Here is a 144,179-nt window from a genome sequence, read left to right as displayed (position 1 = left end):
ACTGAAGGAAGGAAGTTGTGCTTCACACCTTTTCTACAGTGTGAAAAAACTGAAGCAAATTAAGAAGAAATGAAGGAATTTGAACAGGCTAGATAGAGAAGAAGAAATGGATAGTGAGCTAGGGTAAGACAGGATATTATGAAGAGTAAAAAATATGTGTTTGATATATGAGGGGAAGGAGCTGAGGTATTGATCTAAATACTATATTCACCATATTTTCTTAGAAAATGATGGGATCTTTTCACTGGAAGAGTTAAGTTAGAATTGAACAACTGAAAAGAGAAATAAAAAACCCAAGCAAACAACTTTTATAAGGTAGGGGAGAGGGGTTTGAAAGAGAAATACTGCTTTAAATATAATAATTTATGGAGAAAGACCATTGTCAAAATGTCAACAAAATGTCAACAAATACATATGTGCAACACACACAGATAGGTCAGATACATTTCATACATTCTTCTCAAATATGAATTGTCTTAAATAGATTTTTTTCATATGTTAGTTGGATTGTTTGCTATTAACTAGCTGAAAAAATCCCAGAGCAAAACATTTTCTCTGGCATAGGGCATTATAGTGGCATTTAGTTTGCTACTGAGATAAAATAAAGATGATGAACTTGGCTTTGCTCTTACATAACCATAGGTGATGTTCTTTAGCTATTATCTGCTCATGCAACAACCCTAAGCTTTTATAAATTGACTCTGGGCATTTCTGAAGCATGATACATCCATAGCTTTCTAATGTGTCAAAGCTAAAGACATTGGCTCATCAGGAACTCCCCCTAAATTCCTCCCGTTCTCCTAGATCATTCTTATCCTTCTGAAATGCTCTGCTTGCTCATTTCTCGCAATACCTGAGTGCCTTTCATTCTAGTCAGCTTTCAGTACCTCTGTGGCTCTCTTTTCATTTTTCTTGAGCCACATTTGAATCAGCATATCTTGTAAGTGTGTTGAGGACATGTTAGTGCAGTTGTAGCTAAAGGACACATTTGAGAAAAGCACTTCTACATGCCACAGAAACACCGAAGTGCACTAGTTTTTGTTCCTGAAGGATTGTTGCTCCATCAGAGAGTACTGATTAAACAGGACATATGGCTCCTGAAGGAGTCCATAAAAAATTCAACAGAAATAATACAGGTTGCCTTTGACAAGGCTCTACCCAATTGGCTGGCAGTGGGGTGGGCAGGTTGCCAGCTCCCAGGAATCCTCCACTTCCCTACTGGCACCTGGCTCCTCGGGCAGCCAGCAAGTCAGCATGGCAGCTGGGCATCTGAGCTTCCAGAAAAGCAGTTGGAGGGGTGGGAAGCAAAGGAGTTTGGCAGCTAGAAAATCAAGAGAGACATTCCCATAAAAAGTATCAAGTTTCTGACGTTTCATCCTGATCCAGGAGGAAATACACACACGTGTGTGTACGTGTCTATACATATGCAAAAAAAAGGTCATATATATGTATGCCTATGTATTTGTACACCTATTTTAAAATGCTATTTCTTGTGAGAAACAAAATCCTTATTCCAGCTGGCCATAATGAATCGTCTTTGTTTTCTGCCATGGAGTTTCTAAGTAGGCAACTAAAAGCCAGAATTAGGGAAGATGATTTCAGGGAATCCAGCTGATTATAAAAAATGTCATGACCTTGTCACTGCACAATATTACAATTAAATATGGTCCAGGGCATGGGCTTAAACTGATAGAGTGCAGCTCTTTTAGTCCTGCATTAAATAATCATCACTAAATGCTTTTTAAAGCTTTATTATGTATGAGGAGAATAGGAAGACAAGAGGAAATAAATATAAGTAATATAATTAAATTTAAATATATATATATGTATGTGAAGTAGATCATCTGTGCCAGCAGTATTTGTTCTTACATTTCTCCTATTCCTATTCTTTTTAAGAAAAAACATTCCTCAGTTTTACAATCTTGAACAAAAAAAGATAAAACATGAGCTGAGAGGATCCTGAGCTCTTTCTGAGGACTTTCTGATCCTGTTTCTTTAAACCAAAGGACAAATTAAGGGAAAGATTAACAAAAAGAATAGCAAAGACAGAAAATGCTGTGGTCTGTCTCTAATGTGTATATCACCACTTCAGACAGAGGACCAAGTTCTTCATTTTGGCAGCTACTGAAGGAGGTGGACAGCAGACAGATCCACAGGAATATGCTGAGGATGTTGCCTTCAGCTGGCCAAAAGCACAAGCAGTGTTTTGAGGCATGCAGTCCTGTCTGGCTGGACCAACATTCTCGGTTTTGTCTAGCCAGTGTACACAGTCAGGGATCAAGGTAAGACTGAAGCAGAGACACACAGGTGTCTACTGTGCAGGTGACTGTGCACTGGAAGAGATTGTCCAGAGAGATGGTGGAGTTGCCCTCACTAGAGATATTCAAGAACGATCTGGATGCAAACCTGTGCACTGTTCTCTATGATGACCCTACTTGAGCAGAGAGGACCAGATGACCCACTGTGGTCCCTTCCAACCTTACCCATTTTGTGATTCTGCGTGATTCTGTGTCTTGAAAGCACAGGTGACTGGTCAGAAGGATAAACAATACTAAGCCACAATTACTGCATTTTAGAAACTGTTTTCCTCCCCTTGTAGGTATGACAAGAGGAAATTATAACAAGAAAGAAGAGTAAAAGAAGCATGAAGCCTCCTCATTTCAAGATTTGGTTATCTTGGATGTGGAAACCACTCCTTCCCCTAAGCCTTAACCAAGTGCAGAAAAATGTTACAGTTTGTTTTCTTTTGAAAATTGAGTCTTATTTCACAGAATCATAGAAACATAGAAATATGCTGGGTTGGAATGAACCCATCAGGATCATCAAGTCCAACTCCTGGCCCTGTGCAGGACACTCAAAGAGTTACACCATGTGCGTGAGAGCATTGTCGAAACACTTATCGAACTCAGAAAGGCTTGATGCCACGATTGCTTCCCTGAAGAGCCTGTTCCAGTGCCCAACCCCCCTCTAGGTTAGAAATGTTTTCCTTATATCTAAGTTAAACCTCCCCTGATTCCGCTTCATGCCATTTCCTTCAGTCTTGTCACTGATCACAAGAGTGAAGAGATCTGTACCTGCCCCCCCACTTCACCTCGTGAGGATTTTGAAGACCACAATGAGGTCTGCCCTCAGTCTCCTCTTCTTCCAGGCTGATTTTGGACCAAGTGACCTCAGCCACTCCTCATACAGTTTCTCCTTCAGACACTTCACCACCTCCATTGCCCTCCTTTGGACCTTTTCTAGTAGCTTAATGTCTTTCTTACATTGTGGTGACAAAAACTGCACACAATATTCAAGGTGAGGCTGCCCCAGTGCAGAGCAGAGTGGGACAATCCCCTCCCTCCACAGGCTGGTGATGCTTTGCCTGATGCCCCCCAGGACACGATTGGCCCTCCTGGCTGCCAGGGCACTGCTGACTCACATTCAGCTTGCCATCCACCAGGACACCCAGGTCCCTTTCCACAGCACTGCTCTCCATCCTCTTGTTTCCTGGTTTTAACACACAACCAGGGTTGTCCTGTCCTAGTGCAGAACCTGGCACTTGCGCTTGTTAAACTTCATATTGCTGGTGATTGCTCATCTCTCTAATTTGTCAAGGTCTCTCTGCCCCTGAAGAAGTCAACAGCTTGTCCCAATTTGCTGTCATTGTCAAATTTTTCAGAAAATGGCAAATTAAAGACACTCTCCTGAAAAAGATAAATAAATTTAAACTAGAGTTAGCAATATGATGTTTCTTGTATCGATAGTGAATTGTTCTTTCACTTCTGAAGTACCTAAATAATTTAATGTGGTAAACCTGCAACATAAATATATCTACTAACACCAGCATGCTTTGATCTCCTTAATACTGGCAGGCCTCTGTTGCCTCCTACTCTGGATTTTGTTAACAGTAATTTAAGCAGCAATCCTTTCAAGATAAAAGGGTTACAACTTTATGAAAATATTCTCTTACAGAGTTCAAACAACTATTCATAAAGCTTGTCAGGCAGCTTTACTTCCCTTGTACTTCCGTAGCACAAGACTCTGAAATCCTGGGTCTGTGCTGAGCAATGTACTCATGTCAGCCAGTAGCAGTTCCTGGGGACAGTCTGAGGCCAGTTGTGAGATGATGCCAAAACCTCTTGCTCTGCCAAACTGCGGGTGTGACCTCACCATGTGTGCTGGTTTTGCATAAACACACGCTGCAGTAAGTGCCACTGTGAGTGCTCATGCCTTGAGTAGCCCAGAGCTCTAACAAGCTGCCCCTGCACTACCTCTGCAGGAACAGTCTCTTCCCTGGGCTGACCACAATTCCCAGGGTCAGGGTAGAAGCTTGGTGCACTTCTACCTGGATAAAAAAAATAGGCAAGCACACATGAAATACATGGAAATAGCATGTTAGTTACCTTAGAACAGATTTTCCTATATAAAAATGAATAAAATAAATATTTCTTAACTATTTTCCCTATAGTCTTATGACATATGGCTGCTTAATAGTGCTAGAAAAAGATTTTTTTCATCCATTTAGTTTTTGAACTCCAAATCAGCACATTTTATTTCTCATGATTTGCCTTATTTTTTTTTTTTACAGTTCAAGTTTACAAAGTTTTATTTACTGCTCCAAGCACCTGTAAAACATTCATTTTAAATGAATGAGAAATGAAATTTTAGGGTATTTGAATCACTATTCTGTTTTTATATAGAATATCAGTTTTCATCTTACTTCGTGGATCTGGATTATACAGTGATTGTTTAGAGAAAAGGATGTCAGCTGAAGTAATTCAAAGTCCAATCTATAGTTGGAACATAAATATGGTTGAAATGCAGTGTTTCTGAAAAAATACATCAGTTAACTTGTAAGAGGAACTAAATTCCTTCAATATGTTTAGGAAGGTCCATAAGTCATTTATTAAAAAGATGGTCTTTCTTCCAAATTTGTTATGACTAAATCCCAAGTCTTTAGTCCAAATAATGTAATTGAAGTATAAAGCTACACACAGCAGAAAAATTAATTTTTGTCTTAGTTATAACACAACTTCAATTATTGCATCACGCATGGTAAATTTATATTATCATCTTTCTAGCATAAATAGATCCAACTTCTAATGAAGTTAGTGACATTGAACCATTGACATTGTTAAAATTAGTTTTCAATTATTTATTTGTAAGTATGCAAATCTTTTGAACACTGAACACTCAAAATAAAGATGTTGAACAATATTACTTAGTGCATTATTACATTTGCTAATTCTGTACAATTAGTACCCTCAGATATTCACATACTGGAGTTAAAAGTTTTAGATATTAAAAAGAGGTTAGTTACTTTTTTTTCTTTGCCCTTGATTAATTGCTTAGGTGCCAGTAGGGACAATGTTCCTTTACATGTTTAAATGGGTAGAACTCTCACGCAGCAAGTGTTTTTGTTTTTTTTTCTATTAAGGCCAAAGTGATGATAATAATAAGCAAAAATGTGGCAATCAAGGCACTTCTTTGAGAAGATCTCATGGTGTTTCTTCTCACAAGATTTGTGCCATGAGCAAGGAATTTTTCCCTCAGGCAACCAGGTTATCTCATACTTTTGAATTCCAATTTGCTAATTCCCTGGAGCTCTCCCAGGCAGGTGTTTGTTGAAAACAGGAGCATAGTCTCTCATGTGAATCATATAAATGGAGAGCTGTGTTGTAACAGACAAAACCACCCAAGTAAGACAAAGAAAACTAGCATAAGAGGTGCACATTTCCTGTGGTACAATACTCTCTTTTTTTAAAAAAAAATCATTTTTAACAGTGCAGCATGTTCAATGTTGGGTCAATTATGCAATTTCTAGTGCATTTTCTTAGCGGCATAGTAATGTCAGCTTATTTGTTGCCAATAGATGGCAGTGATCACTCAGTTTGCTTCAGAAGTAAAAATTGTGTTACAAACATCAGGTGTCCGGAGATGGGTAGGTATTCAAGCAGATCCTTCTGTAAATCCTGAAGCTATTGCTCCTATTGTAATTGGGCTTTTAACCAGAACGTTACCATACTTTCATAAGTTCCAGTGTCAGGTAGTCCCTGGATTAAGAAGACCTCTTTTGATGCCTACTTTGAGATCAATTCCATGGCCAGGTGTCAGCCTACTGGACTGAAGCCTTCCCAGCTATTTATCCCTTCTCAGGAGGCACACTGCAGGTGTACTGCCTTTGCTACCACATATCACATGGTTTGTAGGCATCTCTTCTCTGCAGCCTTCCCTTTCAGCTTTCTGATGCGTCCCTCATGCAGCTGCCATGGGTGACTCAGCAGACAGAAACCACTTTCTTTGGAAAGGTACAGTCAAAAGCAGAGTTGATGGACAAGAATCTTTTGGGGATGTGAATGGCAAATTTTCTGAATAGATGGGTTTGTGTCACTGGTGATGCAAAGAATTTGCTCAGCTGGTATATGAGACAGATTCAAAATTTCTCCTTTTGCTTCCTGTAAGCAAAACAGAAATCAGCTGAGATTGCTGTGCCATCAGCATGAAAGCAACAGAAAAGAAAAGCAAATCCTCACCAAGTCACTGCTAGTTTTTTTCTGATCCAGATGCTACCTACTGGGCTTGAGTCCTCTGTAGCTTTCAGTGGTACGGATGTATTTTCTTGAGTGAATCAGAGCATGCAAACATTCACTCCTCACAAAGATCAGTCAGCCTCTTGAAGGGTCTGAGTATGCAAATAGTGAAATATGCAACACATTCAAAATTTTTTCTTCCAGCACTTGCACAGCTTGCTGAGACACAAGGTGACTTCAGCTCAGTCTTATCTCTGACAGCTGTATCTTTCCCCAGTATATTTCAGTCCTTACCAAAACATCTCATAGCTCTTGTAAAAGAGTTAACTCTTTTCTTTAGCTACTTTCATGGCCACTCTGAGTTGTTTACTTTTCACTGTCTTAGAGGAAAATGGACCCCTCCCAAACATTTCTTGAATTATCAGGAGCCTTTGAATTGACCAATCACCACAGATCCATTATACTTAGACATTTAACCTCTCCTTTAAATACCTGAGTAAAATCTCTAGATGTTCAAAATACAACACTTATTTGTCACCTAAACTTAGTTCCATCTGTAGTCTGAAGGCACTTCTGTTTCCATAGAGTCCTTAAATATTTGATGATCAGCCAGACACCATCACTGTACCAGAGTTCCAACAAAATTAACAAATGAAAAGTTCCTCCTGAGAGTTGAATGAGGCAACTCAACAATATTTACACACACACTAGCAAAGGAGAAGCAACAATGGAAGCATATTTTTACTCATTAACACAGTGGTTAGAAATTTACCTGGAATGAAGAAAATCAAGACTAGCTCCCCTTTTCTACCTGAAAATAAAAATTTCCCAGCTGCTCCAATCTGTATAGTCAAAAAATCACAGGAACTCACAGGAGGCTGAACTCACTTTTCTTCTTTCCTGAAAACTTCCCAACCTATTAACTCATTTTCTCTTTTCAGTCCCCATTTGTCTCTTTCCCACCACCATTTGGATTACATGAAATTTTTTGTAACTATAGGATAAGCGTCATGGATATTAATATTGTAAGAAAGAAACATCTGCTTTCCAGCCTTGAGCTAAATGCCTGACTTCCTAGAGGTACTAGTGATGGCTGCAGATCCATGTCAGACATAGAAAGACGAAAGAGATATTTACCTATAGTACTGCAAGTACCAGCTTAAACTTCTGCTTCATTTCTAATACAACTGGCAGCACATTTTCCCTAGTCAAAATAGTCTCCTCTACCCAAAGAACTAGGTTCTCCAGGTCTCAGCTGCAGTACTGATAAACATGAACCAGTAAATATGTGAGGAGAACTATTTAGTAATTTTGGTGTCTTAGAAAGGGAATATCTTGGGGTTTTAAGGCAGATCACAGCAGGGATGAACGCATTTCTCAACCACCAAGCTTCTACTGCATTATGGCAAACATGTAGATGGTAATTTTTTCTATGTGGCTCAGTAATGCATCAGCAAAAAGTGGGGGTTTTATTCATATCAGAAATATCACCAAAACACCTGCTCAAGGTATTTCAGTGTTTGTACTCACATGCTCATCTGGAAGCCAAAGATATTATAGAAAGTCTGCTTGGTTCATTTTTGTTGAAATGTTTGAATGTGAATGCATCCATATACAAGAAAACTGTGGTTTCCAGGAAGGATTGTTAATATTTTTAGTAGCTTTAAGAAGTCCCCATGTGAGGTGGGATGTCTTTTGTACTAGGCAGTTTCATAGGTAACAAAATCTTGCCTGAAGGTGTTCTCTATATAAATAGACAGACAAAGAGGTGGAACTGTTGCTATCTCTTTACAGATGAAACAGTAAGTTAAGAAAAAGACAAAATTACAGGTTTTCTTATGCCCATAGGAGCAACAGAACCTGATCCAACATCTCTGAAGTCCTATATCACCACCTTAAGGACTGTGAAGACGATGCCACAGGAGATGCCCACTTACAGTGAAAAAATTGTGAGCAACACCAGAACCTTAAGGCAGCCTTCAAGTGGCAGCTGTTGTAACTATGTAGAACATAGCTAGTGCTGATCAAGTGGTATGCATGTTGTATAAGAAACTTTAATGTTGCTTCTGCCCCCATTGTCACCACATTCACATTTCTTCTTTTAAAGAGAAACTGTGTTGTTATTCCTGTTAAAAGTGAGCTGGAAACTTGGATTAATTGATAGCAAGTTATCTAAGATGGCAAAGATGGGGACTACATGACTGGACAATGAAATAGCAGATGATGTTTAATGTAAATAAATAGATGATGATTCACAAGGGGAAAAATAATTCTAACTTGTAAAACTAGGCTCTGTGCTGACAATTAGCATTCAGGAGTAAGATGCTGGAGCTGTGAACAATAGCTTTATGAAACTGCAATTCAGAGCACAGAAGCAGTCAGAGAAAATCCAAACCAATTGTTAGGAATCACTAGGAAAGAAAGAGAGAAGCAAGCTTTAAAGCACAAATCACTGTTCTGCTACTTACAAATCTTTACTTTATTTACACTGTGTCTATTCTAGTTCTCTCATCTTAGAAAGGACAAAGTAAAACTTAAGAAATACTTAGAGATGGACAAGCACAATTGTTGAAGGCACAGAGTATTTCCTACTCTTAGGACCAAAGAAGAACTCCTTAATATGAAAAAGAGGAAAATGTGGGACATTATGCTAGAGGTCTACAATTTCATGAGTGTCACAGACAGAGAAGCTGTTCACTTTGTCTTCTATTACAAGAATCCAGGGAACATGAAATTAATGTACCTTGGTCCTGCCTCCACTCCATACTCCGCATTGACTCCTTAATCTAAACCTTGAAAGAGTTTGTTGTCTTTCCTGGTAAAGGAAAGCACAAAGCCACTAAAAAGATTTGAAAACACTGGGACAGAAATATCAAGAGGAATTCTGAACACTTTGCAAGGGAAGAGACAGCAGGAATTGGATGCAGGCTAAACACAAGATGCGAGGAAGAAGAAAGACTGCATGCAGATAGATACCACACACAAAGCCAGGAATATTGCCAGCAGCAGGAAAACAAAAGTAGGGACAGCACTGCAGTGTAAGTTCAGACAAGTGAGAATCCTTAACTGGAGAGGAAGAGTGCTGTAGAGGAGTCTAGACTTAGAACTGAACAAACAGACTTAAAAGACAAATTAGAAAGATTACTCTTATGGTAACTCTAGTTACCATAAGAATGGTAACTAGAAATGGTGGGAGCTAATGAAATCATCTATGCAAGGATTAATGTTTTTTTCTTTTAAAAAAAAATCACGAACTTTAATTTTTGACCTCTAGGGGCACTCCTGAGAGTTCCCCCAAGACTATCAATATGTCATAGATGGTGATGGCAGTCATCATCATCATCATGGCCAGTCTTTGCGAATGAAGATTTGGGAAAGGTCTTTACCCTTCGAGCCTGTGCAGTGGATTTTTTAGGTGAGACACAGTGTGCGCTGAACTGAGCCCACCCTTTAATCCTGAGGTTCATCTGCCGGGGCCGAGCGAGCTCGGACGGTGGCAGCGAGGTCCTCAGGACGTAGGTTTGTTTAGAGTGACCTTCTCTTAGATGGATGGCCTTACAGGGCTGACGAGCTCCATCTGCCCGGAGGAGTTCCCTGACCGGGAAACAAACCCAGGCCAAGGCGGTGAGAGCGCCACATCCTAACCACTAGACCACCAGGGGGCCCCTGATGGCAGTAATTTTAGCAGATTAGTCCTTATATCATACATTAGAATGAGAAGTGAGTTCTTCAGCTGAGGAGGTCATGAAACAGTAGATAAGCAATGCAAAAGTGATGTCATTCAAGTCTATCTCCTAAAAGTTTTAGCTTTAGCAATGCTAAGAAATGTGCAGGCAGCTTTGGTTGAATCCAGATCCAGTTACTACAGATCCAGATCCTGTTACTATAGTGAATATAGCAGAATTCCCTTCCATTAAATTTATGAAATCATTTATTACTATCAAATTTATGAAATATAACCAAAATGCCTTTCATTAAATTTATGCTCCTCTAAATGGCATATGATAAAATACATCAAAAGTTATAAGTTATTCATAGGATCTCCCCAGCTCAGAGAAATTAGGAGTAACCCCACTTTATTCTATCACTCACTACATCCCAAATCATGAAATTCAAACTATGACAGTTCAGATGTGGAAGCAGAAAATCTGATACAGAACTGAATAACTTCAAATGGGACCTCCCCAACTTTGTTTTGAAGTAGAAACCAATGTAATCTGACATTATTTCCCATGTCTAGTTTTTATTGACTAGATATTATTCCTATTTCTGTTATGACTAGATATTATTTCTAGTATTTCTGAGTATGCTCAGGAGAACTAATAATTAACATGGTGCAAAAAAGCCCATGAAAGACAACAGAAAAATAGCAAATAACTTGTATCTTTAGGATGCCTCCACCATGAGAGGCTCAGCTGAATTGGGCAAAACTGGAAACCAAAACACAGAACTTGCAGCCAATGCTCTTTGTAAAATCTCATTACTTTATTGCACCTGTTTTATAGTTGGTAACAATAACATCTCATTCAACATTGTTCCTCTTTCAATACTGTTCAAAAGGAGAAGAGAATGGAAAAGAAGGGATAAAGTGTGAAACAGAAGACAAATAAAACGAGTTGAATTTTCTCTGCCCTCCTGCCTTATCTTTCAAAACTAATTAGCCTGGAAGCTTTTAAAAATGAGTGTATGTGTATTGCTTAATTTCTCCTCATAAATAAATCTCTGTTTAGTTTCTTAATAGATATCTTTTTTGCTTTGAGTCTAAAGTATCAGCCAGAATCACAGATCTTTTTTTTTGACATGTGTTTCACTGGATTTTATTCTAGTACAAAATTTTAACTCGGCTGTGGCCCAGACTTTCACAGCTGACTCAGTGCAAGACATCCATAAATAATGTAATTTATGACACAGAAGTTAAAGCCATCAAGACAAGATGGCAGGAAGTTTTCTGAGATCAGAACACCTTTTTTCATGTGAGCCTTGATAGGTGGCAACAATTTCTCTTTGACCTTTTTAGAAAGGCGTTCAGACTTTTCACTCTTAATCTCCAGCTACATATTGCCTTGATGATTTCTTGAGTCCCCAGTCAGTGCCAGAACAGTTGCCGGAACAGCCATATTGCAATTTATGAATTCCATTCGTTTCTCATTCACTTCTGAATAATTCCAGAGTCATTACTGCTTACTTGAAATCTGCATGAGTTTTTTTGTTTCAGAAACATAAAAGTCTACCTTGTTTTTTTCATCTGTTACAGTAGCTCTGAAACATTAGATGCTCTTCATCTAATTGGCTTCAGAAGAACTCATGGTTTTATTGACTTCTAGATCAGAGTGTCAGATTTGTTGCTGTCAACTAAGTCTGAAATGAAAAGAAGACATTAAAAGACTCAAAATATACTTTTAAAATTTTGAATTCCTGGAAAAGCAAAAAACCATTATTAGATATTTAATTCTATACTGAGATCTATAACATGCACATTTCTTAATGTACTTAATGTATTAGAATCAATCTGCTCACAATAACTATTAGTAAAACAAGATTAGTTGTTGAGCACAGGTGTCAAACGATCTGTTGCTTCTTAGAATACCATTTGTGAGTTAGTGAAAGATGCATAGAGGAATACAACAACAGTTCAGCAATGATATAACCCATATTTGAATGAGGAACAGTGTCCCAGTTAATGAGGTCCCATGCATAATGTGCAGGTTTTTAAAAGAGAAAATCAACACAGAGTAGTCACTGACAGAAATGTATTTCTGTTCTTGGTAGGTATCTTTTTAGAAAAGTAAATCATTCCATGGGTTTTGAAGATCAGAGCTCCTCTGTCCATCTGTTTTATAACAGAGATTGTATTTGAGTTGGTAAAATACTTCATTGAAAAATTAGTTGAGTTAATAAATAAGAATCATTGTATTTTACCAAATGTACTAGGATGGGAAAGAAGGCAAAGTGATACAACCTGAGAGCAGTGCTATCACCACTTCATCAGTCAGGATCATTTTCAGGTCACACAGAGAAGTTGCAGTGGATGCTGGCCCTGTTAACTGCATGTGGCTTAGCTCCTTTGGTAACTTTTTTAAGATTCCTTCTCTCTTGTGTGTTCTATTCATTGAAAAACTAGAAGAAAATTTACAGAAGACTTGGGGCTTGGTTAAAATCTATTCATTTCAAAGGAAAGGCTATATTAAAATAAAAAAATCAAAGTCAACACGCCATAAAACAACAAATGCATTTTAAAATTTCACTCATAATTTGTAACTGTCACATATGATCTGTCCTAAAATAGTTATTGATAACATAGACTTGTTCAATCATGACAGATATACAATACCTTTCTCTCCTGGTTTCTGGCTAACTTACTAAGACTCTAATTATAAAAATCTCACTTGTGAACCCCATATATTTCATATTAATACATAAATATTAAAATATAACACAATCTCTCTATAAATAGGAATTAAATCTTAGAAGAATCAACATGGTCTCAGGCATATAAATAGGGACTATAAACCCAAAGTACTTAAAGTACTTTCTATTAAAACACCATGCACAATTCTAACCTACTAAGTTTAGAAAGGGTAAATGTAATAAAGGTCACACTACCAAGACAAAATTATTAGCTGAGAAAAATACTTCATCACAAGCTCTAACTAAATTGTGAAATTACTAGAGTTAACAAAGTCATTAAGAGTGTGAGCCACTGCAAATACAAAAAAAGGTGGTCAAAACAGATTACAGCTACGGACCTTAGGGATATACATCTTAATGCCCCTCCCCAAAAAAAAGTGGTTTACATGGCTCACATACCAACATTCACTTGGGAATCCAAATGCCCCAAATAGGACAACGGGAGAAAAAGTAGTTCCCTGGTAGGTAAAATGTGTATTGCCTTCAAGACACAACATCCCTGATCCGCTTCCTTTTGAACTCTGTCTCAGTCCAATCAAGGGGATGATCAAGTCAGATGACCTTCATTTCAGGAAGAAGATGCTGGGAAAATAAGTTTCACAACTGTCCCATTTCCTCTTACTCACTTCTCTTGCCACTTTTGTTTCAAAAGAGACCTGTGGCAGGTCTTCTCTGCAGTTACCCATTCTAGTCAGTAGAAACAGGTAAAATTCAAGGTCAGGAAAGGCTTTACACTCATTGAACTACCTGTTGCACTGACTGTGAGGCATGGAGATAGCACAAGTGGCTGGTACCTAAAGAAACAAAGGTTGATCTGCCTCATAAAGAAAAGGGTCTGCAGTAATGCCCAAGGGAAAAATGGGAATTGTGTTAGTTGAACTTCAGGCTGGGTTCACAGAGTGAACTTTTCTGTAAACCTCTTAGTTTTCAATTTCACCAAAAGTTTTCAATGCAGCTCTAGTTTAAAGGTGACACAAGTTTTATTGGATGAAGTCCACCACAGGTAACGTAAACCCCACAAGTCGATGTGGAACAAGGCACTGAGGGTCCAATGGATTATACAACAGAAGAAGCCTGGTTTTGAAACATTTGTGCACAAATCTAATACCTCAAAATTATAGCAACATCAGTCCATTGTACTCAGTACAATGTACTTAAATTCACCAGTTTTCTTTGATTTTATTGTGGTTCCATTGCTGTTTAAAATGTATCAAAATAATCCTTTTACTTCGACGTTATGTTTAGCAATATAGAATCATAGAGTTGTTAAGGTTGGAAAAGACCTCTAAAATCATAGAGTTGAACTGTTAACGCAGTACCACCATTTTCATCACTAAACCATGTTCCCAAATGCCACATCCACAAGTCTTTTAAATACATCCAGGCATAACTTGACATTTTCATGGGCAGCCTGTTTCTATGTCTGACAACGCTTTAGGTGAAGAAATTTTTCCTAATATACATTCTAAATCTCCCCTGAAACTTGAGGCCATTTCCTCTTGTCCTGTCACTTGTTACCTGGGAGAATAGATCAACTCGCAGCTCGCAGCTCACTACAAGCTGTGTAGTAGTTGTAGAGAGTGAGAAGTTCCCCCCCAAGCCTCCTTTTCTCCAGGGTGAACAACTCCAGTTCCTTCCACCACTCCTCATAAGACTTGTGCTTTAGCACTTTCACAAATTTTGTTGCCCTTCATTGGATGCAGTCCAGGACCTGAATGGTGGTATTGATTAGACTTTCTTTCACTTACTTTGGTGATTTTTCCATAGTTTTTTTGTTACAAGGCTGTGACATAGTCACTGTTTCTATTAGTTGCTACACCTAACAACCTTTCACTGTTGTCATATTCTTCCCTGGTCAAGTGGTTGTGAACAATTTCCTGTTCCCCAGACTTATGCATGAAACTGAAAAGGCTTCTACTGTAGTGTTTCTTTCCAGTCTTTCCCTTTTCTTTTGCTGTTAATTCTAGCTTGTCACCCACCAAACTGAGATGCAGAACATAGAACAAAGGAGGTCAGGTCAGTGGGTTTTGGTAAGTAGAATCTAGGCATCACTGGGGTTGTGCTGAGTTTGCTAGTTCGAGGGAAAAAAAAGAAAATGGCATATGCAAGATCCTTTAGCCATGTGCTCCAGCATGACATGTTCCATACAGAGCATCCCTTTCTGTAAGGTTCCTAGAGTTATTCTCACTGTTCTGAGTTTATCAAGACTGAAATTAATCAACCCATGTAAGGAATGCTCAAACTTGAAGTCTCAACATTTTTCTTTGAGGGTCTCCTGGGAATACTGTGCCAGTCCTTTCAGCAATAGGGACAATAGTGTGCATCATACAGGTAAGAGCTACCGAGCAAACTCCTGTATTTTACCTAAGGTTGACAGGGAGCTCAGAGTACCTGACTGCTTTTGTGAGGTCTTGAGCTGCCACTCAGCCACTCTGTGAGCCATTTCCTTTATCTGTAAAATGGGGTAAAATTGCTTGAGTAGCACCCTGAGATCCTCAGCTGAGAGACTTTACACAGTGCAGTTGTGCCATTCCCAGGCTAAGCAGTAACTGCTGAAAGCCAGAAGCAATAGCTGAGTTCTCTGTGCCTGACGCCTGGAGGAATGACACTGCGTGTGTGGGAATTGTAAGACTGTCTCCTCTGGAGGTAGCCTGCAGCTAGTAAATGCTTCCTCTTTCATCAGCAAAGACGAAAGCAGAGTGAGCTTACGCCTTGCAGGCACAACAAAAAAGGCACTGCCTTCCCCATCATCCTTCCATTACAGGTCATAATGCTACTCTTCCACTTGCTTTATATATGGGTTGAAGGTCTAGCATTGGCACCATGGAAAGCACACTCTCTGCTCTCTGCTTTTAGAGAAGATCAGTGTTACTCTTTCTACTTGCAGTTCTCAAGCTTCCTCTTCTCATAAGAAAGTAGAGCTGGAAGTGATTATCACATAACATCTAATCTCACCCTTCAAAACACAACCCTGGCATTTCTGACAGATGCCTGTACAGTCTATTCTGAAGAGCCTACAGTAGCAGGAAACCCTCCCATCTCTACAAGCAAACTACTTCAACACTGTAAGAAAGTTTTATTCCCACATAATTTATTGTCAATGATTATAACTTAAACCCATTATTCCTAGTCCCATGTAAAACAGGGTGTGTGCTTATTCTTCCATGTCTACCTGTAACATAACTGAAGACTATTATCAAATCTTCCTCAAATCTTCACTTCCCACCTCTCTTTAGAGAAGATAAATTACTGTCTTCTGAGGGCCCAGTAGGAGGGCACAGTAGGAGCCCAGGAGAATCTTTCTGCCTTTTTATTCCGCAGGAGAATTCTTTTGACCACTGCCGCAGGCCTGGCTCTGGTTATGGTTGGTAAAACAACAAAGTCTGCACGATCTCCTGAAATATATAAATATTTTAGGTTTTAAAGGCAAAAGTTACTGTCTAGAAATATTAAATCATATCACTAAGAATTACCTAACCTTTGAACCAGGTTTTAAAATGTTGTTCACTGAAGACATCGATCAATGATAGAAATAAGCATTTTTTCCAGGAAGGTAGAAATTCCTTAATAGAAGACTAAGGCAAATAAAAAAAGATCTGTCTCTTAAATCATAGTCTACCTTACAGAAAAGCCAAGAATCTATAACATTGCTGCATTACTGAAATTGCCTATTAGAGTCCTTTGAGAATTTACCTTAAGACTTTTGAACCATTAAGACTGAGAAAGGAACAGGACTAAAAGTGCTCTTGATTTTCATCTTGTGTTATTTAACTCAAAAGCAAAGATAAAGCAAGACAGTGAATTCATCTGGAGGCATTATTTTTGGTAGATATATTTACTTGAAATAATCTGACACTAGCGGTTAGGAAAAAAAGAGGAATTTTACTGAAAAATTATCAGCATTTTCACAGGTCTGGGGCTCTTGTTAGTGTTGCTTTGCCTTATTTAGCAATTCTGACTCTAGCTCCGTGAAGAGGCATACTGAAAGGATTCCTCCAAAAACTAGTTTTCTCAAAATTCCCTTCTTCCTCCTTACCTCTTCTGTCTGAACTATATTAGATGTCGATCTCAAGCATGACTCTTTCAGTACCTGTCCATCTACAAACAATGTATTTGGGTAGCAAGCAGATATGAAGAAAACGAGTTGTTACCTAGTGACCAAATCCCTATTCTGCTGCATGGTGAAAAACAGACTAAAGGCACAGTGTTACCTCTAGAAAGCTCCAAATGATGTCACTATAAGAGGAAAGGGATTGAGGTTTTCCCATAGAAATGGTATCTCCCTGTTCATGTAAGCCAAAGTGAAATGAAAGATTGCCATCACTGTGTAGATTATATACTACCCATGAAAGATGGATTTTCTCTCTTTTAGTAAATACTCAGAAGTCCACAGAGAAAGGGGATATGATCACAATAATAAATTTTATAGCTCTATTGCTCTGATTTTCTGTCTAGGAATTGTAAATCACTTTTAAAATAGAAGCTTAGCACAGAAGAAAAGGCAGTTCCCATTGGTACCTCTCTGTGACCTGACAGATTATGAAATAAACTCATAGAACAGACTTGTGTAATCTGTCAAGAAAAGGCATTGTGTTGCATGTTATAAATTTCTGCTGGATAACTGGTAAGAAAGCTAAAACTCCTTAATTCCTCAGTGAACTTCTTAAGCCCATTCAAGAAAAAGCACTGGGCAGGCAGGAGAAAGCTGCAACTTTCCACCATCTTACACTGCTTGCCAACCATGCAAAAAACCTCTATGTATTACAGTAAGGGGCTAAGCCACTAATGTCCCTGAGCCCTTTGATACTATCTGTACAGACACCTGTTAACAACTGGCATCTTCACCTTCAGCATGTTGCTCATTGGCCCTGTCAGCCTGACACACCAGTCCAGAAATTAAAGGGGAAAAATATCTATGATTAAAAATGGAATAAAGATTGATAATATGCTAATGACATTATTACATTTTTAATGAGATTCATCAGTTTATTTCGATATATTCTCAAACCTCAGAGGGTTATATTGAATTGTTAATCTGCTGTTGAATTATGGATTTGTTATTATTGGCACTTTCTGAAAAATATTCAGATTCTTTTCTTAATCAACTAAGAATTGGGAATCTGTTTTCTTACAAGCTTGATTATATCTCAGAGTACTAACTGGGAAAAGTCGGAAAGAAACTACCAGAATAATAAAAAAGAGAGTGGTCAAACAAATAAAATTTTCTCTTCTAGTCTAACCTGCCCAAAACCTGATGCCAATACCTAGGGTCAGACTTTTCATGGATGGTTTTGTAAAGGTGGACAGCAAAAGTTATGCTTAGCTCCCTAAAATCAAGCAAAATCTGGAAAGAATCTGGAAAGAGAAAAAGAATTGAAGTCAGTATTCACATACGCAAGTTTGCAAATTTTAGGCTTTAAATATTGCATCTTATGGTCAGAAAATAAACCCAACCATATACAGACCTTCTTAAACTTCTCTTTAAATGAATGATCTTTGATCACTAGAAGTTCTGACACTTCTGGTCATCAGTATTTGCAATACCTAATAAATAAGGATACTACTTGCATTTTTCTCTTTAAATCAATAAGGCACAAACTATATAAGAGGGAGAAACAGATACACCAGGCACTGTACAGATACCTGTAGTGTGTAAACCCCTTCCTTAGAAAACTTAAGTACTTAATTTATAAAATATAAATATATACAATATATAATTCTCTATTATAATTTCCTTCCCTCCAAAAATCAAACCATTTTAATTCACATATATAAAAAAGTTTACCAGTGCAAGAATGAAGGTGTAAATAAACTCAAATCTAAAAAACAGGGTATATCTCTGCAATATATACTAGTTTTGAAGGTTAACCCTGACATCCCAATAATTTCTGCCCAAGCATAGGCTTACAAAAAATTTTTCGATAAAATACCTCTTTTTGAGCAATGAAGTTCCATTTCTTTGTGGCAGATTCTATTTTCTGTAACTAACAATTTAATTCAATCACAAAGATTCATTCAGCAGTACTAAATATTATAACTCTGATAGCAGTATGAGCTGTTAAGAAACACTTCAACATGACAGGCAGAAGTTTTAAGCTCATCATCATAAATTTAATTGCATAACATAGGGACAGGAATTGGTTGCAGGTGTAACTTTCTCTCACTTGATGACTCATATTATTGACTCATTTTAATTGTTTTAATGACTCATTGTGATGATTTCAGCAACATAAATTCAGCAACATAAAGATATCAGCTAAACACTCCAGAGAGAATCAAATAACATAAGCAGCTGAAATTAAATAAAAACTCTTTTTTCAAAATATTAGCACAGATGTCAAACATATAAACCCAGTTTTGTTTACAATACCTTAATTTGCTTGAGGCATTCTTCCCAGAAGAAAGTGGCAGTTCATTTGTTGAACGGTGTTTCTGTTGTCCTTGAGAGATGAGGGCGAAGCTCGGAGAGGTTTAGGCCAACTCTGTTTAGCTACTGTGACTCTAAGCATGTAATTTCAAAGCATTTGCTACAGCTGACATATTCATATCTGTATACATTTGTTCACCTGATGTCCCCAGACTAAGCCACAGACCAGGTCTCTTTTAAATTTTCAGTACCCAAAGTCTCAGTTAGGCTCACCTATAAATCCACCTTTGAAAAAGTAGTCTAATAAAGTACCATGCCAGACATTAACTGTCACCCACTTCACTGAAATCCCAAAAAAAGTGATACTTTGCTCATGACAAGCCTAATTGATTTTTTTATTATTCTAGAGTCTTAATATGCAAAATCTTAATCATATCAAAGCAGCATTTTGGTTCCGGTAATGATTAAAAAAAGTATAATAAATCAAGTTTTTTTCACAGCTTTTAACAGCCCTAGAATACCTATATTTTTAAAGTAAAATACTTGTATTTTTCAAATTCTTATTTTGCAAAGATCAACTAAATTTTATCATGAGGCATACATCTACATTTTTTTCGTTCTGTTTCTTATTAACTTTTTTTCCATCTCAGATAAGAAAATATTTTAACAGAAAAGCAGACTTCCTGATTACCTAGCTGACTATACAAGTACTGACTTTTTGGCCTATTTTCCTTCTCAGAAAGTAGTTTTATCCAGATCTGCAGGTAACATGTCTAAAGAGCATCCTCTTGGAAATGGTCTCATTCTTTCTGTAGTAAAGACCAACAGATGAACAGAAAGGAAAACTCTTCAGAGTTCAGCACAGTGCAAACTAATATGCAAAACACTGTGTTGGAAAGAAACTGATGGCAAAATAGGTCAAAATGTGTTACATGTTTTCACTGTTGAAAACATATCACTTTGATTTAAAAGTAATCCCTAGCCTGATGAAAAGTTACTGAAATAAATGTAACAAAACACACGTGAATCGAAGTTAGTGGAAAAGGCAGTTTTTTCTAGGCCTGAATCTCCAAAAACCATTGCATCCCAGGCAGTATTATTATAAGCCAGGTAATTTCACCTTAATAGCAATTTAACTACATGATCTATTAATTTTTGAGCACTCCACCCTAATGCCTGACCTCAGCTGCCCCATATACCAGGGAGGCTTCTTCTCAGAAGCAAGTACTAAGCTGAAGTTTACTGTGCTGCAGGAGATTAGGTTATCATTTTAACTTCAGAAGAATTCAGTATTAGCAGACAGATCTGGGCTTTCTGTAGTGCAGGGCTTTCTAACACTATGGCTAAAGAAGCCACTACAGGATGACATCCTAGTAGCTGTAAAGACTGCAATATTAGCAGCAGCAGAAACAAAAAATCGTAGAATCATAGAATATCCTGAGTCAGAAGGGACCCACAGGGGTCATCAAAATTCAGCTCCTGGTCCTGCATAGGACAGCCCCACACATCACACCATGTGCCTGAAAGCATTGTCCAAACACTTGAACTCTGGTGGGTTTTGTGCTACGACCACTTCCCTGGGGAGTCTGTTCCAGTGCCCAACCACCCTCTGAGTGAAGAACCTTTTTCTAATATCCAACTTAAACCTCCCCTGACACAACTCCATGCCATTTACTTGGGTCCAGCCCCAGTGAATCCTTCCTACTCAGGAAATAGAAGAAAAAACAAATAACAAAATGCAAACAAACAAACCCCACACCGAAACCAAAAACAAATAAATAAACAATCAAACACACACATTAGGAAGATAAAACATCTCACCTTTGCCTAGCATTAAAAAACTGGTCTCCAAGGAATAGGTATTAATTTATTGATATACTATAGATTGTTTCATCTTCTATTAAGCTTTTTTTATCACTGGGGTGCATGGGTTCTACCTGGATTATATATACATACCCTATTGATTTGTTAGTTGGATCAGTATGCTGTCATATCACTGCCATTTTAATTTCTACTTATGTTGGCAGCAGAGTGACACAAAAGCCAAAGGCTCTGTCACAAAGTTATTACCTGAAACTTCTTTTCCCTGCTTTAAATTACTGTAAATTGAAAAGACTACCATCATCACAAGAGGATTAGTTAACTACTGTGAATACATAGGAAGCACTATCCAGACAGATAGCCTTTTCCTTTTTTTTCCCCTGTGATTGCAGTCACAAACCCACTAGAAAATTGCATATAATTCAGGATGAGCCCACATCTTCCAGGAACCAAATGCAGTGTAAAAGATTTTATGAGTGACTTTAAAACTCATTACCACTAACTACTCTTGGCAAACAATTTCTTAATGATCTGATGGCTCTGGTTTTTTGATTTTTTTTTTTGATAAATTGCAACTATGCATTTTCCTGTGCGTTTCTATTCATAAAACAGATGATCAGAAGTATTTAAATACAGATTTTCTGATCTCAGACATCATGGAACCTTTGCAGACTCATAATTTAGAGAAAGTCAAGTTATTTCTCATAGCTAGGTCAAACTGTCTTTTGTTTTCCAATCTTTATCTTCTTCTGTTTTCATATCAGGACAACAATACTAAATGCTTCCTTTCATCAATCAAACAAAGTGAGCTAGTCCTATTCTAAAAGCTATCCCAGCAGCTCCTCCTAGCTCCACTGAGAGGAACAATACAAAGACACCCTCCTAGGAGAGCTCCAAAAGAAGTCAACCACAGCTAGAGACCCAAACAGTTTCTTTTTGGTTATTCAACTGGACCCATGCCTCTTCAGTACAAGGCTTCAGATCAACGGAAATGCTTCTAAGGGTAGATAGAGAAGATAACACCCCATTCTACTCCACTTTTTTGCAACAACAAAAGGAAAATAAAACACTATCATTTGATCTTTCTGATCTGATACCATGATTAGTCTTATGGATAGAGAACTACTGATAGCTTCATTTGGGTTTTTGGTTTTCTAATAGATGTGTTCAGGAAGATAAGTTTTCTGAAGGATTTATCAGTCTCAGAACCTCTTGCTCTGTATATTTTTACCACAGTAGGAGTATGGAGTAAAAAGCCAATAAAAGATAGCTAAACTTTAAAAAATCAAGTGCTAATTTACCTTGAGTGAGCAGTCTGGATCAGTGAGCAACAAAACCAGCATCCCTCACCAACTCTAGGAATCATGTCTTTTTGCAATAAAAGAATTGCTTCTTTTTGCAATGCTGTTAATTGGGGTAGTGTGACAAGAACAGTCCAGCAGCAATTGACTTCAGGAGGGAAGTACTTGCTGCCTTACAAAATACAAAGCAGGAGAAACTCAGAGCAACTGCTTGGTAAGTTTACAGCTAACCATTCTGGTGTAGGAAAACATTTTGGGGACAAGGAATTGAGAGGAGAGTAAACAAATTTAGGAACTCTAAACTTTCACTACTTCATCAGTCAAATGAAACTGCAAAGTCTTTGAAGGCTTGAGTAGTTTGCTGGCACTAATGCACATTAATGTGTCTGACTTTAAAGTACAAAATCCCCTGAAAACAGTCCTGCTGCCAGCACTGGAGGTTCTCATGCCCTCTACAATCACCAAATGCTTCAGCTTAATGGGGCCTTCAGGAACAGGGCATAGTATAAATTTTAAAACTTCTATGATATGAAGTTAGAACTTAATGAAAAAATGCCTTTAAAGTGGTGCCATCAGGAAGAGTTGTGAACAAGCCTTTTGCAAAGGGCACTATCAGTTGTAAACTAGCATATGAGGAATATAGCCTAACAGAGTTAAGTCCAGTCTATATTTGTAATGGCCAAAAAACCATAACGGTGTGGGAAATTTGTAATCAGTTAATTTTTCAAGTGAAAAGACAGAATAGTGACATAATTTTTGGCATAGAGGATGGACATGTCTAAGAGGAAATGGATCCCTTCAATCCTTTGAGGCCAAGAGCTGAAGATCACGTGAAGGAAGCCCACAAAACTCTTCCCTGTTATACCTTCTCTCTAACTAGATAGCAGGTTCCAGAATTCAAAAATCCCTTTTTGTCATTTTCTCAGCTGGACTACAGAATATTTTTACATTGAAAACAGGGAGCAGTGTGGACTATGGAGTCTTTTTGGAAGAAACTGGGTTGATCTGAAAAAAATGGAGAAGTTCAGACATTTGGCTACATCCTGACCTATCCACAATAGTAAATATAAGAAAAAAGGTCATCAACCTGTGAACAATTTTTTGTGGATCTTAGAGCAGTCAGGTCAGGTAATAATTACCATTTTGTAATTAAGGCAGAAGGTAGTCTCCAAATACCTTTGAAATTTTGCAGTCTCTCATTTCAAAACTGACTCGTCATTCAACATACCCATTAAAAAGTGACAAAAAGTAACATTAAAAACTGTGTGAATCTAATTTCTGGATAAAAAGGCCAAAAAAGAAGTTTCACCAAAAAATTCTTTGCTTGTCAAAGAATATTTGAATATTGAATTGAAAACAATAGTTTTAGAACAATAGTACACGTACATACAGTAAATAGATTTCTGCAGCACCAAGCCAAATAACACTAAGGACAGCAATTAAAATCCCCTCTGTTTCCTGATTGCTTCTAATATGTGGAAAGGGACATTTTTTCCTATTGCAAAAAAGTGAAGGATTTTGTATATTTCTCTTCTCTTAATATTTTAAATATCTTCAAAGAAACATAAATTTTAGAACACCCTTGTGTTCTAAATGTTCATTAAATGTCTCCAATGTAAAAGGAAGCTCTTATTTTTTTACATGTCAGTTTAGTAAGTTCAGCCACTAAGTTAAAGCATGCAGCTGCTTCAGTTACCAACCAAGCCCATGGCAGAAAATTACCTAGTTTATTTTGATTTCTAAGACACATAAAATAATTGATATACCAAAGGATTGCTTAGGAAAGGATGTCTTTTCAATCAAGTACAAGAGCACAATGGTCAGTGTGAACCACTCTCACTAAACCTCCTTTAGTTATTCACACTTTACTGCTTTTTTTCTCTAAAACATAAGTTGCTGTTTGAAAGTTTTTATTACTTGTACATAAAAACAACCAATATTTTTGAAGAATTCCCCCCTCCCAATGCAATTGTAGCAATTTTTGTTCACAGGGTCAATAAATATTTGAATTCCCTAAGAAGAACAGTTAAAGGTGGCTAGGAGAGGGGTGGTTTCAACAGCACCAAAAAGTCTATTGAAACTAGAAAAGTGATTTTTATTCAATTCAGAACATGTAGCTGAGTTTTAACCTGATCTGTCTGCTACTATTACAGCTGAAAAACATTTCAATGTTTTGAACTAATAGAGGTTCAGTTCTAGTCTCTGTATAAATATAAAGAAGTCTTGAAATCACTACTGAAAGTCAAGAAACAAAACCACAAGCTCCTGAAACACCACCTGCAGTGCCCAGAAGGTAATATGTTGCCTACTTGCTATTTCACCAGTCCATTCATAAATCATAAGGCTTAAGCATCAGATGTGAACTGCATTTATGTAAGAGCTTTAACAATCCCACAGAAGATGCTGTAACACAGCAAGTAAACAGGAAACCAGCTAAAGAAGGATATTAAACACTTAAACGAACAGCAGTGTAGGTTGTATTTCAGATCTCATACAATTACAGTTACTTTGATTTTTTTTTTTTAATCTAAAAGTTTGGGCTCAATCAGAGGAAATGTTTTGTTCTGTGTTAAAGGGTATAGGCAGGCATATTGCTCTGTGCTTACAAGGCAAGTATCCCTAGTCAGAAATTCTTAATCTGGCAACAGCCACAGTAGTTCAAGACCTTTCCAGTTTATGAAGCCCAGTAAAACAAGATTGCTCTGTTTACTCTCCCAGATTTTTGTTTACTCTCCCAGACAGCCATGGTACCTTCATGGTTTCAGTTAACTGCTGGTTGTGTTTGGAAGCAGATTAAAAAACCCTCTTTTATACAACTTATTCAACATAGATAAACCCAACAGACCAACGTGCAAGAGCTCCCTGAAACACCACTGTTCCTCAGAATAAAGAAGCCACTTACCATGTCCTAATTTAGATGGTTACAAATAAATGGGAGGAGATTGCATCCTCTCAAGACCATATTTAAAAATTCTGTCAATAAAGTTCACGCAATAGTTTTAGAATGGGTGGTTTTGTTTTTTTACTGTAGCTGGTGATCTGTAGTCATCTAACACTATGTTGATAATGTAAAACATTGCACTATTTGTAGACTTTATTGACTGTTGGAAAACCAGGGGGTAGATTTTTCATTACAAAATTGGAAGCAGTTATAGGAGGAGTAAAGTATCTGAAATTTATTTTAGCATCATACTTTATAATAGTTTCTTCTCAGACCTTTCATCCCAGATTGGGTGCCTGCAAACTCTTCTGCCTGCTCTGTCCCTCCCAGCAGCAGAGGTATCCTTTCTCTGAGTTCTTGTCACTGCTTCTGTTAACAATGAAATTGCCTCACAACTCTCCTATCTCTCTGTCTTCAAGAATTTCTTTGCTGCTCTTTCTTAGCCAAAAAGCCTTTACTGTGCCTTTCAAGGTCCTCTGAATTTACACTAGCAGTGTTCCTTGCTTAAGACGTTCCTCCCACCATAGGCAATCCCGAGCATCAGTGTCAGACATGGACAAACACAGATAGTCTAAGAGATGCCCTGAAAATGATGACAAATGAAAAAAAAGGAAAAACCCTTGATCATATGAAGTAAGATTACAAAAGGTAGCCTGAAAACAAGAGGAAAACTTGGTGCTGTGATAACAGCATACAAAATAACTATCGTAGAAATAACCAGTGCTCCAGAGCACGTAGTCAAGAAATTTCTCTGCTCCTTCACTGTTAATACAGGACAAAGTAGACTTTCAAAGCTTTTTTTCACCCCAAGTGCAATTCAAGTATTCATAACATACTGCCATGAAAAGCTGTGAAGGTCAAGAAATCAGCAAAGTTTGAGGAGTGAGTGGTCCCTCCTGTGGGTGACCAAACATCCATAGTATCATAAATCATTACAACTGATTCAGTGCAAGAGACATTAAACTACAGCTTTCAGGATTTAAGCCAATTTCAAATGTCCCTGCATAAGCAAGGGTCACATAATCCCATTTTTGTCTGATGTATATGACATTAATCATTGCTGCTGACATGGTATGGGATTAGGTGGGGGTTGGACCTAATCCAAGATGGTATATCCTATATGGCAGCTCAATTCTACTTTTAGCTTTTCTGCTAACCCCCTTCAGGGTGCCCAGAAGCAGAACAACAATTGCCAGCATTTGTCTTAGCTTGCAACCCTGAGACTAAAATGCTTCCTCAAAGACACAAAAAGAACCAGTGCATCACATAAGTGTCAGGAAAAGAATCCTTCCCCCAAGCAAGAAATGCTATTGAAATATCTCCCAGTTTTCATAATTTTTAATACTGCAGAGAAGCAAATATTCAGGGAAAACAGAGAACAGATAAAAACTTTTAGGAATTTGAATGTGCTGACTGAACTACAATTATCTATTTAATCTATCCATTGTTTCTGAACTCTGATTTTTTCATGCTAGACTTGGATGGAAAGGGCAAAGACATCTAGCCAACTTTTGCAGCATCAAGAAGGCTGTTTTGAAATACATCAGGGTTTAGGAAACCTGGTGAGATCCAAGACTAGCTTTTCCAAGCATTCCAGTACTATGAGTCAGCATCACTTCATACACTTACAAACATAATAATTTTTTAATTCTTTCAATAAATAAATTTCTATCTACTAATATTCTGAAATTAAAACATTTAGTCAAGCTAATTTTCTAGTTTAAAGCTATACATAAAGCATTAAATTCTGTGGATCAAGGTGTTTTTTTAAAAAAAGTCATCACAAGATTACAAAGACTGGGAGTTCTTAATTCTAATGACACTACAAAACAGCCAGTGTACCAGTACATTTTTCTTTTTTTCCCTCTTTTCTGATCAAGTTGTGAAAAAAATGAAAAAGCAGGGAAAGTCCTGATATCAAATAAAAACCTTCTATTTGATCTCCTGCAGCCAGACTTTCATCTCATGCATTTTTATAACGTGGCCAAGAGTTATACCCAGCTATGTTCAACTAATCCAACATCCCCTTGACAGCAAACCCTTGAGATTCAGTGTAAATCAGCACCCAGAAGTATGAAAGGATTCTTGGGAAACCTCTAAGTCATCAACTCTGTTAGAAATAAGGAATGTGATTAAAGAAAACAAAAGTATAAGCAAGCCCTCACAATATTGTATTTTTATTTCTAGAACTTTCCTTTATCTTTGCAAATTAAACAATTCACACAACATCTTTTGTCCTCTTTTGCATGCCTTGTTCACAAGCACATATTGCTTCTGTCTTCTCCTCCAAATTCCTTGCTGCCTGTGGAGCTGCTGAAGCTTTATCTTCACCTTTTTGATATTTCCTGACTGCTAGTATACTTCACGTGTCTGTTTTTCCAGAGTAACAGATGTTGTTGCTCAACGAAGACAATAGTCTTTATGTTTAGACTATGAAGTGCAGAAAAAGCATTTACAGCTAGTTTCTGCTTTTTCTCATGAGATACTTCAAAAATATAAATGCTGCAAAGAAAGTGTGTTTCCAGTGCATGTGCCCAGGGATAAAAAGCAAACCAAACTGCAATGGACCTATATCACTCTTGCTGCTCAAGAGGGCAAAAGGTGGCATCTTTCTCATACAGAAAAAAATCAAGGCTTTAGCCCTCAAGTGGCTATTAATTGCATGTAATTAAATCCAATAGAACTATTTGATTTTGAACAAGATAGTAATGTAGGATGCATTAATGCATACTAATGGCATTGCTGCGATTCTGCTCTATTCTCTTGTGTTCTGGTTTTGGGCCTTGTTGCTCACTAACATAGTGAACCATTTAGAAACAAAATACCTCCAAACTGAGACAGAGAAAATAGATTTCATCTGACATCTCACACCCCAGCCACAAATGCTCAAAGATTATCATTCTGCTCACAACTGTCATTTCCCCTCATGACTGCTAAGTTATTTTCATATATTAAATGAGTGTTTCCCTTCCTGAGATTTTAGTACCATTTTAAATTAATCCATTTCTTCAATGAAACCACAGGTGTGCCCTATATGTGCTTGCAGTATACCTTTAAAATTATGTGGCTCCATAGAGTTCCTAAGTTCTGCTGAAGTGACATGACCATGCTAGAACTTAACATAAAGATTGCTACTCAGTCAGTAGAACAGTGGTCTCTAGAGGCCTGTAGTTTCCCTCCCACATTTAGAAACATGCAAATTGATATGTAACATGTCCAACGAAGCAAATGCATCTCTATTTCTATGAGAATCAAATATCTCCTCTATTACTGGCTGACATGTTTTGAATCAGGAGGATTACAGTCTTCTCTTGGCTTTTGCTTTTAACTTTTCTTCCTTTAGTTTTAACTGCGGAAATTATAGCTGCTGTATGTATACATATAGCCTTACATATAAAAGGTATAAGTCCTCGTCAAACTCATAGAATCATAGAAGTGCTGGTTGGAAGCCACTTCTGGAGGCCATCCAGTCCAACCCCCTGATTAGTGGTCCATCTCTGGCACTAGAGCAGGCCTTGTCCAGCAGAGTTCTGAAAGGCTCCAAGAGCACCAACCCCAAGTCTTCCTGGCAACCTGCTCCAGTACTGCAACATACTCTAGTGCTGCACCACCTTCCTAGACAAGAAAGGCCTCTCCAAATGTCCCAAGAAGTGATTTGTCCATTGCTTTGCTGTCTTCCACTATCCAAAAAAATGCTTCTCTACTGTGCTTGTAACTTCTCTTCAAGTAATCTGAGGCTGCCACAAAGTCCCCCTTAAAAAAAGCCTTAGTCTGCTTTTCAGTAGTCATATGCTGCCATCAACAACCCTCCCCTGGCATGGTCCATTGGCACCCTTAGCCTCTCTCCACAAGTCTGCTCCCTCTATCTTGGTATCTCTCCACTACACCCTTTTTTTCGAAGCAGGGGACCCAGAGGAGGATACACTACAGCAGCTTCAGCAGGAATAATACCGTCCTGCTGGTCATACTTCTTCCAAGGCAGCTCAGGATAAGTTTTGTCTTATTAATGATGAGAGACCACTGTTGACTCATGTTCATCCTCATGTCTGCTGTAACACTTAGTTCTTTTTTATTAGAGCTGCTGCTTGTTTCGTCAGGCCACAGACAATGCATGAAGTCAGACCTCTGGGGGAACAGAGCAAATGTCCCTGCTGAAACTCTTTTGGGGATTTTTTGGCCCAAGTCTGTTATTTCAAGGTCCACCCTAATTTGGCGTCATCCACAAATCTGTTGAGGGTATTCTCTGCGTCATCAGGGGAAGCACATAATTCATGATTTTGCCAGGAAACAGGGGCAAGGCAGCGTAAAGCAACCCTGTTCCTCTATTTAACTTTTCCCACCTACCTTCCATACTCTGTTGCTTTCAGCAGTGGCTCTCCTTCTGCTTCACAAACCATGATAGAGATGGTTTTCCTGTGAAGTGTGGGGAGTGTAGAAAAAAGAAAGTTGTGTACTTAGTCTTTTCTGCATCCTCCTTCCCCCAGTTGTCTCCCACCATTATCCCAAAGCCCAAATTTTCCCTGAGCTTCTCTGTGAGAAACTTGTAAAATACCTTTTTGTATGATCCTTACTACTCTAAGCTCCTGCCAGGCTTTGGCCTTCATGATTTCATATTTGCATGTCCAACCAATGCCTTCAAACTACACCTCTGCAGCCTGTCATTTTTTCCCCTTTTTATGTGTTCCTCTTCTCCATTTTTATTCATCAAAAGCTCTTTCCTTGGCCAAATAGGCCCTTTGCCAGGATTACCCGTATTCCTTTAAAATTGGATAACTTACTCCTGAGCTTCCAGGCTATTTTCTTTGAAAATCAATTGCTTTCCTGGGCATCATAGCAGCTCCTCAGATGATTTTTGCCTGGCTATTCCCTAAACAAGCCAAAGTTTGCACTCCTATAAGGCACATCAGGAGAACAGGCAGATAGCCCATTAAATTTCCTGAATTCTGTGTTGACAGAGTTCTTAGCAGATCACTGCACTTCTTTTGCTGCTTTATGTGTGTATCTTCCCTTTCACATATCTTCCTTCTGCAACAAACATCCCATTTCTCCTTCCCACTTTCTTTTTTTTTTCCTCCAATAAACTGGAGACTTTTTTTGTTGTGTAGTCTTGACTATTCATGTAATAATATGTAGAACTGCTCTCAAGTTCTACAGAAGAGTAGAATAAACTGCTCTTTATGCAAATATTCCCTCAATGGTACTTTATATAACAGCTCTTGAGGACAAAATACTGACAAATTTATTACTTGAAGAGATACAGTATTTCTTCTAGTGACTGCCAGGCAGTGTTTCCTGATATTCAGTAGCACAGGATGCTGAACTTCTGGGAATCATGGAAAACTAGGTACAATGTCAGTGGGCATCAAGGGCACAACTGCCCCTGTCACAATGCACTGCACCATGGGTTCACTCTGTAACATGGTGCAGGGTCTGCCCCCACGTGTACCCCGAGCACAGAGCATCAGTAAGGGAGCCCAGAGACTCCTTGCCTTCTCTGGTATGCTTTCGGGCATCGAAAGACATCACTCTCTATCCCACTCCAGATACATCCTGGCTGCTTCTGGGACCACACTGCATGTAAAACAGAACAATAACAGACTATGCAATAACATGGTCTACAGACACAGGCCAGCTGTCTCTTAAGTAGAGATGTTAAAATAATATAAACAATAGAAATATAGTAAAGTGCTCTTAGAAGTAAATGTCTGTGATCCAATAACTCAATTATCTAATTTTCTTACAACTTTGCTGTTTGCCATCAGAACTTGCATGCACTTGAAAAAAAAAGTGTTTGCCCATTTGGGTTTGCTCAACAGCTATAATAAGAACTTCCTGAATTTCTGTACTCCTTCTGTGGAAAAGATGTCACAGCACTCAATTGAAAATAAAAATATTTCTAGATCATTATGGATGTTTTCCCTTTATAGAAACTTGCTGATTTTCTCACTATCACATTTTGAAGACTGCCAGCCATTTTGTAAAAGTATTCCCCCCACCTGTGTCATCTCTAACTCATTCTGCCAAGTATCCACTTTTAAGAATATTGTTCCAACTTTATCCTCACCATTCTCCTTTATTTACTATTAGGGCTATTTTCTCCTATGTGTTAGTTTCTGCAGATCTGCTGCAGCACTGCTTTTTTATTACCCATATTTGGGTAAAATTTCTTCCAATTTTATTTGCTTATCCCTCCCAGTTTCAAGAAGGAGGGATAAAAGGCCTGAAAAAAGTACACAAGAATTATCAAAATTATACCTTAACAGAGGGTAATCTAGCTCCAAATACTTGATGTTGCTATTTCAAATCAGCTCAATGCTTAAACAATTTACACAAGGCCTCAAAGTCAGATTGTAATTAACTAATTCACATTTACTTATGAGTACTATTGTTATTCTAGGAGACAATTATTTTTATGACATAGCCATATCCAAAACATATATATGATACACCCAAATGTTACTTACTAATCTATAATTGAATCTATTATATTTCTGAAAAGCCCCTACATGTCAGACAGTGAATGCATATAAACTCATTATGCCCTCATCTGAAAATATGTCCTTACACTTGTAGCAGTGTAAAAGCTGCACCTTTCAACCTGAAAATAACAAAATGGAAACAACAATACTGCCCTCTACTTACATACCCTCATCGCTTTCAGTGGAACCCAGCACAGATTTCCAAAATAACAAAATGCTATATTAGCCAAATGTTTATAAATAAGGGTCTGGATTATGAAGCACTTCACAGCTGGGATGCACTTGCCTCTCATGAGATAAAACTATCAAAGCTGAAAGTTTCTTGAGACAATTTACATTTTGTGATGACATTCCCTTGACTCTTAAATACAGCAGCCTTTCTTGTTTGTGGGCCTAGAGCTCTCCTCTGGGAATGGAAACATTAGCTACTGATGAAAATATTCATGAACTCTTTGTCATGCTGTTTTTATGGAAGGAAATTCCATCTATATCATGATCATGAACCGACAAGTAAACTAATCTTTGTTCTTATGTATTAGTCATATTTTCCCTTACGTTCTTTGTAGAGCAACTGGTACATGCGTATTTAATTTAATTCTGTATAAATATTCAACAGGGCCTTTATCATATCACCTTGATAGCTCATTTGGGCTAATAGCAATTAGCCTTAGAGCCAGAAAAACAATCAATTTTTTACACTTAATACAACAGCATGTGACGTTTATCAGCACCCAGCCTTGCAGAAGGGAATGCTGATTTAAGAGTAACTAATGCTAAATCTGCACGTCTTAAGGAACTGGCCAATGACAACTAGGATCTCCACTTTTGTTCACTTTCAGTTACAGTATTCATCAATTTATTTGCAGATTTTACTCATTCTTGTGTGCAAGCATTATTCAAAGAAGCCTTCAAGTGATGATGCACTTGAATTTTCCAGTTAGCACATCAGATGATCTTCTGTACATTGTTAAATGCTATAGGATATGTCCTGCATATGATGGTGACTGTTTAATATTCAGAACAACTTTGTGACACAAGACAAATAAACAAAATCTCTCTAATATGCTTATTGCCCTCAGAACAGTGTCTGCAGCTTTCTGAAGGGATTTGTGTTTCCAGTTCACCAAAGACCTCTGAGACTGCAGAGGGAACTTCTCACTCTCGTCTTCATTGACAGGACATATTTCTACATTACTATGAACACTGCATTTGCTATTAAAGGTGCAGGGCAGGCACTTTCACTGCATGTATCTGTAGTTCTCCTAGGAAGTGATGGAGGGAAGCTTCCCATATAATTTGCCTCTTCTTTGGAGGATATACTCCCCAAAAGGGGAGGATATACTCCCAGCCCCTCAAAATGTAAGGGCTAAGAGGGATGGAAGGGGAGAGAGTCATGACCATGCAGCTGCACTAACTGCATGTTGGATGGGGCACAGAGAAGATGCCTAGGAGCTCTGTGCACTAACTTTAAATCCTTGGCTCTACTACTGCTTACTATTGCCAATATAACATCACTGTACTAGGACAGCCAGACCAGTTTTCAAGTTGCTGTTGAACTAGAGGACATCTTTTCCACCTGCACTATTTATATGCAGGATTTTCAGGAAGATTATGTTGCACACTACTCTATTTCTGACCAAAACACATGCATTCAAGGCAGCCTACAATCACATACAGCTTAGAAATACAGTGGGATGAGGGAAGAAAAAAATTCTTACATAAGCTACAGCATCATTTACTGTAATACCAATTGAATTTGCCCTACAAGCCAATGAAAGTGAGTTCAGAGTTATCAAAAGTGGGTTCAACTATCCAAAGAATGTGTCTGGGCAGCCTATTTCCCTGACTACTTGTTCTGCTCCCTGATGCCTTTCTTATGTGGGAAGATGCTCTAGCTGTTTAACTTCATCTCACTGGAATGTGTTTTGCAAATGTTTTAATAAGTTATGACCCTACTTGTCTATGCAATGCAGTTCCTCAAATACCTCAGCTGTGCTCCCCTCAGCTGTTTAAGCTGCAAATTCCATAACGTCTGTGATGTTTAGGAAAAAAGGAAGTTTATATCTAGTTAAATAGGGCTGTGACAAATTCTCTGGATGGATTAATATCTAAGAATAATTTACTTTTTTCAAAAAAGAAAGTATATTTATTACCTTTCATGATTCCTAGGTATCTCTCAGGCTGTGCTGGATGTTTTCCGCCTCCCACAGTGTGAGTGTCACAGGAGATGTAACCTGTTTGCAGATCTCTCCACACCTGGCAGCTACAGCAGCTGACAAGATGCTCGCAGAGGAGGAGTACACTACCTACTGCTCAACTGCTCCTTCCCAGCATTGGCATCATGTTCCACTATGGTCCAAATACTAAGGTGTGGGAAGCTTTGCCATTCATTGGCTGTCAAGGAATCTTGATATTACCTATACCATCAAAATGCTTAGCTAATCATTTTACTTGACCAGATTAGAGAAAAATCAAAAGGCTAAAAAAAGTAGCTTCAAACATGGTTGGGGGAAGACAACCCCAAATCCAAACAATAAACCCAATGTATCATGCCCATCACATCGCAAGAAGGTCAGCATGAAGAGACTGATAAATCATTTTGCCATCACATCTAACAAGGTTTGGAGGGAATCATCTCCTCGGAGTTTTGCCAATCACCTGTCTCTGCATTGACACTTAAAGTCACTTTTTGTCAGTGTTTAACTCACTCAACACACCAGTTCTGGTTACTGCCTTTGAATATAATAGCAACTAATTTAAAAAATTTTCTAATATTTCTAAATAAATCCTTCGGTATGATGTCTACACATCCAACACAATGAGAGCACCTTCAGCCATTTTTTCCCCTGGCAACAGAGCACTTATCCAGTGCAAATCTGCCACTAGAGATAGTTTCGTATCCACCTTTAGGATTGGCCATCTGCTTTGGGATTTCTAGTCACAGACCTGGACAATGGACAAACACCAAGTAGCACATGCACAGATACACACAGCAGACACAGAAACTGGACCACGTGTTCCCTCCTGAGAGATGGGAAGTCTTTGCCCTCAGAGCTGCACCTGGTTAGGGCAGTCGGTCTGGCTGGTAGATTTTTGTGAAGGCACCTTAGATCCCCTACATACAGAAAAAATAAAATCAACAACAAACTAAAAATTAAAAACCCAAACCACAAACTTCTTACACACTTCTAGAGATCAATCTATGTAAGTCAGTCAAAAAAGAGGAATAAGACACGAGGATCTTCAGGAATGGAAGATGCTTTCTTGCTTCCCATAGCCCAGCAGACACAGGGTCACTCAACCATTTTTGAGTGTAACACACACCCCCCCCCCAGGCCCTCTCTAAAGTACCCTGGGACAGCAACTAGCAAAATCAAAACATGAGCTGGAAACTAAGTCATGTGCATTCCATTTAGAAGTCAGGCTCCTTTTTTTTGTTTGTTTTTGTTCTTATTTTTAGAAAGTAGGATTAATCACTGTAACAAATAGCTAGGAATTAGTGGGAGTCTTAACACTGAGACCAAGTGTCCTTGTGGAAGACAGACTCATGTTTTTATTTCTTATGTAGGCAGCTTGTGTTCAATTCTGTCCTAAAGGAGAAAAAACCAATGGCCTACAGACTGCCAAACTAAGACGAAATTAAGTGATCTAATCAGTTTCCTGACTTAAACACTGTAAAATTAAAAATTTAAAAAAAAAACCCAAAAAACCACTCATTACAACAGCAACAATAGACCTTATCCCTAACTTTCCTGGCAGATGGAAGAATTGCTCATGCTGGCCTTCCCTGTAGAAGCACTGTAGAAATAGATCAGCCTAAAGACAAACTAGTTATTTACTTCCTAATATAAGGATTTTTATTGCATTACCTAAAAGGAATTCGTATTTATCCACAATTGAGACATTTCTCACCACAGAAATTACTTTAAGAACATACTTGCTAGCTAATGTTCACAGCTCAATGGGTGTTTTTGCTTTTTAAGGCACCTCATCTAATTAGCTTGTAGTGGAAGACAACTATTTTGGGAGCTGGCCCTTTAGAGTGATCTAGATGTTTAAGCTTATTATAATGCATGTTCACTTGCTTAGTGTCACAGTACAATGCCAAAAGTTTTTTACAATGACTTATTTTTCCCAAGGTAAATTAGCATCAGCTTTTTCCCCCTCCCTTTTTTTTCCTCCTCTTTTCAATATCTTTCCTCAAGTATCAGATGTGCAGGATGATTTTTAAGAGCACGTTTAGCACAAATCTGTGAAAAAGAATTTTAACTGAGATAAGAATTTTTTAAAAAATTTTTTTGAAAACTTGAACATTAAATTAGGTAAAACAGATAGAAAGTTTTAATAAAATTCAAAAAGGTAGTCTTTCTCACAAAGTGTATTTTTATTTTGGCATATCTATTTCCTTAGAGATGTTTGTTGGTTCCTTTTATTATTTTAAAGATGCTGGAGAAAGGCTTCTACACCAATTTTCTGACCAAGCTGCATGATCGTGCAACATCTCCCATGGTGTGTTTAATATCTAGGACTGTTTGAATTCTTGCAGAACACTCCATATCAGTTAACAGACTACCCTGTCTGTGGCACTGCAGATGTTAGAGGAGTCAAAGGTTCATCTCAGCAAGACACTAATAGAAACCATTCTTACTAAAGATGAGGTTTCTCATGAATAATGAAAGAAAAAAAAAAAAAGGTAAAATCCATTGTCTTTTGGCTCATATTTCCTGTCATAGATAACTTTTTTCTAATTTGGAAAAAGTATTTCAAAGCAATAGCAGTTTTTTTTATTGGTTTCATAACTTCATGGGAATTTCCCACTATTGTGGTTGTGATATTCAGAGCTATAAAGTATCAAAAAATATCCACTTTCCTCACAGATGCCCAGCCAATTGACACTACTTTCCCTCAGAAAAAACTCTATCCCATTCTGTAGTAAAGGAACAATTGTACAAACTTACATATTCCTACTACTGGTAAAAAAAAAAAAGAAAATTAATATATGCCTCCTAAAAATTTACAAAAAACATTTAAAACTCTGAATGTTAGGATCAGTCCTCTAAACTCAGCTTATAGGTGATGTTTTTCTGTTGCCTGGACTTGTCCTTTAAATAGCACTGCTCTGCCATCAGGAGACACTGCATTCATTTCATTTGGCATCACTGGGCCTCAAAGCAAGAGAGAGGCTTTCCTCCAGCAGGACAGAAGACCTGGCAATTTTAATTCACCTTCTTGCGTGTTTTGAAGTCACTTAATCCTCTATTTGCCCATCTCTGAAGATAATCTGATAAGAAAATGAAGGTATCTTATTCATAAACACTTATCAGAAAGCACCACCTTTCCCTCTGCATACATCATGCTACTGCCACAGTGTCAGCTGCTAAATAACCAAGGATTGATTGATTTATTCATTTTTAACCATTGTATGTTTTGACACTTCAGTGTCACATGAGCCGCAGTGTCAGATGAACTTCAGATGGGTAGGTTTCTAACATAGTTGTTCTGGGTTTCCTTTTAAACAAATCAGAAAAAGGTAAAAAATGTTGAGAGTGCAGATTCTTAGATCTTTGAAGGCTTTGGACATCATCTTCCCCCCATTGCTTTGGGATGAAGAAAGTCAGCATCTGGAATCACGTTTCTAGGCCTGAACTTCCCTGCAAAGCCAAGCATTTAATGCTCAAACTGTGACTCATTACAAACATTAGACTATCATCTATGCTTCATCTGAAGTCACTGAGGTGCTTCTCTGTAGTAGGTGTCTGTACTAGGTAACATTACAGTGAAGCCTAAACAGGGATAATGGTACAAGAAATTAAGGGTAAAAGCGTAAGGCAAGTGCCTATGTACTTTTTCCCCACAAACCAGTCAGGATAATTTTGATCTTCGCCAAGCCACCAGCTTGGGCTCTATTGGTCTTTATTTTTAGCATGAGCATTTCTTCAGGATCTCTAGCCAAACCTGTATTTGGAAAGTCCTTCCCAAATCTCTGAGTTGGTCAGAGACTTCCATGTATTATTTTAATGTATGAGGGAATATCATTCTGCTTTGGAGATACAGTCCCACACAGAATCATGCCTTTACTAACTATTCCATATACTTATGAACAGTGAGGATTATGGGAACCTTTCTCCATGCTAGAAAATCAGAGATACTGGGAAAACCAGAACCCATCAGAACATTTGGTGAAGCACATGGGAGCCGTTAGAACACATCCATAATCTTCAGCACAAACAAAAATCAGCAGACTGAGCCGTGCTACAACTGCATACCTGGCTGATGCTACCAGGAAGGCATCTTTCCATCCTTGTGGAAACACACCCCAGAAGACACCACTCTGCAGACATCGTGAGGTCTCCAGAGTCCTGCTACCCTTCCCCAGGGTCCCAGATACCACTGGCCTCTCTCCTCCTGGTAGTACCCAGTCACCTTCTCCCAGTTCTCCTTTTGGTCACGGCAAAATAAACAAAAATTTCCTTCTCCTTTCAATCTTGAAAATCATTTCTGTCACAAAAATATCTAATCTGTGAACTATCAGGATTATTCTAGGATCTGTATCACATTGCTGATGTCCACTTCAAATCTGAGCAGCATCATTTCCACTGTGATATTTCTTATGAGTACTGCCACTCTTCCAAGCAGCTAATACCAGAAGTAATCAATTTTCACCTTTACCCTGAAAACAGCAATTTTTTTTCTTCCTTCTTCATAGTTTTAATATCTTCCTGAAATGCAAGCAGCCATTTCCTCCTTGAAACTGCCATCAAAAATGCACTCAAAGTGTGAAGTCTTCAGGTCAGAAGCAAACCAACAGATGAGCCTTAGCTGCCTAGTAGGGCACTGCTCCTTCTCTTCTTTCACAGTTCAGGACTTCGGGGTAGCAAATGATACAAGGCAAAAAAACTATATATTCTCACACAGAATCAAATAACAGAGATGAGAAACTGGGAGACAAGGAAAAGAACAAAGGCTAAGAAATTGAAAAAAAAAAAACAAAATGGGAGAATAGGAAAAATATGCTGAGCAGATGCAGACTGTAAGGTTTACTTTATATGAAACAGGGACCTGGAGAAGCAACTCAAGTGAGACCCTTATTTCCACCTACCAAGTGGAACACAGAGAAGTCAGTGGAATTATGAACAATGGCTGTCACAAAGTGGAACTACAGTATAGTAAAGTATTGCTACTTATCCTTAAGAAAGTATCCTCTAGTATAATACCCAGCAAGTTACTTTATCCATTATCTGTAGTTCTCCCTTATTAATTTGTTCCAAAATTCAAAAATTTGTGGATTTTGCTTCTTCCAAAGGAGAACTGTAGCCTGTATAGCCCCATGCTTCCCTTATAATTCTTTATATATATATAAATTTTTAAATAGAATATATGGTCACTCACATATCAAAATTAGAATTTAGGGAAAGAGACAAAACAGAGGCTAAACTAATGCCTTGCAGGAAATTACTCTTTTTTGATGTCCATCTTCAACACATGCAACTTTTAAAAGCAGGCCTAGAGGAAGTTAGTGTAATGAAAGGACTAATCTCAAGTCAGATAGAAACAGACAACCAAGGAATTACCAGCTTTACATTAAGCACATTCAAAACATTACATAGCTATCCAACAGCAATACTATGTTGCTGCTTTCATGCTAAATAACCTATACAGAAACAGAAGCAGAGCTCAGGTATACTGTATTAGTCACAAAGAGGAAACACAAAAGGAAGAAAGCAAGAAATTCCATTTTAGAGGTTACTACATTTATTGTCTACTTTTACTGATCACAAAAACAACCAAAAAACTGCCTCAAACCCACAAAATAACTGTTTAACTACCCTGCATACATAATTGGATGAAGTTCAATAAAGGAGAACCTTATTTAACTCTGGTTTTAAAATAAGAAAACACCTAATTCTGTATTTTAAAAATAGATTTAAACATTACTTATGTCAAAAAACGCATGAGAATAATAGCATGCTTTTTTCCTTTTCATTGAAGTAACCCACAGATTTTGTGCTATAAAAAGACTCACAGATTCTTGAGACACATTTAAAATAGTAACTTACCACGATTCATTTTATGCACTCAAAAATGTAATAATAGACCTCCAATGCATTGGAATTTCATTTTTTCCCCCCCCACATCTAAAAAGGTTTTAAATGAAAACAACTACTAAATCAACTCCTTTGACCTTCATATGATAATCACATGCTTGTTTAAAAAGGAATAACTAAGCGTGCAGAAATGGAAGTGCTACTATTGCTCTATCATTTATCTAATAATTGTGTTCACAGACTTAACAAAAATATTCTCTCGGAAAGAACTCAAAGAAGGTTATGCAACAGTGACAGACATCGTCCAGTAGAAAATACTTATCTATTTTAAGAAGGTAAAAATGTGGAGACTGTACTTTCTGCAAGTGTATTAAAGATATATAAATGCCACAACTGCAAGTCACTGGCACTCTGAATATTTGTGATAGGGAAGTGTCGGAGCTGGCAGAGCAGCAGACTGAATTTTTGAGGGGGTTCAGGAATCCCTACCACTTGCAGCATCACGCTTTGTAGAAAAGGGGGTGAGATTCAAACAGTGTCTTGAGTTTAGTTTCTTTGAGAACAACGTGCAGAACTGCTTCACCACTGATCCCTCAGAGGACACACTCAGCACTCAGTTGAAGTGTTAAACTTCAAGAACAGTTTCAAAGATTACTTTTTGTTCTCCTGGCTAAGGAGCTAAAAGCAGTGCCAGAATGTTTTGGACTGTCTGGGTACTAATTCCTGGGTTTTATGTTAACAGGAATCACAGGAAGTTTCTGACACAGATGCTTCAACCTCTACATTTACCTCCTCTTCCTCACATCTACATTTAGGGAAAACACAGCCACAGAAGCCTGGGTCAATGCAAGAAATGACCCAAGGCAAAGCAACATCCTAAAAACCTGCCTGTGACCCTGCATCACGAGTACAAGCACAGGCCAGTGCCAGAGTCAGAGCTCTGCTCTCACTGAGGTCCACTGCTCCTTAACACATACTCCAACATCCGCTCTCTCCTTTGCTCCATAGTTACCGAAGATGAGAAGGTATAGCCATAAAGGAAAATAACATCCAGCCTGTAGCAAAGCAATTCAGCTTCTGCAGAAATCCCCTATGGACAAAAATAATTATGATCCCTCACTGACCTAGAGAAATAATTAAACAAATGTAACAAATTCAGAGCCACTGAACACATGAAAGGCAGGTGAAGAGTATTTACGAAAGGTGGTGTAAATTCTGTGACAAGTAGAAAGCAAAAGGTTACCAATGAAGATGGTTATTATAAACTCTTAAGAATACTCTTCTCACATTGTGTAAAGTTCAGCAAAAGAGAAATGTAGCCATTAGCCCAACATAAGGGGCTTGTCATTTTTCTCATGCCATCTTTTAAACCAGGTTTCCAAGAACAACTACTGGAAAATGACTGAACGACCTCATCATTAAACTTCCTTCTTAGATTACTTTATGCTTAAAAGTACAAGACATACTTTACAGATTTCTTTTCCTTACAATAAAAATAATGCTTAGTAGTATAATTTTGGTTCTCTTTATCATTGTTGAGGATGCTTGAACAAAAATTTCTATAAAGTTAGAAAAAAAAATTGAATTATGCACTGAACACCTGAGCAGGTTTACGATTTCATCTTCTATAGCTCTTATAGGAAGCAAGGAGAGAATAATAGACAACACCATCTCTAAAATGTTGATTTTTGTCTCAAAATCTGATTGACAGTGAAATTAGAGCAGAATTACCTAAGCTAGATTGAGATTCAATGACTTCCCAAGATGCTTCTGCAGAGTAAACTGCTATGTAGCCTGTTGTTGAAGACAAAATATCCAAGACAACAGATGCATTGATTTCAATTGTTCAAGAAACACAAAATCAATAAATACATAATTTTCTGATGGGTAAAGGAACACAAAAAATAAGTTTGTAGAAAAGTTTAAAATACACTTTTTTAAATAAGTACAGAAAACAAAATAATTTTAACCTCTCCTCTTTCTCAGTTTTTTAACGTATCCGTGAAAATACTTGGTTATAAGAATGTTTTGTATGAAGGAGAGAGACTGGCACTACTGATGCCTACTAAACAGCTATCCCATTGCATATAAAGTGTTGCAGTTTTATCTTGCAGTTAAAGAGAGAAAAAAACAAACAAAAAAACCCCAAATAAAACCCCAAACACTGGTACCCCTTGGAGAAAGCTATTTTCATAGAGTTCACAGAGAACACTGACGGAATATTCTGTTTAATAAATGGCCTAGTAGTTAGACAGTGAGGAGTCTTCCCTTAACAGCAGATGACCCCCTTCATGCCAGACTACGCTGTGGCATGTCTACTCATAGTAGTTAGATGTACTTCTATGGGACGTTTCAAGTTCCTAAGAGTTGAGATTTTCCAAAAAAGAACTTTCTCTTAAGACTAACCAACCAGCTCCATCACCAGGGCATTAAAGCTTGTGCACTTTTTTTTTGTCACCAGTGAATAGGTTAAAATTACGTACATGTCATGGAAAATATTATTCATCTACAATGAGACAAACGCATTTGCTTCATTTAACCATACAGGGAATGCACTTCAGTTGTCAGCAGTAAGCTCCTCTTTCTGAACTCACCGAAGAGCTGGGAAAAGTGAGACTAAAAAGGCAGAAGAAGAAAGATTATTGTAGCCAGTCCAAAGGTACCATACAAGAATCATGGCTCATCCTAGGCTTCCTGTGCAGTACTGGTTTAACAAAAATTTCTCAAGATGATTGCTGGGTGACTATACGAACAGAAAGTCTGAAAGTTCAAGATGGCACTTGTAGATTAGCAAAAAGTAATTTGGCAGATGGAAAACCACTAAGATTGATTTCTTTTTTTTTTTAAATACTCACATTATGAAAGTCTAATACAAAGCTGAAAAATGCAAAAGATCCCTGTAGATAGAAATCAAAACCTACGAAAATCCACTGAAAATCAACGTTTTTCAGATAAACCATGGTAAAAAAATCGATTTTTTTGTTTGCGTGTTACATCCCACAACAAAAACTTCAGAAGGGTATGTGATTTGATACACAGCACAGTATAACTGCATGTGTTGTATTAATATGGGAAACCGTTTTACGGAGTAAGAACTTACCAGGGGTACCTGAGAACCGCAAGTGTCAATCAGGACACAGATGCAAGGCTGTAATTTTTATTTCAGGTGTCACATGCCTTTGCACACACTACTTTCTCACTTATATAACGGAGAGAGCACAAACGGTGAGAGCACAGTATTTGAAGATATAAACTGCTGCGCTCTGAAACATCAGTCCAAGTATCTCAAATTGGTCACCCGGGTTGTCAGGGACCAAAAATAAGTGAATTATCTGGAGACACTCATGTCTTACGTAAAGAGGCACATAGCAAGTGTTCTGCTCGGAAACTGTCATCATAAAAAGGACAAGAATGTAATCATATGTTCAGGGCGAGGTTTTAATGCATAACTGAGAACAGATGTGGAAACACAAGCTGAGCAAAAGAGCACCTAATTAGCTAATTGAAAAGTGCATCCTCAGGCATATGAAATCCAAGTCTGACAAGCAGTCATAAGCTGACATTTCTCAATTTTTCAGCGCTTAAAAACTTAAGCATTGCAAAAATTGAAGCATATGCCATCACAGTATACACACGCATGCACACACACACAGTAATCATACATAAAATTATGGAACATTTTGGGTTGGAAGGGACCTTTTAAAGGCCATCTAGTCCAACTCCCCTGCAATAAGAAGGGACATCAACTCAGTCAGGTTGCTCAGAGCCCCATCCAATCTGACCTTGAATGCTTCCAGGGATGGGGCATCCACCCCCTCTCTGGGCAACCTGTCCCAGTGTTCTACCACCTTCATCATAAAAAATTTATTCTTTATATCTAGTTTAAATCTACTCTTTTTTAGTTTAAAACCATGACTGTTTGTTCTATCCTATACAGGGGTTCAAAAGATCTCATATTCTGGACTAGCCACAAATCAGGAACAACACTTACATGTACTAACACTTTACTGTTAATCTGGAAACTTTTTTCAAACTCTATAATGTAGTGTTAGATGGTCAACAAAGGCATATTTAACTGCATGCATCATATCTGTGGCAAATTGTGTTTACAGGAATTCACTTATCCATAAGAGCTACAAACACAAGGAATAGAAATATGATGAGTATTACAAGGTCTAAAATTAAAAGAGGATATTTTACTGCTTAGCTGTTTTGTTGATTAAATGTTTATTTAAAGACCCAATCTCTGAAAAAATATTACAGTCTAATTCAAGAAAGCTTATTATATACCAAAAAAGGGCAATTCCCTTACAGCCTTTTAAAAGCAGTTGACTTTAGGCTGTTGATCTCAACTGAAACTAAAATACCTTTTTTCTGTTGTATAGTTACACAAAACAAAGCTCTCTTCGGAAGTTTAGAAAGTTATCAATTTTCTACAAAATTATCATCTACTTTGCTAAGTTCAGTATTCATCATAAACTTTTTCTACTATTTCAGTCGTTGTGCTAAAAATACACCCCACCATTCACAAGAGACATGGTAGTCAGTGCTGACCAGAACCCCACAAGAGGCACAGCTCAGCTGTCTCCTCATTACTTTGATTATATTAGACATTAAGTGTCAACATTTCAACTGCTTAAATAATACAGACCCAGAGAGGTGCACTGGTTCTTAAAACTGACGCCTACTCCCTAAGTATCCAGGATCTTTAGACTATGTTTCTTTGTTCTTCCTTGATAATTAATACATAAACATAATGTCCTTGTGTCATGGTTTGAGATAATGATTATAGAATGTGTAAGCTCGTAAGTGTTAAACTCCAACACAACAATTATTTTGGTTATACATAGGTCTTATCTTTGTACTTAATCCTCAAAGAATAAAAATGAGTCATTACTCACTTTATAATTTTTTCTGCACCTCTAATACTCCCAGCACATGTAAACAGGACCAAAATATAGCAGCTTTGATTGCAAGTATCAGCATTTGCTAAAGGTGTGTACACAAGCACACATCCACGTGTTCAGAACAGGTAGATCTCATGCAGAGATCTGAGACAGAAGACACCAGAAATGCTCACCCCGCCACAGAAAAAACCTTCTTCTTACTCAGTAATCTTGCCTAAAAAGTAAGATACAGCAAAAAAAAAAAAAAATAAAAATCACCTATTAAGAAAGTCCCAACACAAACAGGTAAAGAGCAAATTTAAGTCCAAAAAGCAAAACTTTGCCACCCACAACTAATTTCAGAGAATTGAGCCAAAAATATGGAGCAACTATTCATAAGTACAGTGAAATACCATAAATTCACGGTACTTGAAAAATTCAGTTAGAACTATGAAACGGAATCACAGAATCAGTCAGGTTGGAAGGGACCACAGTGGGTCAACTGGTCCAACCTCTCTTCTTAAGCAGGGTCATCCTAAAGCACACAGCACAGGATTGTGTCCAGATGGTTCTTGAATATCTCCAGTGAGGGAGACTCCACAACCTCTCTGGGTAACCTGTTCCAGAGCACAATCACCTGTAGAGTAAAAAAGTTCTTCCTCAAATTCAGGTGAAACTGTGCATCAGTTTCTTCTTATTATACAGAATAATCATCTAATATACAGAAACATAGTCTGGTGTGTTTGCTGGCAGTAGCTGTAGAAATAACTACTTGGTAGCTGCCACATTTCTTGCATTTACAATTAAATAAAAAACATTTTACAGTGAAAGCATGTTAAAAGCTAGCATTTACCTAAGATAAATTTTGAGGGGAGAACTTAGAAATTACTCAAATTACACTATCAGTTTCAAATGAGGCTTCAAAACAAAGGACCAAATTGAATGTTTGCAAAGTTAGCTGTAAACTGAAGACCTGTCATAGCAATTCAGTCTGAGCAGGGAGTTGGACAAGACAACCTTGGAGGGTCGCTTCCAACCTCAACTGTTTTCCAAGTCTGATGCTGCTTGAGTGCATCAACACTGAACTCAATTCTTAGCTGGTATTTGGGGACTAGACTTTCCCATGCTCCTCAGTATTTTATGTGGATGTTGTTAATATGACTGAGTGTTAATACAGTGAGTGCTAAAGGAAGTAAGTGTTTATCCTTCATCATTTATCATTGCTGCTTTAGGACTGCAAAATGGCTTGTAAAGTGAGTTGAAGACATCAGTGACCTTAAAATACAGTACTGAGATAGCTCACCAAAGTTTAAAAGGCAAATGTAGCTTGAAAAGGCAATAGAGGCAATATAGTTCTTCTCCATTTCTAGAATTATTAATTTGGCACTAAGAAGGAATTCCCTGCATTAGAATTTATTAATGAAAAAATTATAGGAATGAAAAAGCACTACAAACTACTAATCAATTTTTGCCATAACTGCTTACAGCCAATCTGGCTTCTAGCTAAAACTCCATAAAACAAGAAAGGATGCAATATTAGATCACAAAGAAAACTAACACTGCAAAAAGGCACATAATAATTTTGCAGAGGGCAGACTTCCCAGTCGTACTATGCAACATGTGTAACAAGTATATTTAGAGAAAAGGGTATACTTCAGTGTAAACTGGTCCTACTCATAGACCACCTTAAGACTCAAATGAAACAAAACTAAATTCTACACAGCAAAAGTTCCTGACCCGAGACCTACTGCAGAGCAGTGCAAAAACTGATATGCTTCTCAGAATATTCAAATGGATACAGCCTTCCAAGAACTTTGGAAAAAATTCCTTTTAAATTATCACATCCTTTTTGTGTTGAGTCTGCAGGACAACATTTGCTTTCTATCAACTTTCTCTACCATTCACTTTCCTTTTAGCAATTAAAAAAATTAGCTGCCTTTGTCTAAAGCCAAACTTATGGACTAAACATGTATTAGCAGTAGCACAAGAGGCTTTTTTAGTAATCACTAGATTTCCAACATGCAGCTCCACAAAAGAATTAGGGAAATCTGAGATCATCAAAAACTTACCCCCCAACTTCTGCCCTACCCCTTCTGAACATGGTCCTCATCCAAATCATATAGTTATACACAAAGTTTTATTATGGAGCAAGATGAACTACATAGGTGGTGCATAACAAACATAGTTTCAAGAACTAGTAAGGCTGTGACATACAAAAAATATGTAAACTACATTTTTCTCAATGACTGTTCAGAGTCATTACTGAATATGTTAGGAGTTTGTTTGACAGAATTTCCATTTTGAATATACATAAAGATTATAAAATGAAACACATGACAAATATTCTGAAAAACCAAAGCCATTGCTGTTTATTTATATTTTAAAAATATGATGTCATGTAACAATAACAGATACATCCTGGTGTTCTTTTAAGTGGCAGATATCAGCAGGGAAGGACTTTTTCTTCCCCCATAGTTTGCATTACAGCACTTTATTTTAATCAATTTATTTAGGTGCTTCACAAGTTCACTTTCATATATTGTTCATGTGTTTCTGAGTTATATAAATGTCAGTCATGCCTTTGTCTATCTTCAACTAGAAATCAAGTTCATTTTCATAGCACCACAAATCATCACTGCTACTGTCCATAAGCTCAAATATATATTTTTTTAACCTAGTAACAATAAACTGAGACTAGAAAGTTTAGATTTTTTAAACAAAGACAAAAGAATTTCTGACTTTAATTCTCAGCATGGAGTTCTGTACTCACCTCTCTTTGGCACTCAGGTCACCATCTCCAGAGCCTGCAACAAATGAACTTGATGGTATGTCATCAACACAGAGCAGCAAGACACACACACAGGCCTTAGTGCTTAATGACATTAGATTATCAGGAAAAACATTTATTTTTGTATGCCCTAAAGAAACTGCAGTGTGTAGGTACTCCGTCATGTAGGACCATCATCAAATTAGCAGTTTTATCCAACTTGGAAGAACCTGACAAACAACACATCCTTTCCTCCATAAAGAAAATTCTACAGGTCATTTCACTTATCTTTGAAGTAGACTATTCAATAACAAAAGAGTGGGGTCTTACATTATAGTGCCGGGTTACCCAGTGCCGCACAGATTCATTACTGCTACACAAGGAATAACTGTCCTCCCAGAAATGGAAGGATTCTGTGCCTCTTAGCAAAGCCTGATGGCTTCCAGGAGACAATTAATCACTGAAGAACAAATAATATTCACAGCAGTAGAGATTATGAGGCTGGGAAAGTTTTAACAACAGGTTAAAAGATAGAGGCTTCCAAACACTTGGCATATTAAAAGGAACAAGTGTGTGTACAACTTCTTAAACCACTTGTGACTCAGTTGACTATAGGAACAAGACTATACCAGTTGCAGACAGAACTGAATTCCCATTTAGGTCAAAAATTTGGTGATTAAAAAACCCATTGCAACATGGGTTGTTGGTTTCATTTGGTGGTTGGGGTTTTTTTTATGCTTTAAACCTGTCCTGTAGATCTATATTTATGTATTTGACACTGGGCAGTACTCAACTATCAAAACTATTCCTAGAAGAAAAAGGTGCATTTCTGAGAACTAATTTTAAGAAGTCAGTACATAAATTAGTACATTTAACAATCAGAGAAGAACGCTACTTGATGAAATGACATTCTCTTTTCCAGAGATCAAATCTCTCAGATTTATTTAATCAAAGATATGATACAATTACAAGCCCATGCATTTCATAAAAATCTGAACTTAAAATTGTTATGGAACAAAATTTTAAATAAAGCATGTACAGAAGTTTCTGGGTATTCAAGTGGACTGGTTAGTCTGAAGAAATATTATATGCAACACATGGCCAGAAGCAAATATTTATCTCTTTTCTCTTGCTTATCTCTTTTCTTCCACCCCACACCTTCTGAAGATAAATCAAAAGTTGATTAACTCTGTGGATTAATTCCTAGGCATCAGCTCATAGCTGAACCCACAATTCCACTTTCCATTGACTACACATTTATAGTACACCCTTTTATGCTGTTATTAAAAATAAATAAGACATTTAAAAAAGGTATCTAGTAAAACTATTTTTAAAATGTCCTTTGTTCATTTAATATGCTGACAAAATTAAAATTTCTGTCTACTTAAATTCTTTTTTATCATTACAAGGTAATTCTTGCAATTCCGAAATGTTGTTGAAAATTACTACCTCTCGCAGAAAATTTGGGTATTTCTATGTAATGAAACTGCTGGAGAAATCACAGAGAAGCTGCAACAGATTAACATGAAATAAATATTAGAGCTAATATTTAAAGGCACACAAATACTTCAAACACATATGGTTTCAAATCTTTATTGTTTTAAAATTCTACATGTCTTTTACAATTACAATAATTTGTTACTTAAATGACTCTTGTATGGTTAATGTACAATGAGTTTTTTCCTGAAACTCAACCATGAAATACAATTTCATCAATATGATTTTTCTAAATAGATTAATACAAGATTTCTGTTTTGTTGAGAAGAACAAGTGCTTCACTTTCAACAAACGGCACAGGTGTCTTCCCTTCAGAATCTGTGTGATCAATCCATTGAAAGTGCTTTTGAAGATTGCAGATCTAACTGTGACTGATTTTCAAAATCAGTCTATCAAATTACAAGGGTTTTTTTAACATTAAAGAGCATTTTCATGTAATGAAACAAGCTGCAGTAGTTATTTTTATTCATCTACTGAGGCAAACTCATGTTGAAGAAAAATTATATGATTATCTGCATGCAATGAACACTCCTCTTTAAATAGTTGATGAATTTTACACATATAAAGAATCTGTTAAAGAGTGCAAGTACTTTGATAATGATTTCACAAAAGGACATATGCTGGTAATAATGGTAACTAACATTTAACATCTAAATATAAGCTAATGTATATTTAACAGGCAATTAACATGGCTAACAAACCATGTTTCAGGTGGTTGCCCTTCGAGAAAATGAACTCATTTGGTCCACACTCTTAAAGTTATCTGGGTAAAAAAAAAAAAAAAAAATCAAAGCAGTTAGGGCCAGAGTTTTTGATGAATTTCTTGTTTCTAAAATGTCACCTGTTAAAAAGTAAGAGCAGTACATCAATGACGTATCTTGTCTCATGACCTCAGTATAAAAAGATGGCCTGGTATTTGAAGCGATGAATGAAAGCACTGAAGGACAAGTCAAAAAAAGAATGGAGACAGAAGGAACTAAAATTTTGTTGTGTTATACTTTCTTGTTCCATGGTACTGCTTTCACTCTGTAGAATTTTGTACCCAAAGGAACTTTAAATCTGTTTTGTGCCTACAAGAAAAAAAAAAACGAAACAACAAATTAGAAACCCATGTGGGATTATTCCTCTGATTTTCAAATTTTTAAGGAGAAACTGATTCCCACCTCTCAGCGTTTACTAGACCCTTATGAGTCTGGCAAGGTTTGGGCAGTGTGGATGCAAATACCTAATCCACTGTTCACTGAACCCTTTTCTAATTCCCCTTCTCTTGCTATTCACTGAGGCAGAAGAAGAACAGGAATAGCAGAACTCAGGGCAATTTTCATCTAACTTGTTAGGCAGAAAGTACTTGTCACAATTGTTACAAATATTTAAACTGATTTTCTTCTCTATTAACTGCATATGATTTTCCATTACTATTTCCTTACCTTTTTTGCCTGGCAATATTCCTTTTCCATCACTTTTCCTAGCACCCAAGGTCTCCGAGATGCACCTGATGCTAAAGAGAAAATATATTTATTACTTTAGATAAGCAACTACAGGTAACAGGATATTACATTCCATTTTCATTAAAAGCAGAAATTCTTAAAAAATTCAATTTTTTTAATAAATGAACAAACATTAAGTTCAGATATCAAGGCAGCTTACTGGCATTTTCAAACGAAAACTTGATTTTTCAGTTCAAATTTTGTTTTAAAAACTAATATTAGAGAAGACAATAGCAAATCAAAACTGAAACTCACTAATGAATCAAAATTAGTCTCACTAACCAAGTCTGACCTTTTGGTCTCACTGAAGGCAAAAATTTCTTGAAATATTTCAAAGGACAAATTCTTATATACTCAGCTATTATTATTACTTTTACTGAAACATTTGATTATTTTTCTATATTAGTGATGGAAATTAGTTACTCATAAATAATAGTTTCAGAGCCCTACAAGTCTGTCAGGTTTGGTTGCAGTCTTCTGAGAGTACCTGATACCATTCAGAAAGAAGACTGAAAAACCACAATAATAAAGTGACAGATTAAAAGAGCAACAGTGGGCATAAATAAACTTCCAGCTTATATCTATTTCTTTAACAGTAAGTAAAACTATGTGTCTTGTATTCCAAGAAATTACATCCATTTTACTAGCTTTGCTCTTTTCTAACTATCACTAACCACAGCATAAAGAAAATATCAAAATAAATAGAAGGAAAAAAATCACATACCCTATACATAATAACCAAATCAATGCTTTTCTAAGTGTGACTATTTATGAGATACTGTATGTAGTGACTAGAACATGACTCACTCAAGAACCACACTTTGAAATTTTATTAGCCTTCAAGGTTAAACTGGCAATTAGTAGCCGAGTAGATTCTGTTCTGCTCCACACTCCTACCTATAATCAGTGCAAAGAACTCACACATGGGCTGAATGCTCAACAGCTAATATTTAAATTACAAAACCTCTTTTTTTAATTAGAATTTCCTGGGCTGACAGGCTTCATTGATCTAACAGAGACAGTGAGAGAGATGCAGGGTTCTTTTCCCTACATCTGCAGATGGAAATTTCCATATCCCAAAGGGACAACACTGAAACCATGTGGTCCTTCCTTAATCAATTTCAGTGTTGTCATAACATTTTAAGCCATCGTAATATAAGTAGAGACATCCTATGATAGCCTAGATCCCTGACATTTAATAGTTTAGGTGGATCTATACAGAATTAACAATTTGATATGCCTGTTAATACAAAAGGTCAGGTTTAGATACAACATTTTGGCAGCCCTTAAAACAATAATTTGCATTACCTAGATCCATATCAATTTTAACCTATCACAAATACAACTGGTGTTCTGGACTTCATTCTTCCCCACTTCCCTGATGGAGGAATAGAATCAAGAAGACACGGTTTCCTGGAGCACTGAGACAGAGACAAATGTGTTCCTCAAGCAAAAGGTAAGTCTTCACTGGTTTTTGTATGTGCGGTTTCTTCAAATCTGAGACTAACTAGTTAGCAAGTGGTAAGGAATGGAGCAAGCTAAGTCCATTTGAAAACAGGACAGTGAATTATATACTCACAGTAACATACCAACTGACATGGCTTTTACATTATATATGTAAACCAACAGTATGAAAATCTACCATATTTGACATAGCTATGTATGCACTACTAATGCCATAGTTCAGAACATATTACATCTGTAACTAAGACAGGCATTCTCCCCTTATGCTTCACAGATGACACATGGCACACATCCTTCATCAGACTCAGAATTCAGATATGGACTGGCGGTCTTCTGGAGACTACACAATTATTTAAGATCTATCATCTTTCATCATAACTGAAATCTATTGTGAGTCTGCTCACTGAAAATAATTTGACAGCTTGTGAGATGCAATAACATGTAGAAACTTTCACTTTAGAATGAATACTAAATTTTCTTTTAATGTGTATTCTTAGACATTTCCGAAAAGTTGGGAGCACAGGTGGGTTTGCAAAAAATACTACACATGACAGTTTAAAGACATTTACATGATTCTATTTCATGTAGCTCATAGTTTAGTGCAAAGCATTGCTATTTTTCCTCATTTAAAAAGATTTTGATTTAGCTATGTTTACACAGTTGCCAAAAACAGCCAAAAAAACCCCTTGTAGATTAAGGGAGAAAAAAAAGTAAATGTGCCATCAACATAAAAAAAAAACCATACAGAAAGTGTTCTATGAAAACTTATTAGCCTTGCTAAATACCATTTGAATTTGGTGGAAAAACAACCAGCAAAAATATTGCTTGCAAATCCCCATATACTGTTGTCTACATTTTGTTATTTATTATTCATGCTACTAAGTAGTTGAAGTAACCTGATGGGAATGTTAACATACTCTCTGTGTGTACAAAAAATGGCATTTTCTCCCCCCTCTTTTTTTTTTTACAGCTTCTTTGAAGATGCAGATACTTTTCCCTATTTTTCCAAGATATTAACATTTATATAAATTTTTGATTAAAAATGTTCTGTCCTGAAAAATATTTTGCATTAGAACAAATAGCAAAAGCTACAAAGATAGCTGACAACTACCTGTATTACATGCTTCTCATATTTATCACATATATATTTATAAAATCACTTACTAAGCATTAGAAAGTGAAGAGTGTTATTTGTAGGAGGAGTTAGTAATTGGAAGAAATCTGACACTTACCACACTCACCTGGTTTGAGATCCAGGGCAGCAAGGGACTCTGAGTGCAAGAAATACAAGGTTGGACTAACAGTGAACAACACATAGTTGTCATGCCTTTCGTCCAAGATAATGAGAACCAAGTCGCCAACCTGAAAACTGGGGAAAAAAAATAAAATCACAGAACTTAAATAAAAAAAAGCATAGAAGCTTAAAACTACATTAATTACACTTAATTACATTTTTTCCCCATGTATTGCACAGACTGAGACTTAGTTGAAGAGCAGAACAGATGTTTCTATTTGCTACACCAACATATATACATTTTACATTTTCAAATCAACAAAACCAGGCTATCTTTTGAAAAGCATTTTTGAAATGTACTACACCAATCAGCTCAAATTATTTTTTTTCAAAAGAACTGTCAGTTTTGCTTTAAGAAAAATAATCAGAAATGCCTAACAAAAAAAATAAAGATTTAATTTTGCATTATTTCTATTCACCCAAAATTAAGGTAACCATCGCTACAGCAGTGTTTACAAACATTCTTTTGATGTTTTAAACTGAAGCTAATTAGAACATAGAAAAATACAGCAAAATATTTATGTACTTTCAATCTTAAAATTTTAAGCACACGAGACAAAGAAGGAATGAAGTGCCCATTTTTAATCAAAGGATTAAAAGCAAAATAAACACTGTGGTGACTTTACATAAAAAGTTTTAAAAATCTGCTTCTTCCTGACACTAGAGTAACATAAGAAGCCACCAAGTTCTCATGCCAAGTTTCAGTAAAATAATTCAAAGAACTTCTTTTCCACAGTGCAAATGTGTTGCAAGTAAATTATTTAGCCATTAACTAAATGAATTCTAAAATAGCTACAAATTAGGCATTAGATCATGAGGGGGGCTCTAAGAATAAATATTATTAGTCTTCTGGGGATGGAGGAGGAAGCGGCAAAGAAAGCAGAAAACTCTTCTTCATCAAAGGAGACTACAGATACATAGTCAGAGACAAATGAGTAAATCTAGAAAATTTAGCTCATCTTCTTTAAAGTTCACTTTTTGATTAAATAAACAATATTCCAGGCTTTTCTGTCTGGACTTATTATGAAGACTGGCTATATTGACTTAAAGACATCTCTATTGGAAAGACAACTTCTTTCACCATGTTTCCTCCCAAACGACTACCAAGAGAGTCACCAGAATATTCAGATTCTCAAGGGAAAAACCAATCCTTCACACACTGATCTTGTTACAATAAAAATGCAAACTGGTGCAATTCAGAAAACGTGAATGGAATAATCTGTGCTCATTTTCTTACCAAAAAGATTTCTTATATTACTCAAGTAATTTATAAGTCTGATAATGAGAAGTTGTCTGTAGCTTTCATATTTTGCAAGAATATTTCTTTTTCCAGCAACAATTCTACATGCAGCTGCTAACAGATTGACAATACCTAACAAAATGTTTGAGTTGATTTAATTTCATTCTGTCAGGATAAGCCAAGAGTTTTGAAGACTTCAGGAAGTTAAAACTGCTCTCGTAATATAATACAGCACTATGCATATTCAAAGGTGAACAGATTTCTTTCTACTTTCTCTTTGCACGACTTCAAGGTTACAGATAAACAACGAGTAATCTAAAGGAAAACTCAGGGAGGATTCTAGAAATCCCATGAAGTATTATTGATATAACCCGTGTAAAGAACGCTACAGAATTCAAGAAAGTCACTGACATACAGAATTCAGAAAGGCTGGTTTTTTGTTTACAAATTCGTTTTCTAAAATTTGATGTACGCTCAACTGGGATGCTTCAATAGCTGATGGCTGAAATATGGAGAAGATCTATATATCTTTTCACCACAGAGCAAGAACAGAAGAATTGTGATATTCTTTGACTATACACTTATTTTATTGAAAGCATATCCATCTGTTGATAAGAAAATTAACATGTACTTACTCTCTAATTGCTATTTTTTCAGAATGTCTTGAGGATACTGATGACATGCTTTGGGACATCTATAAAAAAAGAGAAAAGCTATAAAGTATTGACAAGCTATGATGAAATGTACATTACAGGTAAGAATATGGTAAGATAATTTTTGATTTCAAGTAGTGTCTAGTTTTGCAGATTTTATATTCATTCAAAAAACAGCATACTTTTGTCATCCTGTTCTGTAGTGGGTTTGGTTGTTTGTGATTTGTTTTAGGGTTTCATTATTGTGCCTTTTTTTTTTTAAGACCTACATTTGATTATGAAATTTCTTGCATAACTGACTTCTCCCTCATTATTTAAAACTAAGAAGGGCTTTCCAGATCAGTGCCAGTGAAGATTTATTCTGAGCATACACAAGATCTATGATACAGCTGTGCATGTAACACAGAAGCCACTGGTACTAGAAGAGGCTGATGGTAGAACACAGAAGGTTAAACATATTTATTACAATTAAACTCTAGATGTTGAACTCAATATGTTTTCTCAGTTTTTCTAAGAACTGTCACAAAATCTGAAGTTTATTGTAATAAGACAGATCAGTACTCCCTGGAATAAAACTGGAGTCAAATCAACTAAGACCAAATGAAGGCTCAGTTATATGAGGTTTTGAACATAAGAATTCTCCTATATTTAAGTTCATTTAAATTAATGGCACATGGACTAACTTCAATAGGACAAACTAGACCTAAAAATAAATATAACTGTACACAAACTTTCTACAGTAACTATGATAATGAGAAATGAAAGTGGGTAATACTACTTTCTATCTACAAAGGAATACCTGGTCCACATGCAGGCAAGTAGCTAGAGAAGTAGATCTGACGTAAATGTATCCGTTTCATTACCCTCGGGTAACTTCCTTACAAAAGACAATTTATAATTGCTCCGGAGAAACTCTGACTAGAGGTCCTGCAGATTTTCCATTCATTCTTACTTCCTGGATTATTTATACAAGCTATTCAGATCTAGATTGCTCATACTTGAAGTTTAGCACATGATTTTTCAGCTGTAACTCAAATATTGCTCCCTACACCATATTTCCTATTGTCAATCTTGCCCTCTGCCTTCCCCAGAGGCAGCACCAGCCTGTCTTCACACGAGCTTGAAGCCTTTTCACAATTAAGTTTCTACATTTCTTCAAAGAATGAGTCCAAATTGAATGCAGTACAACACAAAAAGCTCTCAAATTCTGATGATGCTTTCAGCAGATTTCTTTAGAGGATCCAACTTCAGAGTTGTTTTTTTTTGTTAGAGGTTACATTTGTCTTATTCACGTTGTACTTTTCTTTCTTGAAAAAGTTGCAGCTAGCATGAACGTTGTCAAATTTGCCTTGATTGTTCACAAAAGTGTCTGAGAGTTCTTTTCAGATACTAAGATCAGAGATTTCCTTGCTATTTTAAAAACTAGAATAAGTGTTAAATTAAAATGCAAACTAGCCTGATTTCTGTATTTTTCCTTAATTTCTAATTTTAAGGGAAACAGAAGAAATGAGAATATTAAGAATAATTCCATTAAAATTTAGTAAAGAATGTTTTTATGAATACAGTTCTTATGGCCTTTACACAGAAAAAAAGGTTCCCTTTCTCAGTAATTCATATAAAATAAAAAAATCCTGTAATAACACTCCCAGTACTAAAATAAGGTCCTTTTTATTTTTTATTCCTTGCAGTGGTAACCCACAGTTCTTCTGCAAAAGATAGTGACCCTCAAAGATTTTCTTTATTTAGCAGATCCCCTTCTAAGTTGCATATCTGAAGAAGCTTAATAGAAATAAACATTGATATTTAAGTGTTGATGTATATTTCAGTTTTATAAGTGCATTGGGAAAGAGAGGGAAAAAGGATGAGAACAAAAATAAAAATAAATTTATCTGTAAAAAACCAGATTATAAGTAAAGAACTGAAAAGGTATTAATTTCCTATGCCCAGTTAAAAATAAAATTTGAATTTTTTAGGGATCAATAAACTGCCAATTTCTCCTACATCGCTTGGTATTAACCATAACAACAAAAAGAATCTTCTATTGTCTTGTACATTGCATTTTCTTCAATTTTATTTTACTCTGAGATGAAAAGGGATCAAAAATTTAGGAAATCCACAGAGGTTTAAAAATATGTCCAGTGTGTTTTGAGTTTCATCATAAAAAACTACACTGAAATAACTTTTGTGCACTTCATTAACAATTAGAATAAAAAAATTCTTTAAAAAAGATGCTTTTAGGTGTCTTGCAATACTTTCTCACACCCTGAACAAATATAACAGGTCCTAAGGTAGCTGACTTGAAAGGATGCTCTCCTTGAGCTTGTCAACAGAGTGGATGTTGTGAGTGAAGTGGAGATTGGTGGCCATCTTGGCCACAGCGACCACAAAGCAATCAAGTTTAAAATCTCTGTTGACCGGAGGAAAAGTGCCAGGAAAACCTCAGCTCTGGACATGAGGAGAGCAGACTTCAGGCAGCTCAGGGAATTAGTAAGTAAGGTCCCCCAGGAAAATGTTTTTTCAGGTGCTGAGGTCCATCAGTGCTGGTCACTTTTCAAACATCACCTCCTAAGGGCACAGGAGCATGCCATTCCCAAATGGTGGAAGTCAAGCACGCGAGGCAGAAGGCCAGCTTGGCTGAGTAGGGATCTTCTCTTGGAAATAAGGCAAAAAAGGAAGGTGTATGCCCAGTGGAAGCAAGGTCAAGTGACACAAGAAGAATTCAGAGATGCTGCTTGTTGCCATAAGGAGAAAATTTGTGTGGCTAAAGCTCAGCTGGAGTTGAAGCTGGACAGAAATATGGGGGACAATAAAGAGCTTTTTCAAATACCTTAATGGCAATAGGCAGTATTGAAATATAATAATTGGCCAGTTAAAGGATGGGGGGGGGCAACTCATAAACAGGGAGAGAGACAAGGCAGAGGTGTTTAACACTCTTTGCCTCTGTCTTCAACACAGATGACAGACCAAGGGGGTCTCAGTGCCCTATGAGAATGATCAGCTCTCAGTCAACCCTGAAATTGTGCTGAATCTGCTGCTCCAGCTGGATCCCTACAAATCTATGAGGCCTGATGGCATTCATCCCAGAATCCTCAAAGAGCTACTGATGTCAACGGACAACCTCTCTCAATGATTTTTGAGCAGTCTTGGGATTCTGGAGTGGTCCCAGAAGCTGGTGAACATTGTCCCAGTTTTCAAGAAGGAGGACCCTGGAAACTACAGGCCTGTCAGTCTCACTTCAGTGCCTGGTAAAGTTATGGAAAAGATTATTCTGGGAATACTGAAAAACACCTGAAAGACAACACAGTCATTGGTGACAGCCAGCATGGCTTCATGAGAGGAAAATCCTACTTATCAAGCCTGATTTCTTTTTATGACAAGGTAATCTACTCAGTTGACCAAGGGAAGCCAGTTGATGTAATCTTGAATTTCAGTAAAGCTCTCAATATTGCCTCTCACAGTACCCTTCTGGACATTTTGTCCAGCACACACATGGAAAAACACATCATGGTGGTGGGTGAGCATACGGCTCACAGGTCGAGCACAGAGGGTGACAGTGAATGGGGTAACATCAGACTGGTGACCTGTCACTAGTGGGGTTCCACAGGGCTCCATCTTAGGCCCTGGGCTCTTCGACATCTTCATAAATGACTGGAAGGGATACTAAGCAAATTTGCAGATGACACAAAACTGGGACGAGCTGTTGACTCCTTCAAAGGCAGGTAGGCCCTGCAGAAAGACCTCAACAAATCAGAGGACTGGGCAATCACCAACCATACAAAGTTCAAAAAAGGGAAGTCCCAGATTCTGCACCTGGGATAGGGCAACCTTGGATGCATGTACAGACTGGGGAATGAGATGCTGGAAAGCAGCACTGTGGAAAGGGTCCTGGGGTTCCTGGTTGATGGTAAGTTGAATATGAGTCAGCAGTGTCCCAGCAGTCAGGAGGGCCAACCATGTCCTTGGGGGGCATCAGGAACAGCAGTGCCAGCCAGTCGAGGGAAGTAATTGCCCCACTCTGCTTTGCACTGGTGCAGCCTCACCTTGAATATTCTGTGCAGTTTTGGGTGCCGCAGTATAAGAAGGACATTAAGCTGTCAGAGAGTGTCCAAAGGAGGGCAATGAAGATGGTGAAGGGCCTTGAGGGGAAGCTGTATGAGGAGCAGTTGAGGTCACTTGGTCTGTTCAGCCTGGAGAAGAGGAGACTGAGGGGAGACCTCATTGCAGTCTACAACCCCCTTGTGAGAGGAAGAGGAGGGGCAGGCACTGATCTCTTCTCTGTGGTGACCAGTGACAGAAACAGAGGGAATGGTCTGAAGTGTCAGGGGAAGTTTTGGATATTAGAAAAAGGTTATTCATCCAGAAGATGGTTGGGTGCTAGAACAGGCTGCCTAGGGAAGTGGTCACAGCACCAAGCCTGACAGACTTCAAGAAGCATTTGGATGATACTCTTGGGCACATGGTCCTGTGCAGGGACAAGAGTTGGACTCAATGATCCTTGTGGGTCTCTTCAAACTCGACATTTTTCACAGAATATGCTAACTTCTACTGGAGAAGCTTATCAAACACTTCTGCTATGAAATGTAACTTCCAATTACACAGATATCAGTTTCTATCACACTTCTACATATCACCGGCCACTTAAAGAAGGCGAGATCATCATGGCCAGTCCAACCAAACCATGTATCTTGTTTCCCACACACAGTAATTTCTTAAAGACTTAAAGTTGAGACCTGCTAGCAAGGATAAATAAAAGAAGGATTCATAGCCCAGGAATCAAGGGTGCTTTGTTACCATATTCTTTTTCCTGCCATCGGCATTGACTATTACTTAAGCATTTAAGACAATGGCTGTTTGCATTTCCAGTGGGAAAATAGGTAGAATTAAGAGTTTCACACCTTACAAAAGTGACAAGTGTAGTTTTCCCAAAACCATCTCTATGTTATTACTAACGCTCTTAATTAGGTTTAATGTAATTCTTGTAAACTGGCCGTCAATCTACTGTTGCTGAAAAACTGAGCCCTGTACCCCAAGCCTGAATGTTCTACGTTTTTTTCTGGAAAAACTCTGTTTCTCTCCAGTCCTGATAATTCCCATCCTGTGAATCTTTTCCATGAGAAGACTGCTAAGATGAGGTACTTTTGAAAGGTTATCAGGTTACTTACCTCTTGCCTTAACATTGAAAACAGTTTTGAAATTAATAAATACACATTTTTAGATTTTAGCAGACTTAATATTTTTTAGCTTTCATTTTTTCACAAAACTTAAAACATGCCTTGCACAAATACTTACCAATCTTTGATTTAATCTCTTATTTTCCTCTTCTTTCAACTGCAAAGTCTGAAAGAAAATCTCATCTGATGAGCTAACTAGTACACTTTATACAATACAAACATTTAAAAAAAGTTTTTATATGACTAGAGCCCGACTACTTATACAATACTACAGCTTTCAATTCTAAAACAATTATCAAAATATATTTTGAATAAAGACATGTAAAAAAAAAAAATTGAAGTCTATCAATTATCCAGTGCTACAAAACCCACTACTAAGCTGTATTTACCTTCATACTCATATTTTCCTTTTAGTTAGAAAAACAAGTCACTGATAGAACAGCAAAAGAAATGTAATATATCACTACATTAAAGCTTCTACCCATGACAAATCCTTTATAATCAGATGACAGAATAAATCAGGTAAGCACTTCTGCCAGTAACATCCAGGCACTTGCATCATAGAGTGCCACAATGCATCAACAGAAAACACTACTTTTCTCTGTCTGGTCAGAGATTTTAGTCCAAATGATTCTAGAAAGCTGAAAGCTAAAGATACTGTTGTTTTGTTTTTTTACAGTCAACTTTAAAATGGCAACTGAGATGGAGTTAGACATGACTGGACAGTTAAAATTTCCTAGCATCTGAAATATTGTAGTGTAACGACTAGGGGTCAATCTTATCTTTTCCCCAGAATACAGCCTAAGAGAAATTATTCATTTCCATGAGAAAGAAGTAAATCAATTCTAATTCCTGTCCAGCTGCTTTGTATGTCTTATTTTGAAAAAGTAATCACAACTTTTTTTTTACTGCAGAAATTCTCTGGATCAATGTCACCTGTCACTTCTAAGAAGAAATATTACATCTGAGTCATTCACACTGAAGCCTACATAAACAGAACAAAATAAAGCTAGGACAAGAATAATGTACTAATACTTCTCTTGAATTACTTCAGTGAATTATACTGATCCAAAAAGAGTACAATGAAAAAACATGTCCTGAAATTATATTTATAATCCTTGCAGACACTGTCTTGCATCAGATCATATAACTGATGACAGCACAACTTCACATGCACATATTTATAAGTAATTAGTTGTAACACTTCACTTCCCAAACAATCTACTTACTCTTTCTAACAACATTATCCTCTGCTTTTCTTCAGACATATGGACATTTTCACTAGAAGAGAAAGAAAATGGATAGGTTAAAAATGAAATTTTTTTTCATGATCAAAAATATCTTTTCCACACAACCCCCACCATCTTCACTCAGTGAAGTGTGCTATAATATTTGCTAGCACAGATGGAACGGCCCAGAAAGATACCTTAAGAATCAGCATTGACGTCTCTGGCATGTTTTGGGGGATTTTTTTTCTTTTCTTTAAACCAAGGAGCTTCTTTGTTGCAACAAGCCAGTGAACTTTCAGTCATTCATTAGTCTATCAAGTTAGATAGGGACATTTCTTGGTATTTCACAATATCTTCAACCCACCAGGATGAAAGATACAGCTCCAAATGCTTTGACAGTTAACTCCTGATAGTGCAGTTCAGCTCTGTGATGTCATATTTTCCTAGTCTGTAGTTTAAAGGCTATTGGGAAGTAGTTTAGAGTGCCCTGGGACCCTTTCCTAGAGACACTAATGTGAACTTGCTAATTGTTGCCATTTATCTGTCTCATAAACTGAACACTGGGTCACGATAAGACAATACTCACATCGCAATAAGAAATTTCTTAAGAATATAGAGAGCAATTCCTAAAACAATTAAAAGGTATTTTAAAAGCAGTTTAACAGGGAAGAAGCAATGCATTTTATAGTCCAAACTGATTTGCTTGGTAAAAGAAAATAGAAGTTTTGGGATGAAATAAGTCAAGCAAACTGCCAAGTAGAACTTGTAGCAAATTATAATTAAGCCATGCTAATCATTACCTCATTTCAGCTAAAAGGCTGTTTAGTTCTCATGTAATAGGAAGTAGTCAACATATATCTGTATTAATTTCAGTATATTACCTGACTTTTAATACACTGAGTCATAATTTTTTTGTTCACAAGCTTACCTTTACAATTATTCTTTTTTGTAAATCTGTTTTGAGAGTTCAAGACTGGAATGATTACTGTAAGAAACATCTCTCCTTCTAATGACAGGGTACTTCCTTATTTTATTATCAGTGCAAGCTTAGTCTGGTAAGCAACAACTGTTTTCCTCACTTCCACAAAGCTGTTTAGTTCTCTGGGTATGCAATTCTGGGATAGGGCAGCATATGTTGTGATGGACATTGATTAAGTGAATGGAAGTGTATCTGACAACTCTGCTTTTGTTCCTCTGGCAAAAACCTTGTGTCTTTCCCAGTCAGGTTCATTGCTTCTGTAAAAGGTATGGAGAAGAAGTCTGGGATTGTTCAGAAAGCTAGAGGCATGAAAGTGAGACACTGTTCATGTAGCCACCCAACTCATTCACTATCACAGTTCTTCTGTTTAACTTACACTTGGTATACTTAAATCTATTTTTTCATCTCATGACTGTGAGGCCAAGTTTCGGCTTTAAGTTGTATACTTATAAGTCATCAAACTCACACATTTCTGATGATTGTGACACCACAATTGTATGTTCATGTACACTTAAAAGAATAATTTTAGGAGGAAAGGTGGAAAGAGTGTTAAACGTGCTCATTTGTACTCCGCAACAGCCAACAGCGTACACTTCTAGAACAGGTGAGTGCTTTGTATATTTCTACTACAATGCCCCATACTTACTGCACAGCCATCATACTGGTTTCCATTGTGGAGTCCATTCTCCCTTCAGCCCCAAAGTCAGAAACCAATCGGTCTGTGTCAGTGGGAACATCAGCTGCACAGGCTCCACAAGCTTCTGATGCTGCTGCCGAGTAGGTTGATGGAGAAAAATTACTACTTCTCAGTTTATTAACTTCTTCTTCAAGCTTCTTCTTCTCTTCAAGCAAGCGAGCTCGGTCTTCAGAAAGTGTTTCAATCAAATCTATGACACAAATAAACAGAAATGCTTTTAATAACAGCAAGCACTAAGGATCAAAACCAACATGCAGCGAATACAATAGTCCTATTAGAGAAGACAAATACTTCCGAAGAACTTTGCTTACCCTTATCTTTCTCTTGCTGTTGTGTAAGCACTTTTAATTTGTCACTAAGATCATTAATTATATTTTCTTTTTTCATTTTCTCTCTTGCCAGAACAGTGTTAAAGTTGGTCTGAAAACAGAAAGGAATTATTACTGAAATAAGAAATGTACTGTATAAATATAATGCAAAATACATCACTGGAACAAAAAAGTACAAACGACAGCATGCATTTCAGTTTTCTAAATTATAATTAAAAAAGGAATCAAAACTTGTTTACTTATTGCTTTGGTGAAGAGATACAATGCCTGCAATATTTTGATGTTTCTCCGTAACAGTTTTTTAAAATTTATTTTATTTTTAACTCTCTCATTCCCCCAGGCCCAGTACACGCAAATAGTACAACAAAGAAATCATTACAAAAAATAATTTGCAAGTTGTTGTTTTCTTCTTTAATTATAATACTTTATATTTCAGTTAATGTAAAATAGCTGTACGTTTTGTATGTAAAACAGTTACTTTAAAGATTAAAATTATTAAGACAAAGCTGAAATGAATCAGGATATGTCACATACAATAACAAAGAAAAATATTAATATACTGTAATCTAAACAATACATTTCAAGTCATGCATTAATTGCTCAGGGAACAATTAATTAATGCAAAAGAGATACAGGAATCCTGGTTGAATAACTGAACATATAAAACGAGGCCAGTATAGCCGTCAGTCTCAATCCAACAACTCTTTCTGTTTATTCAATCTTTCTACTGATCATTACACCCTCACCCCTTTTACTCTTACAGCGCTGCTGAAGAGAGACAAAAACGACCAACACCACCTATCAAACTGATATTTTAAATTAATTTCACTTTTTCAGTGAATTTTAAGATTGTCTTTACCTATCCATACCAACTCTCAGTCTTAAAATGGAAAATACTTGGCAGGCTACACACTTTACATAGTGCACAGCAGCCTTTGGCATATGTCTGCATAACAAAACTATCAGACTACAAACATAAATAACACCTTTAAGAAAATTTCACAGAGGAAGCAAATAATGACAAAAAAGACAAAGGTGGGGTTAAATACTCAAAATATTCAATAATCAGCAGAGCCACTGTGGTTAACTGTTAGCACTGACTGATACACCACTTTTCTGGGTTTAAGGTATTTGTTTGCTTGGTTTTGTTGGGGTGGTTTGCTTGTTAATAAAAAGTTTCAGCTTTCCCCAGAATTTGCTGTGAATGCCTCAGAACCTTCCCTTCCATGTTCTGCTGCAAAAATGAAGAATACTATTAGACAATGAGTAAAATGGAATAGTAAGGAATATTGTGATGAGAAATAAATCTAATAGTTACCCATGTAGGAAAAAATTCCTGTTAGATTTACTATGTAAGGCTCACCTCAGTATTAATGCTTGCAGTCCAAGAATTTCAATAATATTCCTTCTTTATAGATGTCTGCAATTTTGTGTTCTATGCACCAAGTGATTCATAGCATTCACCAAGCTGGCTGATCACTACCCTGTCTCTTTGTCCTCATTTGATCCCACCATAGCTAGAGTACGTAGAGGTACTTAAAACAGAAAATCCTCTCTTGGTGTTTAAACGCAACAAAGCTGTAGATAATAGCTGTTGCTAACAGAGATTTAATTTAAGAACTCAGGACGTTTGAAAAGGAAGATGTGAGGATACAGATATAAAATATTAATCTAGTGCAGTATGATTTTGTATCAAGGTGTGGAGTACGTAGAGTTTCTAAGTTCATTATGTAAAATACAGTGTTAGCTTTAAACCTAAAACACCACCTGTCCACGCAAACAAGGTTTAAAAGCCAGTAAGCAACATTCCAAATCAATTAGTATTTCAAACATATAGTGTTGTCCAAAATTTTGTAGCAACTGGTATCTTTCTGCAGTTAAAGAGATGAATGAATAAAAATTTCAAGTAAAGGAAGCCACAAAAATTGAATCTGGATAGCCCAGTTTCTTTGTCAATTTTTTTTATTTTGGGGTTTGTGGATTGTTTGGGGTTTTTGTTTGGTTTTGGTTTTTTTTTGGGGGGGATGTTTTTGGTTTTTTTGTTTGTTTGTTTGTTTGTTTTAAAATCTATAAGTGTTGGATTCCATTAACACATCATATCCTGGTGCAAATGTGGAACACTTCCAGAATGTGGAAGTGTTACATAGCTGAAGAGAAAACCCTACTCCAACTTCAAAACAGCAAAAGAACACATAACTGTCATGGGAGCAAAAGTAATGAAAAAAAAGAATTAACTTTACCTGCTGTTCTGCAGTGAGTGATGTTCTGATGTTCTGCATTTCTTCATTCTTTCTTTTCTCTTGTTCTTCAAGTTGCTCCAAGAACTTCATTTTTTCTTCCTGAAACTTCTCTTGAAGTTCAGCAACTAAAGTTGATTCAGCAGATGATTCAGCAGGAGGACTTAAAAGAAAATGTTTGGGCTTTAAATTTGCAGCATATACTGAGTCCCAGAGTACATGAAATAAGCAAACACACAAAAAGTCAGAAGTTCATTGTGAGACATTATTTCTGAAATATTTAATAAATACCGTATTACAATTATGTTACTACTATTCAATTTTACCTTTTAGTCATGAGCATCTCACCAGTTCTTACTCTTGGGCATTCTGTTTGTTTAGTGTACTACACTGGCTAACTGAAGTTTTGTTGAGGGGGAAGGCTTTCGTTTACATTTTTGTAAACATAACAGAAGGTGTGGAAAGTGGTAAAAAGAACAAAAAACAATCAACTTCATGAAGATTCTTAGTATATCAAAATACAACACCTTCAGAACTCTCACATAAATTAAAACAAATAAGCAGTAAATCTGATGCTTAGGAATCCAGAGACAAAACTCAAAACTCTGGACTGCAAAATCTGGAGGACAGCAGTAATCATAAAGGGACAAAAGCATCAACAGTTATGGAGGCAGGAAGGATAATGATCGTAAATGGTTTCTGAAACAGAAAATGTTACATAGGCCAAGTATTTTCCATCACTGAGGCAAAAACATTAACTATGCTCTTCTCTGTTTTGGCTTGAGTTATCAAGAACCACCACTGAAGAATTTCAGAATAGAGAAATCCCTTTGTCGGGTAACATTTATGAAAACTTGTATTATTTCAAATTTCTATTATTCTTCTACACCAGAATCATATTTAAACCCAAATCTTTTAGCTGCACTAAACCAAAGCAGGAATCATTTGCCTCTCAAATAGGCTGCCTGGACTACTGACTACAAATGACAGCCAGGTAAAAGACATTCTTGTTCTTCAAAGAATGCTCCCACATTACTAGTTTTTACAGCTCATCACTGTATCAGGCTTTAGGTTTACAGATTTAATCTGCAAAGGTCTTGACAACTACAGCATTAGTGACAATGCCTAACTTTTTTATTGTTTTCAAGATACCAAAAGCACATATCTTCACATTGGGGTTTCTTTGCAAGTAAACACTGTACTACTCTAAGATGAAAGAGGACATATTTAACAATGCTGCCACTGTTCTGTTACATGGGCATATACTGAAGATACAAACTATTATGCAGCAGCTAAGCACTCAAAAAGCCCTTAAGAAGCTGTAAATAAAAGAGCTCTGAAAGCCAACTGAAGTTCTTAGAGTGGCAAAACAACCTTTGATATTCCAGAAATCAGAAGTAAAATAAGCAGAGAACAAAGTAAGTCATGAAAAACCCAAGTAACTCTTTTTTTGACCCACAGAAAAAACATTTTTGTGCCTGAATAAATTCCAATTTATTTCTAAACGAAGCCTAGCTAAGGGAGAAAGAGCATGTGTTCTCTGAAGAAGCTTCACTACTGCAGAAGTGACAGAAGTGGATAGACAATACCAAGGCTGGAAAATACCAAAAAAGTAATTCCTTTTTCAAAGCAGTCAGGATTCCTATTTTATCTTTAATATCCTTTGTAATATTATAAATCTTTTAACTGATCAGCAAACTGCTTAAAAACAAAAGTCATTAGAGAAATTGTCATTTTCAGTTGGCCAGTACTACATAAGGTAAATAGGAGAGTTACAAATGCCTTGCAGTTTTATTATCTTTCCTAATCAAAACCACTTGATTTTCAGACACACCAAACCACGTTAATTTTCATACATTGGTAACGCACGTTCACAAACATTTCCTTGTCGCCTCAAAATATTTTTTTTAGTTTACATGAGAGTTCAAAAACTAAAGTCCTGACACCAGTGCATACTCCAGTCAAACTTAACAATCCATCTCTCTGTCTGTGCCTTCTGAATGGATAATCTAACATTACTCTTGCAGAAAAGAATGTTTATCTCGCAAACATATAGGCATGTGCCAAAAAGAAGTTGGTTTCTACCATTACAAGTTAACTGCTTAACAATGACTGAGGATAACAAGTCAACTTGAATTACTGACATAGCTAGGGCTCTTAGGAACTCAAAAATCAAACAACTAAACAGTGACTTGGAAACATTAACACAGATTCACTCAATAAACATGATCTCTGGAGATAAAACATAGAATGTCTTGATTCCTAGAGAAAAAAACTAACAGCAGAATAAAGGCATAAAAAGGAGCTCTAAGAGGCAATAAATATTTCAGTGTCACACTAAAAATCAAATTACTTGACAGAAGTTATAACAAACTAACAGCACTTCTTCAGATTGAAGTAGATAATATTTCCTTGAAATAAGTTATTATCTGTTTTATCCAGTTTGGAGAAGAAGATACACAGCTGTGCTCAGAAGTTCAAATTTAAGTGTAGGTGGATTTAAAAAGTCTGATGACACAGCTACATCTTTTTCCTGTTGAGTCAAGTTTTTCAAATTTGTACAGTGCATTAATACACAGAAGAGGAAAAGAAGATAAAATTATTTATCATTCTTCTTCTCATTTCATCATATTTCATTGAGAGAATATTTCCAACAAGTAAAAGAAGGGCTGTTCTTAAGTTTCATTATATTCTAATCTTAATTCAAAGAATGTGATATTACCTTGATGCATTTTTTCATACATTGACATAAAACAGACACTAACACAACATCATTTAATGATGGATATGTTTGCATATGAAAATCCTGAGGTAGCAGATAACTCAAGTGAAGTAGATACTCCCATTTCCCTTGCAATGGGTGTAAGTGAATTGTGTGCATGTTGGACCCTCTGCATAACTTCCTCTCTGCTTTATTTTTTTAACATTCCACTGATATTTGAAAGTTAAAAGCTAACTTGAGTCTGTACTCATGTCTTGCAGTATTATTCTGGCTTTTATGCCCATTCTGTCCATTTTATTGATCTTTTCCCATTTCACATACTTGGTATATCCTAATACCTACGAAAAAATTCTCTATTTAGGTACTTTATAAATAAGATCTATCTGCTGCATTCATTTACACTACAAAAACATAAATGACAAATTCTAGCATTTCAAAATAAAATACAACTGCTAAGCATTAGTCACATTGAAAAATTCTACTATTTCCATTCCATAACAACATAATCTAGTCTGCTGAGAGGCATTACAAGCCAATAAGTAGATAAGATAAAATAAGTCAGAAAGAATAATTATACGCATGCTTTGCAAGGGAAAAAGGTATTTTAAAAATGAAAAATCTCTGCAGAAATTAACAAAGAAAAGCAATGACATTAGGATGTTCTTAAAGATTATGTTGCACATTTGTGCTTCATTATGAAGCTCAAACTGAAGACCCTGAAATACATAAATGGAGTAGCAAAAGTCAATGGAAGTCCAGGTGGTCATGAGACAGTTCTCAGCCAATCTTATATAAATTCCAATACAATTTTCCATGACACCATTATCACCAACCTGGTGTATAGTCAGCCAGCAAAAGAAATTCACCAGCCTAACCTAAAACCTAAACCACTGCATGCTGCTACAGTGCAAAGGATAGGAAAGCAGCAGGGCAAAGGATGGGAAAGGAGAGCTGAGAAGACAAAAATCGGAATTTCAAGTAACCTGCTACTGTAGAAACACTTCTTCAATGTAGCGTTACAAGACCAAAATAAAAAACCTTCATTGCTGTCTGGAAATAATATTGTATAAAATATTTTATAATCTTTGAGATTAACTACAGACATGTGAACACCATTACCTATAAAATGGAAGTAACTTGAAATGTGAATATAGAAAGCAACCCAGATAAACACTATTACATAGAAATTTCACTTACTGCATAGTGCATCATGAATATACCATATTGATTACTTTAAAATACTAGGAAAACACAGTAACTTAATTATTACAGTACCTCTGATTTACTTGCATCTCAAGTTGTTGTATTTTTTCCAAAAGCCCTTTTTCAGCAGCTTCCCTCTGTAATTCAAACTCTTTACAAGCAGTTTGTACTGCATCTTCTTTTTCACAAGTGAGCTTCTGAATGAGCAACTGCCTGTCTTGTTCTTGGTTAGATACTAACAGTTCTTTCTCTTCTTTTAGTTTATGGATAATTGCTTCATATTTTTCCTGCTGCTCACAGAGAGACAATTTTTCTGTTTTTTCCTTTTCTAGGGCACTCATTTCCAACTCTAACTTACTCTGTAGTTCTGTTATTTGCTCTGAAAGTCTTTTTTCTGCCTCAGCAGTTTTTTTATGAAGAAGTATTACTTTATTTAATTCAGTTCTAAGCAAATTTGATTCTTCTTCATATCTATCTACTAGCTCAGAAATGCACTGATCTTTCTCAATTGTCATCAGAGTCCTTAGTTCTGATAAGCCCACTTGATATTCATCACTGCTAATTTGTAGTTTATTGTTTAATTTATCTATCTCCTTTTTTAAGCTTTCTGTTTCCTTATCGATCTGAGATCTTAAAGTCTCTTGTTGCTGGTTTCTGCTTTCTTCCAAAAGAAGCTTCATTTCATCAGTTTCTGCCTCTTTCAGGGCAAGTTCAACTTCTAATTTGCACCTCAAATCAGACAGATCTGAAACCTTGAGTTGTAACTCTTCTACTTGTTGCTGTTTCTCCTGCATAACTAATTCATGAGATTCCTGCATTTGTTCAAGTCTATGCTGGTTCTCTTTTTTTAATTTATCCAAACAGTCCTTGTGCTCAGCTAGCACCTTCTCAAATTCCTGTAAATGCCTGGCTTGTAGGTTGCTTTCCAGTTCTTTTAAATGGCTTTGCTCTAAACTCTCGAGTTCTGCCCTCAGGAGTTGTAGTTTTTCATTGTTTTCAACATGAAGCTTTTTCAAGTCTTCGAGTACTATTTCACGTGACTGCCTCAGTTCCTTAATTTCAGAATTTTGTGTCTCCATTTGGCATTCTAATTCAAGTAATTTCTGGTCTTTTTCATTCTGGAGGCAAACTACAGCTTCTTTTTCATTTTTTACCATTGCAAATTCATCATTCTTATTCTGAAGAACTTCCTCAAGGCCTAATAAGTCACCTTTTAATTTTTTAATCTTCTTTTTATTTTCTTCACCATCCTCCAATAATTTATTAATTTTAGTTTCATATTCACTTTTCAAAGACTGTAATTCATTTTGATGCTTATCATTTAGTGTTTTTTCAAGTGAAAGTTTTACCTTCTCAATTGTATTTACTATTTCTAAGGAAGTGCATTTTAAAGAATTAGAAAAGTCACACTGTTCTCTTTGTACAAGCGTTCTAAAGTGGCAAAGATCTTCTTTTATGCCTCTTAAATGTACCTTGGAGTCTTGGGCAATAACCCTACACTTCTCCACACAAACACTGAGAGAAGCATTTTCTACTGAAACATCCTTTACACAAGAACTTGTATCTTGCATACGTCTACTGTCTATTGCATTGATAACTGAAGAATAAAGAGATTCCACCATCATTTCTGGACTTTGTGGGTCACTTATTACATTAGGAGATACCGGATTTTCCTCTATTACAAATTCATTTACTGCTGACATAAAGTCAGATTCTGGACTTTCTGCTAATGAATCCAAGTCTAACGATCCTTGCTTAAGAGCTTGCTCCAAGTGCGGATGGGCAATAGTTTCAAAATCAAACGTATGAGCATCAATGCTGTCTGGAGACAATTCTTCTAATGGAGCTGGGGGACACACAGAAGGACACAGGGGACCCTGAAGACTGAGTGATGGAGGAGTTCTTGAAGAGGTAGCAATTGCGGTTCCTGTTGTACTTTCCATCCTTGGTGTGGTAGCAGATTGTGGCGAAGCTTGGCTATTGGAGGCCTACAAATTATAAAAGACGAATTCAACACTCAACAAAGTGATAAGCAAAACTGTTAATATTAAAAATTGATTAAAAATTACCAAGCAAAACAAGAACTTTAAAAACAAAAAATTAAGCCTTGTTATTTTTAAGAGTCCAAAACATGTACTACTAAAACTTAAGTAAAAAACTGCAGAAATTCAGAAAGATTTTTTTATTAAGTTTCAAAAAAGCCTAATTTGTAAACACGTAAATATTAAACGTTCATCTAGCCAAAAGTCTTGCATAGATCACATCCAACTGTGGAAAGGACTGAAACATAATTTTAGATGACAATAAAATGAAGTAATCAGTCAGAAATAGGCTTTGTTTTCTAACAGCCTATTGAACTCAGTTTTCCTAATAATTTTGTTACTAAAATATTTTTATTTTGTTATTGCCAATCCTGTTATTAAAAAAAGCATTGTAACCCAGTCATTATTAACATATCCAACTAAGGCTTACAAAAAGCTTCACTATAAACAAAAATGCTGTCTACTAACATTAAAAACATGTATGAATTGTTCTGCATGTGAGAGAGTAGAACTAGTACATAATGAAGAGCACATTCTAATTAAAAGCAACATTCTGACCTTTCAGAATGCAAGACATCACAGCCAGAGTGGATTTTTTTCCCCCTTCATGCACTCCCATAGATGCCAATTTTTGTCATTTTGCCTCTAGACCCTGGATACCACCAAATCTGATTCTGTAGCACCAGATCTTTCAATATTCAGCTGAAAAGCTAACGGTTAGAATAAACACGCATAATAATTCATGAGTAACACCACCTTGTAAACCAAAAAATGATTAGTTACAGCTTCTCCACCTTCATGGGACTGTCCCCAAGTAATTCTGATCAATTCTAGTGCTTTGATTCTTAAAAGGCTAAAAACTCTCCTTCAAATCAATTTTTTTCAATTAGTTGTGATTAGGTAACATTTTAGACCTCATTATCATCAGTTCTGGTTCAATACTATATTAATTTATAGAGCAAGATCTCAAGTTTCAGTGCATACGCTGCTCTAAATTGCATGTTTGAAGATGAATCTTTTCACATTAGTTTTTATTGAATAAACTTTTGCCATCCACTAAATTCAGCAACTTGACTGGCAACAGTTAGGGGAGCTTGGCAACAAATGGTCAGCAACAGAACTCCATAAAACCTCAGAAGTGACAAGACATTGAACTGCCAGTGTATAAAAACCCAATTTTTGTTTTCTCAATCTTTTACAAATGGTTGTTATCTAAAAAGGTACCCAATCCTCCTCTGTACTGTGTAAATGTTCTCTTAATGGAGATGTAGTGTGATTAACAATTCTCAACTCTGATTTAAGAATAATCTATTTCCAGCTCCAAAGCTCATCTATTCAGCATTTAAGCCTCACTCCATTAGCCTTTGCATCTTTATGAAAGTAAATCACACAATGATTTTGAAATTCAGTAATGAAAACTCACTATAAAAAAAAACTTGTCATAGCATATAAAATATTGTCTTTATTTATCAAAAATGAAGAGGACACGAGATGAAAACTTAAAGGAAAATTCTCCTTTTTAGTGTTACTATTAGGCCAGGTTTAAGTATTTTTGAAGTATTTCCCTTGTGTTTAATTTCAGCTTGCTGTTTATCTTAGAAAACAGAAAAATAAATGTTGAAGGATCCAGGTTGATACACGCCTGTATTCAAAGCACGCTTTAAGTGACAAACATTTACCAATGATAAACCAGAGCTCTATCAGTAAGAAAAGCTAGCATAACAGATGTCAATAAGCACATACTAAAAAAAAGCACTTCAAAGACTTTGAATATGGGAAAGCCCAACAGAAAGCCACATGCAAAGGAAAGATAGTATCTACTTTTAGCAATCCTGCAGAATCATACTAAAAGGTAAAGAATAAGAATATAGCATGAAGAAAAACAAAAAAATAATTGTCACTCTGTGAAGCAACACTCTAATGAACTTGGTTTCCTCGTAACCTGGGGTTGTAATGTATTACACACCTCAGCAGTGGCTGCTGTGAGCTGAGTGTCTAGTGAGAGTACCAGATTAATGCCTAGTAAAGAGTTAAACCTCACATTTTCAGTAGCTGAAACTATATGAAGAGCTTTTTTACTATTGCTTCCTCTCTAAGAAGCCTGTGCCTGCCTTCTAGTCTGTTTTACAATCTACAGGCAGCAATGTATGCATGTGTCATACACTAATTTCTGTGGTGACGAAGTAGAGTCAAGAGTGAACAAGAAAAAGATAGAAAGCAGAGACAGAAAAGCAGAATTAATTTCACAGTTCCCAGGTATTGTTGGATTACATGCCTTGTTCTAGTTATGTTACTACAATAAACAATACTCAGAGAATGGGGCAACTCTTAGAGAGATTACAAACAGTGTTTGCATTTAGAACTCAACTAGAAGAAATGGTAGATTCATAATCTGATTTGAAAAGTGAGCTGCTCTTACAAGAGAAACTTTTAACAGCAAAGGATTGCATATGTTAATCACTTACTAACCATGGAGCAGACACCTTAATCATCTTACCCAACTCCTACCAGCACCTTAACTTTCTCCTGGACACCTTTTAACCCAATCGCTGATCTGCTTAAACTTTCCTGTATTATGGAAACAAGAGGGCACAGACACATCTTTGATGTGAGACTATTAAATTACAAAGAATGAGCAGAAACCATTAAAGAGAAAAACAGATTTCAAAGTAGTAACAAATTAAACAAATATCCACAACCATATTCTTTAACTACCCTGATGCAATACTAAAATAAGAAATCAGATAGAGAAGCACATCATCACGTTCTATGAACCTGGAAGCTGAAACAGTAAGAGGTATGGGGACACTTAGAAAGAAACACTCTTAACATCCCTAGTAAGGTAGTGGATCTCCTCTGACTTGCTCTTCACTCACTTGTCTGCAGTCACAACTTTTCTCTCCTGCCTAAAGCAACTACTAAAAGACCAGTTGCTGTGGCTGATGCAGTAGGATGAGCTCCCATTTGACCTGGAAAGATTTCTGCACTACCAACAATTCAGGAGAACTATCCCAGTCCAATTTAAAGAACCAGGCTTCTGGTGCCACTAGCATGGAAAGGGAGGATGGGGTCAAATGTGTCTCCTTGGGAAAGTGCAAGAGTAATAATTTGCTGTATGGGCAACACTCAACACAGTTTGTTGCCAGCTCTGCACCAAATTGGGACAATATATCAATTCACCAACAGAATGTGTGGTTGCATGAAGTTGTAGGCATCTTCGGGACAATCATTAAATGTTTATTCATCCTTCTAATTACTTACTCTAAATTCCTATCAATACTAGGGATAAAAAAGGAATATTTTAAAAATTATTTCAGTAATTCTATTAAAAAAAATAGGCAAAAGTAGCATAATTTAAAAAACACTTCTGGATTATCTGTGGGAAAAGCAATGCCAGAGAAAGACTTTCATTACGTAGTAACAAGAGCACTGTCTTTGAGAATAAAAAAAGTCTCTGACAAATCTATTTGCTTCAATTCCAAAAAGAGTTAAAATGAATCACTGAAATTACACACAGAAATGGGCATTTTCAAGATGACATCATGAATGGTCCAGTTCTAACTGTGCAGTGCAATTTACTCTAAGGAAAGAGACAATTATCCAAATCTGTCTAAACACTTGACATTTCTGCGTCAGCCAGGAATCCAAAGTGGTCAAAGTACAGCAAAAGAGAAGAGTGCGAAGAATATTCTCCTGATTTGACAGACATCTTTTTTTGTGCAGCCAGATACTGACAAAAATTTCTCAAGATAGGCAAGTCTGAACCAAGAAGGGCAAACCACAAAGACTTCAAGAAGTCAGGCACATTTCCTGTTTATTTTTCTACTGTTACTATGTATATTTCGAATTAAATCTTAAATTTCTCACTCTTCTGACATTGCAAGCCTTAGTGAAAAATTAATTTACTAGAACGCCTGTTATTATCTTGGTTTTGTACAAGATAAATTTCAGGATAGACCATGTTGAGAGTGAACTTCTGTATTTCAGACAAAGGTCTGTTGAAAGGGCGTGTTCAGAAAACTTCAAGATATCACAGAATTTACACCACTTCCAGGCATTTCAGTGGCGAACAGCGTTAAGGTCCTAATATTTTTGTTCTTAATGGTTGTTCATTTGAAAAACAATCTTCATAAAGAGAGAAAATAGCTAAAAAATTACTTAGGTGACACACCTTTTCTATGTTATAGAACAAAGAGCAGACCAGATTTCATATTTTACATAAATGAACAGGAGATTTATTGGAAGTCTTTCAAGTCGGAGAGAAATAAAAAGATAGAGGACTTTGTGTCACCTGGTTTAAGCAGGAAATTGCTATTCAAAATTAAACATGCCCACAACCTTAGCAGTTACAGAAGATGCTCCTAGTCTGTCAAGCGCATACAAGAATTTACACCATAAATAATAGCAGTACCCCAAACTGACACTGATTTTCTACAGAAAAAACTCCAAACTTGAAGCAGTCATCTTCACAAAAAATCTTAAGCATTGCTGAATTCACCCAGAGCTTCACTGAGACAGGCTGCAGTCAGAAGCTAAAAGGACTCTGATGTATTACGAAAGTTAGAGGCTGAACGCACAGAAGCAAAAGTGATTGGCAGAAACGCAGTTTCTAGGGGAAGATATCCGCTTGACAGGCAGAAAAACTAGGAGAAGATCTTTTTGCCATCTGTTCCTTCTGTACTCAAAGAAGAAAGCTGCACAACAGCCAACCAAGGCCTTAAAATCTCCTTAACTGCTTGTGCCAAAAGGACCTAAGAAGCAATGCAGAAATCTAGAGAAACAACAGCTTCATTGAATACAAACTAAAGTGACAAAGGCTCTGCATTCTGCCTTCGTCAGAAGATCTGAAAGTGGCAGAAAAAAATATTAACAGTGTAATTCTACAACTTCTGCGGAATAGAAGCATCTATTAAATGTTTAGAAGCTATTGAATATCTTTTGACTATTCTCTAGATACTCGCTTTACGCGTTTGAAGAGCTCAAAATTTTTGGAATGTTTACTAGTTCATGATTAGAAAGGAAACTTATGCAGTAATGAGACCAACTAATCTTTACATCTGGAAAAACAAAGTTGCTTTCTGAAGTGTTTTGTAAAACAATATCATGAAAATATTCTACTATTTTGAATATAATATTCTCTTTTTTATTGGTAAAGGAAAGAAAAAAATACCTTTTGTTCATTCAGCAGGTCTGTAATCGTTTGTGACATTTCATCCGAACTCTGTGCTGCCTTTACCAGGTTATGTAGAGCACGTACATGCTGGTGAAGAGATTCGAAGTCACACAGTATGGGAACCCTTAAAAATAGTACAGGATTACTTTTTTTCCCCACACAGTTAGTTTAATATTCAAATATATTAAAGTGTGTATTTCAACAACACTAAACTTCCCTCTGTATAAGGTTTGTACTTATTTATTTCATCTATTTTACATGGAAAATCTAGTAAGACTACCCGGTATTTGCGCTTGAGATTAAAACCTTGAGAGCTTTTAAGGAGTAGATAACAATAAACACAATGGGCAAGTAACATGCCAGTCTTTTCTCCCAGAGGAAACATTTGCCAGTAGGACCTAGAGTTACAATAACAGTAACAGAAGAAAATTGGTAGTGATTAGATCTGTAATTGAAGCACTTATGTTTGCAAATGACTCTATTCTTCTCTCCAGTTGGATTCTCTTCAACACAGCTCTTCCTTTGAAGTAGCAATTAATTCTCTACTATTTCATTTTCATGATAGGTAACCCGAATTAAAAGACTGATTGATGTGTCATGATCACATTGCAAGTGTTGCAAGATTACACCTCAATGTATTTTGCATTCTCTGCTCAATATATAGGGCAAGTGGCACCTAGTGTATTTTTGAAAAATTAAGATCTCAATAATTGTTCAAGCATATAATTTCAGAAGACTGAGGCACTGTAAGTAAATTGAAAAATCATTTTAATTATGCAGCTCAGGGGTTCAGTCGGATAGAAAAGGATTTTGTGCTGGGTCTCAGTTCGCCTGTTGCTTGCTCTTTACATGTTAAATGAATATACCAAAGAAAGTACTACTCAAGTTTCTTCTGAAGCTCAGTGTCTACCCATAGAGTGTGACAGTTTTGCACTTGAGTTGCAAGTTCACCTCTATTATCTATATTTTCACTAAATGCAACACTGAGCCAAAAACCCAGGAGGAACATGACATAATCCCACCTCTATTGCCATCAAGTGGAAAACTATGTCACTACAATTCAGACCAACTAAAACAGCTTAGTTAGGGATTGGTTTTTGGACAATAGCAAGGCAAAATTTGCCCTCAACTCAGTACAAACTTCCCAGAAAGCTTGTAAAATTCTCACAGATCAAAAAATCAGGCAAACATTAGCAATAAGATACTTCGGCTTGCACTTTTTCCCCCCTGCAGAATCAGTGAGGCCAAGACTAAGGGCAGAATAAGAAAAATTAAAAGGGAGCATGAACTATAGCATGACGTAGCGCAAATCCACTGTCAAGCAGACCAAGTCCACTACACTTATTCTAAACTTCAACAACAATACCACAAAGATAATGAATCAAAAAGAATGCCAGCACAAAATATAGGTGAAAAAAAGCAGTTAATTCCACACTTGCGTTAAGCACCAGTAACAGGTATTGGACTGACACTGTTGGTGAACATGATAGGTAACTGACAGATGGCAGTGAAGCATCTGCCTCTTGCATTTACCTTTGCAAATGTAATCCCACCTTTGTGGGACTGTGGCCTTGGGGTAGGGGGAAAAAAAAAAAGAATCTCAGCAAGTCTCTGCAGACCTCATCTAGTGAAGGATGGTGAAACATGAAACATCCCAATGTAGTCATACTGATAAATCTCATCTTAGACAGAACCTTACAGAGAACTTGCTACTGCCCGTTTCTTGCCCGTTATCTTGGTCGGCATTTCTCCATCTTGACTGCTCCAGGTTTAAGACATGCAAGATTGAAAGCTCACTCTAACAGTCATCTTTTCCAGAAAGACATCTCCAAGTTCTAGATAAGAAACTAAACCTGTCACGTTTCTTGTGAGACAAAACAGTAGCTTTCCTGTCTACATATGCATGTCCGCCTCACTGCTGGGAAGTAAGAAACACAGAAACAAAGCTTCTACTCAAAATTATGGATTGCCATAGACAGCAGAGGCACTTGGAGACTACACTTTTTAGTAAAATCAGTGTGTTAGAGAAAAAACAGTAATTGAATATAAGAGATCCCTATGAACTCGTGCTGAGCTAAAGACATTAATTTTATTTCCTCTGGAATAGCACATAACAAAAAGCAAAAGCAAAATAAAAAATCTAATCTAATTCCGATCTGACAAAACAAAGTTATGAGTTTATTTCAGTTTGAAACTGACATTTTTTTTTTTAAACCATGAGGCAGCTCAAAAGAACACCCATCACGCTTTACATCTCGATACAGAATACATGTGTTCAAATCAGAGCTTGAGTACATGAAGTACGTAGATATGTATCAGTGAAGACCATCGGTTAAGAATGGTATCAGTTCAGAAAATATCCTTGTCTGTTCTTTATGGAAAATGAATTTGGGGTTGGAAAGCTGAAGAAGGTGGGACCACCAGGAGAAGTTATTTCTGTAACACACAAAGTTTAAAAAGGTGCTTTACCTGAGTAATGGTTGTACTTCTGAAGGACAAAGAGACTGTAAAAACTGCAAGTCACTCAATGAGATATCTGGAAGCTCACTGTCAAATCTGCGAGGTTTTCGTGTCTGTAAAGAAGAAATTAATTTACACATTGTTGTAAAGGTAAAAATCAAGATTACCAAGGAAGGATTAAAAAGAGCTTAATAAATAACACAGAAAAGATGTTAAACTGATCTCTCTCAAAAGATTTCCTTTTTTTTTTTTTTTAAGAAACCATGTCCCATCCCCCTAAAAAAAAACCAAAAACAAAAACACACACAAAAAACCCCAACCAACCAACCAACCAAAAAACACCTTCACATTTGTATCCACTACTTCTATCCGCCTACAAGCATCTAGTCCAACTTCCTCTATATTTCCAAGCTTCATAAATATTATGGATGAGTTTAAAAGTTAAGGGATAAGAGATGGCATTGAAGCTTTACTTATTATGCTGCTGAACAGACAGTAAAATATTAACTCAGTTCAGTATTTGAAACATTGAAATGAATAGCATTCCTATTTTCCAAGTATCCTTCAAAAAAAAAAAAAAAAGCTGGAAAGGAGAAGCTAAAACGTTAAAAAGGCAAAGTGAGATGGCAACATTAGAATCAGGGAGTTAGCTTACTTCAATTAACCAAGCCGTACAAAATCAAAGTTAGCAGTCAATGCTTAATTACAGATACACTTTTCACCTCTTCATGTTATCAGTCAATTAAAAGACAAAAATGCTTTTCCACTTATTCAGTGATTATCAGGAAACAGGGAGACCTTTTACTTGCTTTTATCATCCAATTAATTTTATGGCTCTATTATTCACAAGATGATTAGATGATCAAATTATTCCTCCTGGCTTCTTTTTTTTCTGACCATTAACAGCAATTTGTTGTTCAATATCACAGACTCCTTAATAAACAGGAGTATTAAGTTGACATTTCTTTTCCCACTACACTGGGAGTTACAAACCAGTGTTAATATAGGCCACTAGTTCCCAGTCTTTTCATTTGTGTCACAGCAATGTGACAGGGACATAGCTTGAATGAATTAAGCTTAGGTTTTTAATTCCTCAAACTGCTGTATATAGAAATTAAACAAACCCAAAGATATGAGTACATACACAAAAGGATGGAGGCCAGGAGTCAAGTCCTCTAAACAAACGATTCCTTAGAAAAGACTTCCCTGGGGAAGGAAGAGAGAAAAAAGTTATTTAACGAAAGAAATGCAACATACAAACAATGTCTCAACAGAAAACAATTAAGTTACTTCAGTTTTACAGCTGAACTACATTTGAAAGCTAACTATGCCATTTGTTGACAACATAAAATTGTGAATGACCACAGAACTTCAGGCAAAACCTCACCATTCAGGTAGAACTTCTCACTTCATGGAAGCCTCCTTTTGCTTAATGCTCACCCATACAAAATCCTCAACTTCTTTTCCAAACCTTCACTCTAACCTTGCTAATCTTCTTTCCAAAAATTTCTTATTTTAGCTGCCAATTCAGAACACAAGTTGCAGACTTTGCAGAAGGAATAATAAGAATACTTTTACCAGCAACTGCATTTCTAAGTTTTCTTTAAACTTCTGATCAAGGTCTTTAGACACGGGTCTTAGTTCTTGGGTTTTTCTTAAGTAGTCCAGAGGAAGTCATAGCAACACCCAAATATCCAGTAATAGTTTTAAAAGTGTTGTTTAGAAGAACAGTAAAGCACACAGGGAACATTTAAACAAAAACTGCAATAAAATTTAATAGGTAGAAATCTTATCTTTTACAAACATTAAACTAATCACAACTTTCACAGTATTTTGGATAATTATATGAAACAGTTCTCTGGTTTGATTAATAGAAAAACATTTTGTTCACAGTAGGAACACCTGACACACTGCATGAACTTCCTATTTAAGTTTAAAAAAATTATACAGGTACTGAAATTAAAATATAATGAAAGTATTTTAACTAAAAAAGTTATACTTCAACACACTTCTGATTTCACATAAGAGAAAGTACTTACTGAACAGTTTACCGAAAGATTCCCTTTTTGCCTTTTCAGCTTCATATAGGTGTTTTCCATCTTTTATTAAAGCACCTGCCCACTGTGAAAGGGAAAAAATATGTAGTTAGTTGTCAATTTATACACTGACACAAAGGTTTGGTCTCAAAATTTTATTTACTTACCTCCCTGTAGTGTTTTATGAACATTTTTCTCCTCACAACCTCAACAACAGCTAGACAGTACATCTGAGGAACAGTACTGAGAGCCTCTACAACTTTGACCCTTTCTAGGAGTTCTGTTACAAGACGAAGCAATGCTTGTAGTTTCTCTCCATCTTGGTCAGCATGAAGCATTACAAAACAACACCACCTACAAAAGTAGGTTACACTTTAGAAGATTGTAACTCAGTAATTTTTTTTTTTCATTTAAATTAGGTTAGCAACGTCTGGATGAAATGAACAATGGCATCATTTCACATGGGACAATAACAGACTATCTGAAAGTACCAAGCTACTCAGAATTCAGTAGTCACCTTGCAGTTGCCTGTTAATTTCTTACAGTAAGTCATCCACATCAGTGTTCAAAAAATGAACATTTACCATCATTTGAGTAGAGCTATTGTTTTGGCAAGAAATGATCTTAGCATAAATGACCTTAGGACCAATAATAATGTAACTTTCTCCAGTAGAATTAAAAAAGCTGATACCTACTCAGTAAAAAAAAAAAAAAAAAAAAAAAAAAAGACTACTTTTAGTTTATAAGTCTTATCAATATTTATTGAAAAGCGTCAGCAAAAGATAGTAAGAGTAGGAATATTGTCAAAGAATTAAGAACAAAACTCTGTTTGGGAAGTCCACACAAAGAAACAGCCCCTTTAACATACAAATTCTTGCACTTTGTAACCACAACTTCAATTATCCATGATACAATCGATAGATTAATTTCAAGCACAGCCACCCACATAACTAAATCACAGGGTAACTACTGAAAAGGTGATCAACTGGTGGGCTTGAGGAGAAACATTACCACAACTTTGCCACCAGAGAATACATACAGTGGAGGCATATTCCACAAGTTAAAAAAAAAAAGAAATTGCTTTTATTGAGAGAAGTCAAGTAAAAGTGAAACAAATACAGACAAGTCAACATTAAGCAATTAGGAACACATACTAACAGAGAAGCTACAAGGCATTCACTCTTTCTCATAGTAATGATTTCCTTAAGACACACATTCCTTAAACAGCCTTGCTGCAACCTGAAGCAATAAAATTTGCAAAGTTGTAACTTACTTCAGTCTGACTTGCAAATTATTTGCAAGCTCTTGTTTGGCAGTGGTACATTTCTGTTTAATATCTAACAGTTTTCTGTGATTAGTTAACATAATCATCAGCTGATTTGCATGACTCAAACACAAATCAGGCAGCACAGAAGGATCTTTCAAGTTCTCAGCTCTCTTCTGATTAGCCAAAAATCCCTAGAGGAAGAGAGACATTTGTTACACAAGTTTTGTGACGATCAAAAAGCATGGAAATGATACAGCTCCTCCAGAAATGCAAGAAGTTTAATAAACCTACTGTAACCATTGAGGAGTATAACAAAAAGATACATAGAGAAATCAAGTTTTAAAGTTGCTTTCTTTCCATTCTATAGTCCAGTCCCAATCAGTCTTATCTGATACTTCACTCCCAAACAGTTACCAACACAACCCAAGTAGAACTTTACACAACTAACCAACACCAGAGAAAGGTCACAAAAATTAATACTGCAGAAGAGTAGCTGCCAGGATAGAGGGGATCAACCATCATCCTAATTCCTGCAAGCAATCTTGTTGTTAACTTCTGGCATATGCAAAACATAATACCAACTTAAAGCACATTCAATACTACTGTGGGCTAAAGAACATACATATTTTGAATAAAGAAATTCACACTACACTAATTCTTCTCGAGAGCCAAGATCAGTTAGACATTTTATTCATATGCAGGAGGTGGGCACGGCAAAGAATCACCCATTGTGGATGGTTACAGGTAAACCCTAAAAAGGTGAGAGGCAAAATAGGGAAGATGGTCTGCCATTGATAAACATGTCTTAGATGGCTGATTACAGATGATAACATATGTGCACATATAGAAGAAACACGGAGACTGCTGTCATAACTACTGTGCTAGGCCATTGTATACTTCATCTCATTCAACAGACAACATAAAAATATTCCTGGAAACAGTGTGGTTTTTTAGGCAAGCAAATACCACCCAATACCACCAATTTTAGCCTTGCTGTTGTCCGCATTCATATCTTATCTCTGACACGTTGCTTGAACATCACAGTGGTCACTATATTTGTAGTTCTACAAACTTGTTTAATAAGTCTTTTTCCTTAATAAAGAATTCAAAACCAGGCAATAGTTTTAAGTGTTTCTTTCTGAAGCTGAAGTTGATGAGAACAGAAAACCATAGAGTTATATGAAAAACTGCTGAAAAATGAAACCAGTCATTACTGATTTGATATTGAATAAAAACAATCTTGTCCTAATCATCATCATCATGCCTAGGCTTAAGATGCTATAAAACACATTTACAAAGCCTGCAATAAATATTTATATCCTCGTGAGAGCAGCACAGAAATCAAAGTAAGTATCAAACAAGTCATTCAGTATAATGAAAAGGAAGATGCCCACCAAAGATGCAAGAGAAAACTGAAGAATCAACCATTTACTGAACTCTGAGCAACTTCTGTACTGAATGAGCAAAGACCCTCTGGAAAACAAATACTGGCCGGAAACATTTTAACTGTATGTATTATCTGAACCAAGCGAATCAATATCAGAAAAGGTGGGGAAAACTGTTATTGATGAAGAAGAAGAGTGCCCCAACAAAAGAAGTTGGGTTGTTTACTCAAGTAAGACAGAGACACTGAAGAAACATGCTGCGATAATAGCTAGGGAATTTTTAAGCACTGAAATAAAAGGCAGTATGGGCATGTTACAAAGACTTGAACCAGTCAAGAATACTTTCACATCTGAGATTAACAGATGTTTATAAACATTAGGACAATCAGATTCTATATAACTTTGCATCAGGATTAGAGAAGTCAAAAAAATAATTGCTTTTAAATAGCAGCTCAGTAAGCTTTTTAAATGAATCACATGGCACAGAGCTTGAAGTTACATAAAACTGGATGCGGTGAGCTAGAAAATCTTTTTCAGCTTTACTTGCAGTTTCAAAAGGTTATTCATGAAGTTGAGTATTTTTGAGATTTCTGTATCTGCGGACTCATCTTTAAAGTAAAATTTAAACTAAAATTACCCTAGCACACAAATCAGAGAGAAAAATCTCAAAGGCCAGTTAAGAAAAACTGCAATAAACTGAGGGAAAGTAGAAGGGTTAGGGGAACACCAATAAGTTGTGGAGAAATCCAACATGTAGATAATCAATTGTTCTCATAAGATCTTGCCTTTCTAGCCCTGATCAGGTCACAGGATTTATGACATGCAGCTCACAGTCAAACTAAGAAGGGTCTTGAAAAATAAGTATGATAATGTCTTTATGGATTTTTCCCAATGACTAATTCCAAATCAAAGAAGCAACAATCATAGAATATTTAAAAACATTTTAGACTGAAGTTCAGACAATCAACAAGGAAGGCATCAGTGGTGTAATAAGCAGCTAAGAAGACCCTGAAACACTATAAACATATAAATCTAAGGTTTTCTTTGACGTAACAAGAAGCAGAGGAAAACAAAAGTACAGAACCAGAATCAAGGCCATCCATCAAACAGTTTGACTGTTTAAAAGAGCTAATAGAAGAGTAACACTTCTATGAACCTAACTAATAGAAATGTATTTAGATGCAATAAAATGTTTTAAAAAGCTACACTAACTAATAGGGAAATTTAAAAAAATATAAAATCAAACACGAGGCAATGTTGGAAAGGATAAGCTCTTGGGCGGAATCACACTGAAAGATTAGAGAGGTTCCAAATTTTCGAGAGGCACATTCTTATCACATAATGCCACCTGCTGACCGCCGCTCTACACGCTCATGTTACAAATCCCAGCAGCCACAGAGAAAACCAGTTTTTAAATTTATCAAGGCAGTTTTTCTTATTAAATGTTAAGGGCTGGAGATTAACTATTGAACCGGCTGTTTAATGGTCAGTTAATTGAACAGCCTAATGGAAATCAAAAAAACTCCTAAGGCAGGTCCAGGAACAAGGAAATTAACTATGCAATGAGGTCATCGAGCAGCAAATGAATTTGTTCCGTGGGACAAGTTTGGTTTGAATTTTAATAATGAAACTGAGATTGGTATAGAAAGTCAACTCAAATTCTGGTTAGAACAACAGCTTTTCCTGGCCAGGGGAAAATAAGCCTACAGATTCCAAACCAAATACTGCCAATGAGATTAACACTGAGATGTTCCTTATCTTTGTTCTAATAAAGTGCCTCCACATTATTTCTTTATGAACAGGAACAGTTCACTGCTGGAAGGTGTGAGGTTAAAAAATACTATAAGTGTTTTCATATAGCATCAAATATATATATATATATGTTATAACACAAATTGCAAGCACTATCTTTAAATTAAATAGACAAGTCCTCATCTGTATTTTTAAATATAATTAAGCCCTTGCACTTTGCCAATCCTCTTCAATTTCCATTCAGACTATCATTTTAATGCGTAACATGATACCAACTCTAGTATCTTAAAAGCATCTAATTTTTTTCCCAAACAACTACTAAAGCTGGTATGAAAATACTTACTAAGGCTCAAATATAAAAATCAATTCATAAAAGCATCTCACAGTACACTTAATTACTTGTTTAACCATGAACATTTAATTAATTGAAGCTTTAAAAAAACCCAATAAAACCCCAAACACACCATCACATTCTAGCAGACTTTTCTTAAAAACCATTATATCATACATAAAGGAATAGACAATTTGTAAAAGAGAAAAGGCAAAGATGAAGATTTGAAAGTTAAAGTCTCTGACAAGTCTTGAAAAGATACAAGTTCTAAATTTACAGTAGCATTTAAACAAGGTGATGAAATAACTTTCCTTTCCAACTGACTGTTAGGAATCTCACTCAAAACTGGGACTGGTAAACTTGAGGTAGGCTCTTCATCCAAGGGAAGAGGGAAAACAGCAAAAACCACCACTCACTGCATGGGGCAACCAACTATAGGGATGGAAGACTAGCTTAGCCATCATGCTAAATTACCTTGCATTTAGCACTGGCCTACAAAATAAACACACTCAAGACAAACTTGCTTCTAAACTTACTCACTGAACCTATCTGAAGACAAGCTCTGCTTTTAAACAATGCTGCCAGAAGTACTGGTAGCACCCACCTTTATGCACCAGACCAAAGAGGCAGCAGGAAGCCTGGATCCTACACAACTGTCAGCCCAGCTCTCTTCTCTAACTCTCTCCAAGATAGGGAGGTAAGATTACTCATTTATTCCTACTAATAATTTATCAATGTGCAAGCAGAAAAAAGAAACTCATGCCTTTCTTCATGATGAAAATCTGAACATCAGCAGGTAATGGCTATATGCAGATTTTTATATACTTTCAGCTGCAAACAAGGCATTAAAGGACAACCTTAATCATAGAGTTGATTGAAGCTCTTCACAGGAACTGTATTTAATATAGCAACTTTCATATGACATTGTAGTCTTTTTTAAAAACAGGAGCTATATGTTTTACATTTAGAATAGCCTTTAATCAAATTTCTTATCACTTAAAATGACACTGTCATAGTGAGGAGAGTAGTGTGTCTTCACTAAAGACTGATCAGCCACTGAGCCCACTTCTTCTTTCCTGATCCTGTATCATTGAGTTACAAGTTACCAAGGACTCAGTATTGACCTTCAAAATATTAAAGTATTTCTACTTAACTCTTTCCCTATCTCCTCCTAAAGTTATGATTTTCTACCGCTAAACCACGTGAAAACATGACCACAGGATGCAAAACCTGCCAATATTTACATGCCAAATTTTTATGAATGTAGTATCTTTTAGAGCAACTCCAGTGTGATATGTTGAAAACTATCTTGCATTAAAACATGCAATTGTTTCACTGTAACTTTAACAGTATACACAAAAATCTACAATCTTCCAACATTGCACACAAAAAGGTGTATTACCTGAGCAAGTTCTTTTTGTTCATTCACCAGTCTGCTGCAGCTTGCTATCATCTGGTCTAATGCATAGAGTCTATCCTCAAGACCTTTAATAGCCTTCATGTTCTGATTATCTAGTTTGGCGATAGTTTGGCGACATTCTGCCAGAAAGGGCTGGATGATCCTGGGATCAAGCTAAAAAAAAAAAAAAAGTTTATTAGCAGTTGACACACTGAAAGGTGATATAATTTAGTTAAACGAGATTTTTTAATCTCAATATTTTTCTTTCCTTTTTTTTTTTTAATCTAATCTGTGACTACATCTGCCATCTGTTTCAGAATTCTGAGTAAATGAGTCTGTAGATTCTATATCACAGCATGAACATCTTTCAATTATTCCAACCAGGCCATCATAGAAATCAGGATCCTCATAAGGCGAAGGGACATTAGTTGAGGGGACAAAGCAAGGTGCAGGGGGAAGAAGCAGTTTAAAGCTAATGGACACAGTCTGCCCTGGAAGAGAGTCCATATAGCTACAGTCAAAACAAATCCTGAATATAACTCAATGGAAAGTGCAGAAGGGAGAGTGATGGGAAAAAGCTGCAAGAATTGCCAATCTTTTCCCACTAAATGAATGTTTTAATTGACTACTCAGACAAGCAGATCAGTTCTAAGCAACTGGAAAACACGTCATGGAGGAATAATGTATTTGTAGTACTTCTAGCTAATTTTTTTTCCAATAGAAACACATTTTAAAAGTTATGTCATCATATTCCTTCACAGGCCATCATCCAGAAAAAAAACAGGTATCTGAAACATCAGGAGGCTGCAAATGTCCACAGATATTAAGGGTGACTCTTCAAGTTTCATCATAGGAGTAGTGAATTAAATTAAGAGTTCTAAAAACAATGGAGGTAATTGTAACATCTTACGAAGGACAGAGTTTAGTCTAAACCTGGAATATATTAGTTAGGAACATAATCAGAATCATTAGGTGTTACCAGAAGATGAACAAACTTGCCCAAATTTATCCAAAATGGGTATGCCATCTCTTCTATGAGAATCTTGTGAAAAAGAAAGCTATTCATGAGGTCATACTATCTGTCGCAGCAGTGGCTTCTTTCATCACGTGCAGGATTTATGCCACTTACAAATTAAGGAGCAATTATAAAGAAAAGGTCTTCCATTTTCTTCAAATTGAAAGACTTCAGGGGTAAGTACCAAAACACAGTAATTAGCCCATAACTTCTCAGAATAAATAATTAATACTGTTATTAATGTGACAAAATACATCCAAACTCTCTGAAAACAACAAAGGTTAATTATTAGTATGTGATGTCTTATAAATCTTGAACTTTCTCAAGTGAATTGTCCATCTTCATGAACCGATAATAAAAGTAGTCTCTAGTATTAAAACCAGACTGATTTTATAGGATCATCTTCATTGCCACTCTATTCAGGATTACTCCTCTTCAACATCCTGAATTAATCCACTGCAGCATCGAGAACAGTTTCTTAACAGACAAAATACAAAAGAACAATATAGTAGGGTTTTTTATTTTCTTTTTACATCCATATTCTACCTGTGTTTTATGTCTTTTTATAGCAATACAGGAATGCCTATTCCTCTCATTCCACTCTATAATTTATTTTCTCCATCCATTCTTTTCATCCCATCTTTGACATAATTGCATCTCCAGCATTCAGCCCTACATTCACAGGTAGACAATATTGCTCTCCTCATCTTTTCCAAGTATCTTCCTTTTCTAGCCTTTTATTTAAGCGGCTACAACAGCACTTAACAGAAACATCTGGTCAGCTCCTACTTACCCACTGCTTTTACTGCAGCCTAGGTTTCTGTAATTAGAAGTGTCATTTTGCAGAAACACCTAGGGCCTAGAACCATCAGATAACTAGCAGCACTCTGTGCAACACACCAGTTACGTCAAGACTACCAGTACCGAAGGTATAAAGCCCTTACTCTGATGCCCTACACTTTCATGAAAATCTTACCTGAATTCAGTTTTTCAACAAGAATTGCAATCACAAACCATTTGTATGGTTCATATTTCCAAGAAGGAAAGGGCATGGAGAGAAGGCAGGCAAAACAATCAAAAAAAATTAGTGCCATTTTCTTCTAGCTTACTGTGTTAAAGTGCCATCTGAAATGAGCATTAAAAGAACAATTATGCCGCAAGATGTTTAGTATTTTCTTTTCCTTTTCAGCCGCAGGTCGCTTCTTTTTTCAACTAATTAAATATCAATGGTAACCAAAGATTCAATCCTTAGTCTGTGCTGCTAATCATAACAAGTAACACATTACTTCAAAGCTCTGGGGGTTTTTGGGAACCCAAATGGATCAGAATTGATCAATCACAGTTCTGGAGGTGGCCAGAATGACTGAAGCATTTTCCCTACCTGCTAATTCTGCTTATGCCAAGAATACAAAAAGAAACTTAATTTTTGCAGGTTCAATCACATTTTTCCCCTAAAAACGAATCAGCTTAAATTAAAAAAACAGTTATGATAGTTAAAATAAAGCATTTCTGCCTAGTTTTAAGTAAGACAAGGACAGAAAAGACAAGTACAAGAGAGCCTCTCTAAAACATGTGATGTATGTCAGATAAGACTATAAGCTGATTAAAAAAGCTGGAGTAAGTATTTAACCAAAGTATTTTTTGCATTTTTCTGTCTTTAGGATCACTCTAATTTATTTGGAAGCATTTTTTTAATGTCTGACTCCTAAAATACTGATTTTTAAGTGACACTACATTTGTGTCCTGTTAATATTACGTAGAAATTGAATTTATTGTCACACAACCAAACTAGTGGGGTTTGTTACTCTCGCCCTAAGTTAGTAGAAAGCACCTGGCAGCATTACTGAACAAACAGACAGAGGACTGCCTCAGACTTTAGCAAATAGGAAGTCTTTTACACACAAAATCAATTATTGTTTTTGCTAAAGAAAAAAAACTTCTAACGTCCAATTTTTTTCTTAGCCTTTTCTGCACTACTAAAATTCAGACAGCTTAAAATCTTAAACAGCCTTTAATATTATTAACATTATTAATTTTAAGATAGAATTGAAAAAAATCAGTGCAGAACTGACCACATCATAATGTTCCCTACAACAGATGGGTTTTAGAAATAACAGTCAGTTTTTCAGTCCTACCTTACAGAGGAAATGAAGTGTCAAAGACAATAGAAATTGTTTTCTTTGTTCAAGGTATATTGAGTTGCAACAGTATGATGTTATACATACGCAAACAAGGCTAGACAATGTAAGAAATATCAGCTACAGTGAAAGCAAAGAAAGAAGGAAAACTATAGGTAAAAGAATTTTAAAAGATTATAATGCTCACTGATTAAAATAATAATCTCAAAAGTAAAGTGAGCAATGTTTTATTCTACCAGCAGCAGAAATACAAACTGACACTTCCCGGACTGATTGGGCTCTTCTGAGCATATCTGTATCAGCTAATACAGAATTCATAGATATAGTATATAAATTTATCATAATTAACCACATGAATTTGTTCTATATTTTAATAAAGGCTTCAGTATTTTAAACACAAAGAACATTAACTTTGGTCAAGGAAAATCTTTAGGTTTTTTATAAATGTAATTTCTATGAAAAAGGCAAAGAAAGAATAGAAGTCACTTTGCTTAAATGTTACAAGAAGCTATTGACTTTCTCAAATAGCCATTCCTGTTGGAAACAAGCAAGGTCACAAGCATCCATTGTGAAATTATACATCTTCCTAAAGCTCAAATTCTTAACACCTGAACTCTTAAAACAATTTCTCCACCCTCATCCATACCTAGTCTCTGTTTTGGTCTTCATTCAGACCATTATCTGAGAAACAAGTAGTTACAAAAGGTTGAGACACTTCAAAAGCACTTGCATCGGAATAGGCATCAACATTCAACGGAAAGCAATTTGATTTTAAAAAAAATTAACTTACCCTGCTCATAGAATCAAAACATTTTCTGACCAGGGATTCAACATCATTAGGTCTATCTTGAACATTTATCCAGTCTAACAAAGACACATTGAAGGAAGGCTGATCATCATCTTTCAATTCTACTGATGTTTCGCTGTCCTGGACAGTAGCATTTTGACCACATTCCTTATCATCTTTTACATTTTCAGGGTCTGTGCCTTCCAATGTTGAATGTTCAACTGACTTGCAAAACGATGCTAACATTGATTTATTGTTCACTTTAGATATATCAGGATAAAGCACCAATTCAGCAGATTTCCCATCCTCAGTTTCGTCACTTTCTGTTCCTCCATGCTCAGCTGAAGAATCCAGTCTTCCTAAACACTCTCTGTAACTATGTCTTGTTAGGCACTCCAGCAGTGGTATCTTGGCCATGATAGAAACAGCAGAACCCAACCTTTTTTTAAAAAGTGAAAAGAAAAAAAACATCATTATCTACAAGCCAACGTGGCACAAAATCTTAGCTACAAATCTGTAGCTAAAATGTAATATAAAATACTATTTATTTTAGAATTGAAACAGATTTCAAAATTACTTTGGAACTACTCATTCAAAATACTCTGTTCAGTATTAACATCAAGAAAGGACAGCGGAAGAAATCACAGTTTTTGCTCTCTTCTGCTGCAGAATATGAAGTGTTCTAAACCAGGAAATAAGCTTATAATGAAGTGAAAAAAAAAAAAAGAGTTTGAAACTGAGACATACCTATTTGCTTTTTTTTTTTTTTAAAACACACAGCTGGGACTTCCAATCTGCATTGATACCAATGCTTAGTATCAAAGATTTGAGTATCCTCTGTCCAACTACTTTTGCAGAGTTTGAATAGTTTCTATATATTTGGTAAGAGCTATGAAGCTAAACATTTTTTAAAGATAAAACTTATTTATGGTTTATTTTTTTAAGTATCCAACATCCACTCACACTCTATTGGGTAAAGCACTCATATAAATACCATAATACTATAACAGCCACAAAGACGTAGATTTTCCTCCAAGTAACATCCAGAGTATGCAGGACACAAGTATACACACATATACATACATATATGTACACACCCCCCTCCAAGGTATACATATACACTCAAAATTTATGTTATGACTTCATACTTTGAACACAGACTGTAATTGTTAATATCTCCCCAAGTGTATTAAAAAAATTAATTCAAAAGTGTAAATGGGCATTTAAAAAATCTTAATGTCTAAATTTATTATCTAGCTATTCCTCGTGCACATTTGGAATGACTCCAGCTCTTAAACAGCTGTTCATTAATGAGCTTATCTTCCATATAATTCAATACAAGTTCTTTTGTGCTGATGAATACATGGAAAAATGTCAGTTAAAGAAATAGCCAGCAAAGAACAGAAAGAATGTTCTCCATGACACATAATCAAACACATGCTTGATTAATCAGAACTAGCACCACACATACAAGACTCAAAAGCTATGTTTAAAGTATTGAGACTGAATTTAATAGCAAACCTACTGTGTAAGTTTCAACTTGATATCATCTATGGACTGCAAATAGCTTGAATACACATTTTCAAACTTGAAAAGCAGCTTTTGGTAAGAGTATGTACAATCTTCCAAGTTGGCCATTATGGCAGCCCAGCCTTGATGTTGAAGATGTTCATCGTGTACAAGACCTTCACAAAAGGAGCAAAGCTTCTTGGCAACCTCATACATTTCCTGGGGGGGAAAAAAAAAAAATAAAAAAATCAGCAAAGTGCAAATCATGTTATTGTGGTAATTACACTGAAGCGAAGATATTAACATAAAGTGTGAAATTTAAATAGCTAAAAAGTTGTACACCTTAAAACTTCATCAAAAACAACAATACTTCCTTTATTCTTAAATAAAAAAAATTAGTTAGATGACAAAAAACTATATATTATTTACTGAGAAATAACTCAAAAACAGGCAGGTGAAAGTTGCCATTCCAAAAGCACCTTATAAAATTAATCAAATGCTGCTAACATAAAATATTACACACGACTAATAACGCTTGTACTAAAAATGTGATAGAAAAAGCTGGAAACAAGGTCCAATAAGGAGAAAACTTTTAATGGGTCAAGTAGAAACTCAGAACAAGACAATGAACTGCAGGATCAGTTAGCGAAAGCACAGGTGCAACAAATGCAGGAAGAGATGCATGAGGAAACAGCAGGGCAAATAATCAAAGTCTTTTACTGATTAATAAACCAGATGCAACATGATGAGCAGCAGTGCAGAGCATCCACAAAACTAAAACATAATGCTGCAACTTGGTGTGTAGAAAACAACGTGGAAGTTTTTCTGTTAAAAGTACTGGATGACACAGAGGTATTTTACAGCCATAAGAAGGCGAGAATTTGCCAGCCCACATGGAAAACTTAAACAGAGACCTCCATATGGCAAGTACCATATCTTACTATAAGTGCACTAACACCAATGACTATTATAATCAATTCTAAAGTTTTAACTAGCAGGAAGAGCAATTATTTTAAATCTAGCAATTTAAGAACACAGGTTGTTCCCCTCAAAGGGCCTACTAAAACACCAATATGAGAAAGTAATACAAAAGTCATAAATCCCTCAGCTTAAAACTTTACCAGTAACATACTACATTGAAAATATTTTCCTGAGCACACCTGTATTTTAAGTTTAATATCTACCTACTCTATAAAAAAAGTCTTTCCACTTCCTGCAGGTTGAGCACATTGCTAAACTAGGACTAAACACAACTTTCCCATGCTATTGTAAATGTAAGAAAACCATGCATAGAGAAACAAGTTATACAAAATACAGTGAGAAAGCAGTGTTAAAAACCCAACACATCTCCATATTTCAGAATGCATTTGCTGCTGAACACATGGAGTAAGCAGCACACATGCATACCCAAAAAAGTTTAGGGACCAACATATACCTTCCCAAAACTGCAGAGCATTTTATCCAAATGTTTCAGAATTAATACTGACAAAACCCAAAAGTTGTGAACACCCTCCCCTTTTTATAAGTCCCAACCTTGTCTCAAGCACCATGGCAAAATTCCACTGTCCTTCAAATCACTGATAGTTAAACTATCAGCAGATGAACAATGAATATACAAAATATTTACATACGCAACTCCAATGAAATCCGAAGTTATTAAAAATTCCTATGACTTTTTAGTAAAGATGGTATTTGTCTTATTGTTTTCAGAACTTTGGTCACTTCCTGTGCATGTGAGAATAAGGACTTCTGGTTTGAGAAGAACAGTTATTTTAATTGCTGTACGAACTCTCACTTCCTAAGGCGAAAATCAACCAATAACACAACTGGAACAGTATCCAGACAGTGCTGAAATCTGCAAGTTATTTTCTCCAGACTATACCTAGTTTGTCCATACAATTTATATGCCCATAAACTGACTAATGCAATATTGACAACTTGAACAGTTTTTTAATTTTCTTAAATTCACATTGTATGTGAGTTACTCAAAGGCAAATTGCACAGCATATTAAAAAAAAAGCAGATTACTGCTTCCCCAATTATCATATTAAGAACCAAAAGAACAGGCTGTTTTATCCTAAGGTATACTAAAAAATGCACCAAAAGTATGAAGCTGAAAAGGTAACTAAATGTGTCTGTTGTATTATAAGCTATGTCCTGGAAATGTACATAAGCATTTTACTTTCAATTCATAAACACTATTCTCTTCCTCCAAACTACCGCCAATAGTTCCAGAAGTGAGAGTATATACAGAACCACACGGTAGTTTGAAGACTGAAACGACACAAGCCACCTACAAAATCAAAACTGATTATGAAGTCTTTTCATGCAGTTCCTTCAAGTGAGTATCACAGTTTAACTAGGAAAGTAAAGACTGGACTCCAATGTTTCTTTAAAAGCCCTGGGTAGAGGCTTTTGTTAGTTCTATTTTCCTTTGGACAAACTCACTTAGCATGGCACAGCTCAAGTATTTAACACATTCAAGTAGACACGAGGCTTCATATGACCAAATTTTCCACCCAGAGACATACTCTTGACTACTGGACAATGTTTGCTTTTTCAGTGAGATCCATTTATTGTGTTCACACTGGAAGTCAAAAGTTACAAGTTACTGTGTTGCCCTATGAAGCTTTATTATATATAATTTTTGATGCTCTCCTGAGAACCTTAAATTTGTCAGTTTAGTATTTTAGTTTTAACAAGGTGGTTTCCCCAGCAAAACACTTTTCAAACACAAAGGAGAAGTCACAAGTCAGTATATTTTAGTAGGGAAAAAAAAATCCTCACAATTGAGATCGCTTATTACACAACTGATGACCAGCACTGACACTCTGTATCTAGAAATCTACCCTGTGGTAGATTGGCTAACCAAACCAGAAGCTTGTTTCCCAGTAGTCTGGTTCCTAGAAAAGTGAGACCAAACAACGGTATTTCCCAGAGCAGCAAATTAGTATTTGCTAATTTTTTAGAAGCCTCATAACAGAATCAGGATCTGTCATATAACAGACATGTCCAAGGGAACCATTATATAAAAATACCCCAATGCCATCTAAGCATTTAACCAGACATCACTGTTAGAGGAGCTGCAGCTTCTTTATGTATACACAGGAGATGTGGACATTAAAACAAAAAAACCCTTTATGAAAGCAATCATAAATATTGCTCATAAATCATCTCAAACATAATTATTGAGACATGACATGTCTCTCAAAGATAATTTTTTTTTTCTGAACTAACACTGAGATCAAAATTCATTAGCCTGAAAACATAGCTAAGTTTCTTTCAAATAACAAGTTTTCAAAGCTACCTGTAAACTAATAGACTACCAGTCAGACTGTACAACTAAACAGACACATGCTTCAGGGCACATATGCAAGGCATTGCAACACCATTCCACAATATAATCCTCCCAAAGTTATTTTTACATGTGCATCCCAAGTGCCAAAGAAATTCTCTCTAGGTGGTGGGAGGCAAGCAGTAGAATTCTCTCTGCATGGATGAACCTGAATGCAATTAGGAGTCCACAGAAACATAGGCAGATGCCTTTGCTGGTAGTTATTTGAGCAATACCATGAAATGAGCTCATTATATTTAAACAGTAAAGAATATTACCCTGGATTCAGGAGGTTGCAAGTAGATGGTTCTAAAGAAGTTCAAACCACATGGAGTAACTATTTGTCCACATGCCAGAACTGTTTCAGTCTTAGACTATACTAAGCAGATACTAGTGCAGGCAATAAGAACAGTATGTTAAACCACTATTTTATGTATTTTAGTCAACCTTCTTTCAAAATGTGAGATTCTGCAGCAAGAAGACAAAACTGAAGTTTTTCTTCTTCCTTTGGAGTATCTACATAACTTAAAAGTACTTAAGAAATGTTTAATTTGTTGTAGCTTTTAGCTACACAAATGTACCTTTCTCATCTTTCCATCACTTCTGAAATAAAGTTTCAAGTAATTTGGCTTGTTCTTCCTACAATCTCCATAGACAACATTTCTGTGGAGATCTCAGGCTACTTTAGAAGGATCAAGACCAATTTATTTCATATAACTGGCATGGCTGTATGCAGAAAAGAATTAAGCAGCTCTGCTAAATGAATACAGTCTAAAAACTGAATTATGTCAGGCACAGAAATAAAGGCCTGCAATCCAACATATGTTTTAACACTTCTCAGTAAGGTTGCCAGCTTCAGCACAGAAAATGAAGCCTGCCTAACAACAGGCTTGCTTTTGTCATTGACTGTTCACAGACTCACTCTTGGCAGACACCCAATGGTTCACAGAGCACAAAAGTTAACTTGAGTTGCCTTGTAGGGCTACGTTCATCCTACTTGGCTACAGCAGCATACCTAGAACACTGACAGGCTCACCGTACCACTGAAATGTGGACCTTGAGAAGCACCACCACCAGTACGAGACTAGCCAAACTCAGGCTAATCTCCTCGTGCTGTTACGTTGAAGAATAAAGACATCTTCACTACCAAATTTGTCAAGAAATCCCCAGGGCAATCAGAAAGCTTTTTATCTTTGGCTGGGTTTTTTAACAGAGTTTAGTTGAATTAATTCCTTTGATAATTGCAAAGTAAGTTTAGGTGATTCTTCTGATCATAATTACTTCCGTTTTCCATGTTTCAACCAAAAACCAATAGAAGTAACAAAATATGCTTAATCTTAAGCAGAAATTCTCTCAGAGTGTTTTTGCATCAATTTCAAGATTGTCTTTGCATCCTACTGTCATAATTCTGCTCATCTGAATGAACAAAATCTGACCAAGGTCTGTTTGTCTTAAGTGGTCTTTGGACTTACCTCTAAAGAACAAAAGTTCTCAGGAAATGCAGGGTTCTTTCCATTCTCTACAACCCTGTGGTAAAAGGAAACAAGTCATCAAAGTCCTCTATTGCCATGTGCCTGAAACCCTGTAAAAAGGACTCCTTACAGGTTTCAGTCACCCTAAAAATCAGCCTCAGATCAATAAAAAAGATCCTTGAAAGTATAATTCCACAGACCCATACACTGTATCAGCAGACAAATGTATTCACAACAGGGAACTGTTACCTTTTTTACCAAAATTAATAACCAAGACCATTATCCCTAATGCATACACCTCCAACTAAACCATCAGGAAAGCTACCAGAATAATCACTTCATGATTTCAGCTTTTAAAACCTGTTAACTTCACTGTGAGGGAGACTTTGATATTTCATGGCAATTTGTCTCCTTTCAGTAGACAGCTGATTATTCCGTTCTCCTTTAATATTGATCATTTCAGGTGACTCCATCTTTTGGGCATTTGTCCACACAGTTCATGACTTCTTTCGTACTTGGAAAGTACTTATTTCACCAGCATAATACAGAATAAGTTATTCTGTAAGTCACAGCTTAATGACTTTTTCTTCAGTACTGTTTTCACTAGTTCTTCACTCTGACATTATAAGCAGGTTTGGAGAAGTCAAATGATAGAATCTACCACTGAAAAACATACTGAGAACCACCACAGTCAGGTAATCAAACCATGGTACAAGGTAAGTGTTAACTTCTACCACCTTGATTCCAAGCCACCCAACTCTTTTTCTGGTGAATTTTTTAAAAACATGATCTAAAGTTCTGGTTACAAAGGTTAACAAAAACAAATGCTAGAGCAGCATTTGGAAAGATCCACCTGAGAGCAGATCTTTCATTATCCCTTAGGATAAACTAATACCTATTCCATTTTAACCCAACCTTCTCAATTACTTTAAAAGATTGAGACTGATCACTAATCCAAGTTTCAAAGAAATCTGGACTTCTCTGGAGGAGCTAGAATGGTGTCTGACCATTAGACTAGTAATTTAGCCAAAAAATTACTTTGGTTATGCAATTGTTACAAACACTACACTACCTTAAGGAACATGAACATTTTAAAGTAACTCTTTTCCAAAGAGTTACTTTCCAGTAGCTTTCCAGTAGAAGAGAAAGAGCGTTTCTCTAAATAGATACACAGCTTTCGGGAAGCATGACTATACTTCTTGGCTTAAATATTATGAAGTGTTTGAAACTAAAAATGATGTAGGCACTATGACTACAGCCATGGTTTTAGGCAACCAAATTAAATGACCACACAGTTTCTCATCCTCATTTCCACTTCTCAAAAAAAAAAATGGACAGGAATTGACAGTAATCATGACAGTAACAGCATCACATGAAATGTGAAACATACCCACTAACAAAAAGTCCAAGTTTTCAATATCCTTGTGGAAAAAATAACAAGGGGACTTCAGTTAGATCACTAAAGAAAAAAATAAATAATCCTTTCTTACAGGCTAAGCTACCAGAAATTATTTTAAGCAGTAGTGTTAGAAGACCGCAAGATTAGACAAGATTGACACAACATAGCTTACTGCACAACACACTCTGTAGAGAACAGATTTTCTTCTCCCAAGCTGGTGTGTATGTAACTTTCTGCAAACACTGCGTGCACCTCATTGTCCACATACTGCAGCTCAAGGCCAGAACTGCTGAACTGGGAGAGGTGGGAAACCAGAGCCTTGTAAAAAGGTAAGCTGGAACCCCATAGGAACAGATATCTCAAAGGTAAGTTTTTAGTCCAAGAGAAATCAGAACACTGAGACATAAAATGAAAACAGGCTTAGAAAGTTGCTTTAACAGAGATTTAAAAAACCAAAAAATCATAAACAAACACATTACGCCATGTAGGACAAAACTTATGTCAAGATTTTCAGTTTAAATGGTAAAAGAACAGGTTCAGATAACAGATATAGCTTCTTTAAAGCTACCTAATCTTTATACTGTGAATTCTACATAATGAGATCATAGGTAGTGAACAGGAACTTAATAAAATCTGTAACTGATGTTAAAATCATGAAAACACAGAGAAAATTGATATATCTTGATATGACTAACAGTACCATTGAAAACCAAACATGAGGTAATAAGTTTCCCACAGGAATAATTTTTGGTTAGGAGTTATGAAATCTAAAAAAAAGGCTATATGTAAGTTAATGAAATTAGTTTCAATTGGGGGTAAAAAATAGCTCCTTTTACATATACTTATCTAAAAATGTGTATGCAAAAGGCTGTAAGAATGCAAGGCCTCCACTGTGAACTAAGATGACTTTTGGTTATACCTGAATAGTAATAAATATTAGAAAGAAAAATGCAGAAAGCTTAATTTAAGTCAATAATGGCCAGTTTTAGACATAGAAAAAATGAAGGAAAGGCCATAAAGGCATGGACTAGTAAAAATACTTCTTAAAGGAGAATCCAGAGTTACATTTATTATGAGGGGAAAAAATTAAGGTTATATACCAGTGTATACAAAGTAGAGATCAGAAAAAGGGAATAAAAAAATCTGTCCACTCTTCTCCACAGTACAAGTAAGGTTTAAAATAAGGTAAAACAAATTAAAAAAAACCCACCTTTCCTACAGTTTTACAGCATAGTTGCCAAGTGGTATAACAGTTCAAATTACAGATGCCAAAATTAAACTGAACAGTTTTCAGGCAAGCTTAAAATGACGGAGGAAACAAGAGAGGAATAAGTCTTCACCCCCTGAAATATTCATAATCTTTCACACAATGAGTTCATCTATTACTACAGTAGACCTAGAGCATGAAGCACAGGAGATAACCAAGAACTCTCGCATAATACGTTAACAGCCATCTTAAAAGCAATTTTTACTATTTCATATGCTGTTTACAATTTCTTATGTCTGATTTTAAAAGTCAAATCATAGATCCTCTGGGCAGAACAGATAGCAGATTAAATAGAAACCAGTAGCAATCAAATATTCTCCTCCACTTTTACATAGTCACACATCACTGCTTCTTGTTGTGGACAAGAGTAGGTAAAACTTTATCACCAGCAATAATCTAGATTGCAACTCTTATTTTCCTACTCCCAAACATTATCATCATGTATTAGCACATGCATTAGTAGTAAGTATTAATTACCAAATTTAATTAATTAAAATGTCCTAAATAAACACAACAGGTAAAAAACTCTCCATCATCAAGTACTGCCATTCTGCTTTTCTGGTAAAGTAGGTTACTGTTTCTCTAAAATTAATAAAAAGACAAAGCTTGGACCATTATATGGTAGACTTTTCCTGTCTATTTTGCAGGAAGTCTCCCATACAGTGCTCTCTGTGGCTTTGGATGTATCAATCACACAACTACAGAGGTTCAGAGCCTTTCTAACTCTCCCCAGATCTTAACTGATTTTGAGAAGGATTAATATCCCATGTTCCTTCTTCCTCCCAAGCAAGAGGCTTATGGTGAAGCTTGAAGAAGATTAATGTTCTAACCACATTCCCAGTCCTCCCTCAATTTCTTCTGAATTACTGCTCAATACACTTCAAGCAGGTATCACAAATAACTACTTCAGCACAATACCACAATACTTCTTTACACAGTTTTCACACCTTGGTACATCTGAAATCACAACAGACTATTTACTAATCTTCCACCACACATGACAGTTTTGTCATTCCCCTGACGCCCCAGAGAAGTACCCAATTCATTTTGACAGCCTAACACACATCCTATGGCTTTAAAAGATTTAACATCTAGGACAAAATTAACTGGGGGTGTAAAGGTATTTCGGATTTACGAATATTACTACCTATTTAGTCTTTAAATAAATGTCCAAGTTTTTTGACCCCAAAAAAAAAAGTCTACTGTCACTGCAGCCCTTTTACAAGCAGGGAAGAACTGGCAGAAGTGGGGAACAAATAATAATCTTCCCGAAGGTAAATCTGCAGGCTAAAAATAAAACCTCCATTCTACTTAGATTCAAGTTTAAAGACCTTTAAACACTGAATTCTTCCCCTCCACCCCCATCCTTCAATAATACTAATAAGTGTCATCGAGTATGGAAAGATTTATTTTCCTCTTACAAATCAAGATCACTCTCTCTAGATAAACTTTCCAGTCTGTACCTAAATATATAGTATTACAAACTTGCCATCAGAATGAGCCAGTAAAGATCTAAATAGCATATTTAAAAGCACAAACACTGCAATAAACTCTTGTGCTCTGCATATTAATGCAACCTTCAGAATCAAGGGGGAAGCTTAGGTAGCACCAACAATCTTTTTTAAGTCTAAGTAGCAATAAAATCCCTGCAATAAAAAAAGCTTACTCCAGAGTAATTAAGTATGTTCCATCATTATATAGCAACTTTATCAAACTGAAAGCAATATTAAGAATTTTTAAGACCAGAAAATAGGAGATGGGATGGAGAAGATAAAATATCAACCATGAGAAATGTGAGACTGAGTACCATCACCTTTCACTTCCATTACCCTAAATAAAACACAAACACGACCATACTAATTACCACAGTCCCCCTTTCATATCAAATCAATGGTAAGTATTTAGCAGCTACCAGTCTTGCTTATTTTATAACCTCCTCTTAGCACTTCACAAAAAAAAGGTTTTAAACCACTTTCAGCATCAGCTACTGAAACCCAGAATCCTCACACTCTTCAAGGAGCACAATTGAAAACCTCCCACTCCTTAGCTGAATTCACATTGATATCCACTCTTTCCTGTATGACAGTCATGTGATTCAAAGATACTCAGTAACTCAAGGCCCTATTTACAAAGTCAGCAATAACTGTCAACAGGTGGGAGAAAAGAAGGAATCTACTGGACTCAATCCTTGCCTTAAATCAAATAGTATGTCAAGGTCAGATTATTTAGTAAAAATTCCCCCTCCCAACAGATCAGGATGCCAATGGAAAAAAACAAATTCTCTATACTATATGCAAGACTTAACAGTTTTCTCTGAATTCAGCTGTATGATATTAAAATCTAGCCATTTCAAGCACTAAATATTCTTTTGGACTGCAATAAAGTTGTCACTGAAACCAAGAAATTTTATTACCAAAACATATATTACTATTCATTTTGTGCAAAGTGCTACATATAACCATTCTCCCACTCCCAGCCATCGGAACCTTAAATAATCTTTAGAGATATTAAATATATTTAATACATTTAAATGTAAAAATTGAAAAGAAATTAGATCAGTTCCCAACACAAAGAAACACAATCAGCCCATCTACTGAAGGCATTGTGTCAGTTTTTTGAACACACCAAAAAATTGCTGCTCCTACTGCATGCACACTTGGTATCTTATTGACCACGCTGCAGGAAACGAGTTCTCTCTATTAAAATAACACAAAAGTCATCAAATTGGGATTCTGACTAGTTTGCAAGTAAATATATGCAAGTAAAAGCCAGTACTCAATAATAGGCAATCTGAATTTTCACAAAAGGAAGCTTAGTTTTATTAATTCCTCACCAGTTGTTTAGACACATAACATGAAACAGAATGTTGGCAAGGTGCTTTTAAAAATTATACTGCTAATTTTCTACTTGGGTTAACAACGTTTCCAAAGTTACTTTTCTGATTTCAGGTTGAGGCAAACAGAGGACACTGAAAACAAGGCAGAGCATTAAGGCATACGTCCAAAGCAACCAGATTGCTTTTATTTTGCAAATGGTGTAAACATATCCATCCATAAAGGTGTCTTACATTATGCTTTTGAAAGAAGCTCTGAACATGCTAAAGAAGCAAGCACATTTCAATACTTACCTTGAAATACTTCGAGATAAAGGCTCTGAAGAATACATCATCACTAGGCATGCCGTTCTTACTGCCTTTTGAACAAACTATTTCATATTTTACAGCAAGCTTCCCCTCTGACATATTTTCCTTTGGTGTGCAAATACAGTAAGAATTTACTTACCACAGCAAGTTGTGTTCGTGATGCTACCGTATGAAACACTGCAGGCATCATAAGAGATTCTTCTACTTTCAATTCCATCTCATTCTCTGCTGAAAACGTAGTTTTGGGGATAGCTGGTGGACGTTCACACAGGATCATTTCTTTGTTGAATAAAAAAATTGGATTGGTGTCCTATACTCAAAAAAAGAAAATGAAACCAAAGACTGAGTAAAAGCAACATACTGTTTAATCACCAATTATTCCACTGTGTGGGTAACACGTCTTAAGAACAAGTTAAAATCAACATGTATAAGGTGAATACAGAAGGAACTGTTCCTCAAATTAAAGAAATCCAGCAAACAGCACGCCGTGGAAAGATACTTAAAAATTCCTTAGTAAAACACCTTTTTCTTCCCCTATAAATGACAGTCCAGACTAAGAATGCAGTATGCACTTACTGTTCCAGCACTGTAACTACACACTCTTCTGTCTGGTGCCATACACTCTCCTCCATTGACAACTAGCACTTGGTGCTGAATGGCAATCTTATACTTTGTTTGAATTGCATGTTTCAGATCAGCCACACTGGAAGAAATGGGAAGAGAAGATGACACTATCAGCATATTGGTGTCTCTAATTTTACATACTCCTGTAAGAGGCACAGGTGACTTGTCAGTGTCAAAGCAGAACATTTTTAAAACAAGCACTACTTTTTATCCTGCACAATGACATATTTCTAAGTTTTTTAAGTGTCACAACATGTTGCATTCTGGATATCCCACTAATAAGCTCTCAGCTAAAAGAAGACAGCCTCTGCATTACTTCTGCATCACTGGTAATGTTTTTCCAAGATCTGTTTGTATACTAAAATTCTGGATTAAGTCATATCAAGCATTTAGGATAACAACTGTAAAAGTTGTATTATGTTCTTTTAAGGCAGACTTCATGAACAAAGAGCTGACTTGATAAAACCCTACAAGACAAGAATATCAGCACTTCATTATGTGTAACATAAGCACAGTTTCACCTAATAAATTGACTGATTTACTTACATGAAGAGCATTAATAGCACTGAAGAGTAACAGGAAATTTAACAATCCATATATATGCAACAAATTTGTATAAACATCACAGACATTTTCAGTGTAGAAACAGTATATCAACAGATCATCCCTGTTCTCAGTTTACCAGCCTCATACCTGGATTTCTAGGCGATGATACTATTGCTTATTTTAGACTGTTCTAGACTTTTTCTTTAAAACACAAGCAAACAGCAAAATAAACAAGAATTTACTAATCTGATACAGTTACTGAACCCAATTATAACACACAGTGGTAGTACCTGTGCAAAGATATTAAAAAGCTTCAGAGTATGAAGAGAGTAATCAACACAAGCATCAGTGGTTTTGATATAACTGTCAGGAAACATAACAATGGTACTGGCTGTATGGTACTCGAAAAATAAAGATCATAAAGATCAGTTATCTAAAATAACCACGATTCAACACAACATCACAAACTCATTACAAACCTCTCATGAGCACAAGCTTGTACTTGCTAGCTGTGTTACAGTAACCATTCACCTATCATCTCCATGGTCTTTAGGAAAGATAGCTTGGCCTGTCCATGTACAAGGAAACAGGCAAAGAACCCAAGAAAGTTAGTCTTCCTAGAAAGACCAAGTCCATATGTACAGATATACAGAATAAGATATTAAACAGTTCAACTGAAGAGTCCCTGATTTCATTTGGTTCACTTGCTGGAAAGCTTCTTTTTCAAACAACTATCCAAATCAGCAAAAAGTTGGCCCCTACTGGATTATTAGGAGCCTGGAATGGCAGCTCAGATGCTGTACCTCACTCACCATGATTTAGAAACATAATGTCTAAATGTACTAGGATACCATACAGGGGTATGGGCACATCTGCAAATGACCCGGTAGAACCAGAGTGGCTGAAACAGTATTTCATGCTCATAATACCCTGTGTGTCAACAGGCTCTAGAGAACAGCATACAAAAACAATCAGTAGACACAGTCTTAGAACCCTTCCACCACCACAAACAATTTTCAAAATCCAAATTCACTTGCTGAGTCACGAAAATTACAAACAGGAATTCAGGAGAAAGAAAACAATGCATTTGAGTACAAAATCCATGGTAAAAGTCTTTTAAGCACAACTACTTGTTCTAACTCATTCATCACTGGTAGAGCACAAAGACAGCAGGTAAGCTTGGCCCTTGCTACCTACAATGTGTCTTGCACATGAAAACAATGAAAAAAGGATACAACACAAAGCACACATTTGAAAGATGCTTTAGATATGCAGCAAAAAAAATACAAACAGGAGACTTATTGGGACTTAACTGTGATCCTATAACACCGATAACGCTTCAGGCAATTGGGCATTCAGAGGTTCAAGTTTTACATACAAGATGATGTAAAACATTTTGGAGTTTTACAGCACAGGACAGAACCCACTTTTACCCATACAGAAAATGACACAAAAACCTTCATGCCAATTCTTTAGCATCTAATCTAAAAACATTAAAGAGCACACATTTTCTTCAGGATAAGCATACTGACAGGAGAAAAAGAAAAACCTCCACAACTTCTTCTATGATGTCAGTCAGTGAAAAACAAAACTCTTACAGAGGAATCATAAATAAAACCACCATTCAATAAAAGAGCACAAAAGACCAGAAGTCATTCTGACAGTTTTTTTCAAAAAGCAGCAAAAATACTACCAGACTCAGCTAAGAGTAGGTCAGTCTCTGTCACTGCTCCAGAAAGTAAATAACCTTTCTACTCTTTCATGGGATCTCAAACACAAAGAATCACCTGGCAAGGCATTGAAAATGCTAATCACAAAAAAATGAAGAAAACCCACAACCAAAATCCACTAAAATACATGAACACCTGTGAGAAAACTATATCAACATACTAAAAATATAAGTATCATCTTACTCATAAAAATGAGTGTCATCTGTCAAGAATCTAGTATATAACAACTATATATGCTTTTTAATTTAAAAAAACCAAGCAATATATAATTAATTTACTCTCTTACTTTTGCACAGCAAGTTCAGTATCAAACGTAAGGGTAGTTCCAGTGTTGACCAAAAATACATATAGCTTCATGATGATTTCTTTAGGTCTCTGAAGTTTATAACTTCCACTGATAAAATCATTTAGAAACTGAAACAAAAATTTCAAGTGTTAGTTTTACATGAGTTATGAAAGACACGCACATGCTTTTGAAAAAATACTTTCAGATAAACAGTGGGTGAATACATCATCCCTCACATTCCACAGTTCTTTATCTATTTCGAAAGATAGAGATGCTCCTCTGACCAGAAACATGGGCAAGGTAAGTCTCTGCATGTGCAGATGGTTAGAAGAACACATGGAAATATATACTGAGAACGAAAAAATTAAATTAAAAAAAAATTAAAAAAATATGACTTCCAGTTGCAGAGGTCACCATCCCAGGTCATTATCTGGCTTGTCTCAATTATGAAATATATTGTTAAAGCCCTTGATACAGTTATTTCCAGACATCCTTTCTAGATTTTACAAACAGCAGCATGACCTATGCTATCTATTTTCCTCAACTTACAGCTACAAAGTCTATCTGCTCACTAATATCCCTATCCATACTTTCTTCATTCAGACATATTGAAGCACTGGCAAAAAAAAAAAAAAAGGTAGATTTCCTTTTTGTATTCCTCCACAATAATAACACATAGCTTTAAAAATTATTTTCCTCTGTTATCAGTATTAGCTAAATCTGTAGCTACCTTCTTTGTCACCAATGGCAAATATAGAGTATGTAAGAAAGAATATGCAGCCCAACACACAGGATGCATTTTCAGTCTCGAGCCCCACAGGCACCTGGAGGAGCAACTATATGCACAGGTTTTTCCAGTGTATGTGACAGATAAAAAACCTTGACCTGCTTCGTAAAACATTGAGATCTGAGATTTTACCACTGAAATACTCCTTACTTCTGAGCCTTTTTTCTCTTCTCCTCCACAGGAGCTAGGAAGTTTGTGAGTAATTTCTGCTACACTAACAAAGTTGCTGCAGAATAATACTGCAGTCACTGACAACCTGAATTTTTTTTTGTTATGTGGAAGGAATTACAAAAAGTTGAGCTGTAAAAGTTTTAGCTACTAAGTAATATTTTTATATCATTATAAAAAAAACTTTTTCAATCAAATTGCTACACAGGTACTAAGTGGCCCCACTTTCCCTGAACACATATACAAGATCTACACAGCTAACTGTTTAACTCTCAACTTAATCTGAATTTGCCTTTATCTCTTTGCCTACACCCAGAAAAACTGATAGACCACAGATAAAACTAATATGCCATTAAAATGAGGAGAGGGGAGAGGTTTTACCAGAATAATTATTTCAGAAAATCAAAAGAGCTTTTTTTACAAGAGAGTGGCTTTCCACATATTTCTCAAGCATTAATTATAGTACATAAACTAGTTAAAACATGCTTTTTCACATCAAGATTTCAGAAACACCTGTGGTAAAAAAGCCCCAGCTAAATAATTTCATCTGAACAGAGTTTTGTTGTCCTTAGACTTGAACTCTACTGTACTAAGTGGCAACAGTTCCATTTTGTATTGGGACATGAATATATTCTATAAACCAAATTATTAGATAGGTAAAAACTGTTGAACACCAAGAACAAGCTAACGATTATTTATTTATTACTAAATTCTTTGGACTAAGTTTCAGAATTGATTGGTCTCCTGCGCATAACCTTCTTTTCACAAAGAATGTATTTGTGACTGTGATCCAGGTAGAATTAGAAACAAACATTAAATAACACAATGTTTCAAGCAAGCAGCATGGGGTACACAGAAAAAAAATAAGCTCTTTTCAATCAAAGCATAGTAAAAGGCATGTATAGTACCCAGCTTTCACATAAACATTACTTTCCAGGCTGAAGTGAAATATGAGAGAATGTGTTCATCTCATACACAAAGTGAAATTTTAATCATTTACCCATCCATACCACAATTCTAAACCTAACTAACACAGACAGAAGAAACATTATCAAGATCAAGAATATTTATGACAGCATCTGCCACGCATCAGCAGTCTCCAACTTTTTAAACTTCAAGCAAAGAAAGAATTACCTTCAGGCACTATACAAAGTTACCACCTTCTTCAAATTCAAGAGGAGAGTAACTGCACACATTCGCTTTACTTGATTTTTGGCAACAGAGTAGCATGGCTGTTCAAAGCAAGAGAAGATCTGTAAAGAAAAGATATGAAAATGCAATTACAGGTGTTATTAAAATGCCAGGATTTTATGGTCATAATTGCATCTAACCCAGAAATCAGTGCATGTCAATGCCAGAGAATAATTATACAGTAGTTGTTTTTTAACTAATAACGCTATCCAGTTACAAATCTGCCCAGAACTGTTACACACCTGAACACTTTTGCCCATGAGTTTTGTTGAAAGTAACTGTTAATGATACTTTTGAGTATTTACAAGGAGAGAATTTTAGCTCATTAAAAAGGAACTGCTTGCATTTCCATTAACTGAAATTATTGTTCAGAACTAGTGTAGAATGCTGATACAATGATGCCGAGAGCAACAGCAGAAGTCATAACACATGCAATTTATCTAAGAAAATCCAGCATCAAAAGGTATACAAGCTACTGATGTTGAATGAACAGCTATCTCCAACAGACTCCTTCAGGAATCAGTGTCACCTTCCTCACCTGAAACAAGGTAACCTATTATGCTAAGCCACTCGCCTACTTTCAAAACATGTGTTAGATTGATTTATTCTAATTTCTCTTTTAAATAAAGTGAAGATGTTAACCATTCCCAGCTGCTTGTCATTGGCATCTTTGCCAGGGGCTTCCTCTCCCAGAACTCCTTTTTAAACTACAGTGGAAACTGCAACAACCAAAATGAGCTGGATTACCAAAAGTGATCTTTTTAGCCTACCCTATTTCATTCTAACTGTTTTCAGTTAAGCAGCAGTGCCAAAGGAGAAGGAACCCTTGGCAAGGAATGTGTTGATGAGCAGTTGGGCTCAGGGCAGTAAAGCAAGTGCACAATCAAACTCCAAACTGCAAACAAACACTATTTCTATCATGTTAATGCCCCAGCAAGCTTTCTGAGAAGATGATCAGGCACTATAAAGGGTGATAATCCATTACTAAAAATAGGCTTGCTGAAGCCTGAAAACCATTAGAAGGTGTAAACCATTTTATACAACTCATGCTACTAACGTTAAATCAAACACTTTGTCCCAAATTTCAAACCTTATGATAAAGGAAAAAAATTATTTTATGGGCACAGAACAGAGACATTATCTTCCTCCCTCCTGTCCACTCCCTCTTTACTCCTGTGAAAAATGTACACATCATTTTGTCAGAAGGAAAGGTACAATAAAAGGGAAATAAGCAATGTGTTTAAGTACTACCACTAGAAAAACGGTAATTGAAGTGTCTTCCTCCAGTTTAGCTATCATCAATCAGTAGTTGCACTTGAGCAAAATGAATTTATGAATATTTGCTTTAGATCAAAACAATGCACAGTAACATGAAACTACTGAAACACCTATGCCGCAAACTAGGACCACAACACAGGAATCTCTAATCTTGTAATTCCTTTGCAACCATTAAGGAGACAAAAAACAAGTGGTATTTCTTCCACCCAACATTTTAGCCAACAATCCTGGGGGCAAAAGAACTACACTAACACAGGTAGGACAAATTTGTATTAGATTACTCCTTAAAAAAAAAAAAAAAAAAAAAAGTAGAATTCACAGAAATACACACAAGTCACCCACTCCCAAGGTTGTCACGAATTTCAGTGAATGCTTTCAGGGAGAAAGGAATTGTGTAAAGAAAGGTTTCAGAGAATACACGCCTTTAACAGCAGCCTCTCCTACAGACTCACTGATGTCCAACAAAGACAGGCTGCAGTCCTCCCTTCCCTCAGCAGGAGCTATGTCAAGTGCCTCTCTCCAGATGCCTGTTTTTGCAACACTGGAAGAAAATGAATTTTGAGAGCTCTCCCTAGTCTTGCATGTCTGGACAACATATGTCTGACTCTGAACAGAGTCCCAGATTAGTTATGAGGGGAGGAATGTATGAAACTCATCACAGTTGCCTAAGTTTCTTTTCCTTCAATGGTCAGGTTACTGCAGACAAGCAAGCAAGGTCAGTTGCATATCACAAATTAGCCTTTAAGTTCGTTCCCAATATTCCAGAACATTATTATTCAGCAGTAACATAAGTTCTTAAAATAAGCTTGGAGTGAAAGTAACACCATCAAGCTTCAACAGAATATATCCATAAGCATTTTATTATTCTTCTTGTATTACCACAACAGGCCATTAGGAGAATTTCAGGCTTTTAAAAAATTTTTTTAGCATTAAAGTGCTACATAGTGTTACAAGTTTCAAGTTTTTGTGTTATAGTACTCAAATTATTTTAATTCGTTTTAATAGAGGTCGAACAATTACAAAATTTGACAGCTACTGAAGACAGAGCTGCTGACTATGTAATTAGACAAAACCACAATTGACTAATCCAACCAGATTATTTTTTTAAACTGTGTGATTTGCAGCATTAGATGCATGCTATCCTATAAACTAGATCCTTCAAGTTATGGGATGGAAGTTTGTATGAGGAACTGCCACAAATTATCAGTAACATCGTGAAAAAAAACAGCTGAACATTTGAAATTTCTGTAACAGCTGCCAGGGCAGACAAAATATGGTAGATATATATAAGAAAAAGAATGAGATGACATGTAAGTAAGAATAGCCCAAAGTAGAAACAGCTTCTGTAATTAATTCAGAATACGTATACTTTGTTACATTAGCTAACAAAACACCAAAACCAGCAATGAATACATTATGTCAGTTGTGACATTTATTTCACTGCTCTATGTTGTATTTACATTGCAATGCAATTACTGCAATCTTTTCCTATACGATATAAACTCTTCCAACAACTGACTACTTTTGAAGTCTGTGTCAATCAATACTTTCAACATATGTTGTTTACAAGTATGGAGATGTATTTTATTTAGTTCAGAATATGCTCATTGTTACATCTGTAAAAGGAAATGAAGGTCTGTTTACAGACCCTTCCTTTTTGTCATTACAGTACAGGCATCATAGGTTTCACAATACTCCACAAATAATCCTATGGCTACATTAACCAACCATTTCTGCCCTTAAGTGCAGAATCTCTGTTCCATTACCCAATGCTGACCGTGCCATTGTTTCATGGTACAATTCTTTTCAGCTTTACAAACTCAGACACTGAAACATGGCAGTCAGGGCAGGACAAAGATAGAAATCAACATTTATGTTGTTTGGGTTTAAAGAGACATTAATCAACTTCACTTTAAAGTCACTATGTTTCCTCCATATTATCTTACTCGAGTCAACATACGTTTTTGACATCTCATTTCCCATACTTCCTTTATAAACTGGATTGCAAACTGAACTTAAGCAAATGAAGATACTGATATTTTTTTCTTTAACTCCAAAGACTTTAAACCGAACAATGCCAGAGTTGTGGCTTTCCTTTAAACCCAGTGGTTTAAAATTCCATCTACAACAACAACACACCCGCCATATAAGGTACCTTGCTCTTTGTTCCCAGAGAAGTATGGCTACACATTTGTACATTAAGCATCATACTTATAAATGCTTCATCTTCCAGGTCAGATAGAACCAAGAGGTCCAAACTCTTTCCCCCTTATGTATATCTCCAGGTTGAAATGGGCTCTAATCTGATAGCAGATAGAACTACCTGATCAAGGCAAGACTCTCACTGTTCGCTCAGTGCCTGCAATTCCACATTGCTATTAGACATTCACATAACTCTGTATGATTGTTATCTGTACACCACTAATAAAGAAGTTTCTCTTTTACTGCAGACCAGCTGAGGCTACACTACAGGTAACAGAGTGTCTCCAATATGAATCATAAGTGTTACCCTCAATTACAAGGGTCAGGAGTCTCACAGGACATCACCACAGAATTTCTGCCTGTCAAAAGGGCAATTCATCTGAGGCAAAGGCTGACAAGTCTGTCACATGCTTAAAAAGACTCAAGTGCTATTCCTCATTCACTAAATATCTTCTTGGATAACATCTCCCCTAAAGGGGAATATACCTTTATTACCTCTGGAGATGGAGAGTCAACTTTGGAGCACAGTAACATGCTATGAAACTGTGCTTTATTTCCATATAACAAATCCTAAGGTTTCCCTTTGAGATGCTGCAACTCCTCTGATTTCACCTTCTTCTCCTCTCCTTTTAGAGCAGGATTTCCTGTTTCACTTCAACTTAGGCAACTGTATAATAGACCAGTGCAGAATGTTCCTTAAAATTCATTATGTTTTCTTCTATAAACCTGTATTCTACCTCCACTTCCTTTGTTTTTTTCAGGTGCCCTTCTCAAAAAATGCTCTCTTGCTCCAACTTGCAGGCTCCACAAGCAAAGTATTTTATAGCACATAAATTCTAGCACGAAAGGAAAATGAAAATAGAAATTGAAGCTGAATTTAATGACATTAAGACTTTTCTTCAGGTTAGTTGTAAGATCCTCTCTAAAAGCAGACTTCAAGGAGCTTTCTTTAAACTGCAACCAATGCATCTAACCAGAAATATCTTAATTTTGCAGAAGATTACTGCTACCACCACCAGAAGAATAGAAAGAATGACCTCATTGTGAGGGTACACATTCTTTAGTAATGCTTTATGCAACAGAAATGGTTATGTTTCTAAACTACAATGCAAATGCATACCTTTTTCTGGATAACCAACTGTTGAAAGGAAATATGCTTTTAAAGGCACTTTAAAAACTTGAAAGAAAAACTAGAAAAAAAAAATAAATAAATCCTAAGCTATGTGATGAATAAATAGTAGAGCTCCTCGTGACCCAACTGCAGAGAATAATTTCATCCCCCACTCCTTCAAAATAAATTTAACCAGAAGACCTCATCTAATCACAGAGATATATGTTATTGCAGGTGGAGATCCTATCTCCCATTACCACCTTATATCAAAGCTTATAAACTTCATGTTCAAGCCACACTGTAGTCTTAAAGAAAGACTGTCAATCCCTGACATCTGTAAGGTGCCATCTGGAGCTCTATTTATACTGTGTTGAGATGTGCATCAGGCACAGAGGCGGTTACTTAATTACAGCAACTCCAACAGTCACTTTGTTGTTAGCAGCTCTCAAACTCAGCTGCTGGTCAGTAAAGCAAGTCTTTTCCACTCAACACAAGAAGTAAGCTGCAATTCTGCAGAGCAACCAGGAAACATCCCTAAGCGCCTAATTTCCAACTCACTAAAGTGGAATTTCAAAAGTCAGTAAATTCAGTATTTCATAGTATAAGAGGCTTCTTTCCCCCTCCCCTTCCTTTAATATGAATCATTTAATATAATACTAACTTCATACTTGAGTTACATATCACTATCATATTCAGAGTTGTTCCTGCAACTCTGAACTACATGGAAGCTCCTCCCTCAGCAACGTAGGTGCCAGAATGCCTTCATAGATCCTCAACAACATCAACACTGAAACAGCAGGAGATCAAAAACAACTGCATCTGGGCAGGCAAAAAAAAACATGGTGCGTGTTTAAGTGTAGCTTTGAAACTGGCATGGCCCAAAACAATGCAGCTTCTTACAAGTTCAGACAAAACTTACATTGTGAATTCTAGGAAAGCAAGAGTCTAAAACACATTCACGAGGTAATAAGCACATTATTAGACACTGTGTCATGATTCCATATGTACATAACTATAAAACTTGAGATCTGATGGTTAGCATCTATTTACACTGCGGGTTTCACTGATTTGAGGAGCTGCCAAAGCACAATCCATATAATAGATAAGTTTTTCTCCTTCAACAGTTAAACACAATTTTACCACATTTTTCAAAACCCCACATCTCTTACATGATAGAAAGTGAAACTTCTGTGCCTCAGTTAGCAGGTACAAGTCGGAAAACAAACCAAGGATTCCTGACAATCTTATTGCTAGGAAACAGCCCACGGCCTGTAGTATCCTTTTTCTTTCTTTCCTTTTTTTTTTTGGTTTTTAATTGATGGAAACAAGTCTTTCCACAGCTGTCTGTACCTTGGTTCTTGCAAAGTTAACTGAAGGTTTTGTCAGATTTTTCTTTTTTTAATGTATAATTTTACCATTTCAAAGGCATTTGTGGCGTACAAGCCTCCCTCGAATTACAGAGATTAATACATTTGCTTTGCAAAGAATGGCGCTCTTGGGTAAGTGGAGCTTCAGGTGGGTTTATTCAAGTTACTGACTGACTTCATACTGCTGGGAAGGTTCTCCCTGTAGACATATACTCTTTAAAATAATTAGCATGTAAAAAACTTACAGTATTTGGAAACAATTCTGCAAGAAACAGACAACAAAAATTCCTTTCTGTCTTGCACCAAACTCAGACAAGTCGGCACCAGTGCTTCTTCCACTAACATGGTCTCTCTGGTTAACCAAGACCATGAACACTGGTTATAGAAAAGAGTACCAGATTTAGGAATCCCCTTCCTCAGCCAGTTCTCCTGCTCCTTTCCCTGCATCAGCTTTCAGTGGTGCAACTGTCTATACTTCTCTGGAATAAACTGGATTACTTTGCTGTCACAAGTTAGAAACAGCTTACTTCCCCACAATACCAACAGCTCAAATTGATTCCCTGATCTGGTTCACAACACAGCTCCACAAACTGATAAACTTCAACTAAGGCTGGAAAGAGGCCAATGAATACAGAGGATACCAAACATCAGAACCATCATTCAAGAAGACAAGTAAGAATTTTCAGAAGGCATCGCACTCCTAACTGCCCATGTCATCCTCAGTTACTAGCAGATTGCTTATAAATGGAAACTTGTTTAAAAAAAAAAAAAAAGCCAGCATCCTCTTAAAGAGCAGGCTAAGATAACTTAAAAATGGGCAATTATTAGAGATGCAATGCAGGACAGAGTTTCTCAAAATACAGTCTAAGAGGCCACTCATCCTGTCCTCCCCTCTCTAGATATACCATTATAATGCTTTTTTCTCTTTTATGTGGAAAAGAGAAAAATCTTGGCCAGACCCACTTTAAAAGATGAAATCACAGAAATTAAGACTGATTAAATGGTATTTATTTCACAGAAATGAAAGCACTACAGACAGAAAAGAAAGTAAAAGACTGAAAATAATGAAATGTAAGACAAGTAAAAGTCCTTGTGGTTTAGTCTGACTGCCTACATAACAGTCTCAGGTTCTTCCTGAATTAATTTCTATTCATATGCAATCATGTTTTCAAACAACATTAAAGTTTCCCAGTAATAAGGAAATGCACCACCATCTTGGAAAAATGTTTGAATAATCTGCAACTTCCAAACTGGTTTCAAATTTTTCTTATCCATATGGATGTTTATAAATTTAGCATTTGAATTTCATGATCTAAAGATGAAATTTCTCAATTTTTTTAAGTTACTTATAATTCACATGTCACCTATGAACTTCCTGCCATTCATCAACATTCTTTTTTATTTCAGTGGTATCTGAAACAGGTAAGTACAGGACTATCAGTGAGATGCAGAGCCAATATAACCCCCAGCCTCCCTAGGAATACATATTCAGAAATCAAGTCTAGATTCTTGTTGGATGCCACATAATTACAAATCACCTTCAGATCTCTACTGGCATCAATTTGAAAGAAGATAACAGCAATGTGTTCAGAAATGAAAAAAGTTGCAGGATGTGTTTGAAGAATATTGAATTGTCTCTTATCTCAAGAAAGTGCTTCCTAATTTTCATCTGCCCTTCTTTATCTTTCTGGGATATAAGTCTTTGCTAGTTTAAAACAGCTAACAAACAGCACTAATAAATCCCTTCATGGAATATTATCAACTTAAGAATTACACAACCTCACTAAAAAAAAAAAAAAACAACAAAACAAAAACCCAAGAAAACCAACAAAAAACACAACTCACAGCAGTTGAGTTAGTAAAACTGTACTCCTCTTTACTGAACCCTGGTTGTGCTGTATGCAGCCATAGTGTGCATGTGAAATTGTTGTTATATTATATTTGCTTTTTGAAATTTATAGGTATTTTACCACCAAGCCTTTCACATAAAACATACACGAAAGTTTACACATTATCTCTCCCCCCACCCTTCATTCAGATAGAACTGAGAATTTTCAGTCATATTTTTAAACCGCTCACTGAGAATCAAGTCTCTTTCAATCAGCAGACAACATGAGTACTTGTAAAGAATATTTTTAAATAGACATATAAACTCATGCTGAGTTTACTAGTAGAATATTTGCAATATAGCATAAGCACAATGTATTAGAAGAGAGCTTCTAGTCCAGTTACACAATATACTCTTACATAAGAATTTCTGCTTCATTTGAATTTAATAAAAATACACACTCTGGAGTATGGAAGGAAAACTGTATGAATAAAAGTACCATTTTGTCAGCAAGAACTGTCTATCCTAAGCACAACTACAATAAATAAGGGTCAAATCCACACCTCTGACATACCAGCAGAGCTACTTGGCATCAACAAACTCAAAGTTTGAGATAAACCATTGACATTAAGAGTCCCTGCTATATCAGGAAAAAAAAACACCATTCAAACAGTATAGACCAAAAAGTGCTGCAGCTATATCTACAACACACAGAAGAGCATATTTTACAGAATGCAGCATGAACACGTTCTACAAAAAAAAAAAAAAAAATGGTAGATAAGTCAGTTACAAAAGAGAAACTGAACACTAAATCAAAGTAAAATTTCGGAATTTAGAAACAGCTACCTCAAACATTTATAAACTGGATCTCAGCAAAGTGCAACTCTTACAGAATTAATATTTTAGCTTTGCTAAGAGTGGTATGATTTTTTGAATTTGAATAATACAAGTAAAACTTTGCCTTTAATTAGTTCTTCAGTGCTGCTTTCTAACTCTAAAATACATATTGTTTTCAATCTGTTTGAAATAAAAACAGCATATTGGCCTGTCAAACACATCTTCAAGAATAATAATGAAGATTGATGTATCATACAGTTACTAGTTCCACCTAATCCCTCCAAATAAAAAGACAATGCAACTGAAATACTGAACTCAGTATTTCACCACTACCACAACTTTCCTACTTTCCTGAAAAAGCAAAAATACAGTTGCACAAGTAAGTCTTAGGAGGGAAGAAAACATGAGCTATTTCCTAAGGAAAAAATAAAAGCATGTTCTGAAGTCAGAGACTCATTAGAACATTACTTAAGCAGAGCTGCTCTCAAATACTTGCACGTCATTCTTCTTATTGAACCTGTGGCATTACACAGCAAGACAGACACAGGACATTTGGAACCCGACTAGTCAACAAAGCAATTTTACATTTTACTTTCAATAAGCAGGTAATCAATGCAGGTCAAAAAGAAATTCATGCAGCACTTAAGTCTTTTCACATAGAAAGCAGGCTACCAGATTCTACAACAGCTTATTTTCTAGATGCACAAACCAGTAGAGCTTTATATATAGCACATTGTAATCGTTTCACCTTGATGCGATAAAGACAGCAGGCCCAGCTGCAAAATCTGTTTCCAAACGAAACTGTCAACATCTTGGATGGACATAAAAAGCTACACTGAGCTGCTGCTGGTAGCTTAAGCTCAGAACCATGCTGAAACCACAGACTGCAGACCTGAACAACAACAAAAAAAAAAATACACAACTGGAGATGGATAGAAGACAAGCAACAATTGCTCTGACATCCCTGGTGTTTCTCCTGACCAGCCTCATCTCAAACTCTGAATGAAAACACTGTGTCAATAAATCTTTTTTGATATTTCTATCAACAACATCCAACAACTGATATTAAGATACTATCTACGTATTATTAAGAATTTAGTTATGCATGAATCCCATCAGAAAAGACAAAGTATACCCACTTGCAACCTTGCTTACAAATAGGGATAGAAAGAGCTGATACACATCTATGGATGCCTTCCGCCTTCTCTCCTTCAACTGAATTCAAAATTAAAGAGTGGATCTGCAATATGAATTAACTCATAAACAGACAAGTGACTTTTGCACAATGAGAGAATGCTAATTAGCTCACAAAAATAATTGCTAGCAATTTTTTTATCACCATTAATTATGCTGTAGGCTTTTGCAACAAAGAATTCACGTAAGGATCTTTCAACTTGTACACCAAAATCATTACTTTGACAAATCAGCTATAAAATAGACACTCTGTAATTCTTGGAACTAGATTAGTAATTTACATACTAGTGATATTTTTCTTTTTTGCCTGTTTGGTATCAGTGCATTCAATCGGGTCCTGCAGTATAATACATAATTATGTAAGTTGGCATCTCGTAATCAAGTGTTTGCTATTCAATAATACTGATCAACAACTTTGCATCAGCATGCTAACTATTAATAGGGTCCTTGAAAGTAGTAAGGTATTAACTTTTTTCCCCCCTCCTCTTCAGAAACTGTTCATATATTGTCATTGAGCTGTGAACCAAAAATCAGGAGCACAACTTTCTTGAGCAACATTTCATATGCAGGAGACACGTGACTACTTGGGTAGTATCCAAATGACTGAAGTAACTCGTGTGACAGGTGGGTACACACACTACAGTTTTTCATTTCAACTTGTTTCACTTTACCCCAACACGCGAACACACCCAACCTGTGCAATATAAGTCTCAAGAGCCTCACATCACTCTGAGCCAGTCCTCCACAGAAACTAACTGCTAGTTTAAAACCAAATAAAGACTTAAGAACATACCGATGACAACATACCCTAGAGGACAACACACAGAAAAACTACTGTAACTGCCACTCTCTTATCAAGAAGAGCAAATCAACATGTGCTGCTCTCCTATCCCCAACATACCCTCAACCCCCTAATTAATGAGAATAACTGAAGTTTTAAGAAATGTACTAACAGTTTAGAAATTCAGTTTTCCACCTTAACTTCTGCAAGACCATGTAACCTTAGCTGTGTTCAGCCAACATGCAGGGACACACCGTTTTCTAAACAGACACCACAAAAGACCTCAAAATAACCCTTGCCCTCTTCTCCAGTCACAGCTTAAGTCTGTTGCATACACTTCTAATTATAAATATAGTAACCTGACATGGGGAGAGACAGCCCATTGAATATGATCCCAGAGATTACTAACCCAAATCTGTGCTGAGCACAAGTCTAGAACAATACAATAAAACGTAAGATAGATCGCTATCCTACAATCTACAAAACACACAGCTACTTGCACAAAGCATACAACAACAGTATACTCCCAAAGCACAGTCAGGTCTATCTTACAGTAACCCATTATCCCAAAAGATCCTGTTTGTATTTCTAGCTCTATAATTGGTGCAGCTAAGGCTCCTTATCCCGTGTGCTTCAACAATTTGTTTTCTTTACTACTCCCAAAATAATAAAATAAAACCACTTTGAGTTCCAGAGAGCAGTTACAATACATAAAATATATCCCCTGCACTTTCATTTAAACTCAATGATGTTTAAATACCTAATTTCTTTCTTGTTAATATTTGTTTCTTAGCACAAAAGTAGAGCACCAGATAACAGTAAGGCCCTTTCTTTATGTGCTTCATCTTTTAAAAGCTTCTTAAGGTACTACATACACTCTTCAAGATCACAACTTAAATATACTGTAGTAGTGCACATTTTCATTATTATTATGAAGTATTTCCATAGAGACGGACTTTTTACAAGGCTATGTATGGGACAGGACAAGGAGCAATGGCTTTAAACTGAAAGAGGATTGGTTTAGACTGGATATTAGGAAGAAATTCCTTACTGCAAGGGTGGTGAGACAACTAGAACAGGTTGCCCAGAGAAGCTGTGGATGTCCCATCCCTAGAGGCGTTAAGGGACAGGTTGGATGGGGTTTTGAGCAACCTGGTCTCCCTCAAGGTGTCTCTCTGCCCATGGCAGGGCGGTTAGAGCTGGATAATCTATAAGGTCCCTTCCAACCCAAACCATTCTATGATTCTTATTCTGTTTATAGTGTCTAGTATTCTCATAGTACTTCTCAGCTATATAAACTTCAACTGTAAGAAGCATGTTTTTCCATCTTCATTATTTCTCTATAATTACTAAGGTATCTTTTACCATACCTCATACATTACCATCTTTTACAAATGCACACCTTCAGAAGCATAAGTTCTTCCATAAACCCAATGGCACAAACTAATTCTGACACACATTTATGTGAGCAGAAGGAAAAAAAAACACAAACAGCTTAACCTTCTCATTCTTTCCCATAAAAAAATAAAGGTGAAAGCTTAAAATACAAACCACAAGAAATGGCTCACGACCAGAACATACCATGTAATTACTTCAGACAAAAAACAAATGACACAAGAGAAGAAAGCTAGGGCCATACGAGGTCTAAATTAACATTTCTGGGTTGGTTCTGAGTATCTCAGGAACTGACGTGACTTTTTATTTCCTCTCTACCTGACGTTAAGTAAGAAGCATGAGCATTACAAAGATCAGCTCATTTAATTCGCCCAGCTCTTATATTAGCATTTCTACTTCTGGATCACTGGCAGTCAGTACTTTGGGGGTCAGTGAGAAAGAAACGCCAGCACTGGTCAAGACAACAGCCTGAAAGTCTACTGGAAAGCAATAAGAAGAAACCGATGGGAAAATCCAGCACACGACACATGCTTCCTCGGGAGCAGGAACAAGTAAACAACCGAGGGAAAGAAAGAACAACGTTTGTAAACACACATCGCTTCTGCCGGCGCTCGCCCGACCGCCGCCGCCGGCGAGCACGGAGGCGCTGCCAGGCTGAGTCATTCCTTGTAGTAACTTCACCGCGAATCCCTCGCCCTGGCAGCGGAGCCCTGGGCAGGCAGGAGCACCCCGCCTGCCCGCGCTGCGGCTGGGAGTCACCGCCCCCCGTGCCGCTCCCCGCGCCGGCTGCGCAGGGGTCATTCCGCGCACCGCAGCAGCGCTGGGGACCCGGTCCTTCTGCACCCCCTCCCCGCCGCCTCCCGGCTCTTGTCGCGCCCCGCGGTACAGCCGCGCCCAAAGCCGGAACGCCGCCCTCTCGCCAAGGCCGCCCTCCCGGTACCGGAGTCCCCGCCTCCCCGCGGGCGGGAGGGCCGAGCGGGGCGGCGGGGGGAGCCCGCAGCTCGGGGGCAGCGATCCCATCACGGAGGGTCCGGCGCGGGCAGCGCCGCGCATCCTGCGGCGGCCGCGGTGGCGGCGCGTCCCCCGCGCCGCGCGGCCGGGCCAGGCGGCTCGGCGGGGGCACGCAGGCGCCTCGGCGGTACCGCGGCCCGGGCGGGGAGAGGCGGACGGGGCGGCAGGGCGGTTCGGCGGATCCGGCGGGCCGGCCGGGCCCTGCGGGAGCAGAGGAGCCCTGCCTGGCGCGGCCGCCGCCGCTGTTTGTTGTTGTCGTCAGCCGGCCGGCGCGAGGGCTGGCCGGGGAGGGGGCGGCCGCGGGAGCTCGCGGCGCCGAAGCGGCGCGGCTGCGGGGCCCGGCGGGATCGGGGGCTGGAAGGGAGCTGGGAGGTCATCGAGTTCCAGCCCCTCTTCTTGGGCAGGAACACTTTCCACCAGACCTGAGCCCCATCCAGTCTGGCATTTGAATACTTCCAAGGATAGGACGCCCACAGCTTCTCTGGGCAACCTGTTCAGTGCCTCACTACCCTCACAGTAAAGAATTTCTTCCTAATATCTAATCTAAACCTGCTGTCTTTCAGTTTAAACCCATTCACCCTTGTCGTCTCACTACATGCTCTTATAAATATTCTTGCCCTATCTTTCCTGTAACTTCCCTTCAAGTACTGGAAGGCCACAATTAGGTCCCCCCAAAGCCTTCTCCGGGCTGAACAATCCCAACTCTCTCAGCCTTTCCTTGTAAGAGAGGTGTTTCATGCCTCTGATCAACTTGGTGGCCCACCTCTGGACTTACTCCAGCAGGTCAATGTCCTTCCTGTGTTGGGGTCCCCATGCATGCAGCACTCCAAGTGGGATCTCAGCAGAGCAGAGCAGAGGGGCAGAGTCACCTCCCTTGACCTGCTGGCCACACTGCTTGTGATGCAGCCCAGGATACCTCTGGCTTTTGGAAGTCATGCCCTCGGCCTTACCACAGCACATGGTTTCTTCTATTTCATTTTACTCTGAGATCACAGGAGATCAAAGATTTAGGAAATCTACAGAGAGGTTTAGAAAAGAATAGAAATCTGTCCGGTGTGTTTTGAGTTTTATTGTAAAAAACGACACTGAAATAACTTCTGTGCGCTTCACTGACATTTTGAAATAAATAATCATTTAAAAAAGATGTTTTTAGATGTCTTGCAATACTTAGTTACACCCTGAACTAATAGAAAAATGTCAGCTTCTAGTAGAGAAACTTATCAAACACTTGATATGAAATGTATCTTCCAACTACACAGATATCAGTTTCTACCACACTTCTTTGTATCATCTGTCACTTAAAGAAGGCAAGATTACCATGGCCAGTCCAGCCAAATGATGAGTCTGCTTCCCAAGCACACAGTAGTTTTTTAAAGGCCTGAAGTGAAGACCTGCTATAAAGGATAAACTGTATATAAATAAAAGGAGAAGGATTCATAGCAAGGAATCAAGGGCTCTCTGTCACTATGTTCTTTTTCCTGCCATAGGCATTGACTATTATTTCAGCATTTAAGACAATGGCTGATTGCATTTCCAGTTGCTAGGAAAAATTAAGATTTCACACCTTAAAAATCACCCCAGCATGGGGTGGGCAGGTGAAAGCCCATCGTTTGCATTTAAAAACATTCAACTTATCCCCTCACCACAGGACAGGGTGGCCCCAGATGTGCTCACCTCCCAGGTCAGACTCCGCTTCCTCCCTCTCTGCAGAGGAAGATGGGCCCCTATGGGAGCTTGGAGAGCTCTTGATGCAAAGCAGCCTGTGAGCTGTAGGGTGGGAAGTACCCTCTTATTCCTGTGTGAGATAATGAAAGTGAACCTCCCATACGTCACTTTTGGGTTTCACTTTTATTACAAGTTTCTTTAGAGGCTCAGACTGCAGAATTTTTCTTTGAGATGGGGACATTTTCACTTAGAGAAGAGCGAATTGGAGAGAAGTATACAAGCAAGGGGCTTGTTTGACTTGGAACTGCAGGTGGGAGTCATGACACTGGCATTACAGACATCCTCCAGCCAAGATCCCTCAAGCACAGCATACAGCTGGATTGTGCCTTCTCTGCTGCCTCACCATGACCTCTCCTTCTGTAATGTACACTATAGACAGCAGGTCAGGGAATATAGGAAATTCAAAGCATAATATTGCAGACAGAGTATATTCAGATATAGAACATAATCTCCACATCAGAAGAGGATTGCAAAAGAGAGTGCAAGCATGTCATGGTCACCAGTACAGAAAGGACATTGACCTGTTGGAGCAAGTCCAGAGGAGGCCACCAGATTGATTAGAGGAATGGAGCATCTCTTCTATGAAGAAATGCTAAGAGAATTTTATTTGTTCAACCTGAAGAAGAGAAGGCTTGAGGGTAACCTAATTGTGGCCTTCCAGTACCTGAAGGGAAGTTACAGGAAAAATGGGGCAAGACTATTTACAGAGCATGTAGTGAGAGGACAAGGGTGAATGGATTTAAATTGGAAGAGAGTGGGTTTAGATTAGATATTAGGAAAAAAATCTTTCCTGTGAGAACTGGAACAGGGTGCCCCAGAGGTAATGTGGATGCCCCATCCCTCAGGGCTGGGTTGAATGAGGCCTTGAACAACCCGACCTAGTGAAAGGTGTCCCTGTCCACCACAGGGGCATTGGAGCTAGGTGATCTTTAAACCTTTCAACCCAGGCCATTCTATGATTCTATGCATTCAGTAAAATAGCTAGGTCCATTATATAAAGCATTTTTTTCCCCTCACAAAGTTTACTTTTAGGTGTGTTTAAACATACACACAGCCCTTCACCTAATTTTATTTTTACTTCGAGTTCACCAGCTTGTAAGTTTACCACTTCTCACAAGCTGAACCAGGCCTATGATTTTCACTGTAAACTCTTAGTAGCCACCTCTGCTACACTGGAGAGCTTCCTGCCTGTTTGACTCGTGAAAGACAATGTTGAATATTCACAGCCTGTCCAGACAGGTATTTCTTGGAAAACACCACTTTTGTGGGCTTTTAAAGGTAAACATGGCTGCTCTACCCCCAGTTGCCACCTTGTAGCACCCCATAAACAACTACTCCCCAACTTTTCAGCTTGTTAGGAGACGTGTCCAAATAACCCACATGCTGAAAGACACCTGTGGCACTTCAGACTACAAGAGTGAATGGAGCTGAGAAGACATCGGTACTTGGATGAGCAGATGTAATGTAATGGGAAATATAATACAAGTTTCAAAGCAATTCAAGGCATCTTTCTGTAATGATTACATCAAAATGATTACGTCAAAGTTGTGTTGTTTTAGTTCTGCAAATGTCAAGTTCAGCTTTTTGCATCTCCTAAAATGGTCTTCTCCTTCATAAATTCTTTGATTGTGATGAAGAACTAATCTTTATTGTGAAGGGAATGATATCCAGCTAGAACCTGACAGAACAAGTGCCATGCATGCTATAAACAGAGGTAAAAAACAACTTTGAGTTTTAGTAAGCCTGAAGCAGCAATAAGTCTCATTAAAATTCTCTTGAGGAGAAATTACTGGGAGTGACCTCATGAAGTTTGAGTAGCTGAGAGACCGGCAAGAGTAGCAGCAGCATCTCTTTAAACACTGAAGCAGTAGTGCAACAGGCTTTGTAGTTTTCTGGAAAAACATCTCTGCTGCTCAGGCTCTCAACAATTGCATAAAATGAGGCTTCAGGCGCTTAAGCATTGTTCTGCTTTTTACAGCACGTGTGGGACAACTGCTGATTGATTTGAGAGGCAGCTCAGACTGGACTGAAGCAGGAACTTCAGTTCTGAGGAGTAAGCAAAGTGCTGCTAGCAGAGCAGGTTGTTCTGGCTTGTTCTTGTAACATTTCATTATGTTGCTTCCTCTCAAAGTGATCCAGAGCCACTTCATGCCAAGCAACTAATTACAGGTTTTTTTCATAAGCCTGTCTGAACAAAACCTAAAATTTAACATTATATCTGGTACTTCTATCCTAAAAAAGCTGTATTCTATAAAGATTATTTTGCTCCGGGATATACAAAAAGAAAGCATCTAATCAAGGTTACTGATAATTCTTCACATTTGCAAAGTGCTGTACCAAATGTAGGTTATTATTCTTTCAAGATACTGTTCAGGATCCAGCTGTATATTTTTTTCACATTCTGTAAAACAGATGAGAAGGTTGAAGGAGTTTTTCAACTCCTGTATGCTTTTAATTTTGGGTGCCAAATTTGTTACAACAAAGAATGTGTCTCTTTTAAACTATATATTTATGCAGCTGTAGTCAGAGAGCAAAAAGAGCAGGCTGCTCTTCAAGGCAAGGCAAGCTGGAAGCCAAAGATGGCAGCAAGGCAGGCAGGGGCACTGCCATGGACAAGGGGCACAGTACCACAGTATCAGAGTGAGGTCTGGTGACAGTTTTTCTGTACAATTGTAGTCTGCCATGCCAGTAATGGACCAATGCTGTCAGTATTTATTTAGTTCCAAATGTACTTGAAAAACCACATCTTCCTATTTTTTTTAGGTCTGCTTGCCATAAATTCTCCCTGTGTACTTCTGCTTCCCTTACTGTTGTTTCTTGGTCTAACCCCAGCCAGCCACTAAGTAACACAAAGCTGCTTGCTCACATAAACGCCCTCCCCAGTGAGATGGGGAGGAGAATCAGGGAAAAGATGTAAAACCCATGCATTGAGATAGAAATTATTTAATAACTGAAATAAAATAATAATAATAATAAAATAATAATAATAGTAGTAGTAGTTGTAGTAGTAATAATGGAAAGGGAGACCAAAAAAAGAAAGAAATAAAACCTGAGACAGACAATTGAAGCCTAATACAGTTGTTCACCACCTGCTGACTGATGCCCAACACTTCACTGAACAGCAGTCAGCCCCTCCTGGCCTCAACTCCCCCCCAGTTTATAATAAAGCTGTCCTGGCCCCGCTCCCTCCTGGCTTCTTGTGCACCTGCTTGCTGCCAGAGCCCGGGAAACTGAAAAATCCTTGACTTGCAATAAGCACCACGTAGCAACGACTAAACCATCGGCACGTTATCTGCCTTATTCTCACACTAAATAAAAAAACCACAGCACTGTACTAGCTATTAAGACGAAAATTAACCCTGTCCCAGTCAAAACCAGAACACATTGCTATCTTCATCAGTTTCCCTTGATTTTTGTCTTGCCAGGGATTTTTAGGGGGTTTTTTTCCCCATTTTTATATACTGGAAACAGCTGCATTCATTTCCCTGCTAAATCGGGCTGATGTTTTAAACCCAAGTTCTTTCCTTCTCTGTTGATGCTTTGTGTCAATTTTGCAAAGTAATCTTCAGTAAGCGTTCATTTTCAATATAGTCTTCCTGCAAGTAAAAAACTACTTCAAAAACCAATAATTTTTTTAAGGCACAAAGTATATGTTCCCATTCTGAACTGGAATACGCAACATATAAATACCAGTCTCCAACACAAGTGGTCCTGCATGTTTCCAGAGAGACTTCAAGAACTTCGATTATCCTTTAATGTAGCCCGGCAGTCCATAGCAAACACCAGGTACTATCTCATCTCTTGCTGCTTTCCCAGAGCACTGACTGGTCCCTAAGCAATCAGTAATTTGTTTTTGAATGGTCAGTGACTCAAGAGCAGCTGATGCCATTTTGAAAGCATGCCACTCCCTCTGACCTCTTTATGGATCATTCCTAACCAGTGATTTTAACATGGTGTGGCTTCCCAATATGTTTCAGTAATTCTGACTACATAGGTTTTGAATTCATAAGTGATTTTTCTTGTTTACTGCCAGAGCTTCTTGTAGGAAGGGGATAGTTAGCTTCAATTTCACATATAGGTCATGAGATCAGTTCTTGGTCCTGGGCAAAAATATGCAGAGGACATTTAAACCTCAGATAAAGTAAGTCAGAATGGACATACCCTCAGAAGTGTTTAAGGACAGAAGCTCTCAAGGGAAAACAGGCAGCCTGAATAATCCTATAAAAGTCCCTTACTGTGCATTTTCATTTAAGAAGCTCCATTTGTGTATTATACCAACTGGACTTTCTCACCCTACCCCTTCTCAACACGCAGATGATACTGAATGCAACAAGGCCAAACAAGCAATATAGTGAAGACTACATGGAACAACAGTAAGGTTGTTATGGAAAGGTATTGCTGTATTAGTATTTCTGAATATTTAGTGTTACTAAGAATAATTCCCATTTTTTACTGTCTATCATCTTTGGGGGTTTTATATTAAAATGCTTGAGTCATGTTCATAGAATCATAGAATGGTTTGGATTAGAAAGGACCTTAGAGGCCATCTGGTTCTAACCCCCTGCCATGGGTAGGAGCATCTTCGACTAGACCAGGTTGCCCAGAGCCCCCTCCAACCTGACCTTGAATGTTTCCAGGGATGGGGCATTCGCCATCTCTCTAGGCAACCAGTTCCAGTGTTTTACCACCCTCATTGTAAAAAGCTTCTTTCTTATATCTTGGAGCTTTAGTGAGGGCTGGAGTTAGGGACCTGCTAGCGAGCAAGTCATAAGCCTGTATTCCTTTTTTCCCTTTTTAAAAATGGGAGATTTGCTTCCCCTTTTCCAGTGAGTGGGAACTTCACTGAGCTACCATGACTTCTCAAATATGATGGAAAGTAGCTTAGTCACTTCCCGTGCTGGTTCCCTCAGAATTCGTGGATGCCTCTCATCATATCTCATGGACTTGTGCACCTTCAGGTTCTTTAGGTGGCTTTGAACCTGATCTGCTACAGTAGATAGTTCTTCATTCTTCCAGGACTTTGCCTTCTGCAACTCAGGTGGTGTGGTTGGAGCACTTGCCAATGAAGACTGAGGCAAAAAAAGTCATTGAATACCTCAACCTGCTCCATATTCCAGGCAACCAGCTCCCCTGTATCCTTCTGGAGAGGACCCACATTTTCCCTAGTCTTCCTTTTATCACTGATGTACCTGCAGAAGCTCTTCTTGTTGTCCTTGAGATCCCTGACCAGGTTTAATTCTGTCAGGATTTTAGTAGTCCTAACCTGATCTCTGGTTGCTGGGACAATGTCTCAGTATTCCTTCAGGTTACCTGTCCTTGCTTCCACCTTCTGTGGGCTTCCCTTTTCTGTTTGTTTTTGTGCACGAGCTCCTTGTTAATCTATATAGGTCTCCTTGTTCACATATACAATCATAATTTTAAAATTTAAGTTTAATTCCTGCTAACAGTAAAATTAATTACATAGGCAGATATTTCAGTTGAAGAAATCATACCAGTAATAATTTAGCCTGGATTGCTAGAAACTTGATGTATTTTTCTTTTACAGAAATGAAACAGGATAGACTGTCCCCATTTACAAAACAGCATTATGAATATCTAAAGGTCTTTCTGTTCACAGATGACATACTCTGATTCTTTCATGATTTGCATCAACCACTCCCGTGGTTCTGTAATCATAAAGACAAAATTTATAAACTAAGGGGTTCAGGCATACCTGCACAGCTTCAGTTCCTCCCTTAGCCCTGGCAGTGAACTTGTTTCTCACTGTAACTCCTGGAACAGTATGGGAATCCAGATGCAAATTTTCAGCATCTCCAGCTGAAACCACAGGCTGCAGGCCAGCCTGCATCACAACAGCTGGCTTGGAACTGTACCTCATCAGGCACTCCAGAGAGCCAAACCTGAATGCTTCTAGACTATGTCCACTCCTTCTATATTTAGATTTTAATGTGCAGTCTATTTTTAAGGGCTAGAAAAGTATGGTTATATTTAATCTGAGTCAATAATTTAGACATCTGGGGGCTTTCTATATTCCCCTCTCCTTCCAAATCTTTCTAGTAGCACAAATTGGAAATTCAAGATACAGAAACTCTTTGTTTAAAATATTTTATTAATATATTTAAATAAACTACTAACAGCCTTAAACCACATAAATAAAACTCACTTTGTACTTACATAAAGATGAATTCTTAATGGAATATTAACATATTGAATTAACTTTTTGTCCTTTGTTCTGATAAGTTATAGTGTTCTGCCCTTTTCTTTCAGTTTTATTTCTGAATGGAATAGAAACAAGACCATCTCCATTTTTTTACAGGTCTCAGAGTCTCAATTCAAAGAAGTAGTCATTGAACTCAATTAACAGAGTAAACCAAAATGATGAACTAAGTACACTGAAATGATGATTCTTTGCATGTCCAGAAGAGACTACACCTTTCAAACATTCCTAAGTACCTAGCTATATTATTTTAAAAGATACTACTGGCATAGACTAATTTAAACTAGATTTTAAATAATTTTCAAGAAAAAAAAAAAAGAAAACTATTCCGAGTGTGCTTGCATTCCTTACTCACTTGTAGGAGCTTTTTTATATTCATTGATGAGATCAGGCATAGGTGATGGTGGAATCCTCTTTCAGAGCTTTGCAGCTTTGGAATTTGCTCTTCACTTGAGCTTTTCAACACAGCAGCTATGTGTTGAATATGTTTCCTATGCATTTTAGAAGCATGTATAGATTGTTCAAATCTGTGCACAGAAGGAATTGTTTAGAGAGCTAGAGATTGTGGTAGGCTATTTTGAAGCTAAGAATATCCAAAGCTCTTAAATTAATGACTTTCTAAAATGCATTTCTCTAATTATTGCATTTAGTATATTCATACTCCAACGTGTGGAGGACAACCAAACAGAAACTAACACATAAAATTCTCTACTAATTCAAATTACTCTCTTCTACTGAAATAAGCAAGTTAGAGGGAATAGAGATCAATACCTGCCTAATTATTTGAGCACAGGAAAGAAAGAAAAATATGTCAAAACTGTAATGAGAAGACTGCTCTCCAGAGTGCCATGTGATGTACATTTCCAGGCTGGCTGCTGTGATGTTGGCTGGCCTGTGGCCTATGGTTTCAGGCCTGTGGCCTGTGGCCTGTGAAGACTTGGTTGAGGTTTTAGTTCTCTTTTTTTTTTTCTTTTTTTTTTTTTTGTTACACTGTAGGCACAAAATCAGGTTTGTGCATAAAGTTTGGAATTTTTCCTTATTTAACAGTGAAAAAATTAACTTCAGTAAACCGTATGTATGTTTTTTTTCCTCAAACACATAATCCCAGTCAAAATTTACTGGTATGAATCCATTTTCACTGAACATTTCTGAGCAATATTAACTGTTCTTAATCCTTCTACCTGTGTTAACTGAATTGAACTGTTGGCATTATGAAGAAACAAGGTGTTATAAACATCACATCAGACTATAGATTAGGCAGTTTTATCTATTTGCCCTTTGTGAACATAGCCCTAACATTACTACTTCCAATCTTCTGAAGTTTCCCTGATTTTCACAGTTTTATAATACTACCTTTAGCTGTCCACAGTGTACAATTCCAAGTTACCTGGACTTAAAAACTCTGTGTCTGTCTAGTAACTTTCTTAATTAGCAGCAGACAATTTTCATGTCATTAAAAGTTTCCGCAGGTTGTTATAATCTGTGTTTAGTTCTAGTAGTTTGGGGAAAAAAAAGAGCAACTGACCCCTACCTTGACTGGCTATGGACCATGTTTCATAGCTTCCAGTTCACATTACTCCTATCAGTTTCTCTTTTCCTCTGCTTTGTTACATAATACTGATCAGTTTTGTTGCTCCTGTTGTTTAATTTCAAACTGTGTTTTTATATAACTGGTGAATGTGGACAGGCTTTTAGCAGTAGCTCTCTCTAAATTGTGGAGTCTAGGCATTTTGTCTGCTTATTAAATCCTTTGAAAGATAATCAATTTTCATTTACATGTTTCTTTGTATGTGTTTTTCAGATTTGTTTTTCTCATTACTTTCACCTCTGGAGAATTAGGCAAAAGGAATAGCCAACTTTACATATGTCCCCTAAACTTAAAAAAATATACATGTTCTGAATATGAGATAAAAAATATTGGTGGTCACTGAATAGTGACAAAACCAGCTGAAGAATCAGTTAATCTAGATTTATCTGCAGAAGAAATTGTTGATGTTTTTATCCAGCTTAGTTATGAGGTTATTTTTTAAAGACGGAGCTGGAGAAACTGCCATAAAAAATTTTGTTTAATATTTCTGTAAGCTCTGACTCAATTTACAAGTTTGCTTAGGGTGCAGAAGAGGAGAAAACCCTGGTCTTTCCCAAATACTTCTTAAAATCTGAGCCTACTGAAGCTCAGGTTTGCATTATGCTCTCCGGAGCCATATAGAAATTCGAGGATTTCCTGCAATTCTCTGTAATTCAGAAATTCTCCAGACTACCGTCTCAAAAGCCTTTTTTTCCCCCACACACCCTTAAGACCATTGTGCCTCTTAATTTTTTTGTGAAGTGTATTCTAGCACTAATCAGGGTGTTTTGTGATTTTACTGCAGACAGCTAATTTTAGAATCGGCACGCACTGCTAATGCTCTGCATGGGATTTCAGATCATAGAAGCGATGTGGAACTTGCTTTAAGCAACTGCATGATGCATCATATGGCTCAGCCAAGGCTGCAAAACCAGTGAAGAGGAAATTCATGATAGACTACCCAAGCCCAAGCTCCTTGTTGTTGCAGCTACGGCACCAGCAGGGCTACAACCAATTAATGGCCAGCAGAATCAAACCCTCGGCAAGAAGTTTCATGGTTAAAGCAGCTATTTACATTAGTGATTACATTTCTCAAAATTTATGAAATAATAATCTCAAATTGCAGATAAAGATTGGCTAGAGTACTGCACAGGTGTACCCTGAAAAAAATACAACAAAACATATCCATATTGGTACAGGAAGTAACAATAAAACAAAGGCATTTAAAGAAATCAAAGTGCTAAAGAGCACGTAAAAACACTTCAAGCTGTAAGAATAGCTAAGCAGTGTGTTTAACATTGTTGTTAGGAATTAAAAAGAAAGAAATATTAAGAACAAAAAAGTGAGGAGCAAGAGCAAGGAAGATCCAAAAGTGGAATTAGACACAGAAACATTACTCTCTTCAGTGCTTGTGATCAGAATAAACCCTGGAAAACCTCAGGAGATCACTTTGTGTTTCCCGTTCAGCTATGTTTGTGCAGTACCCCTGAATCCTCAGGTAAGCCGCACAAGAATTTCACAACAAATTTCACATGATCTTTTTTAACCATCCTGCTGTGGTGATTTGTCTCTAATGACAATTTTTCATATTTCCCTGAAGCTGTAGGCCTTTTTTTTTAATATGTAGTAGAAAAAAAAAAATCCCACTTCTTATATAAGTGCATAGGAAAACTAAAAGCAAGGTCTGAGCTATAAGAGTAAGGCTGAGAATTCTGCGGTGTTACCAAAAACAAGTGTTGTGTTTCCTCTCAAGCCTCAATGGAAAATTGATTTAGGTCCAGTACTGTCATGTTGGCATTTTATAACTGCATCTGTGCATCTAGGCTTGTTCTGTTCACATTCATGACTGATAAAGCCAATATGCAACAGGTTCATTTGCTCATGAAGGGGACAGTAACAGCCTCACATGATGATCATCTTAGAAAGCAACACTGCTTTGTCCTTTCTCTGCAAATGGTCCAAAGGATGTATCCGGCAATAGTACAAAATTTAATGGACTTAATTCTTCTTGTTGGGATTTCATTCACTATCTCCTGCTCCCCTTATTCTACCTGTCCTGGGCTTATGAGCAAATCAGAGTAGTATCTCATCTGATACCTAATCCTAGTTCTTGAAAGAGGTGCAAAGAAGAATACAGTGTTCCACCTTGTACAGCAGAAACTGGTGCTTTCAATCCAAACAGTATTACACTATTTTTTTAAAGTAGATTTTAAGGAAAATGGCAGGGGGTTTAGTTATGCTGTTATCATGCTGTTAGCTTTAGTTAACAGACTTTTTTTTCTTCTTTAAAAGAACTTCTTCTATGTTACACTAATAACTGAATAATACAGGCTATAAATCCCTGGCTGTTGCACAGATGCTGTGGTTTATTCCTAGCAACAGTATTTTGCAGTACTAAAGCCACAACACTAGAGGTCATTGGTAGTCTTTACATTTTTAATCTGTCTGAAGGCAAGTATTGGAGCTCTCAGGGTTTAGTGATAGGAATTGCTTTTTTAAATTCTTTAAATGTGGATTATGCCTGGGATCCATATTCACTCTTGATCTATGGTTTCATAAGTTTTCACACTTCCTTTTGGATTTCTTTTAAGAAATATTTTTAAAATAGTCCTTTTATTTTTATCTTTTTAGAAATATTTTAGAAGTAGGATAGCAATCCCAGAGCAGACAAGAGAATATATACATTAAAAACAACACAATGGTCTAGCAACCTGTATGCCATTCCTATGCAATTTCTCTCTTTCTCTCCAATTGGTTTTCAATTATTTTTCCAATCTCTTTTTATTAGAGGTCAATTTGAGGAATATCTACTGAATTTCAATGCAAAATATAGTATGTAGAATCCTTTTTGAGGTTAGGAGGGTTTTCAGAAAGTTAGTTATCTTTGTTCTGTTTCTTTTAGAACCGAATGATTGCAAAGTTGTCTGAAAGTCTTTTAGTATTTCCAAAAGTTATATCCTTGAATATTTCTAATGCTCTAACAGACAGCAAGTAGAAATTTGAAGGTCCGGTGTAGCATGACATCAAATGTTTAAGTATTGATACTGAGATATTATAATAGATATGTATACTTAATTTCACAAAGGATTAAAGGTGCTTGAACTGCTTAACCGTTTTCAAGTTTTGTTCAAATTGAAAGTGTCTGTGTTCAAACATTAAAGATAATTATAACAAAAAAACCCCAATAATTCTTTTTGTTTGTTTTCTTAAAACAAAAATTTAGATGGGACAGTCATCTCTAGTATGGTATTTTCTACAGAGTTCCGAAGTTGGCATTAGATTTTCTTTCAGCACAGTTTAATGCAAGGAGATGACAGTTCAAGTTTATAGAATAAATTGTTTTCTTTACAGAAAATGAGATAAAATACTTCCAAAACCTTGAGCTGCTGTAATTTTGTTAGTTACTAGGTGAAGCAATGGAAAGGAAAATAAATAATGCACATATTTCACTGGGTTCCAAGTGTCTTTGAATTTGCCATACAGACCTTTCTGAGGACATACTGGGACTTAAAAATCACCTTCTATTCATCTTATTCTAACACTAATAATCAGACATCGCTACTCATTACAGTAAGCCACCAACTGAAAGATGATGACTGTGTGTTTTCTTTTGCTTCATTGAAAACTGGTAAATGTAATTGGTTATTTTTATATGTAGTAAATAAATAAAGAAAACCATAATAAAAGTGATATTAAATAGGTTGAAACCTTTATTTCCCTTACCTCTTCAAGTTCTCTATCTACCTTAATCAAGAATGTCGAGTGTAGTTTAGTCTTTCACTAACTCCAGATAAATATTTTTAAATGAAATTTTTATAAGGGCTTTATTATTTTTTTAATCTTAAATTGTATGGACACCAATCCAGTCTCCTTCAACTGAACTTGTAAAAATATTGCTACCATGTGGCAAGGATGAGACAATAAATATGAATCTGTTCCTTTTAAAACTTTAATATCAGTGCAATATTTATCCTTTTATCTGTTCTTCAACTCTCATTATTCTTCAAAGAATAATTGGTGGTGGTTTGTTGTTTTGTATTTTGATTTTTGTGGGGCTTTTTCTGAAAGGGAAACTTTTTTTACAGATTTTTTCAAATTACCCTTTTATTAATAGTTTTTTTATGTTAATAAAACTACCCTTATGTAATTTTGGGTTACTTGGCTTCACTATATTGCCTTTTGCCCTTGGAGTAACGTTTATGAAGTAAACAGGTAATGTACATTTGGCACCAACCTTACATTTAAGAACAGATATTAATGCCCTGCCTTAAGTTTATCATTTTAAGTGTCTGGTGCCATGGTTCCTTGAGGCTAATTTCACCAGGGCTAAACAGATTAAAAACATCTCAGGTTATTTATATTTATTTTTCCTCCTGTGTCCTTTCAGATGTGTAAGCATAGTCTTCGCTTTACTCAGAATAACTGGTGCAGTATTTTAATGTTGTGAAATGAAAACTGACTTTAATCATGTGTCTGTGGCAAGTACATGTAGGTAGAAACAGCAATTTAATATAATCTTTCATTCTGAAGATTAATAATATACTTCCTTGAAAAAGTGATCAAATATTCTCAGTGCAATATTACTAATTAACTTATAAACATGGGTGTTTATGAAGAGTAAGACTTAAACATCAATATGGCTCTGTTCTTCACTGTACAAGCTGAAACAGTGCTCACCTTACAATTGCCCTAAGTGAACATGACTCAAACCTGCTTTCTTCCTACTTTATGTAGGAAAAATTAACAATTCATGGGAAAGTATGAAATATATTTAATGCATGTTCTTGTTTTGGCAATTAAAGTTTTAGTTGGTTTTGTTTATTTTGGGGGTTTTTTCACAGTATCTTCTAATGTTTTTCTTCCCTAGATATATTTACTTCTTGCTTCTGTTCAGTTGTACTGACATATTTTGACTGTGCTTCCTTCTGGCCCACAAATCCCTTAAAGCCCTGACAGAAGTGAGACCTGAAATCGCTGTTTCTTCCCCTATCTTCTGTAATGGTATTGGTTTCAAAGCTCTGTATTTTCTCTCCATTTCATATTTCCTTGCTAGCTAAGCATGTTCAGAGGCACAGACTTTTTCAAGGTTGAGTAACTATATGGACAGAAATAAACCTTGAATATTCAACTTTAGGAATCACTTTCTGATTAAAAGTTTTTAAACGAAGTTGGGAAAAGTAGTATTTCATTCTTCTATGTAATCACCAAGCACTTACAGGAAGTATTTTTGGACACTAGATGACAGTGAAAGATAGTAATTGCAAACAAGATTTTTATAACTGATAACTGGAAACACTTATTCAGTAAGGTTACGTTATGAACACTGACACACCACTAATGTTATTTCTGGAGTTAGATATCTTGCATGTAAAAGGGAATATTCTTGACGTTGTCAGTTTTGCTTAAGTTTCTGGTTTAGTATTTAAAATGTTAATGCCCCCTATTTTATTTCTTTTCTTAGAAAGTTGTGGCATGTTTAATTTAAAAATAAATGGGATTACTGCTTTTGTGACAGAGAGCCAAACTTGCACAATAGAATGACAAAAGGATCACTGCACTAGAAGGACAGGACCCATAGTGCACTTTCATTTAATATTAGACTTGAGAGAAGAGGTTGACAACAGAAAAAAAAATAAAAGAAAATGTAGGGACAATAAAGAAAAATTCTTTTTATTTCTAGCTACCACAGCTTGATAAGGCCAGAGATTTTTTCTTATACTGTGGCTATTTCTGAACAGCTTCTGGGTAAAGTGAGCTTGTGCTTTGGCTCACAGTCATTATAAAACTAGATGTCTATCTCTGACAAATGATCCAGTATCTGGAATCTTATATGTTCAACATCTACATCAACTCCTGGTAAGGTACTATCCAGTCATTTCCAGTTTTATTTTCCCTGCATCCAGCTTACAGCCAGACCTAATAGCATCAAATAAAAGTAAAGTATACTCCAGTAAAAGGTCTGATTTTGAATTTTTAATCAGGTCAAAAAAAAATTAAGTAAAGAAAACAAAATTTTGCATCACTGACAGTCTCGTCATTAAGGACTTTGAAAACCAGATTAAAACATGTACTTTATCTTTGAATTCACATACAGCAAAGCTCTGAAGTCTGAAAAAGCATTAATCTGAATTTTTCTTGCCTTTGAGCCATTGCTATTCCTGCTATCAACCATATATCCCATGTAATAATAAAGGAATAAAAGTACAGTTTTTTATAGGCATCTTTGGAAGGAGCAAAATAAAGACAGCCAGTAGTTCAACATGTGGCAGAGACTGGCAACATAGTATTGTTTCAAAGGAAAACAAAAACAAAAAACAAACAAACAAAAAAAGTATTAGGGCAGATAAAAGAAATATGATGTTCACAATAAAAATGGAAAAGATTGGGAATGGGTCCCAAGACACTGTATTTTAGATGGATGAGATAGCTTACCAGAACTTAATTTAAAAATCATGATGCCTTCCGACTACTGGAGACAGTATTTTTTGGAAAGCACAATATTAGTTAACAATCTTTTTTACAAACATGTAGTTGGCACTGAAAAAGAGAGCCTACTCCAGGGATTTGATCACAAAGCTTTTTCCAGGTCTCTTATCAGTACACTTTGGAGTATTCTGATATGAGATCCAGACTGCCTCATGATATCCAGGCTCTCTCATTTGAGATCCAGACTGTTCAACCCTGCGACACTGTCAGCTGGACCTCAGCATCTACAAGCAGCAGGTAGGTAGGATGAGAAAAAATCAGTCCCAAAATACGGGCAGTAGTAAGAAGTGCACACTGCTTTAGAAATAGAATTGCTATTGTATAGCCAAAGTAAATAAATAATTTCTTTAAGCTGTTTGTCCATCCTCATTTCTCAGTTGCTTTCCTAGGACCTCAGAAGAAAACAACTCTTTTCAGTTTAGAACTCAATTTTAGATTAAAGGTCTCAACCTGAAGAATGAACATATTACTGGTTTGTGACATAGTGAAGCATCTAATGCAGCAAGGGAAGCTCAGGCTGAAATTATTTTGCTCTAGTGCTACAGACAGCCACAGTCACTGGCTGAAGAGCAAATAATTTGTGTCAGGGATTTTTGCTTGGGAATAATTGCCTTTTGCCCAAATTTTATATAACAAACTTAAAAAAGGTAAAACTGTTCAACAGAGTCATGGTTTGGGCCAGGAAGAATTCCTGGGAAATGAAAATACTGTCCAGCTAGTTTAGTAAAGACCATCATTTAGTAAAGATTCAAATTAAGACATTTCTGACATAATGTTGTTGTAGGTGTAGAAGCAAGTTAGATACAGGAAAATAAATGTTTCATAGACAATGTATAAAATAATGCTAAACTCGAAACTTTTTATGCACATTTTTTAAAGCATAAAGTATCTGATGAAAGAATAGGAAGCTTGCTATTGCATGGACATACAGCCTTTCATTTCTATAGTTTTGTGCTTAAATAGCAGAGCACTCTGACTTCTGATGTGTGATACAGTAATACTATCTACAGTGGAATTTTCTGTAAGTGTGAATTTTCAGAGAGACTTTCAGAGTTTGATTTATAAAACTGTTACAACTATTACTGTTAAATAAATGACTGGGAAGAGCATAATTTGTTCCTTCATTTTGGGTATTGGAAATAATTGTGGGTGTTTCTCTCCAGACTCTTCTCCCTACACCATTTCCATGGAAAGAAAACTGAAAGTTTCTATCCCACAGGGGATCTAAAAAAAACGAAATCATATGCGAAGTCAAAATATTTTGTTCTTGTTTTTATCTATGCATATTTCTATTGGATGCATATATTTTTATTTTAGACATTTTTGATGTTCCAGCTGAGAGAGAATTCTCTCTAGTGAAAGGGAGACCTATTATCAAGAAATTAGACTAAACTGTTGGGGTTTTCTTGCTAATTTACATAACACAAATACTGGAAATTTGCTAGCATAGCAATGATAGCTTTGTAAACATTTAGACTAAGCAGAAAAACCTGTTTGTTTCACTTCTCTTGTGTTACCAGTCTTTGCCCTTGCTGCTGTCAAAGGTGGGTGTGCTTGAATGTCAGAATCACTACAGGATCTGGACCAAGCAGCACTGCTGCAAGCCTAGGAAACAAAATTATAATTTCACATACATTTCAAGCTTTAAACCACTGCAATTTCAATTCTAAGGTGAAAAATGTGCCAAGAACTTGCTTTAATTATTTTCCTTTCTACAAACTTCTTCAATGTATAATAGTATTGTGAAATACAAAATTACCAGCTACGGACAATTTTGTGAGGAAAGAGCCAATTTTTGGTTTGAAATTCAAATTATATTGTATAGCTATGCAGAGTGGGATATAAGCTTTGTGAGGCCATTTGTAAGTAGCAAGACATGCATGCCTACAGAAGTCGTTTTTTAATTTATTCCTCAGCAGTTATTTCTAACCACACATTAATAGAAAAGCTCCTCCATATAAGCCTTTATTCATTAAAGTATCCCAGAAAATTCCTGCCATTCATCTTATATTCTTAAAAATACTTCTTCATTTTATAGTAAATTAGATACAATGGGAATAATACAGATATGGCAAAACATACAGAGTTATAAATGGTTGATTTAATCAGTATAATCTAAAACCTAAATGTACAGTCCAAACTGAATGACCTACAGGTTATCATATTGTCTACTAATCTGATTCAACTGCTAAAGAAAATAGTAGCAGTCTTATAGAGGTCCGAAAGATTCCATCAATTTTAACAAAGACTAGATAGATACAGCATATTTTATAAGCCATGTGAAAAAAATAAAAAATTACACACATATGCAAGCTCCCCATTTTAATTAATTCTTTATTTCTTATCGGTAAGGATTCAATGGTTCTCATATTATAGAATAGTCACCAAAACTGCATCAGGCTCTTGGAACTGATGTATGAGTGAATCTTCATAAAACACTAGGATGCATTTCTTATACAATTAGTGGGGATTAACCACTGGTTTCAATAAGGTCAAGATTATATTTTATGAACACCTACATCCATAAATGATAGTATAATGCAGTACAATAGTGCCTGTGTTGCAGTTTTAAAAAGGCAGAAGATACACAAACCCCTTACAGGATAATTGTAAGCATAGTACACGGAGTGCCAGTAGGGTATGCCCAAGAAATGACACAATGTTCAGGGAAGTTTCACTAAAACCAGTAAGTTTCAGCTCTGCAATTCATACATTTATCTGATAAATCATCACTACCAAAATGTGTCACTGTGCAATGAGTGGCAAAGGGTAATCAGGTTGTGGTACCTCTAATGTTGGGTTAGCCAAAGGCAGTGTTTAATCTATTTTCAACAGTTCTAAAGGGGCATTTATTGCTTTCATTGACCTTATAAAAGCGTGACTAGATGTAGCCATTTATTACTTTCCTGGGAAAGAACAGAGATCCTCTCTGCTTAATTTGAGCTTAGAATCACAGAATAATTTAGGTTAGAAGGGATTTCTGGCATCCAGCCCGCTCCCAACTCCCCAGCCAAACTTGCAGGACCAACTCCAATGTTAGATAAGAAAGCTCAGGGCCTTGTTCAGTCATCTTTTAAATATCTACAAGGATGGACATTTCATAACATCTTTGGTCAGCATATTCCAGTGCTTAACCACTCTCATTTTTATGTTTTATTTTTCTTTATATTTGACAGAATTTCTCAAAGAAATGTTTCAATTGTTATGTTTACATCTATAATAACAAGAGTTTAAAGAGCTACTATGCTGAATGATCTAAAAAAACCCCTCCTAAGTACAAAAATGTCTGAGGATGTGACATGAATTGCATCAAAGAATAACACTTTCTTTTGTTACATAGCAGTAATAAAGCACAGTATTTAATTAAGAAGTAAGATAATAAGAAAAAATCTACATTTACATTCGTTTAAGTAAATCAGCTATAATTGAGATTCAAAGATACTATCCCGTGCTGTCCTAGTTAGGACAGCTGAGACCAGTTCATTGTGGTATGGGTGTAACCCAAAACTGTGTATTCTATAGCCTTCCATGCCATTTCCCAGAAACTGTTAGCAGTAGAGGCCTGTAGATGTTCCTGTCCTCATACCCTTTTATGGAATTCCCCGCTCTGAGGGAAGGACTGAGCGTTCCTGCCTGAACTGGAGAATATATAAACTTGGAGTTTTGGAACCTTTTTACCACTCGTGGGATCCAGAGGAGCTCACTGCTCTCAACCAGATTGCAGTTCACCACCCTCAACTAGACTGCAATCACCACTTTGGACCAGACTGCAACAGCTCTCCCACCAGCAGGTTTTTTTCCCCTTTCTCTTTACTTTGGACTTGGGGGGGGGCCCAAGAAACACCACTTTGTTCATGCCCCAGGGTGCTGGGTTATACATTTGGGTTTTGTGGGTTAAAACCAATTGTTTGTCTGTATAATCGTACTTATTGTATTATTTTATTTAATTGTTATTCTGATTTATAATCTCTCTTTTGAGTTGAGTTCATTTCCCCTGCTGGTTAACTTTTAAACCAGCAGACATGCTCTCCTGAGACTTTATCAAATAATTTCCTGGGTGATGAAAGAGCAGAGAATTTTTCAAAAGCAAATCAGTGTTTTCTCCAAATTATATATAAAAATTCTCTAATTTTAATCTCAGTGTCAAGAGATTATGAAGATCAATGAAAGTAGAGAGTTTGGTTACAGAACACTTATATTGTGTTAGCTGGATTTCATAAATACAACTTATTTTTCATAAGGATAGAAATTGCACTAATAAAATGAAAACTTACAGTTTTAGAGTTACAGCTGAACACATTTCTAATCACTTGCCTCATAGTTTAGCAAATGTATTAATGCAGACTTCAGAAGTTGTGGATTCTCTTGTGAAACCATTAATTGAACCAAGACAGCTGCTTGTGGTTTAGCTTGTAAAACCACAATTTGTACTAAGCCAGCTGCTCAGCAATGAGGCTTTGCCATCAGTTGGGTTGATATAGCAACAACATTTGTTTGTGAACCTGAATAACCTTCCATTCAAACAGCAGCACCTTGGAACAGTGCCAGTGAGAAAAGGCTGCTTTTCTGCAGAAGATGAGCCCATGGTAATGGAAACCCAAAAAATTTAATGTGCACATATCAAGAAAAGGCACTTTAAATGGTTAGAACCATAGTTTTGACTTGACAAAATGTGTAAAAGTTGAAAAATTTCCTTGAGTTACTGAAACACCTCAAATTTTTGGGAAGGGACAGCAATAGTTTTGGTGCTAGAGCAACTAGAATATCAAACCCCTCCTAATGGTATCAGTCCAATAGAGTCACTAAAGCCCCTAGCTAACCCTTTTCAAATTGCTGCCTGCTTGGAAGCACCTAAAACTAGCCTTCAATATCAAAAGAAGCCACATCAGAGGAATTAAAAAATTGTCCTGTAACTTTGACAACTAGTTATTTTCATTTTGTCATACCTAAGTACAAAATCTATTTAAAAGCATGTTTTCCCTCCGCTCCAGAAATTCACCCTGCCACTAGTAAAAGTGAATAAAGCTCAACTCAGTGGACAACAATTTCTTAGTATGGGAAGTCATAGTTAAGTTGATTTAGAGATGTCAAAACAGGGAATATCTGAGAAATAGTTGACCAAAAAAATTTTACCTTCCTATGTATATAGATATGGGAAACAGATTGAATAGAGACAAAGAAAGATTAACAAAAAGGGAAAATTAATTTTAAAAAAATCTTTCATTAGTTTAATTATTAGTTAAAATTATTTGCATAGATTATTTGCATTCTCTCCTTGAGAGATTTAATAGATTATATACTTGGAGATATTTATTTAAAAATATTAAAGATAAACAAAACTGAAAACTATAATTATACTCCTTCAAATTCCAGCATTAAAGAAATGCTCTGAAACAGCATTTTCAAACTCCTTCTTTAAAAACAAAACAAAAAACCCCACTTAAAATTGGAGAATATGTTTGAGAAGTAAGGGAAATATACTGTAGTAACATATGGTTTGCAGAAAGGAGCACAGACAGGAGAGACAAATGCGGAAGAAGCAGAGGAGAGTTCCTCTGTTTAACTATGGCTGCAGTATAAACTGAACATGTAGGACTTTTGCAAATCATCACAGATTTATGGTTACATACATTTTTTTGTGAGCAAATCAGACCTCTTTCCTTCAAAACTAATTGCTCAGTAAAACCCAGCTCAAAATCTGTGCTCCTACTTCTGTATTCATCTGATCTAAAAGAGTAAAAAACCTGGCCATTTACCTAAATTTAAATTTTACAGCAGAAAGTCAGTTGAATGACTTTTTTAAGTTAGAAAAGACTACTGAGAAGAAAACTTTATCTTATCAATTTACAAGTAGAACCAATTTTCACAGTGGAAGTATTTAAGGGTTTCTTACACTATTTAATAAGAAATACGTCTTCAGAACAAAAAGATACTCAACATGATTTTAATGAGGCATTCACATGCTTTCTTGGTGTCTGGTGAACAGGTCCACTGAATGTTTCAAATGGGCTTGAGAGGACCTTAGAACTGCAAGCTAGTGTGAGCAGAAAGAAACCATTTATTCATCTTTTGCTTGGTGCCAGGAGATTACTGATATTTTTAGACATGCAGTCCTCAAGACAATTCAATAATCATATCAAACAGCGGGAAAACTGAAAGTTGCAGAAAAGCTGAGGAGACTAAATCAATGAAAAACTACATCTTTAACCAA

At 36.6% G+C, this 144,179-nt stretch overlaps 1 protein-coding gene across 2 annotated transcripts; it reads right to left on the bottom strand.

Annotated features, from left to right (window-relative positions):
* Positions 1 to 49,104: 49,104 nt before the first annotated feature.
* Positions 49,105 to 118,391, bottom strand: RB1CC1 (RB1 inducible coiled-coil 1). Of its 2 annotated transcripts, none has more exons than XM_018080272.2 (24): positions 118,341 to 118,391; positions 108,913 to 109,031; positions 106,824 to 106,951; positions 104,214 to 104,340; positions 103,777 to 103,947; positions 93,040 to 93,242; positions 91,518 to 91,953; positions 87,578 to 87,748; positions 82,714 to 82,898; positions 81,608 to 81,794; positions 81,444 to 81,525; positions 80,549 to 80,610; positions 79,414 to 79,517; positions 76,942 to 77,068; positions 69,802 to 71,717; positions 65,808 to 65,967; positions 63,550 to 63,658; positions 63,188 to 63,428; positions 61,563 to 61,614; positions 60,452 to 60,499; positions 55,145 to 55,203; positions 53,208 to 53,344; positions 50,452 to 50,522; positions 49,105 to 50,094 (listed from the first exon to the last, which is right to left on the bottom strand). In XM_018080272.2, exons 3-24 carry the CDS (start codon positions 106,892 to 106,894, stop codon positions 50,017 to 50,019), a joined length of 4,797 nt encoding a protein of 1,598 aa, XP_017935761.1. In that variant the 5' UTR covers positions 106,895 to 106,951; positions 108,913 to 109,031; positions 118,341 to 118,391; the 3' UTR covers positions 49,105 to 50,016. The 2 variants fall into 2 exon arrangements, with proteins under 2 accessions (XP_017935761.1, XP_017935758.1); XM_018080269.2 differs by lacking the exon at positions 118,341 to 118,391 and adding an exon at positions 110,027 to 110,092.
* Positions 118,392 to 144,179: the final 25,788 nt, after the last annotated feature.

This window comes from Manacus vitellinus, unplaced genomic scaffold, assembly GCF_001715985.3.
Source record: "Manacus vitellinus isolate BGI_N305 unplaced genomic scaffold, ASM171598v3 scaffold_1_pilon, whole genome shotgun sequence".
In the NCBI taxonomy this organism is placed as follows: domain Eukaryota; kingdom Metazoa; phylum Chordata; class Aves; order Passeriformes; family Pipridae; genus Manacus; species Manacus vitellinus.
The sequence above is the reverse complement of the archived record's forward strand: the minus strand, read 5'-3'. Positions and strand labels throughout refer to the sequence as shown.

Excerpts from the sequence above, each read along its gene's own strand:
- RB1CC1 (XM_018080272.2), bottom strand. The coding sequence starts at position 106,894 with ATGAAGCTATATGTATTTTTGGTCAACACTGGAACTACCCTTACGTTT. Across the intron at positions 103,948-104,213 it reads GTAGTTACAGTGCTGGAACA|GACACCAATCCAATTTTTTT; the intron begins GTAAGTGCATAC and ends TTTTGAGTATAG. Across the intron at positions 53,345-55,144 it reads GAAAAAATAGCAATTAGAGA|TTTTCAGGTTGGCGACTTGG; the intron begins GTAAGTACATGT and ends TTTTTTCCCCAG.